Source organism: Mobula hypostoma, chromosome 19, assembly GCF_963921235.1.
Source record: "Mobula hypostoma chromosome 19, sMobHyp1.1, whole genome shotgun sequence".
Lineage (NCBI taxonomy): Eukaryota > Metazoa > Chordata > Chondrichthyes > Myliobatiformes > Myliobatidae > Mobula > Mobula hypostoma.
This window is the reverse complement of record NC_086115.1, coordinates 43,386,156-43,530,334: the sequence shown is the minus strand read 5'-3', so window position 1 is coordinate 43,530,334 and position 144,179 is coordinate 43,386,156. Positions and strand designations below refer to the sequence as shown.

Here is a 144,179-nt window from a genome sequence, read left to right as displayed (position 1 = left end):
TTTCCTACAAGACTCCTTACATTGAAATATACACAGCTCAGAACATTAGTTGCTCAGTGCTCAACCTTTTGCTTCCTGACTTTGTCTGAAGTCTTTAACAACGTGTGTTTACAAAACCTCTCCACTATCTGTTCTGACACTCTAGTTCCCAACCCCCTGCAACTCTAGTGGGTCAATGGCTATTTTTTAATGAACCTTAAACTGTATAATAATCTGTCATAGGTACTTAAACCTGAATTATTGATTCTATTTCTATCCCCATGGACGTGGCCTACTGCTGTTTCTCCAGAATTTTCTGTTTTTGTTATCATCAGGCCATTTATTTCATGGCTGTAAATGGAAGGTTCTAATATATAGATGAGAAGTGTATTTTCCTGCTTTCGTGACTATCCCTTTAAAAATAATTTATTGACTTTGAGACATCCTGGAGGTGCAGTGTAAAAAAGTATTTCAACCTCTTTATTGGGAATGTGAGAATAAAGGGAGCAGGTTTTATGTTTCCTGCTCTTTTTTGTATTCTCACGTGAAGATAATTCACCTCATTGTGCCTGTTCTGGCTTATTGTTAATGCAGATTTATCCTACTGACTTGCTTTCTACCCTTGCCCAAAATTATTATTCGCTAAGTAGTACTTAATTTCTTCCTAAAAAGGCATTCTAATGGACTGATCTGATGCAGAAGCAGACCATTGTTCTATAGTGCTGTTCCTGTTCTTTGAGAGGGCTAGCCATTAATCACACAACTCTAGCCTCCTTTCTTGTAAATGTTTTCAAGTTTCCAAACAGAGTACTTTGGAAAGTAACTCCTAAATCTACATCTACCTCGCTTTCTGCCAATGTTTCCAAATCTGAACTATCTACATTCTCTCAGCAATCATCTTAAGTTGTGGCCACTGACTTTTCTGTCACTGGAAGGTCTCTCCTTCACTTACTTTCAGAGAAAAGAGGAGCATAGTGACTGTGTATTTTATTTAGAGATACAACACACTAACAAGCCTTTTGACCCAATGAGCCCACCTGTCCAAGTACACACATGTGACCAATAACCTATTAACTCTTACACCTTTGGAAAATGGGAGGGAACTGGAATACCCGAAGGAAACCCACACAGTCACAGAGGGAACGTATAAACTTCTTGCAGAGAGTGCCAGAATTGAACTCGGATCGCTGGCAGTGTTATAGTGTTATGCTAACTGCCACGCTACCTTGACGTCCCTACCTTACTTCTGGGGGTCTGAATTCGAATCTGTCAAAACCCAAGCACAAGAGGAAGTCAGTGGGTCAGGCACTTTTTGTACTTTATTTGATTTATTTAAGGATACAGCACAGCAACAGGGCCTTATGGCCCACTGAGTCCGCACATCGCCCAGTTACTCCCTTGTGACTAATTAAAGCCATAAGATATAGGAGCAGAGTTAGGCCATTTGGCCCATCGAGTCTGCTCCACTAACTTATTAACCTGTATGTCTTTGGAATATGGGAGGAAACCCATACAGTCATGAGAAGAACTTATGAATTCTTTACAGACAGTGGCGGATCTGAAGTCAGGTCGCTGGTACTGTAATAGGAATTCACTAATTGTTAGGCTATTGTGCCGCCGAAGATTCATCTTGGCTGCTAATCAGTCCAGTTATACCACAATTATGTTATTGGATTATAAACTCAAGGGCCTTGAGAGAATCCAAAAACATGAATTGGAATTCCACGATAGCAGCTGGGGAAATTAAATATGGTTAATTAAGTAAACCTGAAATTAAAAAGCTGGTATCATTAATGGTGGCAGTGAAACTTCCAGATTGTCATAAAAATCCATCTGGTTCTGTAATATCCACAAGGGAAGAAGCATTGTCATGAATACCTGCTCTGACTCCAGGTGCACAGCAGGCTGGTTGACTCTTTACTCTTCCCTGACATCAAGTTCAAGCTCAAATTCAAGTTTATTGTCATTCTACCCAAAACATGTATACTGCCAAGCGAGACAATGTTCCTCTAGATCAAGATGCACAACACAGAACGTACAATTCACACACATAGCACATAAGGTAATATTACCACAAATAAATTAACAAGTAATAAGATGCACATACGATACAGGTTAAAAAGTAAACAGTATAATGCTACTGACACTTCATCCATAATGAGACCTGCACCGCAGCAGGGAGTTCAGCAATCTTATTCCCCGGAGGAAGAAGCTGTTTCCCATCCTAACGGTTCCTGTCCTAATGCTATGACACCTCCTGCCCCATGGTAGAGGGTCAAAGAGATTGTTAGATGGATGGGAGTGATTGATGACTATGCTAAGGCCCTTGCGTATGTATCGCTCCTGATAAATATCTCTAATGGATGGAGGAAAGCTGCCAGCGATCCTCTCAGATGTCCTCGCAATCCTTGCAGTTCCTCTCCAGACAGTGATGCAGCTGGTCAGAACACTCTTGATGGTGCTCCTGTAAAAGTTGTTTAAAATGGTGGGGGCTGGGGGGAGGAGGGGAGCCTCCCTCGCCCCAATCTCTTCAGGAACTGGAGACGCTGCTATGCTTTCTTGCCAAACGAGCTGGTGTTGAAAGTCCAGGTGAGATTGTCCATCGTGTACACTTCCAGAAACTTGGTGCTTCCAACACTCTCCATGGCGGAGCCATGTATGTGCAGTGAGGAGCGGTCAGCCTGCCCCTTCCTAAATGGTGCGGCAAGGCAGAGGTCACAAGTAATTATGGATGATCAGTAAGTGCTGGACTTGCTAGAAATGTCCATATCCTGTTGTCGTGATTGTGATCAAAGTCACCAGAGAGATACTGAAGCTTGTGATAGAGAAGTCTTTATTCATCACAACACCAGAAATCATTCTGGAGACACTTTCGCTAGAGGCTCACAAACCCAAAGGTACATCACATTTATATACCCGTAAGATCAAAGGTAACAGCAGGTGATTCAATACAATTTCAACAGATACATCAACATTGTTTATTTCAGTACTTGCAGTTCACTATGTTCCTTCAAGATACATAGTGGAAGCAGATTGTAATTCATAAACGTCCTCTGAAGATCCAAACGCCTTTGGGAAAAACTAATTATCACAAATATTCTGAAACTTTTAGATGACAGAAAGTCAGAAACCCAAAATTAATGTTGTCAAAGCTGTTTCTGAGTTCCCAAATATGGTAAGTACACAAAAACTATTGATAGCCTATACCTGTGACCATGTTTGATATGCTAAGACAATAAGACCAAAAAATCATAAGACATAGGAGCAGAATTAGGCCATTCAGCCTATCGAGTCTGCTCTGCCATTTCACCATGGCTAATCATGGATCCCATTCAATCCCATATACATGTCCTCTCACCATATCCCTCGATATCCTGACCAAACAGGAATCTATCAACTTCTGCTTTAAATATACCCACAGATTTGGCCTTCACTGCCATCTGTGACAGAGCATTCCACAGATTTACCACCCTTTGGGCAAAAAAATCCCTCCTTACTTCTGTTCCAAAAGGTCACCCTCAATTTGGAAGCTGTGCTCTCCAGTTCAGGATACTCCACCAGAGGAAACTTCCTCTCCACATCCACTTTATCTAATCCTTTCAACATTCCATAGGTTTCAATGAGTTCCCCATCCATTCTTCTAAATTCCAGTGAGTACAGGCACAAAGCTGCCAAACGCTCCTCATATGTTAAAACCTTCATTCCCAGAATTATCCTCACGAACCTTCTCTGGATTTTCTCCAATGACAATAAATCCTTTCTGAGATAAGGGGCCCAAGATGGTTGACAATACTCCAAGTGCGGCCTGAATAGTGTCTTTTAAAGCTTCAGCATTATCTCCTTGCTTTTATATTCTATTCCCCTTGAAATAAATGTCAACATTGTATTTGCCTTCTTTACCACAGACTCAACTTGTGACTTAACCTTCTGGGAGTCTTGCATGAGGACTCCTAAATACCTTTGCACGTCTGATGTTTGAATTTTCTCCCCATTTAGATAATAGTCTGTGCTATTGTTCCTTTCACCAAAATGCATTATCATGCATTTCCCAACACTATATTCCATCTGCCACCTTTTTGCTCATTCTTCCTATTTGTCTAAGTCCTGCTGCAATCGCATTGCTTCCTCAACACTACCTACCATCCACCTATCTTTGTATAATCGACAAACCTTGCCACAAAGCCATCAATTCCATTATCTAATTCACTGAAAAACAATGTGAAAAGTAGTGGTCCAATACTGTCCTCTGAGGAAAACCACTGACAGCCAAGCAGAAAAAGCCACCTTTATTTCCACACGCTGCCTCCTGCCATTCCTCTAATCATGCTAATATCTTTCCTGTATCACCATAGGATTTTATGTTGTCAAGCAATCTCACATGAGGCACTTTATTAAATGCCTTCCGAAAATCTAAGTAAATGACATCCACTACCTCTCATTTGTTCACCCTACTTGTTACTTCCTTGAAGAATTCTAAAAGATTTGTCAGGCAAAATTTCCCTTCACAGAATCCATGCTGACTTTGACTTCTTTTATCACTAGTCTCCAAGAACCCCGAAACCTCGTCCTTAATAAAGGACTTCAACAATTTCCCAACCACTGAAGTTAGGCTAACTGGCTAATAATTTGCTTTTATTTGCTTTTCTCCCTTCTAAAAGAGTAGAGTGACATTTGCAATTTTACAGCCCATTGGGACTATTCTAGAATAAAGTGATTCTTGAAAGATCATGACCAATGCGTTTGTTATCTCTTCAGCAACCTCCTTCAGGACTCTGGGATGTAGTCTATCTGGTCCAGGTGACTTATCCACCTTAAGACCTTTCAGTTTGCCTGGCACTTTTTCCTTTGTAATAGCAATGGCACTCACTCCTGCTCCCTGACACTCACAGACTTCTGACATACATCTAGTGTCTTCCACAGTAAAGACTGAAGCAAAGTATTTATTAAGTTTATCTGCCATTTCTTTGTCCCTATTACTATCTCACCAGCATAATTTTCCAGGATACAGTATCAATTCTCACCTTCCTTTTATTCTTCATATAACTGAAAAAAAAACTTCTAGTATCCTGCTTCATATTATTAGCTAGTTTGCCCTCATGTTTCCTCTTCTTACAGCTTTTTAGTTACCTTTTGCTGGATTTTAAAAGCTTCCCAATCATCTGACTTCCCACTCACTTATATGCCCTTTCCTTGGCTTTTATGCAGTCCTTAACTTCCCTTGTTAGCCACAGTTGCCTAGCCCTGTCATTTGAGAACTTCTGGGGGACATATCTATCCTGCACCTTGTGAGCAATGCCTAGAAACTTCAGCCACCTCTGTTCTGCCAGCCACCTCTGTTCTGCCATCATCCCCACCAGTATCGCTCTCCAATCCAGCTGGGCAAGCTCCTCTCTTATGCCTCTGTAATTCCGTTTATTCCATTGTGATACTGATACAAGTGACTTATGCTTCTCCCTCTCAAATTGTAGTATGAATTCAATCATATTATGATCATTGCCTCCTAAGGGTTCATTTATGTAAAGCTGACTAATAAAATCTGGGTTAGTGCACAACATCCAGTCGAAAATAGCCTTTCCCCTAGTAGACTTGAGCACAAGCTGCTCTAAAAAGCCATGTCATAGCATTCAACAAATTCCCTCTTGCGATCCACCATCAACTTGATTTCCCCAATTCCCTTGCATACTGAAGTCCCCCATTATAATTGGAGGCCTATATATGATACCCATAATGGTTTTTTCACCCTTGTAGTTTCTTAACTCCACTCACAAAGATTCAACATTCTCTGACCCTATGTCACCTGTTCATAAAGATGTAATTCCATCTCTCACCAGTAGAGCCAAGCAAACTGCCTATGCCTGTCCCTTCAATACAAAGTATAGTTTTGATGTTAAACTCCCAACTATGACCTTCTTTCAGCCACGATTCAGTGATGCCCACAATGTCATACTGACCGATCTCTAATTGTGCCAAAATTCATCCACCTTATTCCAAATGAAACACACGTTTAAATACATCTTTGGTCCTGCATTCTTTGCCCTAACTGTCTGTCTGCTTTGCCAGCTTGCACTTAAGTAACAATGGGGCAAATAACTTAGGCATGTTTGATGCAGTCCAATTAACACAACCCCATTGTCTTAACATTTGGTTATTGCATATGCAATCTCTTAGACTATGGAGCAGTCTGTTCTTCAATTTACACAAAAAAATTGAAGGCTAATTGCAAGCTTCCTGGATTTCTTTACGTTTACAATAAGAACTGCAGCCTGGTTCTTGTTGAAATAATATCTGCTATATACACATATTTGCAGAATACTCCCTAACACTATTAAGAAACAAAAAGCACCCTATAAACACTATGAACTCCTCAATAAAATTGCCCCTTGTTCTTCTGTTGTATATGGAAAACAAACATTTCCTTACATGGCTTGATTACTTCTTTAGAACACAGAATATTCTGAGGAAATTACAAGCAGGATAGACAAAGGAGAATGAGTGGATATTGTGTACTCAGATTTTCAGAAGGCCTTTGACAAGGTGCTGCACTTGAGCATCACACATCAAAGTTGCAGGTGAACACAGCAAGCCAGGCAGCATCTCTAGGAAGAGGTACAGTCGACGTTTCAGGCTGAGACCCTTCGTCAGGACTAACTGAAGGGCTCTTCCTTCAGTTAGTCCTGACGAAGGGTCTCGGCCTGAAACGTCAATTGTACCTCTTCCTAGAGATGCTACCTGGCCTGCTGCGTTCACCAGCAACTTTGATGTGTGTTGCTTGAACTTCCAGCATCTGCAGAATTCCTTGTGTTTGCTGCACATGAGGCTGCTTAGCAAGATAAAAGCCCATGCTATTACTGGAAAGTTGGTAACATGAATAGAACATGGGCTGATCGACAGGAAGCAATGAATGGGAATAAAGGGAGACTTTTCTGTTGGCTGCAAGTGACTAGTGGTGCTCCACAGGGGTCAGTGTTGGGGCCATTTCTTTTTATGTTGTACTGTATGTCAGTGATTTGGATGATGGAATTGACGGCTTTTTGGCCAGATTTATGGATAATATAAATATAGGTGGAGGGGTCGGTAGTACTGGGGAAACAGAGAGACTGTAGAATGCCTCAGATAGATTAAGAAAATGGGTAAAGAAGTGGCAGGTGGAATACAGTGTTCGGAAGTGCATCGTCATACATTTTGGTAGAAGGAATAAAAGTGTTGACATTTTTTAAACCGAGGAGAAAATTCAAAACTCCGAGGTGCAAGGCACTTGGGAATTTTTGCAGGGTTCCCTGAAGGTTAATCTGCAGGTTGAGATCGTAGTGAGGAAGGCAAATGCAATGTCCACATTCATTTTGAGAGAACTAGAATATAAAAGCAAGGATGTTATGCAGGGGCTTTATAAGGCACTGGTAAAGCCTCATGTAGAATACTACGAGCAGTATTGGGCCCCTTACCTAAATAAGGATGTATTGACATTGGAGAGGGTTCGACAGAGGTTCATGAGAGTGATTCCAGAAATGAAAGAATTATCATATGAGGAGTGTTTGATGGCTCTGGGCCTGTTCTTGCTGGCAATTATAAGAATGAGGGGGGATGTTTTCTATAGTGCGGATTGGCTAGGACCAGAAGGCACAGCCTCAGAATAGAGGGACGTCTATTTAGAACAGAGACAATGAGGAATTTCTTTAGCCAGAGGGTAGTAATTCTATAGAATTCATTGCCATATGCAGCTGTGAAGGCCAGTTTATTGAGGGTATTTAAGGGGGAGGTTGATAGGTTCTTAATTAGTCAGGGCATGAAAGGTTACAGGGAGAAAGCAGGAGAACAGGGTTGAGAAAGAAATGGATCAGCCATGATGAAATGGCAGAGCATACTTGATGGGTCAAGTGGTCTAATTCTGCTCCTATGTCTTATGGTCTGACAGTGGTATATAACAGTACGGCACAGGAACAGAACCTTTGTCCCACAAAGAGTTTTCCATCAATGATACCAAATTAAACTGCACTTGTATATATGGGCTATGTCCCATAATGCCTTGCCCATTGTGCCTGTCTAAATGCTTCTTTAATGTGTCTACAGCACAGAAACAGGCCATTCAGCCCATCTAGTCTGTGCTCACCTGTTTCTCAGCTTAGTCTTAACCACACAAAGCCCGCATGCCTCCAAAACCATCTCATTCATATACTTAACCAAACTTCTCGTAAATGCTGCAATTAAACCTATATCCATCATTTCCACCGGAAGCTTGTTGCACCTCGCACCGCACTCCAAGTGAAGAAGTTCCCCTCAGATTCCCTTTAATTATTTCACCTTACATCTTTAACCTATGACCTCTAGCTCTAGCCTCATTCAACCTCATGGGAAACATCCTAATTGCATTTACTCTATCTATGCCTCTCATAGTTTGTATACCTCCATCAAATCACATCTTGTTCTCCTATCCTCGAGGGAATAAAGTACTAACCTCTTCAACCATTCTCTATAACTCAGGTCCTCAAATTCCAGCAACATCTTTGAAAATTTATTGATATTTTTCCTGTAGGTAGGTGCCCAGAACTGCACACAATACTCCAAACTCAGCCTCAGAAATGAGTTATACAACTCCAACATAATATCTCAACTGCTATACTCAGAGCTCTGATTTATAAATATAGGCTAGCTGGATATGGACAGTGGCAGGGTCCTTGATATACCAAGTTATCTTGGAGTGTGAGTTCATAGCTTGCTGAAAGTGCAGCATAGCTGGTAAAAAGGGCACATGGCTTCATCTGTTGGCGTGCTGAGTATAAAAACTGGGAAGGCATATTGCAGCTGCATGAAACTTTGGTTAAACCATATTTGGAGTATTGTGTGCACTTCTGGCCTCTGCGTTACAGGATTTCGAGAGAGTGCCGTACAGGTTCAGCAGAATATTGCCTGGATTAGATAGCGTAAGCAAAAAGGAATGGTAGGCAGATATGTATTGCTTTATTTGGAGCATCAGAAACTGAGGGGAGATCTGATAGAAGAATGTATTGTATGTAAGTATAATGAGAAACACAGATAAGGTAGAATGTCAAAGTCAAGTACTAGGGGACATTACTGTAAGGTGAGGGAGGGAATTTTTAAAGGAGATTTACACAGAAAAAGGTAGTTGCCTGGAACATATGGAATTGGCATAGATTTGGTAAACTAAGTGGCCTCTTCCTGTGCCATCATAAGACAAGATACCACAGAACACAGAATAGTGCAGCACAGGGACTGACCTTTCAGCCCAGAATGTTGTGTCAAATAATTATATTAGTTATCAAATATCCATCTAAACTAATCCATTCTGCCCACACAATGTCCGTATCCTCCATTTCTGGACATTCATGTGACCACCTAAGATCTCTTTAATGCCTTTATGATATTTGCCTTCTCCACCACCCCAGGCGTCACTCTCCATACAAAAACTTGCCCCATACACCTCCATTGAACTTACCTCTCTCACCTTAAATGCATGCCCTCTGGTGTTAGACATTTCAATCCTTGAAAAAAGATACCAGTTGTCTTCAAATCACAAACCAGAGAAAATCTGCAGGTGCTGGAAATCCAAGCAACACACACAAAATGCTGGAGGAACCCAGCAGGCCCGGCAGCATCTGTGGAAAAAAGTGCAGTCAGCGTAGTACAGTCTGATCTCTCAGTGGCCACCCATTTTAATTCCACTTCCCATTCGCATTCCAATATGTCAATCCATGGCCTCCTCTACGGTCGTGATGAGGTCACACTCAGATTGGAAGAACACCACCTTATATTCCATCTGGGTAGCCTCCAACCTGATGGCATGAACATTGACTTCTCAAACTTCCAATAATGAGTCCACCCCCCTTCACCATTCCCCATCCCCTTTTCCCTCTCTCCTTGCCTGTCCATCTCCTCCCTCTGGTCCTCCTCTCCCCTTTTCTTTCTTCCATGGCCTTCTGTTCTGTCCTATCAGTCTCCCCCTTCGCCAGTCCTATATCTCTTTCGCCAATCAATTTCCCAGCTCTTTACTTCATCCCTCCTCCTCCCCCTTTCACCTATCACCTTGTGTTTCTCCTTCCCCTCCCCACCTTTTAAATCTACTCCTCATCTTTTTTTCTCCTGTCCTGCCGAAGGGTCTCGGCCCAAAACATTGACTGTACTTTTTTCCACAGATGCTACCTGGTCCGCTGAGTTCCTCCAGTATTTTGTGTGTGTTGACCAGTAGTCTTCACTGCCTATGTGCTTCATAATCTTATAAACCTCTATCAGATCTCCCCTCAGCCTCCACTGCTCCAGAGACAACAACCCAAGTATGTCCAACTTCTTGTTATAGCTCAAGCTATCTAGAAGTTTAGCATTCTGGTAAATTTCCTCTGCACCCTTCCCAAAGCCCTGATATCTTTCCTAGAAAGGAGCGACCAGGACTGATTGCAATACTATAGATGCAGCCTAAGCAGAGTTTTACAAAGCTGTAACATTACTTTCCAGTTGTTGAACTCAATACGTTATCTAATAAAGGCAAGCCTTTACACCCTATCAACCCGTTTAACCACTTTCAGGGAGTTATGGACTTAAACTACAAGGTCCTTCTGTACATCGACACTGTTAAGGAGTCTGCCGCTAACTTTGCACTGTTCCTCTACATTTGATCTCCCAAACTGCTATACTTCACTTTTGGTCAGGTTAAACTCCATCTGCCATTTCTACATCCATATATGAAATTGACGTGCATTCCATTGTATCCTTTGCCAGTCTCCTACACTGCCCACAATGCCAATTATCTTTGTATCATCTGCATACTTGCTGACCCATCCATTTACATTTTCATGCAGGTCATTTATATATATCACAAACAGCAGAGGTTCCAGTAAAGATCGCTGTAGAGCACCACTATTCACAAATCTCCATCCAGAGAAAGCACTATTGATCACTAGCAACATACATCAAAGTTGCTGGTGAACGCAGCAGGTCAAGCAGCATCTATAGGAAGAGGCGCAGTCGACGTTTCAGGCCGAGACCCTTCGTCAGGACTAACTGAAGGAAGAGTGAGTAAGGGATTTGAAAGCTGGAGGGGGAGGGGGAGATGCAAAATGATAGGAGAAGACAGGAGGGGGAGGGATAGAGCCGAGAGCTGGACAGGTGATAGGCAAAAGGGGATACGAGAGGATCATGGGACAGGAGGTCCGGGAAGAAAGACAAGGGGGGGGTGACCCAGAGGATGGGCAAGAGGTATATTCAGAGGGACAGAGGGAGAAAAAGGAGAGTGAGAGAAAGAACGTGTGCATAAAAATGAGTAACAGATGGGGTACAAGGGGGAGGTGGGGCCTAGCGGAAGTTAGAGAAGTCAATGTTCATGCCATCAGTTTGGAGGCTACCCAGACGGAATATAAGGTGTTGTTCCTCCAACCTGAGTGTGGCTTCATCTTTACAGTAGAGGAGGCCGTGGATAGACATGTCAGAATGGGAATGGGATGTGGAATTAAAATGTGTGGCCACTGGGAGATCCTGCTTTCTCTGGCGGACAGAGCGTAGGTGTTCAGCAAAGCGGTCTCCCAGTCTGCGTCGGGTCTCACCAATATATAAAAGGCCACATCGGGAGCACCGGACGCAGTATATCACCCCAGTCGACTCACAGGTGAAGTGATGCCTCACCTGGAAGGACTGTTTGGGGCCCTGAATGGTGGTAAGGGAGGAAGTGTAAGGGCATGTGTAGCACTTGTTCCGCTTACACGGATAAGTGCCAGGAGGGAGATCAGTGGGGAGGGATGGGGGGGACGAATGGACAAGGGAGTTGTGTAGGGAGCGATCCCTGCGGAATGCAGAGGGGGGGGGAGGGAAAGATGTGCTTAGTGGTGGGATCCCGTCGGAGGTGGCGGAAGTTACGGAGAATAATATGTTGGACCCGGAGGCTGGTGGGGTGGTAGGTGAGGACCAGGGGAACCCTATTCCTAGTGGGGTGGTGGGAGGATGGAGTGAGAGCAGATGTACGTGAAATGGGGGAGATGCGTTTAAGAGCAGAGTTGATAGTGGAGGAAGGGAAGCCCCTATCTTTAAAAAATGAAGACATCTCCCTCGTCCTAGAATGAAAAGCCTCATCCTGAGAGCAGATGCGGCGGAGACGGAGGAATTGCGAGAAGGGGATGGCGTTTTTGCAAGAGACAGGGTGAGAAGAGGAATAGTCCAGATAGCTGTGAGAGTCAGTAGGCTTATAGTAGACATCAGTGGATAAGCTGTCTCCAGAGACAGAGACAGAAAGATCTAGAAAGGGGAGGGAGGTGTCGGAAATGGACCAGGTAAACTTGAGGGCAGGGTGAAAGTTGGAGGCAAAGTTAATAAAGTCAACGAGTTCTGCATGCGTGCAGGAAGCAGCGCCAATGCAGTCGTCGATGTAGCGAAGGAAAAGTGGGGGACAGATACCAGAATGGGCACGGAACATAGACTGTTCCACAAACCCAACAAAAAGGCAGGCATAGCTCGGACCCATACGGGTGCCCATAGCTACACCTTCAGTTTGGAGGAAATGGGAGGAGCAAAAGGAGAAATTATTAAGAGTAAGGACTAATTCCGCTAGATGGAGCAGAGTGGTGGTAGAGGGGAACTGATTAGGTCTGGAATCCAAAAAGAAGCGTACAGCTTTGAGACCTTCCTGATGGGGGATGGAAGTATATAAGGACTGGACATCCATGGTGAAAATAAAGCGGTGGGGGCCAGGGAACTTAAAATCATCGAAAAGTTTAAGAGCGTGAGAAGTGTCACGAACATAGGTCGGAAGGGATTGAACAAGGGATGATAAAACAGTGTCGAGGTATGCAGAAACGAGTTCGGTGGGGCAGGAGCAAGCTGAGACAATAGGTCGGCCAGGACAGGCAGGTTTGTGGATCTTGGGTAGGAGGTAGAAACGGGAAGTGCGGGGTGTGGGAACTATAAGGTTGGTAGCAGTGGATGGGAGATCCCCTGAGCTGATAAAGTCGTTGATAGTGTGGGAGACAATGGCCTGGTGCTCCTTAGTGGGGTCACGATCGAGGGGTAAATAAGAGGAGGTATCCGCGAGTTGTCGCTGTGCCTCGGCAAGGTAGAGGTCAGTACGCCAGACTACAACAGCACCCCCCTTATCAGCGGGTTTAATAATAAGGTTAGGATTAGTGCGGAGGGAGTGGAGAGCAGAGCGTTCCGAAGGAGTGAGGTTGGAATGGGGACAAGGTGCGGTGAAGTCGAGACGGTTGATGTCCCGTCGGCAGTTGGCAATAAAGAGATCCAGAGCAGGCAGAAGACCAGAGCGGGGTGTCCATGAAGAAGAGGAGGATTGAAGACGGGAGAAGGGGTCATCGGTGGGGGTGGAAGAGTCCTTGCTGAAGAAGTAGGCTCGGAGACGGAGACGGCGGAAGAAAAGTTCCGCATCATGGCGAACACGGAACTCACTGAGGTGTGGGCGAAGGGGGACAAACGTGAGGCCCTTACTGAGAACAGAGCGTTCTGCCTCCGACAGTTGAAGGTCGGAGGGGATGGTAAAGACCCGGCACGGATGAGAGCTGGGATCAGAGGGGGGAGGGGGGAGGCTGGGTGTGTCAGTGGAGAGGGGATGGTTGGGGTGAGAGGAAGATGGAGCCTCTGAGGGCCCAGGAGCTGACGATAGGATCGGAGGGAGACAGGATTGCAGAGTATTGGTGGGGGAAGGGGAGACGGGAGTCACAATAGCAGCACATAAAGACCCGGCCTGGAGTTCAAGGCTGGGGTCGCAGTTGGTGGTTGCACAATCGCTCTGAAGGTGTCCATGGTCGTTGCTGGAGTCCGGGTTTTGAATATGTCCTGAGGTGTTGGAGCCGCCGAGATCAATGGCAGGAGCCGCAATTGAAAGTTCATGCCTGCTAGCGTCGGGGCCGGCAGGCTCTGGAGTCCGTAGATGTAAGATCTTGCGATCTTTGCCTAACATGACAAAGTCAAAAAAACGGCGATTGCAGGCGTGAATCCGACGGAGGATGAAATAACGGGTAGGACCATTACAGACGGCGAAGAAAGTGTCCCGAAGGTGTGGAAGGGTCTGGGATAGGGACACCAAGTACCTCCTCATGGCGGAGAGCGTCGCCTTCAGAGCTTGACGGGAGAAGCGGCGAGAGGCAGAGTCAATAAAATGTGAGTACCTGGGATCCTCAGAAGGTCCAAATTGAGAGGCTTGGAAACGAATCCTAAGGCCAACTGGAGTAAGTTGGCGACGGAGGCACGTTCCAAGAAAGGATATATGGCTGTGATAGCGAGTTTGAGTCAAAGTGTGGTCGAAAAGTTGAAGAGCCGAAGAAATTACAGATGGGGAGCAGTGAGAGATGGTTTCACTGAACTCCCGTCGAAGAGAGGATCTAAACTTCTTCGGAGTAGGCATCACCGGAAGAGGCTTCGCAGTGAACACCCCTTGTTCAATCCCTTCCGACCTATGTTCGTGACACTTCTCACGCTCTTAAACTTTTCGATAATTTTAAGTTCCCTGGCCCCCACCGCTTTATTTTCACCATGGATGTCCAGTCCTTATATACTTCCATCCCCCATCAGGAAGGTCTCAAAGCTCTACGCTTCTTTTTGGATTCCAGACCTAATCAGTTCCCCTCTACCACCACTCTGCTCCGTCTAGCGGAATTAGTCCTTACTCTTAATAATTTCTCCTTTTGCTCCTCCCATTTCCTCCAAACTAAAGGTGTAGCTATGGGCACCCGTATGGGTCCGAGCTATGCCTGCCTTTTTGTTGGGTTTGTGGAACAATCTATGTTCCGTGCCCATTCTGGTATCTGTCCCCCACTTTTCCTTCGCTACATCGACGACTGCATTGGCGCTGCTTCCTGCACACATGCAGAACTCGTTGACTTTATTAACTTTGCCTCCAACTTTCACCCTGCCCTCAAGTTTACCTGGTCCATTTCCGACACCTCCCTCCCCTTTCTAGATCTTTCTGTCTCTGTCTCTGGAGACAGCTTATCCACTGATGTCTACTATAAGCCTACTGACTCTCACAGCTATCTGGACTATTCCTCTTCTCACCCTGTCTCTTGCAAAAACGCCATCCCCTTCTCGCAATTCCTCCGTCTCCGCCGCATCTGCTCTCAGGATGAGGCTTTTCATTCTAGGACGAGGGAGATGTCTTCATTTTTTAAAGATAGAGGCTTCCCTTCCTCCACTATCAACTCTGCTCTTAAACGCATCTCCCCCATTTCACGTACATCTGCTCTCACTCCATCCTCCCACCACCCCACTAGGAATAGGGCTCCCCTGGTCCTCACCTACCACCCCCACCAGCCTCCGGGTCCAATATATTATTCTCCGTAACTTCCGCCACCTCCGACGGGATCCCACCACTAAGCACATCTTTCCCTACCCCCCTCTCTCTGCATTCCGCAGGGATCGCTCCCTACACAACTCCCTTGTCCATTCGTCCCCCCCATCCTTCCCCACTGATCTCCCTCCTGGCACTTATCCGTGTAAGCGGAACAAGTGCTACACATGCCCTTACACTTCCTCCCTTACCACCATTCAGGGCCCCAAACAGTCCTTCCAGGTGAGGCATCACTTCACCTGTGAGTCGACTGGGGTGATATACTGCGTCCGGTGCTCCCGATGTGGCCTTTTATATATTGGTGAGACCCGACGCAGACTGGGAGACCGCTTTGCTGAACACCTACACTCTGTCCGCCAGAGAAAACAGGATCTCCCAGTGGCCACACATTTTAATTCCACATCCCATTCCCATTCTGACATGTCTATCCACGGCCTCCTCTACTGTAAAGATGAAGCCACACTCAGGTTGGAGGAACAACACCTTATATTCCGTCTGGGTAGCCTCCAACCTGATGGCATGAACATTGACTTCTCTAACTTCCGCTAGGCCCCACCTCCCCCTCGTACCCCATCTGTTACTCATTTTTATGCACACGTTCTTTCTCTCACTCTCCTTTTTCTCCCTCTGTCCCTCTGAATATACCTCTTGCCCATCCTCTGGGTCACCCCCCCTCCGTCTTTCTTCCCGGACCTCCTGTCCCATGATCCTCTGGTATCCCCTTTTGCCTATCACCTGTCCAGCTCTCGGCTCTATCCCTCCCCCTCCTGTCTTCTCCTATCATTTTGCATCTCCCCCTCCCCCTCCAGCTTTCAAATCCCTTACTCACTCTTCCTTCAGTTAGTCCTGACGAAGGGTCTCGGCCTGAAACGTCGACTGCGCCTCTTCCTATAGATGCTGCTTGGCCTGCTGCGTTCACCAGCAACTTTGATGTATGTTGCTTGAATTTCCAGCATCTGCAGAATTCCTGTTGTTTGCGTTTTAATTGATCACTAGCATCTGCCGTCTATGGACAAGCAAATTATGAATCTAACTGGCCAATTCACCTTGGATCCCATGCATCTTAATCTTCTGGATGAACTTCCCATAAGGGACATTGCTAAAATCCATATTAAAATCCATGTAGACAACATCCAGAGCTCTACCTTCATCAATAGTCTTCCTCACCTCCTTGAAAACCTCAATCAAGTTAGTGGGACATGACTTGCCCCACACAAACCATGTCCCTAATTTAGACATGTCTTTCCAAATGATAACAAGTGTTTACTGTCCCTAAGAATTCTTTCCAGTAACTTTCCTATCACAGATGTGTCTCAAAAGTCTATGTTTTCCATATTTCCACTCTTGGGTAATGAAAGAAATTTAGCTACTTGCCAGTCTTCCAGGACTTTACCTGTGGCTAGAGAGGACAAGAAAGTATTGTTGAAGGCCCTAGCAGTCTCATGCCTCTCTCAATAGCGAGGCATATCCAATTAGACTCTGGCATCCTATCTACCTTAACATTCTTCAATAAACCCCACAGTCATTATCTGAAAATGCCCTAACAAATTAGTGCAATCAACACTGATCTCCACATCATTCTCTTTGGCAAATACACAGAACTCAATTAGGGCCTCCCCACCATCTTCCACCATCAAGCGCATGTTCATTCCTTTATCCTTGAGTGGTCTTACCTGCTCCCTTGTTATCCTCTTGCTCTAGATTTATGCATAAATGCCTTGGGATTCTCTTTATCAGGGACTTTTCATGGTCCCCTTTGGCTTTCCTTTTTTGAGTTCTTTTCTGCCTTCTTTACAATCCTCAAGGGCTCTGTTTGAATTTGGTTCCTAAACCTTACATACATCTCATTTTCCTTCTTGTCTACATTTTCTAAGTTTCCATTACTTCGCCATCCTTCCCCTTCCTTCTTACTGGAACATACTTGACCTGCAATCTTTGCAGTTGGTTTTAAACACCTGCCACATGGCAGATGCAAACTTGCCCAAAAGCAGCTGTTCCCAAATAACATGTGAAACTCTGTGGATGCTGGAAATCCAAAGCAACACACACAAAATGCTGGAGGAGCTCACCAGCTCTGGCAGCTTCTATGAAAATGAATACGTAGTCAATGTTTTGGGCTGACACCCTTCTTCAGGACCGGAAAAGAAGGGAGAAGATGCCAGAATAAAAAGGTGGAGGGAGGGGAAGGAGGCTAGTTAAAAGGCGGGAAAGGTAAAGAGCTGTAGAAGAAGGAATCTGATAGGAGAGGAAAGAAGACCATAGGAGAAAGGGAAGGAGGAGGGGCCCAGTGGGAAGTGGAAGAAGTGAAAGGCCAGAGTGGTGAATAAAAGAAGGGGGAGGGAAGAGAAAAAAATTGATGGAATATAAGGTGTTGCTCCTCCACCCTGACGGTGGCCTCATCTTGGCACAAGAGGAGGCCATGGACCGACATATCAAAATGGGAATGGAAATCAGAATTAAAATGTTTGGCCACCGGGAAGTTCGCTTTTTGGCAAATGGAGTGGAGGTGCTTGATGAAGCAGTGCCCCAATTTACGACAGGTCTCACCAGTGCAGAGGAGGCTGCATCGGGTGCTCCAGGCACAATAGACGACCTCAGGAGATTCGCAGGTGAAGTGTTGCCTCACCTGGAAGAGCTATTTCAAGCCCTGAATGGAGATGAGAGCGGAGGTAAATGAGCAGGTGTTGCACTTAGGCCACTAGCAGGTATAAGTGCCAGGAGGGAGGTTCGTGGGGAGAGACAAATGGACAAGAGAATTCCAGAGGAAGGGATCCCTGAGGGAAGCTGGGGGATGGGGAGATAACAATATGTTTGGTGGTAGGATCCCTTTGGAGACGGCAGAAGTTGTGGAGAATAATGTGTTGGATGCAGAGGAGTGGCAGGTAAGGACAAGTGGAACTCTATCACTGTTAAGGCAGAAGGAAGATGGGGTGAGCGTGGATGTTCGGGAAATGGAGGAGATGCGGGTGAGGACAGCATCAATAGTGTAGGAAGGGAAACCCCTTGAAGAAGAATCCTTGAAGAAGGAGGACATCTCTGATGTCCCGGAAAGGAAAGTAAAGCTACATCTTGGGAACAGCTGTGGTGGAGGTGAAGGAATTGAGAAAAGGGAGTAGCATTCTTACAGGAGACAGGATGGGAAGAGGTAGAGTCAGGATAACTATGAGAATCAGTAGGTTTATAGAAAACGTTGGTTGACAGTTTGTCTCCAGAGATGGAGCCGGAGAGATTGAGAAAGGGGAGGGAGGTGTCATAAACAGACCAAATGAATTTAAAGGCAGTGTGGAAGTTAACAGCAAAGTTAATGAATTTGACGAGTTCAACATGAGAGCATGAAGCAACACCAATGCAATCATCAATGCAGGAGGAGGAAGAGTTGGCGAGTATTACCAGGGAAGGCTTCAAACTTGGACTATTCCACGTAGCCATTGCAGAGTGTTACGTACCCCGTAACTGGGTTGCCAAACCAGCAGAAATGGATCACTCAGTTGGAGTCTGGAGTACTAGAACTAAGAAAGTTTTATTAAAGAAACAAGCAACACAGTAATCGAAAGGATAATAAATGCAACAATTCAACAATGATAACCACACATGTGCACAGAATTAAGATAACAGCATCAATCAAGCTCTATCGTTGTCTAGGGGTAAATGACCAATTTCAAAATGACTCAAAGTTCAGTCCAGTTAGTAGTTCAGTTCGCAGTAATCGTTGCCATGGCGATGGACAAGGTGGGGGAAGAGACAGAGAGAACAGGAACAACTGATCATTCAGAACGGCTTCACTCACAGACCAGAGAGATGGCTCACAAACAGCTTTTGGGCGGGTCCTTGGTGATGTCACCTGAGGTCACTGACTGTGACCCCTCCTCCAGATGCGGTCGATCCTCTGCAGTGAACCCGGCACCCAGGCAAGGGCGGACACACACCGGGTTCCCGCTGATCGTACCTTTCCACCCTTGTCGTTGTCTGGCACTTCTCACCCACTCGTGAGAGGCGCACCGCTTCCAGGGTCTCGTTACCTTGGGTGGCGTGTGTGCCTGTCTTAGCGAACCTGTCCCCTTTTTATCCCCCTGCTGGGGTATCGCCTGTCCATCACTTCAAACAGTTCAAGGTTCAAAGAGGGGAGCCGCTCCAGACAGCTCTCTCTCCCACATTCCTTCATTACACATCTCCAGACGCTGCTCCATTGTTCCTTATCTCTCCTTCCCCTGAGGGCAGGTGGCAGACCAACTGCTGATGCCACTGATGCTAGCCCAGGCCAGCAAACATCTTAATTTTATGTGTATTCTCGTAACAAGAGTCAGGCATAGCTGGGGCCTAGGTGGGTGCCCATGGCTACTCCTCAATTCTGGAGAAAGTGAGAGGCACTGAAGGAAAAATTATTGAAGGTGAGGACCAGTTCTGCCAGACAGAGGAGGGTAGTGAGGAGGGGAATTGGTTGGTTCCTTTGTTAGGAAAGAAGCAGAGAGCTTTGAGGCCTTCTTGATGAGGGATAGAAATATATAGGGACTGGACATTCATGGTGAAAATGAGGTGGTCAGGGCCAGGGAATTGAAAGCTACAGAGGGGATTGAGAGCATGAGAAGTGTTGCAAATGTAGGTAGGAAGGGATTGACCCAAGGGGGATACAATGAGGAGGAGGTATGAGGACAAGAGTCCAATGGGGCAGGAGCAGGCAGAAACAATAGGCCTACCCGGACAGTTGGGCTTGTGGATCTTGGGCAGGAGGTAGATGTGAGCAGTGTGGGTACTATGACTTTGGTGGCAGTGGATGGGAGTTCTCCAGAATTGATGAGGTAGCGGTCAGGGCCAGGGAACTGAAAGTTACTGATGCAGTCACAATTAAGTCCCCCTAGTTCCTGCTTAATACTCTCATAGTTTGCCCTATTTCAATTTAATATAGTCCCACAAGGTCCACTCTTATCCTTATCTACCTTAAAACTGTTATCCTTATCTACCTTAATCATGATTACTGTTCCTTATTCTCCCACTGAAAGGTCGGTCATATGGCCAGGCTTGTCACTTAACATCAGGTGCAGTATGGTCCTTTGATTTACCAAATCCTCCTAACATCTAAATCTCCATCTAAACCTCTTGCACTAAGTAGGTCCCAGTTCACATTAAGGAAGTTGAAGTCACCAACTTCAACAACCCTGTTGCTTTTATTTACACCTTTCCCTAATCAGCCTGCATATGTTTTCCTCAATGACCGGCTGGCTATTGAGTGGTCTGTAGAATAATCCCATTAGCATGATGGCACCTTTCTTATTTTGGAGTTCTACTCAGTGAATGGGTCCTCCACTATGCCTCTCTGGGTGCGTGTTTTATAGTCCCTGATTGACAATGCAACTCCCCTGAAAAACATGGACATTTAAACATCTAATCCTTTTCTTCTCTCAATCAAGTCTCTGTTCCAGCCACAACATCATAGTTCCACGTATTGATAATGCTTGAAATTCATCTTCATTAACCATAATACTCCTGGCATTAAAATACACACAGATCAACCCATCCATCCCATTGTGTTTAATGCCTTGTTCTTCCTGGTCATGATATTTCCCTTCCTCTCAATCCCTCCACTTTTTATCTGGTTCCTCATCCCTCTGTCAAAGTAATTTAAACCCAGCCGAGTAGCACTAGCTACTTGGGAGGGTTTATACCCACCGCTGTCTGTAAGAAGTGCGTACATTCTACCCATGACCACATTGGATTCCTCTGGGTGCTCTGGTTTCCTCCCACAGTCCAAAGATGTATCAGTTGGCAGATTAAATGGTCATTGTAAATTGTCCCGTGACTAGGCTAGGGTTAAATTGTGGCTTGCTGTGTGGCACAGCTCAAAGGGCCTATTTTGTGCTGTATGTCAATTAATCGATCAATCAATCGATAAAGTTAAGTATATTAAAAAAGGTAAGTATATTAATTATAAAGTTAAGAGGCCAGATGAAAGGTCTTGGCCCAAAACATTGACTGTTTAATCTTTTCCATAGGTGCTGCCTGGCCTGCAGAGTTCCTCCAGCATTTTGAGTGTGTTGCTTAGATTTCCAGTATCTGCAGATTTTCTTGCATTAAATATATTTTCTCCTTCTTTTCCAGTCAGTATTGGAAGGATTAAAGTTATTTTCATCTCTCTGCAGTTCTTGAAGCTTTTTACAATATATACCACTGGAGCCATGATCAGGTCCGAAGGCAGTGGCAGGAAGTGTCTACTGGGCAATTAACAACAGTAAGCACTTCCGCCAACCCAGAAAGCTGATAACCTTTGACAAAGCTGGAAACCAACCACAGCCTCAGCCCAGATCACCAGCGGGCTTGCTTGCCATGGTATCTGACTGGCGACTGAAAGTCAATCTTGGCAAGCAATTAAAGTTCCCTGGCATCAGCACATCATTATCACTGAGGCCTGACATGGTCATTCTGTCAGAAACCTCGAAGCAGGTGATCAAGAGGTGTAACCCGTAGAGCACTGCTGGTGGGACAAAAGCCAGGGACTGATCAACACTGACTGGGTCACTTGGGGGAAGGTGCCTGGTGTTGAAAGATCCAAAACACCATATGACCCAGGTTAAATCACTGACAATGTGTCTCAGATGTATCTTGGCATCACAAGTTTATATCTCTATTTCTTTCCCATTTCCTTCTACCAGAGTATACCTATCAAGATCCATTCCTCCTTTGTTGCACATTGATTCTTAAGAATAGTTTTCAGTTGGAATGCAGAGTACCTTAAGCCGTGGCGATTTCTCTGCATATTTATGGCTTATTGAAAGTAATTCTTGCAGTGCATGGAAGGGCCACAAGATTGTCCACTCAAATGAGTGCACATAACCTTCTTCACACTAATGTGTGTCTAGCCACCTCAATGAAAGGAAATCAGTTTGAAATTTAGGTGATCCAGTGTTTTCCCTGTGTGATTCTTCAGAAGGTACTACGATCCTCATTTATTTAACTGCAAGTCAATTTTAAGTTTTTCATGCCTTTTTCTTCATTTCTCAGATTCCATTTACTGTATATGCACAAGATTAGGTGCATTCCTTTTTATCTATGCATATTTTTATTAATAATGACATTTTTGCTCTTATCTAGGCTACCAGCTACATATGATTTGACATAACTATTTGCTGAGTCCTACAGATGTAAAATGAGCTGAGCTCAACTTCGTGAATCTGAGCTTTTGTATTATTGCCCCAACAGTGGGGAATTCTGAATTATCTTGACTGCAGGTTGCCTGAAAGTTTAATATCTATGTTTGTTGGGAAAATATTAACAAAGTCTTCTGTCCCAGTTGAAAGAGAAAAGGAAATGTTGATTGGACAGAGGACAGTTTCAAAGGAAAGAGCACCATCTTTTTCCACCTCTGTTCCTGTTTGATAAGTTTCCAATTACTTGCTATGTAGCCTGAGAATTTTGTCTTTGGGGAAAATGTATTGTTTACTTGCATGCACCCATGCTAGTTCAATGTTTTGTGTTTTGAAATGGCTAAATTACAGATGGATTTTTATATTGCATTTTGGTCCTATTTTCAATTCACATAGGGAACCTGCCATATATGACTAGGGAAACCTTCTAACATTTTTATATATATTTCTGATTGATGTTGATGAAGTATAATTTAATTTGATAAAGATCCAATTAAAACGTAGTACTAATGATTCTGAAAAATGATACCCATAGCTGCAAATATTAGAATTTCTTCAGAAATATAGTTTCTGTACTTAAACATAAGACTGACAAACCGGAATAACTCTTTCAGTGATTTACAGAGCAACACATTTGTGTAATTAGCCACTAATTGCACCTAAAATGATAATGTAGAAAGGGGCTATTAGTTTCTGTAGACTGCTGCATTGTGCCAAATTCATCAATGTACTTTCTTGCTAATGTATTGCCTTAATGAAAGCTGGAAATATAAACAGCTGTGCACTGTACTGATGATTTTCCTATTAGCATATTTACTTTGACAAAAAAAAGAGCTTTAACTTTGTTTGCCAAGAATCTGGAGGCAAAAATAACTTATTTTAAACTGCCATCCAGTTATGGGACATAACAGTAACATCTGATGCTGTTTTGCATATAAAATGTGAAAAACAAAATGGAGGCATTGTATGATCAATTATTCATTTAAAAATTGTGGATGCCTCTGACAAAGCATTTAATTTTCATCCCAAACTGAATTTATAGGCCTTCAATGCCATTTACAGGCCATTTTAGGGATTCAAAAAGGGTTGGAGCACAGTTTTATTTCCTGACAGACATTAAATATTAATCCAATAGATTCATTGACAGTATCACTGATACTATTTTTTTCATTCCAAATGTATTTAATGCTTTGAACTTAAATGCAATATCTTGAACTTTAAGGTAATGCTATCATATGTTTGAGCAAATGGATTGGAACCTCAAGGCTTGGTCCTTGGACCCAGACATGTGAGTTAAAATCCAGTTTTCCCTGCTGGAGATTTAAATTGTTTTACATCCTGCACAATAAAGGCAAAAGAAATAAAGCAAACAATTATAAGATACTCCACCTAGTGTCATCAATGGGAAGCTTTCAGATTAAAAGCATATTGCAGGTAGCTGCCTTGATAATGACTTCTGATGGCACAGCAGAATGGATTCGTTGGCAAATTAAAAGTCAAAACGGCGGCTCATAGAGGATTTGGAAATGCCTAAGCATACAGAAGTTAATGAAGTTTTTCAGTCTGGAGAGTAATATTTAGTGGAAGCCTCAATGTCTAGTGATAGAGCATTGCTTTTTTTTTGATACTTTCTTGGGCCACTGATTGAAGTCACTACTAAGAAACTTCACATAGCTATCATTTTCTTGTGCCTGTGAGAAAGGCCAAAACTTACCCTAGGCGTGCTTTGATCAAACATCAAAATCTCAGTGGCAATTAGGCCCTGACCAGCTTCAACAGAAGGCAAAACTGCAGGCTAAAATTGGCCTTTAAGTTGTCAAGTCTCACTGAGGCGGCAACATTACAAATGTGCTATATTGAAGTACATGATTAAAGTAAACACCAATTAAAAGTATTTGATAAAATAAAGTTAATTGAAGCATATAACATACATAGAAATAATTAGAAATATCAAACTAAAGTATTTTTAATTACTTTTAATAAATCCCGTTCCACATTATCACAATCTACATATGGAAATCCCACTGAGATCAATAGAGTCTCTGGCAGAAGTGATTCTCCAAGAAACAGAAACCGGAGATGTTTTCCTCACACTGAAAAAGATTAGGAGGAGATTTGAGAGAGTTATTCAAATCAATCTTGAATGTTTTGAATAAAATAAGCAGAACTTGTTCAAGGCGCCAGGGATGAGGGGGTGGGGGGAGGCATTTTTCCAAGGGCACAGATGTGAGGTGGTTTGGCAAAAGAACCAAAGGTGACAGGAGAAAAATAAATTACCCAACAAGTTGTGTTTGGAAATCACTGCTAAAAAAGTGTGATTGAAGTAGATTCAACAGTAACTTTCAAAAAGGAACGAATAAGCAACTGAAAAGGTGGGAAAAATACAGAACTCTGAGAAAAAAACCAGGGGAGTAAAATTAATTGGACATCACTTGTAAAGCATCGTTGAAGGCAAGATAAGCTTAATGGCCTCCTTCTGTGCAATAACATTACACAATTCCCTGAATCTGTCTATTTGCATATTTGCTCCCGTGTGTTTATCTAGCTTCTCGTAAATTTGACCATGCCTTTGTCTCATCTAATATTTTTCTTTGGCGGATAATATCATAGGTATTGTAGATAGAATGAATACTTGTTGTGTAATGTATCTGTGGATTAAAGAATGATGCTTTTTTGAAAATGACATAAAAACCTACTTTACAATTGTACATGCATCACATATTATTTGCTGAATACGGCAAACTATTGTTCCTATTCAAACTATCCCACGCATCTCGCCAAATGTAACTTCTTGCTCTTTGCAAATTATTTCTTCCTTTATCAATTATGATACACAATGACAAAAATATGACCCATTCCGTATGCTCATGGTTCTGGGAGATAGATACAAGCCATTCAACTTCACTGAAATCATTGCAATAGGCCCACGGTACACTTTAATCTCAGGCCACAGTGGGATTCTGCAATGATAAATTCTCTATTAGGTTTTCCATTTTTTTAATGAGCTTTAATACATTTCTAAATTAACTGAATGTAAAATGTGGGTGTTAACAAGATATGTGACTTGTTGGTTTCTGAAAAAGATTATGAGTCAGCCTCTTCCTGTGAACTCAGAATTAATGAGTCCAGTATTATTGTGTTCTATTATGGAGTTTTATCTTATTGTAGTTTTTTTTGGTGCTGCATCACATCCAGTGTAATAATTACTTTATTCTCCTTTACACTTGTGTACTTGATATGACATTAAACAATCTTGAATCTTGAATTTCATTCCCCTTTATCAGTTATTTCAATCATTTTGTTCTTTACACTCGCATACTGAAGAATGTCAATAAGCAATCTCGAATCCTGAACTTAGTGACTATTTTTAACTACTTTGCTTTCATCCTCATCTTCTTTATCTTCTGATCTTTTGAACTGAATGTTTTGAGCAATATCATTTTCATGTATTCTCAAATATGTAAAGGGTTTTATGACTTTCTACCACTGTTTTTAGATTTGATAACATGAAGACAAAAACACTTTTTTTGTCAATTCTTGTCATAGTTAGTTACTCTTCTTTCTCCTCTGTATCATACAATGTGAACAAAGAGATAGAACAAATCAATTTTACATTTAGTAAAAGATGAGATTTCTCTAATGTCTGTACACTGCCATCTATTGTCTATAACCTGCTGCTCTTTTTTTCCAGTGAATTTCCACTGTAAAACAAAACTTAGTTATGAAGTTCTTGATTATCAGCAAGAACAATTTATGGAAAAGAGCAATTGTCAGAGCAATTTGCATTCAAAGCCAGTAATAAAGAGAATTATACGTGAGTTGACGTGAAGAGTTAAAGCTGTGTGAAGTTGTTAGGAGTATAGAGGTCATGTTCGAGCATCGTATTTTATAGTGATCTACATCATACAATCTTTGATAGTATTTTTGTTATATTTAATGCTTATATTGCTTTTATTTACATTATTTTGGTTAAGTAGTTTGCTGAGTATTAAAAAATGTTTTAAAGGTTTCAATGTTGTGTGCTTTATGGGCCTTGGCTAGTTTAACCTACAGGATGGATTCAGGCAGAATTCAGAATATGTACATGTTAACTATCTGTCTAAAGAGATTGTGTGGGCTGTGAGCGAGATCATTATGTTCCACTGTTATGTTTTGTTGCTCCCAAAACTCATTGAAAGACAAAAAGTGAGCCAGGAGATGCAGGTTATGTTTCGCTTTTACTTTAGTGAGATGCACACTTATGACATGGTGGCGTAATGTCATATGCCATTCATGTACTTTTACATATAACCCGTAATGTATTATGTAAACGACAAAGAACTCAATGTACAATACATCTTAACTATATACCGTTATACTATTTAATACAACTACCATACAGACATTCAGAGCATAGTAAACTTTAAATTGTCCTTCCAGGCCTAAAGATTTCATTGCTGTGGAGGATTTCTTACTCTTGTGAGGTAACGTCTTTTCTCACCAGGGTGGTGGGGAGAGGTCACTCTGCTTGGCAGTTGAGGCTTGTGGCTGGGAAACAATCTCATGTTCTGGGGGCTCCTCTGTGTTGGTTGTAGGAGTTGACTTTGGAACTGCAGGAAGAGGTTCTGCCAGATCTGAATACCTTTCTTCTGGATGTGTTGGTGTCCCAAACAGTGCATGGCTAACCGGTCGATCTGCTGATCTATCCCAGGCCACCAGACAAAGTTTCAAGCCATTGCTTTGACCATGCCTAGATGGCAGCCATGTGGCTCCTCCAACACTTTAGTTCTCAGCTTGGATGAAGCAACAACAGCCAGTCCCCACACTAGACAATCTCTGTCAAGAGCAGGTTCATCCCAGTGCTGGTAAAAATGGGGGGAAGATGAAGTTTTTGCTGCACACTCTGGAAGTTTAGAAACAACGATTCTTCAAGCGGCATCTTCCGGCTAGGCAGTCATTTCAGTTGTTCTACATCTTCTACTCATTCTTTTTATCTTAATTTTGTTTTTGAAACAGTTGGAGCCTGTGACTTACACTCTGTAGTTCAATCGAGTGAGCTAGCACTCTGCTGTCCCTGAGAAATCTCCAGGGAAGAAATGCGAGCACAAGCTACCACAAGGAGAGGCTCAGAGGTGAGATGAGAGGCCATAATTGACTACATTTCTCACTGATTAAAGCATCGAAGGAGATTGAAACATCAATGCAAATATGGAGGAGAGTGAGCAGGTCTCGGAAAGGCCGTTGGTTCGTGTCTCTGCCCTCGGCAAAGCTGTTGGCTCAAATCTCTTCCCTCAGAGAAGCCACCGGTTCATGTCACTTTCCACAGAGAGGCTGGTTCATGTCGCTGCCCTCCGAGGGGCTGCGGGGTCCTGGTGCTCTTGGAGGTGTTTTCATAATTCTGAAATTTATGAATTGGTCTGTAGCTCCTATTGGCCTCTTTCAGTTTACAATTTTATGCTTTTTTCATGTTCTTGCCTATTTTTTCTTATAAGGTGATGGTTGGGTGATCTGTTAGGGTTTGTGTGAGTGAGTTTGGGGTTTGCAAGTTTTTCTTTTTATACAGGGGGAGGGTTGATGTCTTTATTTCAACTACTTCTATGGTCTTTTGTATTTTATGGCTAGCTGGAGAAGACAAATCTCACAGATGTATTCTGCATATGTGATAATAAAATGAACATTTGAACATTCCAACCACTTTGAGTGGCCATGTGGACGTGAGACAGTGTGGGTCATTTCTGCTTTCCCTTTGGATAATCTCTGCATTCAATTTACATTAAGGAAAATACATCGAAAGGTATGTCCTCTTTTGTATATTTTACAACTATTTCCTTTTCCAAGTGTAAGTGGGACAATCCATCAGGATTTCAATGATTAGTTGCCCTCTTAAATTTGATCTTGTAATTGTGTCCTCCAAGAAATAGATCCCACCTCTGCGTTCATATTGCTGCTGTTTGTGGAACAACTTCCTGTAGATTGAAAATGGACACTAATGGTTGATGACCAGTAATGGGGGTAAACTCTGTCCCGTACGAGCACTAGTTGAAATGTTTTACACACCAAACCAGACTCAAAGGCTCTCTGCCAATCTGTGCGAAACTTTTCTCTGCAGTGGTAAGGGAGCGTGATGCAAAGGCTATGATGTGTTCATTTCCATCACCCATAGCATGTGACATAAATGCACCTATGCCTTAAGGTGAGGCATTGCAGGCATGCTCCACTGGATGATATGGCTCATACTGTGTGAGCACAGTATCTGACGTCACCACTCCCTTTGACTTTTGGAAAGTCACCACATGCTGTTTTGTCCATTGCCATTTCTTCTTGATCTGTAGTAAAGAGTTCAAGGAGTGGAGCATTTTAGCCAGGTTTAGCAGGAACTTAAGACCATAAGACTATAAGATATAGGAGCAGAAGTAGGCCATTTGACCCACTGAGTCTGCTCTGCCATTCAATCATGAGCTGATTCAATCCTTCAAGTCATCCCCATTCCCCCGCCTTCACCCCATACCTTTTGATACCCTTGCTAATCAGGAACATATCTATCTCTGCCTTAAATACACCCAATGGTTTGGCCTCCATAGGTGTTCGTGGCAACAAATTCTTTGCCATACCTAATCTGTTCAGGCCTTTGTTACAGTAAATGATAAATCCCAAAAAGGACTGCAACTGTGAAATGCCCTTTGGCCTTGGGGCATCCACCAGTGGCTGAATATTCTCAGCACACTTGTGTAACCTCTGTACATCAATGGTGTGACCACAGTAAGTAATGCGTGGTTGAAAGAATTCACACATATTGCATTATGCTCTGAGCCTATAATCTTCTAAAATTTAACACTGTGTTAAGATTTTGGAGATGTTCCTTGTCATCAATACTTGCAACAATGATGCCTGGACAGCCTTACAGCACCTGGTCTGTCACTTCCTGCCTGAGTGCAGGTACAGACGTTACTCCAAAAAGAAACCTATTATAGCAAGAAAGCCTTTTGTGAGTGTTTAGGGTGAGAAACATTTTGAACTCTTCTTCCATCTCCACCTGTAGGTAGGCTTCAGCTAAGTCCAATTTGCAGAAGTGTTTTCCTCCAGAATTGTTTACCTGGACCTGGGCAAATGGCATTGATCTACTTTCAGTACTGGGTTGATGGTGACCTCAAGATCACCACAGCTCCTGACTGACCTATTCTTCTTGGCTACTGGGACTAATGGTGTTGCCCATGGACTTCACTCAACCTTAGAAAGAATTCCTCCAGCCTCCATGCAATATAGCTCACTGACTACTTTATGGGCTTTGGAAAACTTGAGTGTGGGATTTTGGTTTTACCCTTGATATGTTGAAGTTTTCCAATGCCATCCTTGAACATTGCTGTGGTATCATCCAGTACCTTTCTTAATTTGCTTTTGGCTCACTCTATTATAGGGGATGTGACATGCAAATTGTAGCTGGATCTCCAATTAAGTTATAGTTGTCTCAGCGAATCACAGCCCCACAATGCTGGCTCTCCTGTTTTTACCAAATACAAGCCCAATGTGGCTTGTTGGATGTTGTATTCCACTGTAACAAATGCCATTCCTACAGGAATTATCTTTTCTCTAGTATAAGTTCTTAGTTGGATATCTGCAGGCTTCAGTTCAGTATCATTAAAATGCCATTCAAACTCATTTTGTGAAATAACTGAAACAGCCAATTCAGTGTCCAATTCAATTTAAATTAATTTGCTGTTCACTTCTGGGGTAAGTCAAATTGTTTGTTTCTTGTCAGTTCTCACATTGTAAGTCTCAGGGCTACCCAGTGCTATGTTATTCTCATCATTATCAGATTTTTCATCAACAACATGCAGACTAGTGCTCTTTTAGAAACTGCTACTTCTTATCTTTTGCTCTTCCCTGTGCAGTCCATTTATTTTTGTCTGCCCAACATGGTCTTTGTATGTGTCCAACTTTGTTGCATTTTCTGCAAGCTTTGCCTTTAAATCTGCATTGTTATGGTGTCAGTGAGCTCCTGCCACAACGATAATACAAGTTTGTTCAGCCAGGCCTGTTTCTGTTTAAATGTTATGATTTTATTCACACTCACTTTCATTCCTGACTGCAACTCAGTTGCATCTCTGGCTGTAGTTTCCAACTGATACAGTGATTTCAACTGTTATTTTAAACATGAGTTGTGTTTCAGTTAGGAGCCATTTTTGAATACTTTCTTGTGAGATTCCACAAACTAAACCATCTCTCAGTGCATCATTAAGCCCATCACTGAACTTGCAACGCTCAGACAATCTCCTCAATTCAGCCACATTGTTCTGAAATAGACTCCTTTTCCTTTTGATTCCAGTTATGAAATCTAATGCATTCTGCAATCAACAATGTTTTTTAGTTCCAAATGTGGCTGCAATACTTTCATGATATCAATAAAGCTCATTTCAGCTGGTTTGGTTGGAGAAGTCAAGCTTCTAAGCAAACTGTAAGTCCTTCTACCTAATGTACTCAGCGAAACTGTCACTCACTTTTCCTTTTTGTTCGCTTTAAAATACTGCTCATTCCAATTATGTGTTGTGCGATTGAACATGTCTATCTTTCCAATGTAGCCAGCCACTTCAACTTTTTCTTTTTTAATTTATTATTATTATCACCTGGCAATCACTGTTTATGAATTCTGCCATTTTTTTGCCTTTTTTTCTCTCCCACTTTTGCAAAGAAAGTGTGTTATGCTATTTTTTAAAACTCAAACATCTCACAGTGCTTCAACAGGTAGGTAATCATCTCAGGTTCATTTTAAAACTTACTCGTTGCCACTGTTACCTTTGTAAATCCTGAAACTAATCGGACAAAAAACAAGGGAGCTGGGAGATGCGTCTCATTTTTACTTTAGTGAGGTACACACTTTTGACGTGGTGACGTAATAACATATGCCATTCACTTACTTTTACATATAACGCATAATATATTATGTAAACAACAAAGAATCTTAATTAAACAATACATTTACAATATTACTCAAATATTACTGAAATACTAAATACACAACATCTACAATACTCATAAATTAATGAATCAAAACTGATGGCAAAGCTAGTTTATTCCTTTCAGATTAACTCATTAACATTTGAAGAAAAACTTCTCATAATATGAAAATGAAAACAGAAATTTTCATGACCTCAATAGGTCAAGTAGCATCTACAGAAAGATAAATAGAGTTAATGTTTCACACTGGTCTTCATCACAAATCTCGATGGTCTTTGATCAGAAACATAAACTCTGTTTCTTTTTCACAGATGCTACCTGCTCTGTTGCACATTTACAGAATTTTCCGCGTTTAGTTCAAGTTTTCAGCATCTGCAGCTCTTGATTTTCATGTCAGTGTGAATTGTCTGGCAGCCTATTATTTTGACATGCTAAAACTGTTCACTAAACTTGGACAATATATTTTTCTAAAATCCAGGCACATATCTGGCATTGAATGGGATTCTTCATAAGGAGATTTACTTCCAATCTGTCTAAATGTTATTCTGTTGCCAGCAAGGAAATTTGCTGCTTGCTCTGCTAGCGTCTGGTGGAATGCATAATAAGCACATAAACTAAGGCAGAGGTAACAACAGTGTGACCTTTATTGAACCCAGCAATCCTCAGATAAACAGTAGTATCAGGAAAAACAATATATCTGGTAATAATGGTACACTCAGTTCTTCAAGATAAACTTAGACTCATTTACACCACAGACCCAGGGTTCTCACCTGTTTGAAGATGACATTTAAGCTGTTTCTCCACTCTTTGGGGAAGCCCTTCAGAAATAAACATTTGCTGTCCGCAAAGTAAATACTGAGCATTCAATTCAACCCAATATGTGCACTTCAGAGTATGCTTCAATAGTCTTCAACGGTTTCAGCTGAATTAGATTACAGGAATAAAAACACTCAGTGTGGTTTGTTGCTTCTCCCTTGAAGTTATATGTCACTTAAGAAATATATGAACACCTTTGATCACCAATAAATTCCAAAGCAACACTGACACATAACATATTCCCCCACCCCACCCCCGTGGAATATTGTTGCATATCCCCAAAACAAAGAGGATTTTATAGGAGAAATAATTAGTAAGGCAGTTTCAAATCAATTTTTTACCTTGAACTTGTATCACTTTATCACGCATTCTGATTTCTTCACTCATCAATTGGATTAATATGATGAATGGCTGGAAGGTCCCTATATTGACAGTCAATGTCAATGATACATTTTACTTGCATTAAAAAGAAAATGATTGTATTAATTGAAAGCAATACAGGTAAATACAAATCAAATGATCAGATCAAGTTCCTGGTAGTTCTGGACTTGGTTCCCTGAGCAGATTCAATGACAATCTCGTAAACTCCCAAGTAGCTGTTGGAATTGATTTTTTAAAATACTGAACATCATTCCTGGCAGCATCTATGAACATTTGTCTATGGAACCAATGGCTGAATTACACAGCAACGTTAAAGTTACAGTAGAGCACAAAACCTATATAATGCTCATTCGTACAATACTGTGCAAAGTAGCTAGGGTGCCTAAGTCATTGGAACAGTACCCTACATCCTTCTTAAAGGCAATTAAAGACAATAACTAAGAACAAACATTGAAATTGAATCTGTATTATTGACAATTTAAGCTTAGAGTATTTGAAAACAGTAATATTCTCACATCCAACAATATCAGGGGTATTTCCAGAAAACCCAATAAAAGGATAAATTTCCCATTGTTACTCATTTAGCAGCTCAACCTTTCAGAGAATCGGAAAGGAAATTGCATCATCTTAAACAGGTTTTTTTCCAAGTTCATTGAGCATCCTGGCAGCTAGAAGGGCAGGTTATTGGCATCTCAGAAGCTCTTGAAGAGATTCTGCAGATTGAAGAGCAGCAGATTTTTTTTTGTTCTCTTTGGAGACTTATTTTCTTAAGCTTAACTAATAATATATTTAGTTCTGTCTTTTCCAATGAAGAGAAGTCAGATTTTTTTCTCAATGGAGCTCTCTGAGGAAAGTACTAATTCTGTGAAAAAATTTCCTCCAGTTAGAGCTAACTTATGATTGGAGACATGAATTTTGAGTCTCTTTCCACTACAATTGGATCCTCGACTTCCTAACCGGAAGACAACAGTCTGTGCAGATTGGTGATAACATATCCTCCTTGCTGACGATCAACACTGGTGCACTCAGTGGTGTGTGCTTAGCCCACTGCTCTACTCTCTATATACATATGACTGTGTGGCTAGGCATAGCTCAAATACCATCTATAAATTTGCTGACGATACAACCATTGTTGGTAGGATCTCAGGTGGTGACGAGAGGGCATACAGGAGTGAGATATGCCAACTAGTGGAATAGTGCCACAGTAACAACCTGGTATTCAACATCAGTAAGATGAAAGAGCTGATTGTGGACTTCAGGAAGGATAAGATGAAGGAACACATACCAATCCTCATCAAGGGTCAGAAGTGGAGAGAGTGAGAAGCTTCAAGTTCCAGGGTGTCAAGACCTCTGAGGATCTAACCTGGTCCCAACATATTGATGTAGTCATAAAGAAGGCAAGACAGTGGCTATACTTTATTAGGAGTTCGAAGAGATTTGGCCTGTCAACAAATTCATTCAAGAACTTCCATAGTTGTACTGTGGAGAGCATTCTGACAGGCTGCATCACTGTCTGGTATGGAGGAGCTACTGCACAGGACTGAAAGAAGCTGCAGATGGTGGTAAATCTAGTCAGCTCCATCTTGGGTACTAGCCTACAAAGTTCCCAGGACAGCAGTGTCTCAGAAAAGCAGCGTCCATTATTAAGGACCTCCAGTACCCAGGACATGCCCTTTTCTCACTGTTACCATCAGGTAGAAGGTACAGAAGCCTGAAGGTACACACTCAGCGATTCAGGAACAGCTTCTTCCCCTCTGCCATCCGATTCCTAAATGGAAATTGAAGCTTTGGGTACTACCTCACTTTTTTTAATATACAGTATTTCTGTTTTTGCACATTTTTAAAAAATCTATTCAATATACATAATTGATTTACTTGTTTATTTATTATTATGTTTTTTTTCCTCTCTCTGCTAGATTGCATCGAACTGCTGCTGCTAAGTTGACAAATTTCACATCACATGCCAGTGATAATAAACCTGATTCTGATTCTCATTCTGTTGCTGCCTGACCTATATTTTGTTTCTATTGCCATAGGTAAATTCAGTGGACTGAATTACAAATTACAGCAGTAGAGAAAACTCTGCTGACAACAGGAAAACTGGTATGGGAAGTCTGCAACAAAAGCAGCATTGAATGGAACAAAAGTAATGACAAGTAAAAAAGTCAGAGCTATAGCATACTATTCATTAAATTAAAACTGCAGAACAAATGCATTCCTCAAATTATAAGTACCTGCTTTACAATGTTACATTTCTGAATAAATAGCTGACAGGCTTTTGGGACCCATTTCGTAAAGGCACCAGGAAATCTCCAAGATGTTTACTAAGTTAAGAGCTGTGCTGCAAAACATGGGATTTCAGGCATGAACTAAATTAAGAAAATACTTGAAATTTCTGTACAGCTGAAAAGGCATATGATCTAACACTGTTTTGTCAAAATGTTTGGATTAGGCCCAAGTACAGAGAGAGAGAGAGACACCTACTGAAGTGAGTCAACAGTGCACTAACTTTAATGAGAACTGTTGCAGAATTTAAAGGAATAGAAAAAAAGTACACGCTAGCCAACAGGGCTATTAACTAAAACTCTCAAATGGCAACACTGCAGCTGGAAGCAATAACTGAATACTAAATGAATACCGCTTTTTTAAAGCGTCAGTCAAAATGGTAGTCCTCTTTCCTGGACAAGTACGAGGGTAAGCAAGCAGCGTAAATGTTGCTGTGCTTTTGGTCAAGTCTTGGCGAGACTAGAATGAAAAGAAGGGAGTTAAATGCCACCATAATGAAACAGTAATTAGCTGGAACTCTGCATACCCATGAGCTGACTCTGTTCTGCAGCCCGCCTGCACAGGCGCGTAGACTCCGTAGAAAAGTCTTTGGTTGTGACATGTTTAGGGAACCAGCATTTGTTTCATGCATTTCCATTTATTGTGTACATCTCACACAGCACTATTCTTTCATACACAGTGGCCAACATATTGTGTGCAATATTTGGACTCTGCACTCACAGTTGTGTACAAAGGTTTTCCTCTGCTAGTTCTGTCTCTGATCTGCCATAATTCCAAGCATTTGACCATGGTGCCACCATCTAGAAAGTAGCAAACAAAAGGAATTGTACCTATGGAGAGAGAACAGGAAAACAAGGAACGACAAGCTAGTTAGCTGACAACCATTGTTGGGAAAATGTCGGAGTTCAAAGACATCAAGAGAGATCAAATTTGCAAATGTATTAGATCTTTTTTGGGGATCTCTCCATCAGAGGTATATGCAGCAAACATAAAATTTCAAAATAAATCTTGACAATGTGTGCAACAAAGTAATGCTGCAAAGGAGAGCAGTTATGAGGCTCGGAGTAATGTACTAGAATGGAGATGGGAATGCTTGCCTTGGCTGCAGTGCAACACTTACTGAACGTGAGTGCATACTTGGATGAAAAGCCTATCTTATGACGACAGGTTGTCAAATTTGAATGTGCCTGTTCTGGGGAGGAAGTCACAAGGAGGGTTTTGTGAATCTGTTTCCTTTAGCTGGAGAATCTAAAAGCAACAGGTATGATCTCTAAATTCAAGATTTAAGTTTATTTTACACATGTTCATTGAAACATACTGTGAAATGTGCCATTTACATTAACAACCAACGACCAATACACGCATGTGTGTGCTGGGGGCGGTCTGCAAGTTTCACCATACATTCTGGCACTGACATAGCATGTGCACATTGTCTGCTAAAGCAACCATGCTTTCTTTTAGTCCTCTGATTTCTTTCTTATATTTTCTCTTGCATTTCTTACACTCCATAACCACCTCATTTGTTCCTACCTGCCTATACCTGCAATACACTTCCTTTTCGTTTATTAACCAGGGCCTCAATATCTCTTGAAAACTAAGGTTCACTGCACCTGTTATCCTTACCTTTTATACTGACAGCCACGTACAAGTGTTGTACTGTCAAAATTTCACTTTTGAAGGCCTCCGTCATACCAAGTACACTTTTGCCAGAAAACAGAATGACCCAATTCACAATTGCCAGGTCATTTCTGATGCCATCAAAATTGGCCTTTCTCCAATTTAGAATCTCAACCTGTGAACCAGACCTATTTCTTTCCATATTTACATAGGCATCCATTAGTCTCGTGAGACCATGGATTTACGCCTTGGAAGGTTTCCAGGGCGCAAAGGTTGTATGGAAGACCGGCAGTTGCCCATGCTGCAAGTCTCCCCTCTCCACACCACCGATGTTGTCCAAGGGAAGGGCATTAGGACGCATACAGCTTGGCACCGGTGTCGTCGCAGAGCAATGTGTGGTTAAGTGCCTTGCTCAAGGACACAACACACTGCGTCAGCCAAGCTCGAACTAGCAACCTTCAGATCACTAGACGAACGCCTTAACCATTTGGCCACGTGCCAACACTTTCCATATTTACTTTGAAACTAATGGTAATGTGATCACTAGGTGCAAAGTGTTCCCTTACACAAACCTCTGTCACCTGCCATGTCTCATTCACTAATAACAGATTAAATCTCACACACTTTCTTGTTGGGACTTCAATGAAAACTTTCCTGAACACATTTGACAAACTCTATCCCAATTAGTCCTTTTGCAGTATGAAAGTCACAGTCAATATGTGGAAAGTTAAAATCACCTGCAATAACAACCTTATGTTTTTTGCAATAGTTATGTTCCTCGCAAGAGTCTGCAATCTCTCTACAAATTTGTTCCTCTAAATCCTTCAAACTGTTAGGTGATCTGTAATATAGCCCCATTAACGTGGTCATATCTTTCTTATTACTCATTTCTACCCATAACGCTTCACTTAGACGAGTTCTCCTGTCTGTCCTGACTGAGCACTGTCATGACATTTTCCTTAACTAGTAACGCCACCCCTCGTCCTTTAATACCTCCCACTCTCTCATGCCTGAAGCAACGGAAACCCAGAATATTGAGCTGCCAGTCCTGCCCCTCCTGCAACCAATTCTCACTAATAGCTACAACACCATGATTCCAGATGTTGATCCATAACCTAGGTTCATCTGCCTTTCCCACGATACTTCTTGCATTGAAATATACACAGTTTAGGACATGCTCAACCTTGTGATTCCTAACTGTGCCTGTGGTCTCTAGTTTAAACACCACCTCCCACCCAGCTGGGCAGCACTAGCAAATTTTTCCACTAGGATATTAGTCCCCTTCCAGTTCAGGTGCAAACCATCTCTTCTATACAGGTTCTACCTTTCCTGGAAGAGAACCCAATGATCCAAAAACCTTATGCCCTCCCTCCTACACCAACTCCTTAGCCATGTGTTAATCTGTAAAATCATTCTATTTCTGGCTGCACTAGCTCTCTTAAAGTTTGGAATTTATAGCTCAACTACCATTTCAGAGATTGGACCAAAGTCTCCAGATAATTTAAATTTCATGGCATTGTTTAGATCAGGCATTTTACATAAGCATTTGATGGATTTGACCCTTACAGTCTTCACATCATTGTTAATGCTTAACAATGTCTGTCACCTCAATCATGTAAAGTAACTTGAGGGTGCAATTCAGTGCTCTATTTCCACTTCTGGGGAAGGAATGTAGTGTTACTGTGAGATAATGTATCAAGCAGAGGGTGGAAAAATATCAACAGAGTCTCTTTAAATGTTTATAAAGCACTAGTGAGGCCTCACTAGGAGTATTGTGAGGAGTGTTGGGCCCCTTGTCTTAGAAAGGATGAGCTGACATTGGAGAGGGTTCAAAGGAAGTTCACAAAAATGATTCTGGAAAGGCTTGTCATATGAGGAGCGTTTGATGGCTCTGGGCCTCTACTCACTGGAATTCAGAAGAACGAGGGGTGACCTCATTGAAACATATCAAATGTTGAAATGCCTGAATAGATTGGATGAGGAGAGGGTGTTTTCTATGGTGGGAGAGTCTGAGTCCCGAGGACACAGTCTCAGAATAGAGGGGCATCCTTATAGAATGGAGATAGGGAGGAATTTCTTTAGCCAAAGGGTGGTGAATCTGTGGAATTTGTTGCCAATGGTGGCTGTGGAGACCAAGTCATTGGGTATATTTAAGGCAGAGGTTGATAGTTTCTTGATTAGTCAAGGTATGAATGGAAAAGGCAGGAGATTGGACTGAGAGGAAAACTGGATCGGCCCCCATGAAATGGTGGAGGAGACCTGACAGGACAACTGGTCTAATTCTGCCCCTATATATTATGGTCTTATGGTCTTAAATTATCATAGAATCAAGCTTCTCCTTTACAGTTTTGTATCCAGTTTTGTATTGCTCTTTTCCCCTAATTACCTTGCTTGTGTCCGTTGTTTTAAAGAAAACATTTCATTATTTCTGCTGCAAGATCTCAAAATGCAGGTGAAAGTTCAAGGCTGTACTACCCACATAACAGCCAATAATTTACAGATGTATCAAAGGTTAATGACTGAATGTTGTCAGTTAGGAATGGAAAGTGACATTATACATTGAAATAGATCTGTAGAAATAATGAGTTACAAAACCACTTGTGCATTTCAATGCCTGCCAGATTTTAGAAAGCACTTACATTGCATTTCCATTCATATATACATTTATCATTTAGTTATATCCTATAGTTCAACAATATATGAGCTACCATTGGTCAATAAATGATACACTTTGACGTGCAAAATTAAACATTCTGGAGATTATCATTTATATAATATGGCCTCAATAATTAAAACATTTTAACGTCCCTAAAATAAGACAGATTTAAAGCTGAAGCTTCTTTCATTTTAACCATTTTCTGGCAAAATAAAAAGGTTATATTATCTTGATGTTGCTTAGGACCTATGAATATTGTTCAGCATCAGAAACTGATGCTAAAGCTGAGAACAAAACTTGAATTCAAACTTTTGCCAATGATCATTGTTTAAGAAACCTCCTCTTCTGAGACATTTGTGGAAGAAAGGAAATACTAAAGGAAGAAAACCAAGTCACAATTGTTTACATCAGAGGTAGACTACTTGCCCTTGTGCATCTACACATGAAAGTGCAGTTTCCTAAGAAACCCACTTTCCTCCCTTTTGGTTATAATTCTGATGTTCCATGTCTAGGTGTTTGTATGAAGCACTCATCAGCAATTCTCTGGGTAAAAAGTACATGAAGGTTGATTTGGGTATGGCACCACATTAAATCAACACAACTGCATCTGATTTAGTAGGATACAGAAACAGGTGACAATCAACCATTCACTTCTACAACAAGGATAGCGAGGATTTGAAGAATAAATGGATAACTAACTTGAGTCATGCAATTATTACAGTGTCAGTCTCTTCCTGCATAATGAAATTTATCAAAATCAGCTACAATCTGCTGGAGGAATTTAGCAAGTCAAGCAGCATCCGGGGGGTGGGGGGAGGGAATATTGATGCTTCAGGTTGAAACCCTGACGCATACTAATGGGAAGGTAAATTTCTACTGTTAAATTTTCAGAGTGACACAAAAATCACCCAGAAATTATTGACAATGGGTTATATTCTGAATAATATTTTATTTTCCAGTGCAAAACTGAAAAATACATAAGCAATTGAATTTCCAGGCAACAGTAACATCAGTAAGAATTTTTTACTTGATTCAGTGTAGATTTGGTGCCGATTTATTTAGACCTGAACACACCATTATTGTATATTGCCTACACTGAGTTGAATATTCAAGAAAATGCTTTTTCTTGTTATTTGACCTTGTTACAGGCAGAACAATTGATGGACAAGGGCAGTTTCATTCCTCTTGGATTCCAGTAAGACAACTGATAATACATTGTAGATGTTATTGAATAAACACAAATAAAAATATTCCAACTGCAGGGCAAAAACAATTGACTAATTTCGTTAAAGCCAATTTACAACACAGTGGTCTTCCCACAAGATGACTAAAAGTGACTAATGGTGACAGATATCACCAGACAAAAATCAATGACATAGTCAACTGAACAAAGGAACACGACAATCACAATGAGCCACCATACTTATCACCATAAATAAATAACTTGAAGCTTTTTGCCTCAGCAGCTGTCAGTTCCATAAAAGAGCAAGCATTAGAACTTCTTCAGGAGAAATGCACAGCATATTCTTAATACAAATTTTTAGGCTGCCTAATTTTAAAAGTAAGCCAATAGCATACAACACAAAGATCATTATTGATAATGTGCATAATGCTAGAGACAATGATTTTTGCTTTGGTCCTGTCTTTATCACTTATAACTCTGAACTGTTCCTATGTTTACAGCGAGGTTCAGCAAAATATGGAAAATAGATACTATGATAATAAGGGAAAATTATACTAGTCATATTCTTAGAAAATAAACTTCTGCAGAGAAATGATGTGCAGCTTTTAAACTAATGAATAAAATGCCTTTATAAATTCCAATAATATACGGATAAGTTCCATTTTAAAAATTGTAGAGTTCCAATTTACCGAAGTAGTAATTCCTTATGATTAAAAAGCAGTTTTTCAATCTGTATTAAAACATATCAATTCTCCAAAATATTAGTGTTGGTTGTACTTAGAATCTTATATAAAGCTGCTGGTATAAAAAATACTAATCCTTTTTGCATAAATATTTTTTTTTGTAAAAGGCAATTTGTATTTATATAAGATCTTAAACTTGTAAATGCCCTTTGTCCTTATGATGCAAATTGGTTGATAATGGATGAACGTGATAAAGATGTAAATTCGTCGTATTTTCCACTTTTCTGTTGGAAATATTCCATGGATAATTATAATCCATGTGTAAAATTGTTTGGAAACATTATTTTTATGGCTTAAGTGGTAAATGTTCTGTTACGGAGAGCACCAGGCAGATTATACTTTTCTATTACAATTGAGATTTGACTTTTATCAAGCACTGACTACCTACTCTTGTGTGCTTTCAGCAGGCTGGTGAAGCTTGTAATTAAAAAGACAGCCGGTTATTACATATTTATTTTTCAAGTTGTTTTCCACACACGCACAGTTGATGAGATGAAAATGCAGTTAAAAGCCTTTGTAACATTTCACATAAAAAATACAAAGAGAAGAAGTGGAATATAATTTGAAGGCATATGTGGAAAAATAAGGGAGAGTTCTTTCTATGAATCATAGAGTCATAGAATAAAACAACAAAAACAGGCCTTTTGGCCCAACAAGAAAATGCTGACCAGGAAATACCCATTTTACACTAATCCTACACTAATCACATTTAATTCTCTGCATAGTCCCATCAATACCTTCAGACTCTACAGACCACCTACATTTTAGAGGCAAATTACAATAGCAACTAAGCACTGACATCTTTTAGGAATTGGGAGAAAGCAGGAGGACTTGGTGGGGCAGGGAGTCCTTGCAGACACATAACAGTGCTGGACGTCAGGATTAAAACCACGCTGGTGGATCTGTGAGAGCTTTGTGCCAGTGCTGTCCCACTGCATCAATGCCTGAAATAGCATGGCTTCTTTTTTATGTCATATCATTCTGTGATTCAGGTACAGGCAAGTAACATTAAAAATCCAACCATATCTATTTTGATTGCATGCACTATTAACTTTTTCCAGTTATGATTGCCAATATATTAACCCAAAACTAAAATAACAAACCTATTTTATTTGATTAATTTATATTCAAACAAAAAAAAATCACCGCCAATAAGGTAATCAAAACTGAACTCCATGTGTCTGCATCAGACTGTGCGTGTAACACAAATATATGTAACTCTATGATATAGCCCTTTGGCCTATCTTCTCTGTGCTGAATTATTAATCTGCCTAGTCCCATCAACCTGCACCTGAACCATAGCTCTCTATACTCCTTCTATCCATGTACTTAAAAATTTTCCCCTTAAATGTTGACATCAAATCTGCATCTACCACTTATGTTGGCAATTACACACTCTCGCCACACTCTGAGTGAAGAAGTTCTCCCTCATTTTCCCCTAAAACAGTTCACCTTTTACTCATAACCCATGACCTCTAGCTCTGGTCTCACCCAGCCTCATTGGGAAAAAGACTGCTTGCATTTACTCTATCTATAAATGTATAATTTTATATACATTTATCAAATCTCCCCTTATTCTTCGATGCTCTAGAGAATAAAGTCTGAATCTACTCAACCTTTCCCTATAACTCAGGTCCTCAAGACTTGGCAAAACACTTGAATTCTGCACTTCTTCAACCTTGTTTAAGTCTTTCCTGTAGGTAGGTGACCAAAACTGCACACAATAGTCCAAACTTGGCCTCACCAATGTCTTATACAACTTCAATATAACATCCTAATTCCTGTACTCAGTACTTTGATTTATGAAGGCCAATGTGCTGAAAGCTTTCTTTATGACCCTATCTGTTCTAACGCTCCCCAATTAGACCTACCCTAATTTGTTGTCCCAAAGTGCAACATCTCGTATTGGAATGCATTAAATTCCATCTGCCATTTTTCAGCCCATTTTTCCAGCAAGTCCAGATTCCACTGCAAGCTTTGCTAGTCTTCCTTGCTGTCCACTACACCCCAATCTTCATGTCAGCTATAAATTTGCTGATCCAGTTTACCACATTATCATCCAGGTCGTTGATATAGATGACAAACAACAATGAACCTAGTATGGATCCCTGCGGCACTCTACAAGTCACAGGTAAACATGAGGAAATCGGCAGATGCTGGAATTTCAAGCAACACACATAAAAGTTGCTGGTGAACGCAGCAGGCCAGGCAGCATCTCTAGGAAGAGGTACAGTCGACGTTTTGGGCCGAGACCCTTTGTCAGGACTAACTGAAAGAAGAACTAGTAAGAGATTTGAAAGTGGGAGGGGGAGGGGGAGATCCAAAATGATAGGAGAAGACAGGAGGGGGAGGGATAGAGCCAAGAGCTGGACAGGTGATTGGCAAAAGGGATATGAGAGGTTCATGGGACAGGAGGTCTAGGGAGAAAGAAAAGGGGGGGGGAAGCCCAGAGGATTGGCAAGGGGTATAGTGAGGGGGACAGAGGGAGAAAAAGGAGAGAGAGAAAGAATGTGTGTATATAAATAAATAACGGATGGGGTACGAGGGGGAGGTGGGGCATTAGCGGAAGTTAGAGAAGTCAATGTTCATGCCATCAGGCTGGAGGCTACCCAGATGGAATATAAGGTGTTGTTCCTCCAACTTGAGTGCGGCTTCATCTTTACAGTAGAGGAGGCCGTGGATAGACATATCAGAATGGGAATGGGACATGGAATTAAAATGTGTGGCCACTGGGAGATCCTGTTTTCTCTGGCAGACAGAGCGTCCATGGATTCAGTGGGGTGGTTCCTTGAGCATACCGTCCAAATCATCTGGCAGAATGCCTCATCATCAGACTTCACCAACAGGCACGAAGACCTCGCTTGGCTCGTTGTGAAAGGAGCCCTCACAGTCAGATCCTTCTTGCACAGTTAGCATATCACCCCCAAAGCACATTGTCCTTGTGACAATTATGTGGAGGATGAGACAGTCACCCACCTCTTTGCAGATTATGGATTTACCAAGAAGGTGTGTTGACTCACATCTCATCCTGAGCAGCTAGATGTAGTGCATGGATCTATTTCTTTTAGCACAATAACTCCCCATAGGACTAACGATTGACTAATAACTTGCCCATGCACATTGATCTGTTGCTCTACCTGCAAAGTGAATATACACATTAACTTCACTTCCGAGTGCATGCCTTTAGTTTTTGATAGGAAGTTGTACAGACACAACAAATTGGCAATGAGTACAAACTTGAACGTCAGCGTATATCACCACCTGCACTGACAGTTATGGTATGACAGAGTTCAGAGGAAGGGAGAAAGATGGCAAGGGAGAGAGTGAAACAGTACGGAGAAGGGGGTCACAGATTCTGGAAAAAGGATTGACAGTAACAGTGCAGAGTACCCAGTGAGAGACACACAACTAGCAAAGCTACAGTAAAAATAATGTGACAGTGGCCTTAGTCGGGAATGTTGACAAATTTGATAGTGCTAATGAGGACTGGGAATCATATATCGAGAGGGTTGAACTGTATTATAATGGTAACAGTGCGAATGAGGTAAAAAATGCTTCCACGCTTCTTAGCTTAATGGATGCTAGAACGTACAATCTCTTATGTTACTCAGTAACTCCTGAAAAGCCAGCAAGCAAGACGTTTGACAAAATTGTTGCAATTTTGCAAAATCTCTTGAGCACTGAACCACGAGTAATAGCTGAGAGATTTAGATTTCACAAAAGGAACCAGTCAAAGGATGAATGCATTTCTGAATACATTGCAGAACTGTGAAAATTTTCCCAATACTGTGACCTTAGAGATGGACTTTCTGTTAGAGACTGCAGCAAAAGATGTGGCAGAAATACAGAAAAGAGTTTAGAATGTGAAACACACAAAATGTCCCTGAACAGTGCAAAAAGCCAAAAATGCTATCAATATGGCAAATCCTCCCATGATGCAAATGACTGTTGGTTCAAAGAAAAAGTTTACAGAAAGCGTCACAGACAAGATCAAATAGAGAGAGTGTAAGTCAGATGAAAAGCACAAACAAAGAGAAAAAACACACAGAGAGACAAGTTCCAAACACAAAACTAAACAAATGCATAACGTGACAGAATGTGAAGCTAAATCAGACACCAGAGTCTGACAAAGGTGAGCTGTCATGTCTAGAATTTATAGCATTACCTGAAGCAGATCGCAAAACCATATAGATCACAATGGATGTGTCTGGCGTAAAACTGAGAAAACAGCTGGATACAGGGTCAGCTTTGCCTGTAATTTCAGAGGCTGATTCAACCAACTGTTTTTTAAGCTACCTTTAGAAAAGACTTTGGTGATGCTAAAGACCTACGCAGGCGAAAATGTGTCTCCCAAAGGCAAACTGAAAGTGAATGTGATGTACAGAGGCCAAACACAGCAGATAGAGCTTTGTGTTGAGAAGTAAAGGGCCAGCATTTTTCAGACGTGAATAGTTGAGAAGAATCCAACTGGACTGGCACACAATCAAAGCTCTCAATTTATCATCAACAAGCAACTGCAGCCTAAACAGTAGCACTAACCAGAGACCGTCAAATCTGCTTAATGCTAATGAGAAGGTGTTGATAAGGGTATTGGTAAATGCAAAGGCATGAAGGCAGGAATTGAACTGGATGAAGCAGCAATCCAAAACTCCATAAAGCGTGGCCAGTGCCTTAATGCACTCCATCCTAAAGTTGATCCTGAACCTCAGAGCTTGGTGGCATCTGGCATTCTCTCCAAGGTTAATTGGGCCATACCCATTGTCCCGGTGATCAAGAAAGAGAAGGCCAGGGCTGTTTGCATATGTGGGGACTTCAAAGTGAGGATCAGCCCTGTGCTGTGTACTGTGCAGTACCCCCACACGAATAGAAGACATCTCTGCATCTTAGGCAGGCAGGGGAGAGGTTTTCAAAGATTGATTTGTCACAAGTCTATCTGCAAAAGGAGATTGAGGTGCCATGCAAGAATTTCCTCATAATCAACACTCACAAGGGACTGTTCCAGTATAATCTCCTGGTCATTCGTATCGCATCAGTTCCAGCAATCTGGCAAAGAGCAACAGACCAAATGTTCCAAGATGTCCCAAGGACACAATGTTACCTTGATGACATCATTGTGACTGGCAAAAATGATGAAGAGCACCTCCAGAACTCTGGTAAACTGCTTACCAGGCTGAGTGGGTGTAGTCTGCATGTAAAGAGAGAGAACTTAGAGTTTTCCGAGAAGGAAATCTCATTATGGACATGTCATTGATGAGCATGATTTACATAAATCACAGGAAAAGACTGAAGCAGTGCTGCAGGCACACAAACCGGAAAATGTGTCACAACTCAGGTCATACTTGGGCCTTGTAAACTACTACTACAGGCTTCTCTCAAATCTTGCTACAGTACTACACCCATTGAATGCACTGTTGCAGACAGGAGCAAAGTGGGAGTGGTCAGAAAGACATAAAAGAGAATTCAAGAAAACAAAGAGACTAATAACATCAGATGAACTGCTCACCCATTGACCCATCTCTGTCCATCAAACTGGCATGCGATGCTCCCCTTATGGCTTTGGTGCTGTTTTGTCACACGCTATGAAAGACAGATCTGACTGTCCAATTGCATTTGCTTCAAGATCACTGACGAGCGCAGAATACAACTGTGCACAGATCGACCAAGAGGCCCTTAGCCTAGTATGGGGGAATAAAGAAGTTCCGCCAACACCTGTACAGAAAAATGTTTACTCTAGTGACAGACCACTAGCCCCTTGTGTCTATTTTCCATCCCAGGAAGGATACTCAGTGATGTCTGCTACCCCGATGCAATGTTGGGCATTTTTCCTAGGAGCCCACTTTTATGACATAGAGTTCAAGGGTACCAAATAACAGAGCAAACTTGATGGCTTGCAACATCTTCCACTGTTGACAACTGAAGAAGAAAAGTCCTCATTCCTTGACCCAGCAGAAATGTTCCACACAGCACTGGTGGACCAGCTGCTGATAACAAATTCTGAAATTGAAAGAGAAACAAGGAATGGCCCGACACCATTCCTTGCTCATGGTAATCCTATGTTTCCAGAATTCTCAGTGAGATGAGATCAACTGTCTGTATGTCAAAGGACCCTGATGTGTGGTTCCCTCTAAACTGCACACCAGAGTGCGTGAAGGACTCCTGAGCACAGACAGGATGAAGAGTCTCGCCCAGAGCTATATATGGTGGATGGGAATAGATAGACAGATTGAAGATGACCAAAAGTTGTTTGGGACGCCACAAAGTTCAAAATGCACCCCCACAGGCACTCTTACACCCATGGGAGTGGCCATCTTCACCATGGCAAAGAGTACATATTGACTTTGCTGGGCCATTCATGAGCACGATGTTTTTGATTGCCGTGGATGCTCATTCAAAGTGGCCTGAGGTCATACCATTGAAGTCAACCACCTCAGAAAAGACTGTTTCCACTCTGAGGACTATCATCTCCAGAGATGGTTTACTAGAACAAATTGTGAATACGATGGACCACAATACACGTTAGAAGAGCTTAAACTATTCATGAAGAAAAATAGCATTAAACATTTCAAGTCAGCTCCTCACCACCTAGTAACAAATGGGTTAGCTGAAGGGTTTATCTAAACCTTCAAGAAGTCCGTTAAAGCTATGGGCAAAGAGGACATTTCTTTACAGTAAGGGATGGACAACTTACTTTTGTGTATCGGAACTCGGTTCATGCGACAAGAAGCGGGCAGCTGCAATACTGTTCATGAACAGGAATCTGAGATCTCACATAGATCTCCTGAAACCCGATCTACTGAGGGGAGTGCAGAATAAGCAGTTCAGCCAGTTGCCAAGTGAATCAGCAAGGAGCCTCGAGGTTGGACAGGAAGTCCTAGTGCATCATTACCAAGAAGACAACTGGACACCCAGTAGGATAGCTACAAGAATTGGCCCACTAATGTTAGAGATCATACATGGAGATGTCAAGCAGATCGAATACTGGATGCTCAGCTGGAGAACACATCCAAGTTGACTGAATCCAACAAGACAGACACATTACAGCCACTGGATTTATTTCCTGCTGATGATTATGTCACTAACACCAACGTGACACCTGCAACAAAGAAAGTTTTCTTGGACAAGACACCTGCCAAACCTGATGCCACTCCACAGGTACAAAGGCAACATCCTGAAAGAAACCGAGCGCCACCTAAAAGATTGAATCTTTAGTATAGCGAAGTTAGTTATGGACTGTTATTGTGAAAGCATGTTTATTTGAATATGGTCTGTTGAAGGGAAAAGAATTTTTTTTTTGCATATACAGCTTATGTTACATTAATCTAAAGGGGAGGAAGTGTAGAGTATGGATCAATTTCTATCAGTAGAATGATCCCCCTTAGCATTAATTATTGGCTGATAACTTATGCATGCGCATTGATTTGTTGCTCTCTCTGCAAAATGAATATAGAAGTTAACCACCTCCGAATGCATGCCTTTATTTGATAGGTAGTTGTACAGACACAACACTGGCATTAGTAACTGCTGGTGGAATATAATCAATTAGGTGAAAGACACTCTTTAGTCTACCCGAAACTTGTTGGTCTTCCAACACATCAACATATCTGTAGGGGAATGCTGCCGACATATTCCAGGCTCCGGGAGTACATGTTGAGGGATGCACAGAAGCTTGTGCAGCCAGTGTACAAGTTCTGTGCAGGAAACACCGCAATTCAGGCTCCTTCTGCTACTGCACATGGAGCAGCAGAGTTGAGTGGAGAGGCTCCTCAAACATTGAAATCTCGCTGGGGGCCACATGAGTGGCAACAGTGCTATGGTTCTAAAAAATAAGTTCATACTACTGAATGTTTCAACCATGAATGTAAGATTGCACTTTGTATTCATCAGATAAGAAAACCAAAACTGCGAAGAATACTCGAGATATTGTCTCACCAAGGCATTGTATAATTGGAATAGGACATCTTTCCTCCTATACTTGAACTCTCTTGCAATGAAGAACAACATATCATTTGCCTTCTTAATCACCTACTACACTTGAATGTTTACTTTCTTCAAATAGAGGACAGGAGACCCTTTCCTCATAAATGGCTGCTCAGACAGTAACCTGCCCTTCTGCTTTGCCTCTAAGGTAAGTAATTTCACACTTATCGCATCATACTGCATCTACTATGCATTTGCCCACTCAGTCAACCAAATAACATTGGACCATCATGGTATCTTCCTCATAGATATCACTAATTTTGTGACAACTGTACACCTAGGGAAACTCCTTCTAACTCTGCCAACTGAAATATATGATTATGTATCATATTATAATTAGTATATATAAAAATTTGGCATGACATCTAAAACTTTGCAAAACTCTATAGATGTGTGGTGGAGAGTATATTGACTGGTTGCATCACAGCCTGGATGGAAACACCAATGCCCTTGAATAGAAAATCCTACAAAAGTAGCAGATAAAGCCCAGTCCATCATGGGTAAAGCCTTTGCCTCCATTGAGCATATCTACACAGAGCACTGTTGCAGGAAAACATCATCTATCATCAGGGACCCCCACTGCCCTGGTCATGCTCTCTTCTCACTGCTGCCATCGGGAAGAAGGTACAGGAGCCTCAGGACTCACACTACCAGGTTCAGTAACAGGTATTACCCCCCCACCCCCAACAATCATGGTCTTGAACTAGTAGGGATAATTTCATTCAACTTCACTCACCCTATCACTGAAATGTTCCCTCAACCTATGGACTCACTTTCAAGGATTCTTCATCTCTTGTTCTTGATATTGCTTGGGTTTATTTCTCTTTTCTCTTTGCACAGTTTGTTGTCTTTTGCTCATTGGTTGTTTATCCATCCTGTTGGGTGTGGTTTTTCATTGATTCTATTATGGTTCTTGGATTTACTGAACATGCACATAAGAAAACAAATCTTAGGGTTGTACATGGTGATATATGTGTACTTTGATAATAAATTTACTTTGAACTTTGAACTACAATGAATCACTAGGATCTAAGCACTGAACCTTGTGGTGTCCCACAAGTCACTTCTTGTTACTCAGAAAGGATTAATTTATTCCTACTCTTTGTTTCTTATCTGCCAACCAGTCCTCTGTCCATCTATTATCCCTAAACCCATGTGCTTTAACTTTGTACACTAATCTCTTTTGTTGGATTTGTTAAAAACCTTCAGGTAGTCCAAATACACAATATCCACTGGTTCTCTCCATCTATTCCATCACCTGTATTCTCAAAAAATTCTAGTAAAATTTTCAAGCATTGTTTTCCTTTGTAAATCCCTACCAACTTTGGCCAACCCTGTCATTGTTTTACATATGCTCTACTATAACATGTTTTATAATGGACTTTAGAATCTTGTCTGCTACAGATGTCAGGCTAACTGATCTACAGTTGAGACACAAGAGACTGTCAGTGCTGCATTCTAGAGCAAAACTACTAATCTATGAACTAGCTATCTTTGTTCTACACTCTCAGTCCTGATGCACAGTCTTTAGCTGAAATATGGCATCCTTTAGATGCTACAGATGCTGCCTAACCTGCTAAGTTCTTCCAGCAGTTTATTTATTTGTCTATAATTCCCTATTTTCCTCTATTCATGCAGGAGTATCCTTTCAGACCCATCTTTCAAAGCACCAGGTCCCCACTTAAGTTATTCATAATTATCAAGTGCCAGCTCACTCCCCAGCTCAGTAAAAAAAAACTAATTCTTAATCTGATTCCCCACCTAACTTTCTCTTTGAATATTTTGCACATTGCACATTTAGACAGAGACATAACATAAAAATTGTTACTCCTCATGTATGTGAAGGATGTAAGAACTAAAGTCAAATCAATTCAGTTCAATTATCTAATCAGCTTCAATTATTTAACCACAGCCCAATTTCAGGTGTACATCAGATGAGCACAGGTTAGGGTATTTTTAGCTTTCTTAAGGGGTACAGGGGTTTTTTTTTATATAGGATATGACACATAAACAGAATAGAGAACTAGGATGGCCAAAGATGGGAGGATAAAGTGTAGGTTAGGGTATGTGTGGGTGTGTGATTGGGTGTAGGGATTTAGAATGTAAGTCTGATGCACACTGCGGAGCAGAAGGTGGCAGTAATGCACTATTAAGCTGGGTGCCAACCACCGTAAAACAGGACGGAGAGAGACAGCGAGGTATGCATCAGATACCAATGTTAAGGTCAATGTACCTGAAAAAAGCATTACTTACAACTATCAGTGATGCACATAGTATGAAAAATTTGAAAAATTAGCTACATATTACTGTTATGAAGTGAAACAAGCATCTGCTAAGATATTACATTTCATGTTATTTAACGTGACCAAGTATTCTAAATGTTCATAACAATAATACCTCGTCGTGTACCTGGATCCTCGATTTCCTCACTTGCAGATCCCTGTCAGTCTGGATTGGCAACTCTGAATCTCCTGCACAATTACCATCAGCACAGTTGCACCACAAGGCTGTATGCTTAGCCCCCTGTTCTACTTGCTTTATATTTATGGCAATGAGGTTAAGTACAGCTCCAATGCCATACTTAAGTTTGCTGCCGACATATAGGAGGGAGCATTTAGGAGGGAGATAGAGAACCTAGCGAAATAATTCCACAACAACAACCTCTTACTCAGTGTCAGCAAAACCAAAGAGCTGATTATTGACTACAGGTTAAAGAAACTGGAGGGCCATGAGCCAGTCCTCATCAGGGGGTTAGAGGTAGAGAATTTCCTCAGCATTAGCATTTCAGAGGATCTGTCCTGGGTTCAGAATGTAACTACTGTTACAAAGAAGGCATGACAGCACCTCTCCTTTCTTAGAAGCTGGTGAAGATTCAGCATGTCATCTGCAGCTTTGACGAACTTCTATAGATGTGCAGTGTAGAGTATATTGACTGATTGCATCATGGCCTAGTATGGAAACACCAACGCCTTTGAACAGGAAAAGCCTACAAAATGTAGTGGATACAGCCCAGTCCATCTCAGCTAAAACCTTCCCCACCACTGAGTACATTTACAAGGAGTGCTGTCACAAGAAAGCAGCACCTATCATCAAAGACCCATACGGTCCAGGCCATGCTCTCTTCTCACTACTGCCATCAGAGAGGAGGTACAGGATCCTCAACTGTCACATCACTAAGTTCAGGAACAGTTATTACCCCTCAACCATCTGGCTTTTAAACCAGAGGGGATAACTTCAATTACCCCAACACTGAACTGATTCCACAACCTTTAGTCTCACTTTTAAGGACTCTACAACTCGTGTTCTCAATATTTATTGATTATTTACTATTATTATTTTTTCTTCTTGTATGGTTTGTTGTCTTTTGCACTTTGGTTGTTTGCCCATCTCTGTTGTGTGTGTTTTTTCATTGATTCTATTGTATTTCTTTCTTTATGGTGAATGCCCACAGTAAAATGAATCTTAAGGGGGTATATGGTGACAAATATGTATGTAGCCTGGGGAAAAGTACACACTCAGGACAACAAAGACTTTTTCAGGTTTTAATTCCTTTACCTGTATTAGATGTTTAAGTGCCAGAAGAGGGTCGCGAAATAAAACAAACAAATTTACAACCAGTTCTTGCCATTACAATCTCAGTTTAACTTCCGATTCACACCCTTGTGTATGAACAGAATTGCGTATGCAGTGTAAAAAATACCAGAACTAATATGGTACAGATACGGTCGTGGCAATCCTGAAGGAAAACAATACAAACAACATTAGAATCCCACCCACCCTGCATCTTGTACATAACAGCGGAAAATGTAAGCGAATACATCTCATGTAAGACATACACACGTGCTGAACTTCCGAACAGAGACTAAACATTCACGTTACGCGGTTACATGTACAATCAGCCCCGATACAAAAAAGTTAGACAAAAGGTACACTTTGGTACAACTTTTACAAGGTATTGCCTGGTAGTTAAATTACAGGAAGACTGACCTAATTGGATGGTAAGGAACTTGGTATAAGCCACGCTACCCAGCGTTGATTTCTTCACTCGTGGAAATCTAAAGCATCCACATGTAAAACATGTCAAATTACCAATATTCTCGATCCGCCAACAAGCATAAACGAATTCACATGGATATTGTCAATTAATGCTCACCTTTCCTCACCATGCCCAGCACAGTCTGGGAAGAACCCAATTCCAACGCCTTACCACATCTTCATCAGAAAGCAAAATGGTCTCCCCACTATCCAGCGTGTGCGTAATGACATCACCATCTCCCTTGAAGGCACAGACAACTATTCTAGCATTACCCGGATGGATGCCTAAGTACACTTTTAACAATACTGAATAAGATCCGACGGTCACCTGGTTACATGTACTTAGATAATAAAATTTACTTTCAACTAATAATCTCCAATTATATAACATTTTAAATATAGTGAAATGTCCTAAGATGAAAAAATTTTGTTCAAAGAAGTGGGCTTTGCTTTGAAGAAGAGGAAAAAGTCAGAGTCATAGTCATGGAGAAATAGAACAGAAAGGCCACTCAGCCCATCTAGTCTATGCTAAACTGTTGTCTGCCTAGTCCCATCGACCCATGCCTGAATCATAGCCCTCTATACCCTTCTCTTCCATGCACCTAACCAAACTTATGAAAAGAATTCTTATGCTTAGGTTCTAGGTAAATGAAGGCACAGTTGCCAATGAATAAGTGAATAAAACTAGTACATGACCTAGCAAAGTCAGTTAGATCCTGTATACAATACGCAATAAGTCATATTGGAGATTAGATATCTCAAAGGTTTAGATTTAGAAGTGGTTACAAGGAGAGGTAGGCTGATGTAGTTGATTGTGTTTCATTGATATCAATAAACAAATCTGCATTAATTTATTACCGTGACTAACTTAATTAATTTTGCTAGGTCATGTACTAGTTTGGTTGGTGTAACAGTTAGGTTGAGATACATAGGTCAGTTCAAGGGTAAATTAACTTGATCATAGAATTGAATAATAATTCTCCAAATAATTCTTACAATATGAAAGCTCACCAATAAGAAAACATATTCTCTGATTAATATTGGTTAGAGTAATTATAGATCTGAGCTTACTTTCAAGTTCAGCTGCAAAGCCTAATTATCTGTTTTATTAAAATTTCTTGTTCACTATGTTTTGGACTAAGCTCATAATCTATGCTATGTACTAGACTGAATTTTTAATATGTTTTATGCTTTTGGCACAATGATAAACTGTTCATTGGAGTAACTGATCATGTAATCAGTCCAGGACAACAAAGCCACTATCTGTTGGTCAGCCTGTATTGAATTAACATTTACATAGATTTGTTTTAAGTGCCGTGACTAATTGGCAGGACTAGTTCAACAGAGATATTGTTAAATGTTTTGTGGATTTTGGCAAAGGGCCCCATTTGTCACAATTTCCGTTTATACAATTCACAAAGCAAGCTAGCACTAATGCTACTGGTAATACTGCCCTGCAGATGGCGCAGTGGAGTTGCGCGAAGCACAGAAACATGCATGCAATATAATGTATAATGGTGCTAGAATGTTTGTGACCCCTGTAGAATTTTCTCAATTTCTGCATAAATATGACCTAAAATGTGATCAGATCTCACATAAATCCTAAAACTAGATAAAGAGAACCCAATTAAATAAATAACACAAAAAACATTACACTTGTTCATTTATTTATTGAGAAAAATGATCCAATGTTACATGTATTTGTTGGGAAAGGTATATGAACCTTTGTTCTCTGTAACTGGTGTGACCCCCTTCAACAGCAATAACTTCAACTAAACATTTCTGGTAATCGTTGATCAGTCCTGCACATCGGCTAGGAGAAATTTTAGGCCATTCCTCCTTACAAAACTGCTTCACTTCTGGGATGTTGGTGGGCTTCCTTGCATGAACTGGTTGCTTCAGGTCCTTCCACAACATTTCTATAGGTTTAAGGTCAGGACTTTGACTCAGCCATTCCAAAACATGTATTTTCTTCTTTTTAAACCATTCTGTTGTTGATTTACTCTTGTCTTTTGGATCATTGTCTTGTTGCATTTTCCAATTTCTATTAAGCTTCAGGTGACGTACTGCTACCCTGACATTCTCCCGTAAAATGTCCTAATACAATTTTGAAGTCATGATGCTTCTTCCACCGTGCTTCACAGTTGGGATGAGGTTTTGGTGTTGGTGTGCAGTGCCATTTTTCCTCCAAACATATCAATGTGCATTTCTGCCAAAAAGGTCAACTTTTGACTCATCTGTCCACAGAACATTGTCCCAGAAGCATTGTAGAATGTCCAGGTGATCTTTTGCAAAAATGAGATGTGCAGCAATGTTTTTGTTTTGGAGAGCAGTGGTTTCCTCCATGGTGTCATTCCATGAACACCATTATTGTTCGGTGTTTCTCTTATAGTGGACATGTGAACAGAGACTTGACCAAGTTCTAAAGATTACTGCAGGTCTTTGGCTGTTACCCTTGTGTTCTTTTTTACCTCCTTCAACATTGCACATTGTGCTCTTGGTGTGGTCTTTGCAGGATGCCCACTCCTACGGAGTAGCAACAGTAATGAATTTCCTCCATTTGTAGACAATTTCTCTTACTGTGGACTGATGAACACTTGGGTCTTTAGAAATGCTTTTGTAGGCTTTTCCGGCTTGATGCATCTCTACAATGCTTCTTCTAAGGTCATCTGAAAATTGTTTTGATCCAGGCATGATGCACACAAACAGATATTTCTTGAGAAGAGAAGGTTCTGATGGTAACCTGACTTTGAGAGTCTTTTTTATAGGGCAGGGCACCTCTACATCCCACACCTCCAATCTCAGCTCATTGATTGGAACACATAAATCCAAATAGCATTTGTAGAAGGTATTGACCAAGAGTTTTTCGTGCTTTTTCCAACAAATACATGTAATATTGGATCATTTTTCTTAGTAAATAAATTAACAAGTATAATGTTACTGTGTTATTTATTTAATTGTGTTCCCTTTATCTAGATTTAGGACTTAGGGGAAGATCTGATCACATTTTAGGTCATACTTATGCAGGAGTAGAGAAAATCCTACAGGGTTCACAAACTTTCTAGCACCACTGCATACTTCGGAACATAAACATCTTGTAAGTAATAGCATCTAATTTATTTACCTTAATTTCTATAAAATCTTATTTTTATATCATGAAAAAATCATGAAAATGTTTTCAATTTGAACCATTTGGAAACATGCAGCAATTCTCATCCTGGTGTAGAATAATTTAATGGTGAAATACTGAAGATGTCCATTATTAACCTAGTATAATGATGTTTGTCATTAAACTAATTTTAATAGAGTCCATTATTAAGGACTCCCATCACCCAAGGGCATGCCTTCTTCTCATTGTTACTGTCAGGAAAGAGGCACAGAATCCTGAAGGCATATTCTCAGCAATTCAGGAACAGCTTCTTTCCCTCTGCCATATGATTTCTAAATGAACATTGAACTCATGAATACTACCTCATGTTTTTATATACACACTAGACAATGGGGCGACCCATTGGGGCATCCTTTGAGAGAAGGATAGTGCAGTCTGATGTGACCAGAATGAACATTAAATTTTCCTGAATGCTATTGGTATTGTTTTGCTTTGGAAATTGAAGAAGAAAACCTCAGTTTATTAAAGAAGAACAATGCATAGCAAAGCAAATATAGCTGCTCCTCATTTAACGAAGGACACTTTTGAAGGCATCATTTCTGCTTTATCTGCCACACTTGTGCCTCTGGTTGTCATTCTGGAGACGTGCAGCCCTTTCATTCCCCATCTCTTCATCTCTTCTGCTGTTTGTTGTTTGTCTCTGATCCTGGAGACGTGCCTGCCTCTCCTCCTCTGTCTCTTCTTCTCTCATCTTTTTTTGTCCTGACTCTTTGATCCTGGAGTCGTGTGGCCCTGGCCTCATCTGATTCTTGTTCTCTCCCTCTCCTTGCTGCTTCCCGACAACGTTTGGCGTCATCTCTTGACCATAATTTCCCCCTTCCCTTTCCACATGGCATAATTAGGCTGACCATTTTTTTTACCCTAATGCTGGATAGAAGGTACGAAGCAGTAACACCAAAGGATGCTGATTATTCTTGATGATGTGGTTGGCGCTTTCCTAACTGGACATGATATAATCAACACTGTCTTTTGACTGCAGCAAAGGGTTTTATGGGGGTCTCGAAGTACGTCATTACAATAAGATTTAATTATCTTTTATTGCTGGATGACAGTTAGAGCTGTCCCAATCCTGCACATGCTGATGGTGATTAGTAGAAAGTGACCCCTCGAAATAGAGCTCCCCTGCCCCTTTGCTCCGGTAGGTGTCGCTGCTGAGGCTGGCCGTGCGCATGCGTCGGGCTGTCGCATCCCAACTTCTATGATGGCGGATCGGCTCTCAGGTTAAAAGGGAGCCTGTTGATTTTTGCGAATGAGCAATTTTATACGAATACATAACCCCGAACTTTGCCTGCATTCTGTAAGTGAGTGCATTTTAATTCGATTTAGGCAAAAATAGTGCCGCTCTAATGCACCGTTTGCGCTAATTGGAGGTCGCAAACAGACAGGCAGAGCATGAGAGTTTTGGTAGTATATAGACTCTTTGTGTTTTGCACTATTTTTAATTTAACTATTTAATATACATATACTTACTGTAATTGATTTTTTTTCTTTCTATATGATCACATATTGCATTGTACTGCTGCTGCTAAATTAACAAATTTTACAACACATGCTGATGATATTAAATCTCATTCTGTTAGGTAGATAAACACTTTATTGATCCCAATGGAAATTACAGTGTCACAGTAGCATTACAAGTGCACAAATATACAAAAATTAGAAGAGAAGTAAGTTTTTTTAAAAAAAGTTATATAAGAAGTGATGGTGGTATTGCTGTGATACTGCTGAATTGTGAAAAAATAACACAAAATAGTGGAAAGATACAGTGGGTCAATCAACATCAGTGGTGAGAGAGGGAGAGCTAATGGTTCAGGATGATAGTTTGACAAGAGTTCATTGATCCGAAATGTGGATAGCTTGCTTTATTCCACAACAGTTATTCTCAGACTGCTGCTTTTTAAAAGCATTTTTGTTTAAATTTTGGGATAATTTACATCAAACAGGGTATTCTCTGCCCTGAAAATGCTCTGATTGTCAAGTTTATTGTGCTATTGTGTTGCATTCTGAAACTAAAGTTCGTAAGTTATTAAATTACAAAGTTGAAGTTCATAAGACTCCCCCAAATGTCAATAGATGTATTGTGGAGAGCATTCTGACTGGGAAGTGGGTGACTCACCACCTGGTATCGAGGCACCGATATAGAAGATAGAGAAAGCTGCAGAGGGCTGGAGTCTCAGCCATCTCCATCATGGGCACTGGTCTCCCCGACGTCAAGGACACCTTCAAAAAGCAATGCCTCGAGAGGGGGGCATTCATCATTGAGGACCGTCACCGTCTTCTCATTACTACCATCAGAGACGAGGCTCAGGAACTGAAGATGCGCATTCAACCTTTTAGAAAGAGCTTTGAGGTTTCTGAATGGTCCAGGAATCCATGAACATTACCTCATAATTTTGCTCTTTATTTTCAATGTTTTTTTTTATATATTTCTCATTGTAGCTAATAGTAATATTTTATGTATTGCATACAAAAATACAAAACAACAAATTTCATGACATTATATATGTGAACTTGAAGGCATTTTGAAAAATATACTTTATATAATTTGGTAATTGAGCTCTGACCAATGAACAATCTGGATATCCAGTATGAGAGGAGGGGATTTCACTCAAGTCCACTGTCCAAGTAGAAAAAGACATCAGCGGACCACGACGGCATAATTGCGCTCTGATCAGCGACCAATTAGCATTTGGGATTGATTAGCAAAAGCAAATTTAAGGCAAGCAGGGGTAGGCACTGCAGCTATCATCTGAGTGGAAAGAACCTGAGTGGTGATCTTGAGGCTTTAGCCTTAAATAGGCTGAAAAATAGCAGATGGAATTTAATGCAGGCAAGTGTGAGGCTTTGCACTTCAATAGGACCGACTAAGGTAGGTCGTACACAGTGAACGGCAGGGCACTGAGGAGTCTGTAAGAACAAAGGGAGCTGGAAATACAGCTCCATTATTTATTGAAAGTGGTGTCACAGGTACATAGGGTTATAAAGAAAGCTTGTAGCATATTGACCTTCATAAATCAATGTTCTGAGTACAGGAGATGGTATGGGATGGGATGTTATGTTCAAGTTGTATAAGATAGCAGTGAGGACTAATTTAGAGTATTGTGTGCAGTTCTGGTCACTTAACTACAGGAAAGATGTAAACAAGGTTGAAAAAATACAGAGAAAATTTACACCGATGTTGCCAGGTCTGGAAGTCCTGAGTTATAAGGAAAGACTGAATAGGTTAGGACTGTATCCTTTAGAACATAGATGATTGAGAGAAGATTTGATAGAGGTATACAAAATTATGAGGGGGTAAATGCAAGCAGGCTTTTTCCAGAGATTGGGTGGGACTACAATCAGAGATCATGGGTTATGGGTGAAAGGTGAGAAGTTTAAGGGGAATATGAAGGGAATCTTCTTTACTCAGAGGGTTGTGAGAGTGTCAAATAAACTGCCAGCACAAGTGGTGCATGCGAGCTTGATATCAATGTTTAAGAGAAGTTTGGATAGGTACATGGATGGTAGGGATATGGAGGGTTATCGTCCCAGATCAAGTCGATGGGAGAAGGCAGTTTAAATGTTTCAGCGTGGACTAGATGGGCCAAAGGGCCCGTTCCTGTGATGTACTTTTCTATGGCTGAATTAAAGTGAAAAGGCAAATAGTCATTTTGATAAAAACCCCTAACTGTTATTCACACACCGATACTGTATCGCCTATTCCTGTGAGCTTAAATGGAAAATAAAACCAAGAAATGCTCGCTTATGCAGTTTTTACATACTCATTAATTTGGTATTAAAAAAAACTGTATATAAAGAAAGGGGGGAGGAGGAGGAGGTGGTGGGAGGAAGACAGGGCAAGGGGGAGAGGGGGAAGGGAAGGGGGAGGGAGAGGGAGGGAAAGAGAGAGAGAGAAAATTTACCCATATATTTTTCATTAGTGGCTTGTGCCTGCAAGATGTAACAGCATCAGTAATTCGTTTTATTGCCAGTAAAACCACAGATGGCAAATGCACCATTTGATTATTTGTAACTCATGATGTTCTGCAACTACCTTACAAGAATAAAAGAAAATTTCTATGTGTGGAACAACTGCAATTTATGATTACAACGGGAGCTTTATGACCGGTTTCTGTGCTGTAATACTCAATGATTATGTGGTTTTATATTACAGTGTTAATATGAAATGTTGACACAAAGGCAGTCTCTATTCTGTATTGTAAAGCTGGGTTCTGAAGTCACAATGATCCAATGTAATTGAATCCCTGGAGCATACTGTACCATCCAAACACAGATAAAAAAATATAAATCTTCTATGTTCACTGCAAGAAAAATAGTGACATTTAAGCGCAGTAAATAAGTTCCATTTGAAAAAGTCTAACCTGTATAAAGTCTGATCAGTACTTTCACCTGCATCACCAGTTACTTTGCAGGTCATTCTGTCATCAAGGCACCAAGCAAGCAAGTGGTGATTGAACTCAATGGCAAAAGTGTTAGACCATAAGACATAGGAGCAGAATTAGGCCTTTTGGCCCATCGAGTCTGCTCTGCCATTTCATCATGGCTGATTCATTTGTTCTCTCAACCCCATTCTGCAGCTTTCTCCCCGTAGCTTTTCACACCTTGAGTTATCAAGAATCTATCAGGCTCCACTTCAAATATACCCAATGACCTGACCTCCATAGCTACCTGTGGTAATGACTTCCACAGAGTCACCATTTTCTGGCTAAAGATATCCATTCTCATCTCTGCTCCAAATGGACGTCCCTCTATTCTGAGGTTGTACCCTTTGGTTCCAGAGTTCCCCACTATAGGAAGCATCCTCTGCACATGCATTATACCTAGGCCTTTCAACACTCAAGGTTTCAATGACATCCCCCTCACCATTCTTCTAAATTTCGGTGAGTACTGCCTACAACCATCCAATGCTCCTCGTATGATAACCCTTTCATTGTCGGAATCACTCTTGTGAACCTCCTCTAGAACCTCTCCTACGTCAGCACATCCTTTCTTAGATAAGGGGTCCAAAACAGCTCACAATACTCCAATTGAGCCTCGCCAGTGCCTTATAAAGCCTCAGCATTACATCCTTGTTCTTATATTCTTCTTGTTCCTCTCTGTGTTTTGTGCCAGTAACCTTGTTGTTTCTTTAGCATTTGTCTGTTTTTTTTTAATGAGGCCAAGTTGCTAGCTTGACACTCAACCCAGCACGAATGGAAAGTGAGCAAGGGGCTGGCCAGGTTCAAACCAGATTCGAACTCTGGTATTCTGCCATTACTTCACCGGCTGGCTTTTTTATATTCTCGTCCTCTCAAAAATGAATTCTAACATTGCATTCACATTCCTCGCCACAGACTCAGCCTGCAAGTTAACCCTTTAGGGGATCCTGCATAGGGCTCCCAAGACCCTTTGCACCTTGGATTTTTGAATTTCTGCTCGTTTATAAAATAGTCTAAAATTTTATTCCTTTTACCAAAGTGTATGACCATATTCTTCCCAACACTGTATTCCATCTGCCTCTTCTTTGCCCATTCTCCTAGTCACCAGCAGCTAACCAGAAAAGGCTCCCTTTATTCCCACTCTTTGCCTCCTGCCAGTTAGCCAATGCTCGACCCATGCTAGTATCTTTCCTATAATAGCAAGGGCTCTTACCTTGCTAAGCAACCTCATGTGCAGCACCTTGACAAAGGCTTTCTGAAAATCCAACTACACAACATCACCAATTCTTCTTTGTATATCTTGCTTATTATTTCCTCAATGAACTCCAACAGACTTGTCAGGCAAGATTTTCCCTATTATATGCCTCCAATTACCCCAAAAACTCATCCTTAACGATCAACTCCAACATCTTCCCAATCACTGAGGTCAGGCTAACTGGCCTATAATTTCCTCTCTTCTGCCTCCCTGCTTTCTTGAAGAGGGGAGTGACATTTGCAATTTTCCAGTCCTCCAGAACCATGCAAGAATATAGTGATTCTTGAAAGATCTTTACTCAATCTCTTCAGCTACCGCTTTCAGAACCCCGGAGTTCAGACCATCTGGTCCAGGTGGCTCATCTATCTTCAGACCTTTCAGTTTCCCAAGCACCCTCTTCCTAGTCATAGCAATTGCACTCGTTTCTGCCCTCTGACACTCTCAAATTTCCAACAAATTGTTGGCGTCTTGCACAGTGAAAACTAATGCAAAATACGTATTCAGTTCATCCTCCATTTTCTTTTCCCCCATTACTACCTCTCCAGCATCATTTCCCAGTGGTCTGATCTTTATTCTTGCTACTCTTTTACTCTTTATATATCTTTAAAAAACTTTTGTTGTCCTCTTTGATACTATTGGCTAGCTTTCCTTCATATTTAATTTTTTCCCTCCTTATGGCATTTTTATTTGCCTTTAATTGGTTTTTATAAGCTTCACAATCCTCTAACTTCCCACTATTTTTCCTCTATTATATGCCCACTCTTTTGTTTTATTTTGTTGGATTTAACCTTCCTTGTCATCCATGGTTGTGTCATCCTGCTCTGAGAATACCTCTTGTTTGGGATGTATCTATCCTGCACCTTCCAAACTGCTCTCAGAAAGTCCAGCTATTACTGCTGTGCTGTCATCGCTGTTAATGTCCCCTTCCAATCAACTTTGGCCTGTTCCTCTCTCATGTCTCTATAATTCCCTTTACTCCACTGTAATACTGAAACATCTAACTTTAGCTTCTCCCTCTCATATTGCAGGGTGACGTCGATCAGATTATGATTTCTGCCTCCTATTGATTCCTTTACCTTAAGCTCCTAACTAACCCTGGTTCATAATAACACACCAAATTCAGAATTTCCTTTCCCTTAGTGGATTCAACCACAAGCTGCTATAAAAATCCATGTTGTAGACATTCTACAAATTTTCTCTCTTGAGATCCAACACCAACCTATTTTTTCCAATCTACTTGCATATTGAAATCCCCCATGAGTTTCATAACATTGTCCTTTTGACGTACCTTTTCTATCTCCCATTGTAATTTTTCACCCACATCCTGGCTACTGTTCAGAGGCCTTTATACAACTCCCATATGGTGTCTTTCACCCTTGCAGTTTCTTAACTCTCCCCACAAGGATTTTACAACTTCGGATCCTATGTCACCTCTTTCTAAGGGCTTGACAGAGCCACCCCACTCCATTTGTCTGTCCTTGCAATACAATAAGTATCCTTGGATGTTAAGCTCCCTACACAGTCATACTTACCAATCTCTTACTGCGTTATAAGATTATCTACCTTATTTTGTATCCTATGGGCATTCAAATGTAACGCGTTCAGTCCTATATTTGTCATCATTTTTGATTTTGATTTTGATGTTACACTGCAACTCATCCCACTGACTGAAATTTTGCCTGTCCTTCCTGACAGTCTCACCGCATACAGCATCTGGTTGCATACTAACTGCTCCATCCTCAACCCAATCACTGGTTCCCATCCCACTGCCAATTTAGTTTAAATCCTCCCCAGGATCCCCTGGTGACAGAAGATGACTAGCATTGAAGTTTGGCAGCAGAATCTCCTGATTTACTGCATAATGATGATGGTGGTGGTGGTGGAAGGGAGATGGAGAGGGAAACAGAGGAAGGGAGAGAGAGAGGGAAGGGGAGAGGTAGCGATTGAGCATAAAGAAAAGGAGCAAGGGAGGGGCCAAGAGAATTGATGGAGATAAGAGCAGCATGAGAGAGGAAAGGCAGTGAAGAAAGAACTACGGAAAGAGTGTAGACATGGTGAAAGTCTGTTCTGTCCAAGGTACAGCACCCAGACTTGACTTCTTTAAACATCACATTGAATATCACCTACTCTTAAGCTACCTGACTTGCACTGCTCTGAAAATGAATTCAGTTTATCTCAGAACTTTAGTCAGTGGCATCGGCAACAGATGGGGAGTAATGGAGTTTTGATTTATGCTTGTCTATTCAAGCTCTTTGCTCTTCTCCATAGAATCCTCAGTCCTCTCATATTGCAGTACTGTATTTTGCCCGTCAAGTACTCACTTCATCTGTAAGCTTATGAGTGAATATAACCAAGCATTTTCAATTGAATCATTCAAGAATACTGCTCTTTTATTATCAATTAACAACATGATTAAATTGTGATTAATTTTAGTTGTTCTTTTTTAATTATGTGATTGCCCTGCTTTAAATCTACTCCTGTATCCAAATTTGTGATGCACTGTGCAAATTTGTGTGCTACAGTGTCAAACAATATTTGATAATGCTTCTTGAAACCTTACCACAATGCAATAAAGCTTGGTGCACTGAGATTATGTAAGGATGGTTAAAAATAGCCAGCATTCCTTTTTACATGTAGGAAATTGCGTCTGACAAATTTGATTTATTTTTTTTGAAAAGATGACCGAAAGAATTGATGAGGGCAAGGCGGTAGATGTTGCCTATCTAGATTTTATCAAGGACTTGACAAGCTCCCACATAGTAGGCTGTCCTGAAAGGTTAGGCCACGTGGCATCTATGGTGAGCTAGCCAACTGGCTTGGTTGGGATAGACAGAAGGTAGAGGAATACAGAAGGTAGTAGTAGACAGAAGGGGTTGTTTTTCAGATGGAAAAGGCAGATGGAATTTAAATCGGGCATGCAAAATGTTGTACTTTTGGAACTGAAACCAGGCCAGGCCATACAGAGTGAATAACAGAGCAGAGAGATGTAGGGACACAAGTACATGGTTCCCTGGATGTGGCATGAGAGCAGATTAGGTGGTGAAGGCATATTGTCACTATTGCCTTCATCAGCTGGGCATTGAGTGCAATGCCTTGGTGTGACTGCACTTAAGTATTCAGAATCAGAATCTGGTTCTATATTGTATTGATTGCTGTTCAGGATAACATACTTTAGGAAGATTGTGATTCAACTAGAAAGGATGCATAAGAGATTCACAAGGATGTTGCTGGGAGTGGAGTGCTTGAGTTATAAGGAGAGACTGAATGGAACTGTTTTCCTGGAGAGCAGGCTTGAGGGATGACCTCATCAAGATTTATAAAATCATACGGGACATAGATAAGGGGGATGACCACTATCTTTTTCCCAGAGTAGGGAAGCATTAAACTAGAGGCCATCAGTTTAAGGTGAGAGGGGAAAGATTTAATAGGAACCTGAGAGGGAAAAGCTGCCCAAGAAAGTAGCTGAGCAGGTACAATTATAACATTAAAGATATTTGTTCAAGTGCATGCACAGGAAAGGTCTAGAAGGCTATGGGTCAAATAGGACTCTGACACATTGATTGGCATGGATGAATTGGGCTAAAGGGCTTGATTTTGTGCCATACAGCTCTATGACTATACAAATGTGATTTTGAGTGCACCTGTTGAGACTATGACTAAACTACAAGGAGATTGAAGCTGGTAGCTGCAATTATTCACCATGATAAGCAATCATTCTCTTGGAGGCACTCTCAGTTGAATCTCTCCAAACTGAAAGCATGTACAGTTTTTATACTCTTAAGAACAAAAATAACAGGTGATTCAATGGAATTTCAATAGCTCCAATAACATTGTTTACTTCAATATTTTGATGAATGGTATGCCAAATATGCCTATGTGGCAAGTGATAAGTCAGGTCTGGAACTTCCCTTGATTTCTATCACAATGAGGTGAAATAACTTAACTGAAAGTGTCCAGTGCCTGGATTGATGTCGGCCAATTAATGTAGTCACATTGCCGTACATTGTCTGATGTATTCAAGAATATCTTGTCAGATTGAAAACAAAATCTATTGGGTGTCCTCCAGCTGTGAGCCAGCTCCATTTGTTTTCAAAGCTGTTCTTTCAATTTCAAAACTGATCACTGCTTGTAGTTTAATCAGTTTTTTTAAGAACTGGTACTTGTCTCTGTTAATGCCCCAGTCTTCCAAGTAATCCCTGAAGCTTTCCTTTTGTCTAACAATCCCTAAAAGCACTCAGTAAACTGTGCAGTGACAAAGCAATCATTAACAATGTACAGTACACGAAAGCTCAAGCAGGAAAAACAGAGGCAATATCAAGGTAGCTAAAAGCCAGGGAAACAGCCATGTAGCCTAAATAAAGTGACCTTGAAATTAACTTTTGCAGTGTTGGTATCAAGGAAAGTTTACATCTTTAATAAATTCAGCAGAGACAGGTATACTGTGGAAAATCTCACAGATCCTTTGCTGCACATATGTGTGGATATGAGGAACTAACAGTTTGTTAGTCAATGTTGTTCAAAAGGCATTTACTTGCACAGGTTATCATAGTTTTTACAGGAAAAAAAGCCAAAAAATATGTAAGATACACCATGTTCTTTGCCTGTACACTTTGGCATTTAGACGAGGCCTTATTTTAAATCAGCTTTTTCTCAAGTCCTAAGTATTTCTGCTGATCTAACTAAGCCAGGCTTACAGTTACATACTCATACAATACATTTCCTCTGAAGTCCAATTAAATAAATTGAATATCTGGCCCGTAACATAGAGAAGTCTGATATTCACTTATTACAATTATTTTTAAATTTTCAACGATTTATACCCAACATTATTAAAAAAAACACCTTTATAAAATCATCCCACATCCAGCATATTCCAAAAATTATACTGAATCAAATAGTCTATGCAAAAGCCATTCTCAATTTCTATGGAATTATGTATTAATGAAAGACAGAAGTAACAGAACATTCTGGAACCACAGTTGCCACATTAACATTTATTTCTCTCACTTCAGAGAAATGGCAGTTGCTATTCTTTCCTTAAAGCACCGAACATTTCATACAATAATGATCAGCTGAATCAAATGCAAATATACTTACTACACATACAGTGCTTTGAAAAAGTATTCAGCCCCCACAACTTTTATCACATTTTACTGTCTCATTTTCTAAATTTAAAATATATTGAAGTAGGAATTTTGGTGCTAATCTAAAAAATGGTGCATTGTGTCAAATCAAAACCTGTCAGCCATTTACTAAAAATTAAAAAGCAAAATTGTGAGGCTGAAGAAGTATTCATCCCCTATGTAATTACTACACTGACTTTCCTCAGGAGCAATACTGTATAGTAACAATACTGTACAGTATATTACCTTACCAACTCACCCAAGTTTATTGCTGTGACACCACTTAACCAGCTCCTCTACACCCTCTCATCTTCATCTGAGATTCTGCCAACAATGGTTGTATCATCAGCAAATTTATAGATGGCATTTGAGCTATGACTGGCCACACAGTCATGGGTGTAGAGAGAGTAGAGCAAAGAGCTAAACACATATCCCTGAGGTGCACCAGTGTTGATTGTCGGCGAGGATTAGATTAGATTGAGGACACTCAGTCCTCGTTTATTGTCATTTAGAAATGCATGCATTAAGAAATGATACAGTGTTCCTCCAGTATGATACCACAGAAACACAGGACAGACCAAGACTAAACTGACAAAACCACATAATTATAACATATAGTGCAAAGTTATACCGTAATTTGATAAAGAGCAGACGATGCGCACCGTAAAAAAAAGTCTCAAGTCCCGATAACCCCATCATCTCACGCAGACGGTAGAAGGGAGAAACTCTCCCTGCCATGAACCTCCAGTGCCGCAAACTTGTCGATGCAGCATCCTGGAAGCACCCGACCACAGCAGACTCTGAGTCCGTCCGAAAACTTCTAGCCTCCGACCAGCCCTCCGACACCGAGCACCGAGCACCATCTCTGCCGAGCGCTTTGACCCCGCCCCAGCCGCCAAGCAATAAGCAAAGCCGAGGACTCGGGGGTTTTCCCTCCAGAGATTCTGCATCACACAGTAGCAGCGATAGCAAAACAGACATTTCAGAAATTTCACCAGATGTTCCTCCGTGCTCTCACGTCTGCCTCCATCAAATCAGGATTGTGCACGGCACCCTACTTGACAGATAACAGATATTCATCACGGGAGTGGCCACTGCGCACTGCGTCGAGCTGCCATCTTCTCCTCTCCTTCTCCTCACTAATCCACACAGATTGTGGTCTTCTAGTTAGGAAGTTGAGGATCTAATTGCAGAGAGAGGTACAGAGGCCCAGGTTCTGTAACTCATCAAATAGGATTGTGGGAATGATGTCTGATGTTGTGAAATGCTAAGCTATAGTCAACGAACAGTATCCTGACTAGATGTTTGTATTGTCCAGGTGATCTAAAGCCTTGTGAAGAGCCAATGAGATTGCATCTGCCGTAGATCTATTGTGGCAATAAGTAAATTGCCATGGGTCCAGGTCTTTGCTGAGGCAAGAGTTCGTTCTAGCCATGACCAACTGAAGCATTTCATCACTGTAGATGTGATTGCTACTGGGCAGATAGTCATTAAAGCAGCTCACAATACTCTTCTTAGACAGTAGTATCATTGTTCCTTTTCGAGGCAGGTGGGTACTTCCAGATGTAACAGTGAGAGGTTGAAAATGTCCTTGAATACTCCTGCCAGTTGGTTGGCACAAGTTTTCAGAGTCTTACTATGTATTCCATCATGGCCTGCTGCCTTGCGAGGGTACACCCATTCACCCTCCTTAAAGACAGCCTAACATTTGCCTCTGACACAGAGATCACAGGGTCATCAGGTGCAGCAGGGAGCTTCACAACTGTAGTTATATTCTCCCTTTCAAAGTGGGCATAGAAGGCATTGAGCTCATCTGGTAGTGAAGCATCACTGCCGTTCATGCTATTGGGTTTCTTGCTCCATCATATTGTGCAAAGCTACAAGAGACTTATCCAAAAAGACTACTGGCTGTAATTACTGTGAGAGGTGGTTCAACTAATTACTGAGCAAAAAAGGTAAATACTATTGGACTGCTGACATTTCAGGTTTTGGAATTTTTAGTTTTTCATGCTTACAATTTTCTGTTTATTGGGCTCTACTGTGGGGGGAAAAGGAGCATGTGATTCACAAATAAAAATTCTCTGTTAAATTGATCAAAATCCAATACTCATTTATGTGAACAAAGGGTTGAGGGCTGAATACCTTCTCAAGACACTGATGTACGATTGTGTTCCTGATATTGGCAGCAATTTGAATTGGGGAGACCAGCAAATTAAATACAATGAAATTAATTTGTCCCTGCAGAAGAATCTGTTTAGGATTAGTATTGAATTGAATTGACGTTATTTTTTACATCCTTCATATACATGAGGAGTAAAAATCTTTATGTCTCATCTCTGTCGAAATGTGCAATGTGCAATCATAGTGATTTATAATAATTTACAATAAATAGAACAGTCAATGTAACATAGAAATATGCTCAAATCAGCGTGAGTTAATCAGTCTGATGGCCTGGTGGAAGAAGCTGTCCCAGAGCCTGTAGGTCATAGCTTTTATGCTGTGGTACCATTTCCCGGATGGTAGCAGCTGGAATAGATTGTGGTTGGGGTGACTCAGGTCGCAATGATCCATCAGGCCCTTTTTTCACACCTGCCTTTGCAAATATCGTGAATCATGGGAAGTTCACAACTACGGATGCGCTGGGTTGTCCGCACCACTCTCTGCAGAGTCCTGCGATTAAGGGAGGTTCAGTTCCCTTACCAGGCAGTAATGCAGCCAGTCAGGATGCACTCAGTTGTACCCCTGTAGAAAGTTCTTTGTATGCAGTGGCCCCTACTGATAATTGAATTGACTTTATTACTTATATCCCTCACATACATGAGTAGAAATCTTTATGTTATGTCTCCGATAAATGTGCAATGTGTAATTTATAGAAATTTATAATAAGTAGTATGTGCAACAGGATGGTCAAGATAACATAGAAATATAGTTGTGTCAACATGAGTTAAGCAGTCTGACAGCCTGGTGGAAGAAGCTGTCCCAGAGCCTGTTAGTCCTGGCTTTTATGCTGTGGTACCATTTCCGGGATGGTAGCAGCTGGAACAGTTTGTGGTTGGGGTGACTCAGCTCCCCAATGATCCTTTGGCCCTTTTTACACAGCTGTCTTTGAAAATGTCCTGAATAGTGGGAAATTCACATCTACAGATGCGCTGGGCTGTCCTGCACCACTCTCTGCAGAGTCCTGCGATTGAGGGAGGTACAGTTCCCATACCAGGCAGTGATGCAGCCAGTCAGGATGTTCTCAATTGTGCCCCTGTAGGATTTAGGGGCCCATACCAAACTTCCTCAACCGTCTGAGGTGAAAGAAGCGCTGTTGTGCATTTTTCACCACGCAGCTGGTATGTACAGATCACGTGAGGTCCTTGGTGATGTGAATGCTGGGGAACTTATGGCTGTTTATCCTCTCAACCTCAGATCCATTGATGTTAATAGGCAGTAGCCTGTCTCCATTCCTCCCGTAATCCACAACCAGCTCCTTTGTTTTTGCGGCATTAAGGGAGAGGTTGTTTTCTTGACACCACTGTGTCAGACAGGTGACTTCTTCCCTGTAGGCCACCTCGTTATTGTTTGGGATAAGGCCAATCAATGTAGTGTCGTCGGCAAGTTTAATTAGCAGATTAGACCTGTGGGTGGCAACACAGTCATGGGTATACAGGGAGTAAAGGAGGGGACTTAGTCCTGAGGGGCTCCTGTGTTGACAGTCAGAGAGTTGGAGGTGAGGGAGCCCACTTTTACCACCTGCCAGCGATCTGACAGGAAGTCCAGGATCCAGCTGCACAAAGCAGGGTCAAGGCCGGGGTCTTTGAGCTTCCCCTCGAGCATAATGGTGTTTAATGCTGAACTATAGTCCAAGAAGAGCCTTCTCACATGTGACGCACTGTTTCATGCTAATGTAATGGTTTCTCTGTAGCACAGTGTTTGGGTTATGACTAGAGATAGTGGGGACTTCGGAATGTGCGCTGGCCAATGAGGGGAGATGTTTTTCTTTCTTGTGTGCCCAAGCGAAGGTTTTGTGACCTTTTGTTTGGCGGAAGATGGAGAGAGAAGATGTCAGAATGGAGTGGACTTAAATGGGGTCAGGAGTTGACACCTGTGAGGAAAATCGATGGAGAACGAACAGGTGGGAAAATCGTGAGCTCCAACTGTTATTAGACTGTTTCATAAGAATGGGCCCTTTCTCTTTTTTTGTTTCTTTACTAGCCCTATAGTCAAATTAAGAATTATAAAGCTCAATCGTTTAATTGCATATTGTGTACTGTTTGTTATTTTGTGGTACTGATTTGTAATGGGAACATATCACACAGCATCCACCCAAACAAGATTTTTCATCTGGCCAGGCTGGAGGCTGTCTTCCCCTGGGTTAAATCACTGACTGAACCTGAGGGTTGCACACATAAGCATCTTTCTTCTCCAGATACGTAAGGACAGTATGTAGACCAGCGGCTATTGTGTCAGTAGGCAAACTGTAGGGGGTCTAGTTTGGGTGGTAGCATGCTACAGATGTCGTCCTTGACCAGCCTCTCAAAGCATTTGCTTATTATTGAGGTGAATACAACAGGACACCAGTCATTCAGGCATGTTACCTTGGTCTTTTGGTACAGGGACAATAGTGGATCATTTAAAGCAGGAGGGCACTCTACACTGGGAGAAGGAGAGATTGAAAATGTCTGTAAACACACCTGCCAGTTGTGCTGTGCACATCCTGAGTACCCGCCCTGGGATGCCGCCCGGTCCCGCAGCCTTGCGACTGTCCACTCGTTGGAAACACCTGCGTAACTCATTCTCAGAGATGACCAGGTTGCAGGTTATAGCGGTGACTTTCCTCGGAGGCTCAGATGTCGAACCAAGTGTAATAGCGATTGAGTTCACCTGGGAGAGAGGCCACAATGTTGGCAGCACCACTACGTTTGGCTTTTAAGTCTGTAATGGTATGCAACCTTCACCACAAGTCACGTATGCTGTTTGTAGTGCATCAGTGGTTAGCTCTACCTGGAATCAGGAGCTGAAAGAATTAAACCTGGATATAGCTTTTATTCAATTTTATATGATATTATTTTATTTTAGAGATACAGTGCGGAACAGGACCCTCTGGCCCTATAAGCCACACCACCCAACAACCTACGTATGTAACCCGAGACTAATCGCAGGACCATTTACAATAACCAGTTAACCTACTAACCGGTATGTCTTTGGAATGTGGGAGGAAACCACAGCACCCAGAGGAAACCCACACATCCACAGGGAGGACGTACGTAAAACCCTTTACAGATGATGCCGGATTTGAACACCAAACTGCGACACTCCAATCTGTAGTAACGTCATGCTAACTTCTATGCGACCGTGGTGCCCTTTTGAAAGGGGCTCAGCAATCCTTCATTCATTTATTCATGCATTCAATTGGAAATGATCACCCCAGTACTATCTGTCACAAACGGGACTCCCTGCAGGGCCAAACATCTCAATTCTGATTCCCATTCCCGTTCTGACGTGCTGATCCGTGGCCTCCTCTTAAGCCAAGGCGAGGCCACCCTCAGAGTGGAGAAACAACACCTTATACTCCATCTGGATACCTTCCAAGGAGGGAAACGGAGATTCTTCGCTGGAGAAGCAAATTAAAGGCCCTCAACAAGAGGTTTAAAACCAGCTCACCAGCCGAAAAAAAAATATCAAGGACTTAACCAGTATGCTGCGGAAAAAGCTGTGCAAACTCCGGTGGGCGGAACATCTGCGACAGCAAAGAAGGAAGAAAGAGAAAAGGCGAGTGCAGTTTGTGAGAGATCCATTCAGCTTCACCAGGACTCTTTTTGGCCAACAAAAATCTGGTATACTATCCAGCTTGAAGCCAGACGTAAAGGAATTCCGGCGGGAGGCACACAGCGACCCACGGAGGGGTCGGACTAGGAACCAATCGGGCTGTGCGTAGACCGGAAAATCCATCAATTGAGCTGAATGTGAAGGAGCCTACATGGCAAGAAATCCAGGACATCATCCAGAAAGCTAAAGCATCAGCTGCCCCAGGCCCAAGCAGCATACCTTATAAGGTGTGTAAGAAATGCCCAAAACTTCTTCAGAGGCTGTGGAAAGTCATGAGAAAGATCTGGGCCAAAGGTACTATTCCATCAAGTTGGAAATCGGCAGAGCGATGCTTTATTCCAAAGGAAGAGGTTGCTTCCACAATTGCTCAGTTTAGGACAATTTCTCTCCTGGATGTGGAATGTAAGATTTTCTTTTCTGTGCTCGCAAGAAGGCTGACTTCTTACATGACGCAGAACCGCTATATCAACACATCCATCCAGAAAGGCGGTATTCCAGACTTTTTGGGGTGTCTGGAACACACCTCAATGATTAGCCATTTGATCCATGAGACCAAGCAGAAAAAAGGCGACCTAACAGTTGTCTGGTTAGACCTCGCGAACGCCTACGGGTCTATTCCACATGACCTCATCCTAGAAGGACTTGACCACTACTACATCCCAGTGGCTATTGGAGACATGATCACCAGCTACCTAGGAGGATTCAAAAGATTTACATCAGCCCATTTCACAACTAGTTGGCAGGACCTCCAGAAGGGGATTCCAACAGGGTGCACCATCTCCTCCATCCTATTTATTATTGGAATGAACCTCCTATTATCAGCAGCAGAAGATGTAACCCGTGGCCCAATGCTGGAGTCAGGCATTGTTCAGCCGGCTCTACGAGGGTTCATGGACGACATCACTATAACAACTGTGTCACGTGTCCAAGCAAGATGGGCATTGGAAACCCTGGGTAATGTAGCCACTTGGGCAAGGATGTCCTTCAAGGCCAAGAAGTCCAGGTGCATGGTGATCAGAAAGGGCAAAGTTACTAGCAAGTTTAGCCTCCAAGTTCAGGGTGAGGTCATCCCTTCCATCGAAGATAACCCGATGAAATGCTTGGGGAAGTGGTTTAATGTGTCACTGACAGATATGGCCAATGTCACCAGAGCTGTGAAGCAGACAGACGAATGGCTGAAGAAGATCGACAAATCCGGACTTACGGGTAAATTCAAGACCTGGCTCTACCAATACGGCATTCTGCCCAGGCTTCGCTGGCTCTTCACACTTTATGAGTTCCCCATGACTGCCATAGAGGGCATTGTGAGGAAAACCAACAAGCACCTGCGGAGATGGTTGGGAGTTCCCCCAAGCTTCTCTTCAGTGGGCCTCTACATTTGTTCTGGGCAACTGCAGCTTCCCTTGTCATCTGTTGTGGAGGAATTCAAGGTGGCAAAATGCAGAGCCTTATTAAGCTTGAGAGATTCCAATGATGTCTTAGTAAAGCAAGCAGGTGGTACAACCAGATCTGGGCACAAGTGGGCAGCCAGCGCAGCTGTGGAGCAGGCAGTGTGTTCTGTGAAGCTGCGAGATATCATCGGCAACCCCTGCATCAGGCAGCAAGGCCTCGGCTCAGTTCACTTCCAGAAGTGGGGAAATGCAAGCATAAGGAACAGGTGAGACATGATACAGGCAGAAGTACAGATCCGTGAGGAAGAGAAGCAGATGTCAAAGGCAGTGGAACAAGGGTCCCAGGGTGCCTGGACAAAATGGGATCTGCCTAAGCGCAAGATCTCATGGGGAGAGTTATGGAGACTGGAGCCCTTCCGTATTTCCTTCCTCTTGCGATTCGTGTATGACACCTTTCCTCCACCATTACATCTGTACACATGGGGGATGAGAGAGGACCCGAACTGTAAGCTCTGTGGTCAAAAGGGGACACTGGCTCATATACTGTCGGGGTGTAAAACAGCTCTAACTCAAGGACGGTATAGGTGGCGCCATGATAAGGTGCTTCTGGCTCTTGCTGACGCACTAGAGCGAGAGAGATGCAAGAAGAGGACGGCTGGCACAGATTTGAGAAAGACCATCACCTTCATCAAAGAGGGAGCTAGGCCTTTCGTAACCAAACAACCAAAGCCCCATCTGCTGCTAACGGCCAGGTCCTGGGAGATGAGGGTCGATGTGGGAAGGAGGTTGCAGTTCCCGGATGTGGTGCACACAACCCTACGCCTGGACATTGTACTGTGGTCAGCCGAAGACAAGGAAATAATTCTGGTTGCAAACAACAGGAATTCTGCAGATGCTGGAAATTCAAGCAACACACATCAAAGTTGCTGGTGAATGCAGCAGGCCAGGTGGCATCTCTAGGAAGAGGTGCAGTCGACGTTTCAGGCCGAGACCCTTCGTCAGGACTAACTGAAGGAAGAGTGAGTAAGGGATTTGAAAGTTGGAGGGGGAGGGGGAGATCCAAAATGATAGGAGAAGACAGGAGGGGGAGGGATGGAGCCAAGAGCTGGACAGGTGATAGGCAAAAGGAATACGAGAGGATCATGGGACAAGAGGTCCGGGAAGAAAGACAAGGCGGGGGGGACCCAGAGGATGGGCAAGGGGTATATTCAGAGGGACAGAGGGAGAAAAAGGAGAGTGAGAGAAAGAATGTGTGTATAAAAATAAGTAACAGATGGGGTACGAGGGGGAGATGGGGCATTAGCGGAAGTTAGAGAAGTCGATGTTCATGCCATCAGGTTGGAGGCTACCCAGACGGAATATAAGGTGTTGTTCCTCCAACCTGAGTGTGGCTTCATCTTTACAGTAGAGGAGGCCGTGGATAGACATGTCAGAATGGGAATGGGATGTGGAATTAAAATGTGTGGCCACTGGGAGATCCTCCTTTCTCTGGCAGACAGAGCGTAGGTGTTCAGCAAAGCTAAAATAATTCTGGTTGAGCTGACTGTGCCATGGGAGGAGGGATGGGAAGAGGCCCACGAGAGAAAGGCCTTGAAGTACCAGCCCTTAGTGCAGGAGGGTAAAGACAAGGGATGGCAGGCATGGTTGTTCCCTGTGGAGATCGGCTGCAGAGGTTTCCCAGCCAAATCAGCATGGCGGTTATTGTCAGATCTGGGCCTGGATGAAAGGAGCAAAAAACAAGCAGCTCATAGGACTGGGGAAGATGCAGAACGAACCTCTTGTTGGATTTGGAGTAGGTGAGAGGAGGGAAGCTGGAAGCCAGGAGCAGATGGACAGTGATTTGGCCACCACTGCCAGCCCACCAACTGGAGAGTATCGTGGTTAAGGGTCAAAACACTCGGTGAAGGTTGGGAACCACCTGATGACATCTGCTCCTGGCTGAAGGCTACGGTTACCTTATAAGGTAACTGGAGAATGCACCCTAACAGGTGTTTGTAACAAGCAGTACAAAGGAGGGGTAGGATTGAGGCTGACAGGTGATAGGTGGAATAAGATGGGGAGAGGGTGATGGGGAAGAGGATGGGAGGGATGAGTGAAGGAAGAAACTAGGTGAAAAGGTGATAGATGTGTGGGAGGGAAACACTGGGAGTTTGGACAATCTGCAATTGCAAATTCAACATTCATGCCACTGGGTTGTAAACTACCCAAATGATATATGAGATGCTATTCTTCCAATTTGCTTTGACCTGCACAGTTCTTCCAGCTTTGTTCTTTTTTTCCTTGCTTCCAGCATCTGCCATCTCTTTTGTATTCATTTGAAATTACATTTGAATTACAGCGACAAGATATACATGTAATGTCATATAAAATGGAAAGAACAAATGTAGAGGGTTTATCACAAAATGTCAGGACTACTTCTCAGACAAGAAAACATTAATAGATAAGGGTATCCTTGGAAACAAAATGATTCAAAATCACACGGTGACTAACGGTGAGCAGAGCATTAAGCACAATGAAAGCCTCTGGCAAAATTCTACAAAAGAATGAGATCAGCATATGGCCAACTGCCACATCTGTATTTTAAGTACACTTAATAAGTAATGAATACAAAAACAAACAGGGTCAAGTATGTCTCTGAGCGGCTACAAAAAAATTTTGATGTGGAGGGCAAAACATGCAGAGGTTGTTGTACATGTTGATACAAAAAACAAGGGATGATGTCCTGTAGAATGAATGGAGGAAATTAGGTAAAACAGTGAAATGCAAAACTGTGAGGGCAGTGACCTCCAGATTACCCTTGGGGCCACATGCTAGTGAGCCGAGGAATAAGAAGATCGGCCAGATGAATGCATGGCTGAATAGCTGGTGCAGGGGACAGAGATTAGGGTTCTTGGATCATTGGGATCTCCTTTGAGATACAAGCAAACTGTTTAAGAGGAAGAAGTTGCACTTGAACCAGAAGAGGACCAATATCCTAGTTGTACAATTTTCCTTTGCCACCAGCGAGGATTTAAACAAGATTGGTGGGGTATGGTTCTCAGAGTGAAGTCAGTTAGAAGACAGAGGTACGTGCAGCAACTAATGTTCGTAGGCCTAACGATTAGGATAGATATGTTTACAGTTAAAGACCAAATGGGACCACTGCTTTAAAACGCATTCACTTCAATGCATGTAGCCTTAACAGGTAAAGCAGATGAAGTCGGGGTGTAGGTTGGGACTGGGATAATAGAAACATGATTGAACAGGACTGGCAGCTCAATGTTCCAAATTCCATTGCTGCCATTTTAATAAGAGATGGCATAGCAGCAATGCATAGAGAGGATATTCTTCAGGGATCATCTAACAGGGCTCTTTGGGTAGAACTTAAAAATAGGAAAGCGATTGATACCTTGGTAAGACTATATTACAGACTTCCCCAAGAGTCAGTGAGATATTGAGGAAAAGCTGTGTCCAGAAATTGCACATAGTTGTAAGAATAGTAGGGTAGTGCTGGGGGTGGGGGTGATTTCAATTTTCCTGGTATTCACTGGGCCACCCAGAGTGCAAACTGCCTGGATGGGGTAGAATTTGTGCAGTACATTTAAGATGCTTCCTCACGCAATGTATAGAGGAATCTACTCAGGAAGGAGCAATACTGGACCTCATCTTAGGGAGTGAGGTGGGCCCAGTAACTGGGGTGTAGGTAGAGAACACTTTGGATCCAGTGACCATAATCCTATTGGCTTTAAAATAATTATGGAAAACAATAGAACAGGTCCACAGGTTAAATTCCTGAACTGCAGCAGAGCCAACTGTAAGGGTGTTAGCTGGAGCTGGCTGGGGAACTCGATACAAAAGCAAAGGAACAGTTGGCGAGTGGAAGAGTCCAGTGGTAGCATGTTCCTGTTAGGGTGAATATAGAAATAACAAGTTCAGTGATCCCTGGCTAACAAGAGATATCAAAGCTCTGGTCAGGAAAAAGAATGAAGTATGGGTACAAATTAATCTCTTGACAAATGTTAAAAATATTTAAAAGCTGGCTTAAGATGAAAATCAGGAGCATATAAGGAGGGTATAAAGTGGATTGGGCAGGGAGGATTAAAGATAATCCCAAGAGGTTCTTAAGTTATAAAAGTAAAAAGGTGAATAGGGAGAGACTTAAAGACCATCAGGGCCACCTATGTGTGGAGCTACAGGAGATGTCTGAGATTTTTAACGTTTATTTCTCCTTGGGGTTTGCTAAGGAGAGTATCATTGATGCCAAACAAATGGGGTAAAAGACAATAAGGGTTTGGAACATATGCACATCACAAGAAAGGGCGTATTTAAGGTGGGCAAATCCCCAAGCGTGACTAAATGCACTACAGGACCTTATTGCAGACCTGGGAAGAAATCTTGGAGGCCCTTGTAGAGATAATTGCTTCATTATGAGCCTCTGATGAAGTCCCAAAAGACTGAAGGGTAGCTAATGTTGTTCCATTATTCAAGAAGGGTAGCAAGGACAGGCCAAGGAATACTGGCTTGTGAGCTTGATGTCAGTTGTAGGGAAGTTGCTGAAGGGAATTCTGAGGGACAAGATCTATCATCACTTGGATAGTTAAAGCCTAATCAAGAATAGTCAGCCTGGTTTTATGCCATGTCTGACAAATTTTTGGGAGTTTTTCAAAGAGGTTACTAACACAATAGATGAAGGTAGGATCGGGGATGTCTACATGGACTTTAATAAGGCTTTTGATAAGTGTCCCATATGGCAGGCTGATCTGGAAGATTAGGTTGCGTAAGATTCAGGAGCTAGCACAGTGGACTCAGAATCATCACTACATGCTTATTTGAGAGATCGTAACCAGTTAGAGAGAAGGGCTAAGGAACAGCAAATGGATTAAAGCTTAGATAAGCATGAGGTGATGTAATTTGCGCATTCATGCCAGGTCAGACAATATGCAATGAATGGTATTGACAAATGTGGAACAGAAGAACTTTGGAGGACAAGTGCACAGTGTGTTGAAAGTTCCATAAGTAGACTGGCTGGTGAAGAAGACATTTAATTATCCGCATTCATCAGTCAGGGCAACTAGTTCAGGAGTAGGGACATTATGCTGCAATTATACGGTGAGACCGCACTTTAAGTGTCATGTACAGTTTTTGTCACCTGTTATAGGAAAGAAATTGTCAAGCTGGAGTGGATGCAGCCTGGACTTCAGTGCCTGAGGTTGGCCATGTTGGATCTTTTTTCCTTGGAGTAGGACTATGAGAGGTGACCTTAAAAAAGTTTATAAAATTATGGATAGGGTGGATGGTCAGTCTTTTCCCCAGGGTTGGGGAGTCCCAAAATAGAGGGCACACATGCAAGAGGGGAGAGATTTACGGGTGATTTGAGAGGTAACTTCTTCACACGGAGTACCTGGAATGAGCTGCCAGAGAAGTGGTTGAGGTGGTACATGGATAATAACGTGTTTGGAGGATTTTTACGGGCTGAATGCAGGCAACTGGGATTATCAGGGAAGATGCTGTAGTCAGCATGAATCAGTTGGGTCAAATTGCCTGTTCTCATGCTGCATTACTCTATAATTCCATGAACAAAACCAAAGTGAACCTCTAACAAATATGGGCCTGAAATGTTAACAGGAACAGCAGACTGGGAGACTGCTTTGCTGAACACCTGCGCTCTGTCCGCCAGAGAAAGCAGGATCTCCCAGTGGCCACACATTTTAATTCCACATCCCATTCCCATTCTGACATGTCTATCCACGGCCTCCTCTACTGTAAAGATGAAGCCACACTCAGGTTGGAAGAACAACACCTTATATTCCGTCTGGGTAGCCTCCAACCTGATGGCATGAACATCGACTTCTCTAACTTCCGCTAATGCCCCACCTCCCCCTCGTACCCCATCTGTTACTTATTTTTATACACACATTCTTTCTCTCACTCTCCTTTTTCTCCCTCTAAGTATACCCCTTGCCCATCCTCTGGGTTCCCCCCCGCCCTTGTCTTTCTTCCCGGACCTCCTGTCCCATGATCCTCTCGTATCCCTTTTGCCAATCACCTGTCCCCTCCCCCTCCAGTCTTCTCCTATCATTTTGGATCTCCCCCTCCCCCTCCAACTTTCAAATCCCTTACTCACTCTTCCTTCAGTTAGTCCTGACGAAGGGTCTCGGCCCAAAATGTCGACTGTACCTCTTCCTAGAGATGCTGCCTGGCCTGCTGCGTTCACCAGCAACTTTGATGTGTGTTGCCTAAAATGTTAACTGTTTCTCTTTCACAGACCTGTTGGGTATAGCTGGCATTTTCTGTTATTATTTCAGATTCCCACATCTGTAGGTTTGTTTATTTTCTGTTTTACTAGTTTGTCCACATCTGGGGTACTATGTACAATAGTGGGTGCTACACTTTAAGAAAGGTGTGAAGGCTTTAAAATAGGTTCTGATGGGCTTTGATTGAAATGATTCTAGGAATGAGATAGAGTAGGTTTGGAGAGGATGTTTCATACGGGGGGCGGGGGCAGTCCAAGACCAGAGCACACAGCCTGAGAAATGAAGGACATCCATTCAGAATGGAGATGAGGAGGAATTTCTTTAGCTGGAAAGTGGTGAATCTGTGGAATCTATTTCCACAGGCAATGGGCCATTGGGCATACGGTATTTAAGGCAGAAGATTGGGGCTGAGGGGGAAATGGATAGGCTATGATGAAATGTCAGAGCATACTCAATAGGCCATATGGCCTAATTCTGCTCCTATATCTTTCGGTCTTATGGTGGACTTGAGAAACTAGTTATTCTCCTTGGAGCAGAGGAGGTAGCAATGGGATCTGATAGAAGCATTAGAAAACATGAAGGGTATAAATTGGTTTTAAAAGAACTGTTCTCATTAACATCAAAAGTCAAGAGGTACAGGATGAAGGTGATTGGCCAAAGAACCAAAGTGACATTAGGATCAATTAAAAAAGAAAACTTAAGAAATATTGAATAAGCTAGGCAACATTTATGGAAAGAGAAAGAGGGTAAGTAGTTTTCAAAGCAGAGCTGGGAGGGGGGTAGATTCCAGAGTGAAATAGGCTTCTATTTGGAGAATTTGGCTGTTCTGTTTCCTTTTACAGAAGCCAGTGGCTACCCTTTTTAGTTTGGGGAGGCTGTACACTGACTGAAATTACATGACCTTGAAAAGCTGACCTTGAAAAGCTGAAAGTCCATGGCATGGAGTTTGGAAATAGGAAAATTAGAATGCAGTAGAAGGGCAATCAACTTCTCGAACCTACCCCATCATTCAACAAAATTATGACTCATCCAATCTTGGCCTCATCATACACAAAATATTGGACGAACTCAACAAGTCCAGCAGCATCTATAGAGGGGAATAAGCAATGGACATCTGGAGCCAAGACCCTTCATCAGAACTTGAAACAAAGGGGGCAGAAATCAGAATAAGAAGGTGAGGGGGGGTGATAGGTAAGGAGGAAGTTGGGTTGGGTGGGTGAGTGGGGGAGGTGGATGATTTAAGAAGCTGGGAGGTGATCAGTAAAAGAGGTAAAGGGCTGAAGGAATTTAATACAAGAGGACAATGGACCATGGAAGAGAAGGAAGCAGGAGGAACACCAGAATGGGAAATGGAAAAAGAGAGAAGGGGGAAAGGGAAATAGTTACCAGAGGTTAAGAGAAATTGATGTTCAATGACTGTCAATGCCCCTTCCGGTCCCTTTCCCTTGCTCACTGACAACACTGCTCTGCTGTATCCACCTTGAATATATTTAATAACTCTACCCCAGAGTTCTCTAGGGTAGAGAATTCCAAAGTTATGCAGTTCTTTGAAAGGAAACTTCCTCATCTTGATCTCAAATAAATTACCTTACCAATGCCCCTCTAGGGGAAATATCCTGAGTATCCACTCTGTCAATTCCTCACAGAATCCTATGTTTCAATAATATATGAGAGGGTAGAACGTGGAGAGAATGCAAGAAAGGGAAAGTGGCAAATTCTTGCCCATCATTTTTGCCCCTTCCCCTCAGTTTTACTCCCTTTGAGCCTTCATCCCTATTCCCTTTCACCCCGACGCATTCCCTTCTCTCTTCTTCATGACCTCCCATCCTTAAACTTTTCCCTAATGTTTCACAGAATTATTGAATGCCTTCTGGAAATCTAGAGAGTAGGCATAGGTAGAGTAAGGAGAGGTAGGTAAGGGATGGGATATAAGCTTTACATTGATTAAGAAGAGGTATGGAAGTGAAATGATGGAGAGACAGAAGGAAAGCAATAGAGAGAGGTAGTAGAAGTATTTTGCCCCTTTGAGGGCTTGTTTGTTGTATTCTCTCTGGTCATTTGTATGGGGCAACATCTTCACATTGTTCTCTCTTTCATCATGCCATTACCTTCTTCTCTAAATCCCATTTCCTACCTTTCTCTTAAAGTATTTCTCAAAAGCAAAGCAATTTTACCTTTGCAGTATTCTAAAATATAGTTATCCTGCAATTGTTTCCCAACGTATCAAATTAAATTTATATTTAGTTTTGTTTTGGAAAATAGTACAATTACTCAATCACTTTATTATCTAAAGTTATAAGTTGGAAGTGTAATGTTAGGTTATGTTGTAATGTTACAATGTGATCGGTAACCAACTATCAACATCGTGTTATTGCTCTCAGCATCAGGCATTGTACTGCTGAGGGAGTACATGTCTTTCTTTCTCTCCAACAACCCCGCCCCCCCCCCCCAAAAATTCAGGTTAAAATATGCTTTTCTTTTACTTTCTAGGATGAAGACCAACATTGATTACACATACTCGTAGATAATCACATTCCTGACCTGTTGTAGCCCTTCACATGAAAGTACTGCCACAATGTTCCAGAATTTACACCCAGCAATGATGAAGGAAATGATCAGATCAAATTGTTATTACTTCTGTTACCAGGTAGCTGGTACAATGTTTTCAATATCAGGGCTGTTCTGGAACTGTGAGCATTTGAAGAGGCCTGTTGGCTATTTTTCAAAACTGATGATAATGGTCAATATATTGTTGGTAAAAGAATTAGCTTTCATCCTTGTAGAGATATTTTGTACCTCTCAGTACAAGTCTTGATCAAGGGAGGTCACGGGGTTTTAAAGTTCTAATTCATGTTTTCAAACTTAGCTTCAAACTCAAAGTTAATTTATTATCAAAGTACATATATGTTACCATATACAAACCTGAGATTCATTTTCTTGTGGATATACCCAGTAAATCTACAAAATAATAACCATAACAGAATCACTGAAAGATTGCCCAAGTAGTCGTTCAACCAGAATGCATAAGACAACAAACTGTATAAATACAAAGGAAATAATAATACATAAGTAAATAAATAAAGCAAGCAATAAATTTGAGAACATGAGATGAAGAGCGCTTGAAAGTCAGTGCTTTGGCTGTGGGAACATTTCAATGATGGGATAGTGAAGTTGAGTGAAGTTATCCCCTTTGGTTCAAGAGCCTGATGGTGAGAGGTATTAACTGTTCATAAATCTGATGGTGTGAGTCTTGAGGCTCCTGTACCTTCTTCCTAATGGCAGCAGTGAAAAGAGAGCATGTCCTGGCTGGTGGAGGTCCCCAATGATGGATGCTGCTTTCCTGCGATAGCATTTCATGTATATGTGCTCAATGGTTGGGAGGGCTTTGCCCATGATGTACTATGCCAAATCCACTGCTTTTTGTAGGATTTTCCATTGAGCTTTTCAGAGCAGACAGTGATATAGTCAGAAATATACTCTCCACTATAGATCTATAGAAGTTTGTCAAAGTTTTAGATGTCATGCCAAATCTCCACAAACCCCTAAGGAATTAAAGGCGTTGTTGTGCTTTCTTCATAATTACACTTACTTGCTGGGCTCAGGACAGGTCCCTCAAAATAATAACTCCTAGGATTTTAAAGTTGCTAACCCTCTCCACCTCTGATCATCCTATGAGGACGGACGCATGGACTGCTGGTTTTCCTCTCCTGAATTCTTATAATCAGCAAGATTTTCAGTCTCCCTCCAATATGCTGACTCATCACCTCCTTTGATTCAGCCTACAACAGTGGTGTTTTCAGCAAACCTGAATATGGCATTGGAGCTACGTATGCTTAGCCACAGAATCATAAGTGTAAAGCGAGTAGAGCAGAGAACTAAGCTCACAGCTTTGCAGTATACCTGTGCTGATGGAGAATGTGGAGGAGATATTGTTACCAATCCAAACTACTGAGATCTCAAAGTGAGGAAATCCAGGACCTATAAGAAGATATTGAGGCCAAGGTCTTGGAACTTATGACTAATTTTGAGGGGATGATAGTACTGAATGCTGAGCTGTAGTTGATAAAGAGCATCCTGATGTATGCATTTATTGATCAAATGTTTACAAAAAGATTACAAATTGTAAATGATCTAAGTGACAAACTACTAGTTATGTTCTGCATCACAGCATCACTCCAACTTTGTACCCAAATACATCAGTTCATAGTAGCCAACAGGTGGAGGAGCATGTTGTCTGCTGCTCCAGATTCCAGCATCTGTATTCTCTTGAAACCAGTCATCCAAACGTTCCACAACCCTTCTCAAAGTCAAAGCTGAGTTTGTTGCCATTTGCCCAAGTTCAAGTAAACAGGGAAGCAATGAAAAACTTACTACAGCAACATCATATCAGGTAACGAGTATTCACAAGAAAAATATTAATTATACTCAATTTCTACAAGAAAAACACAATCATTTTTTAAGAACTGGTCCTTCGTCCTGTGACCTTGTGACCTGTTAACCTACTCTTAAGACCAATCTAACCCTTCCTTCCAAAATAGCTCTTTCATTCATGTACCTATCTTAAGACTCTCTTAAGATAGGTACATGATGTATCTGCCCAAACCACCACCTCATGAGAATATTCCATGCAACAGATGGGTCTCAGCCCAAAACGTCCACCGTTCTCTTTTCTATAGATGTTGCCTGATGTGCTGAATTCCTCCAGCAACTTGTGTGTTGCTTGGATTTCCAGCATCTACAGATTATCTCTTATGAGAACATTCCATACACTTATCACTCTCTGTGTAAAACCTGCCCCTCACATCCACCGTATACATTGCTCCAATCACTTTAAACATCCCCTCTCGCATTAGCCATTGGCACCCTGACAAAAGTATGCTGATTCTTCGCTCTATCATCACCTTATACAAATAAAGTCCACTGCAGTGCAACGCGGTCACAGTGTTGCTATACTGAGACAGAGATTAGTGTCTTGCTGAGTTTCTCCAGCATTTTGCGTGTGTGTTGCTCAAGATTTCCGCTATCTGCAGAATCTCTTGTGTTAGTGATTTGGGCTCGGCAAGTTGATGTATGAACCCAATGGTTAATGGGGAGTAGCTGTTCTTGAACATGAGAATAGGACCCAATGGCAGCTAAAAGAAAATGACATGGGGAGGATGGTGGGGATATTTGATGACAGATGTTGCCTTCTCTAAGTATTGCCGATGGTGGGTAGGGATGTGCCCGTGATGTACTGAGCTGTCCTCTTCATTCTGCAGCCTCGTACGTTACTGCGCTTTCGGATTCCTGTCTCCTGCCTGTGCGCGCTCCCACACACACACACACACACACACACACCGTGACGCGGCCCCTTTAAGGCGCTCGGCAGCGCGCACAGAGCGACGTCACCGAATCATGTCGTCGGGCGGTGTCCGCCATCTTGCCAGGTTGCTGACAGTCCGCCGGCGCTGATCGATGTTTTCCTCCTCGCCATCGTCTTCCAAGCCAAATCGCCGGGGAGCACCCGCCCACCCAGCCAGCGGGAGCAGCTGAAGGCCATGGCGGGTAAGAACGGGTGCATGTCGAAGTCTCCGGATTCCCCACTCCCTCCCCCTCGCCAGGCCTGCCGTCACTGACAGCGTGTGTTTTGCCTTTGCCAGGGATCGGAGTCGGCGGTAACAACGACCTGCAGTGGTGCTTCTCCCAGGTGAAAGGCGCTGTCGACGAGGACGTGGCGGAAGGTGAGTCTGATTATTAGAGGTCAGGCCTTACCTCCACTGCCGCTGTGGGGCGGGGTTGTCGCGCCGGGTGCCAGGCCTGACATACCCACCGGGTTCCGCGGAACCCATTCCCGGAGGTGGCATACACTTGCCCGCCCGCATCCACCCCGCCTTCCCCTTTCGCCAGTTGGTTAATTTTGAGCGGCAGACGGAGTAAAAAGTTCCCGTTGGTGGGAGTGACGTAAATGGTGTGCGCCTGCTGCCGCCGCTGGCGAGGGGACTGGGTGAAGGCATGTGACGTGCTCCAGACAATGTGCGATCGCACCTTTACTGGTTAAAGGGATAAAGGCCCTGGAGAAGAACATTAAAAATCCTTTTTTTTGGGGGGGAGCTGAATGAGTGTGTATTAAAAGGTTTAATGCATTGTTGGAGTTGATCCTAGTCGTGTATGGTATTTCTGCCTCCTTTCATCAAATCACTGTATATAGCACAGAAGGATGCAATTTGACCCATCTGTTCCGGAATTCTGATGCAGGGTTTCCTTAGTTCCTTTTCTCTTAACACATGCCGCTCAGCCCTCTGAATTCATCCAGCTGACAGGGTTTCCCAATCTTCTGTTATGCCATGGAGCCTTGCTATTGACCGAGGGGTCAGTGGATTGCAGGTTAGGTACTCCTAGATTGTTTGTTGCTCCAGATTCTAGCATCTGCACACTCTTGTGTCTCCATTCAACCCATCAGGTCCATATTGGCTCTCTACTGGAGCAGCACTCATTGGTCCTTTCTCTTCAGGCTTCCAGCTTTTACCAACTATTTATTTATATAGTTTCTTCATGAATGCCACAAATGGAATCTGCCTCCTTCATCTCTGCAGACAGTGCATTCCAGTATCCAAAGAGCATTGGAAGATCTGATTGACTGAACACAGTTCTCATTTGAGTTTGTTGAACAATTAACTCTGTTGCTGGTGTTCAAGGAACCATAGTGGAAGTATTTAAAAAGAAATATGTTACTATATCTTATTGAATTGTGGGTTTAAAATACCACAATACCAAAGCTTCAATTTATGTATCAATAGCAATAATCTCATGTTTCCTTTTTATGCTAAATAGCTTAACATTAAAATTGTAATGTCTGCTTTACCTGTTGGATAAGAAAGCTCTAAAGTATACAAATTTAAGATTTTAGAAAAAAGTTAAGGTTTTACTTCAGTGTAAATGTTGATAACTGATTATCTTGCATGGAGTATGAACCATTTAAGGATAATATTATGCATTGTCATCCAAAATAGTGAACCAGTTTAATTTTTTTTATTAAAATCACCCATTTTACTTCATCTGAATGGAGCTCATTATTCCCTGTGTATTTCAATCCATATAATGTGAATTAAACATTGGAGTGTAGCATCAATAAAATATTAGTGAGATGAAATAATTATTCTAGTTCACTAATACTTTTGTGAGATGGTGGAATAATTTGTATTCATGAAATAGAGCTGTGATACAAAATTAATTATTGTAGTTGAAGAGCTTGAGTTCTTAATATAATCTAGAAGAAATAAACACAAACTATTTTTTTTATCCTGAAACCTTGATTATGAAAGATGGAACATTGAGGATGATGTTTGGAAATTGCTGAACACAATTATGTTGTAAAATAATTCTTTATAAGAATTAGCAAACTTAGATGAATGTTAGAAAATAGTAGTTGTATTCAGATCATGGTTAGCCGTGGAATTAATTTCAATTATTTGTATCTGTGTCCTTACATGTTGTCCTCATTAACTTAATATCTAATATTTAACATTATTTATAATGTACTTGTCTGGCTCAGTGATTGCACTTCTATTGCACGTTTTAATATCCATTGTATTGTGGGAAACCTGTTGATCATATTGATAAAACAAAAACAATTTGAGTATTTTGGAACATGATTGGCTCTTTTGCATTTTGTCAGATAATAAAATCATCCAACTTTTAAGAATCATAATGGTCTCCCTTTAATATGGCACTGGATGAGAAATGTGAAGAAAAGTGATTCTGGAATTGAATATAAATTGAGGAAGATAAACTGGGTTGTGCATTAACTTATGGAAATTCAATTCCATTCAAATAAAGTTGACTTGATTTGCACTGTTAGATGGATATTTTAAGTGAATAATAATTTACAGTTTTATATCACGCTTTGTGTATTCATTCTTGTATTCTGGAGCATACTTCCAGCAATTGTCTGTTATTTGCCCACCTTAATTAATTCACTATCTTCAACAATGACTCAGCAATTATTGTCATTTCAGTGAGTTTTCCAATTCTACTTCATTTTGTGGCAAATATAAAATCTTTTGGTAAATATGATTGTGATACTATTGAGATAGAAAGTATTACATTAAAGTTAATCTGTTATACGAGATTCTGCAGATGCTGGAAATCGAGCAACATCCACAAAATGCTGGAGGATTTCAGCAGGTCGGGCAGCATCTGTGGAGGGAATAGTCAGTCGATGTTTCAGACTGAGACCCTTTATCAGAACTGGAAAGGAAAGAGGCAGAAACCAGAATTTTGGGTGGCACAGTGGTTAGCTCAGCCCCTTACTGTATCAGTGACCTGGGTTCAATTCCTGCCGCCGCATGTAAAAGGAGTTTATGTGTCCTGTCTGTGATCGCATGGGTTTCCTCCCACAGTCCAAGGAAATACCAGTTGGTAGGATAATTGGTCATTGTAAATTGTCCCGTGACTAGGCTAGGATTAAATAAGGGGATTGCTAGGCAGCATGGTTCAAAGGGCTGGAAAGGCCTATTCCATGTTGTATCTCAATTGGGAGGGAGGGGAAGGAGAAGAAGCTTGTAGGTGATAAATTAATCTGTTTAGTTTAAAATGGCAAAATAACAGATCAATCCCAGTCAGCTTTGATTAAGTGGCATTGCTGCATCCTTGTTGATAGTTATTTTTTCGAATTGAAATTAATGAATTTTACCAGAGTGATAAAGGTTAAATGGTTAATTGGTATTTATCTTTTTGCTGTTTTGTTTTGCCTGGTGAAAATTACTAGTATTGTAATATAAAAGCAAAATGCTGAGACTTTTAGAAATGCTCAGAAGGTTGCACTGCAAATTTGGGAAGAGAAACAGTTGGTGTTTCAGTTCTGTGGTCTTTTGCTAAAGTTAAAGATCATGTTTGGAAAAAGCATGGGGAGAGAAAAATGGAATAGAGGGAAATGACAAAAGCAACAGAATAAAATGAAGTGAAGAACGAATGAGGGACTTGAGGGGATGGATGTAAATGGAAGTAGCTGACTCATTATCTGAAACTTGAATCTGGTATTGTGTTTGAGTATATGCACTGTGCATTCAAAAGATGAGATGCTATGTTTGAATCTGATAATTATGTTGATAGCTGGAATGTTATGTAGCAATTTAGTAATATATAATGGTTTATCACTGTAAAATGAAATAACAGTTTCAATTTTCACTTTGGAAATTCAGTTTTATACCTTTGACATGCTTTCTGTGCCAGAATTTCATCTTTTCTCCATGAACTGCAGTTTTTTGGGCATTGCAGGGATCTTGGAATCCATTGCTCAGTGAATAACCATTTTTGAACACCTTGGGGATAATTAAGTCTTTCCACTACAGTTCTAGATTGGGACCTCATGGATGTGAGTCCCCTATTCATTTCCATCATTATCCCTAGACTTCATTCTCTCCCATAATCTCTGTGACCTCTGTAATCCTTTTGACCATCTGACACCAAGATTTTACTCAATCCCTGATATTCACTTTTCCCGCTACTTACTTGATTTATTTCATGCATGAAATATTTCTTTTGCCGTAATTTCTACAGCACCACTACCACTGACCTCAACATAGGTGCCAAATGGGTCTATTACCACCATTCAATCCAGCTCCCCAAACCTGATTTTACTGTCAAGTCTTGAAAGTGAAACGTCTCATTTGGTATTTGTGGTGTGTGAGTTGAGACAAAGAGGCCAGTGATGGCCTGCCGCAGTACAAGTCTAGCAAACCCAGTTGTGCGCACTAGAATTAGTAGGTCTGATTCATAGCCACAGGTCTATCTTGCCTCTCTGGCCCTGAAATTCCCTTCATCATGACATGGTCAATGATGCTTATTCCACTTTTTATTCTTTATGAGCTCCAGTTCCTCCTCCTGTGATGTGTACAAATTCACTGGACCTTTCTAGCGACCCAGTTTACATCTATAAATCCTATCACAGCTTAGTTTGTTGCATTTTTGATCTCCTGTCGTCTATACCAATGGGGTATTTTATTTTATTTAGAGATACAGCATGCTAACAGGCCCTTTAGGCCTAATGAGCACGTGTTGCCCACTTACACCCATATGAGCAATTGACCTACTATCCTGTATATCTTTTGGAATGTGGGAAGAAACAAGAGCAACTAGGGAAACCCACATGGTCACAGGGACAATGTGGATTGCTGCACTGTAATCACGTTATGTTCACCACTGCGCTACCATGCCACCACCCCCCCACCTTGCTTTTGCAGATCTGATTTTTGCAATCTATCACTGAATTGCTCCCCTTTTTTTTAATGCACTTTGACCACGCTTTTGATTTTTCTTCAAATCTTCATTGACTGTGTTGTTTTTGTTTGCAGCATCTTAAAAGTTTGTTAATTGAATTATTAAACTGGAAAAATGATAGTACATTTTAAATAGGAAGTAACTGAATTTGTGCCTCAGGCTGAATAGCATGGACTCCCAGAGGTCTCGCACTGCAGTATCATGTTTGAAAGCTGTCGGTCCATCCCTTTCTTTGTAACAACAAACTTTGTGATTGAAGTTCATAAATTAGCATATTTCAAATTTGTTAGATATAGTTTGCTGCTGAAATGCCCGAGTTAACTTGTTTATCTAACATGGAGTTGTTACGACCTCTGTGTGTATTTCACTAAAATGTGAAAGCCTACGTTTTCCATTCAGGATTATTTGGCAATAACTAGATACTAATTAGGAGTACAGACTCTCTGTACTCCATAAGTAACATGGCAGTTTTCATCATATCTTGTTGCATTCAGATTTATAATGCCACTGTATGGAGGTAGACAAAGAATGACTGCCTGTCTGTTACCTGAGAAATCATTGATGCAGGTAAATGTAGTCCAGAGGGTCCACAGAAGGTTCACGAGGATTGTACTGGGAAGGAAAGGGTAAACTGATAAGGAGCATTTGATAGCTCAAGGATTCAGTGGAGTTTTGAATAAATAGAGGAGGTGTGTCTCGTTGAGACCTAGCGAATATTGAAAGTCCTAGATAGAATGGCTATTGAGAGGATGTTTCCAATAGTGAGGAAGTGTAGGACCAGAGGGGAGAGCCTCAGAATAGAAGGACATCCCTTTAGAATAGAAATGAGGAATTTCTTTAGCCAGAAGCTGGTGAATCTATGGAGTTCATTGCTCCAGACAGCTGTAGAGGCTGAATCATTGGCTATACTTAACGTGGAGGTTGACACATTTTTGATAAGTAAGGGTGTCAAAAGTTACAGGCAGAAGTCAGGAGAATGGTGTTGAGGAGGATAATAAATCAGCCATGCTAGAATGGCGAATCATACTCAATGCGTCAAATGGCCTAATTCTGCTCCGAAGTATTATTGGTTAGTATTGGTTCTTTGTGGTGGGCCTAAGAGAGAGGTCCTGTGCTCCACAACTCTGACTCCATACCCCCAGCAGCATTGGCAATGCTGGAAAATATCTTGTGGCAAGTGGCTTGTCTTCTATCGCCACATAGACTTTCCACAATCTGTGTTGCCCAAGTGGAGAATGTGATAAAATGCTTTCCTCCTGCCTGGATAAATGCACATTCAAAAACATACTTAAAAATTTGGCATCATCCAAGTAAAAGCATTATGCTTAATTGGCATCTTAAACATTCACTCCTTATACTACATTTGCAATATGGTTTAATATGCATCATTTGCAGACTGGATTGCAGCTACTTACTGAGGCTATTTTGATACACTTCCCAAGCGTGAGACCTTCACAATTGAGAAGGACAAAGACATACGATACATAGAATAATACCTCCTGGTAGTACTCATCTAGATTACACTGTATATTGATGAAAAATACAATTTTTTTTGTATATTTGTACACAAACTATTCATATTTTGTATATATGAATAAATACTCATTCCTCCCCCTTGGAAGTTTTGAATCACAGTGGATTTAATTTGTTTTTTGACACTGATCAACAGAAAAAGACCCTTTTGTGTCAAAGTGAAAACAGCTAACTACAAAGTGACCTAAATTAATAACAAGTTTAAAACAAAATAATTGATTGCATAGGTATTCACCCTGACACACCAAATCAACACTGGTGCAGCCAGTTGGTTGCAGAAGTCACATCATTAGTTAAATGGAGAGCTGTTTTTGAAGACCTCTGTGCAGTCAAGTGTTTCAAGTGATTGTAGTAAAAATACATCTGTATCTGGAAGGTTCAGTTGCTAGTGAGCCAGTATCCTGGCAAAAAAACTACACCATGAAGACAAAAACGTACTGGCCATGAAAGAACAAATAAAGGGAAAAGGGAAATAGAAAATAAGAGTAATTCTGGGGTACCCCGCCTTTATCCAGACATACCGACCAATTTCCGCAAACGATACTAATGATGATTGGGAATGGGGAGGGTGACATAATAATCCTGTTGTACTATCCACAGCTGTACAGTGCCTGTTTTACCATGGTCAGGTTCCTCACCCCATATGGTTCTTGCCCTGGTGCCTCAATCACCAACTGGACAGTCATTGCATCGCCATTCCTCCAGAATGGTTAGGAAGCCCAATCCCCACGCGCAGTCAGACCGGACCCCTGAACAAGTGCCATTGGTTTTACCTACAGACTCAGTATCAATTGCCCATGAGGACATATCCTAACTCACAAGCTGGAGTGGCGGGACGAGCACCTATGCAAATCCATAAACCCTGGACCCCTTCCGAACTCTGTGGTATACTGAATGCCGCCCCTGACAAAAAGGTCGACCCCCAAGGGTTCTGTAATTATTTAAGAACTGTCCTGACTATTTATTCTGCTAACTCCCGAGATTTGTTCCCTCTGACTATGGCCACCCTTACTCCTACTGATCAGACACGATTCACCACTCGGCTCGGACATGGCAGCTACGACCAACAAGAGAGCAGAAATTGGATGGGATGCTGCTTCCTGGCTTACCTTGTACCCCACATGTGAATGCACCCTTCCCTCCTACGGCACAAGTGAGCAATCTCACAACTGCTGCGCTTCTGGATGATAGCTTTCCCCTTCTACGGGGCAGCCCGCAGTTCAGACGGGCGGTTCGAGTCCCCCGGAATAGTAAATCAAGATGGGTAGTTCGAGTCCCCCAGAATAGTAAGCCAAGACAGGCGGTTCGAGTCCCCCGGAATAGTAAGTCAAGACGAGCTTGCTAATAAACAGTATGTACTTTTAAGTAAATGTTGTTTGACAGTTATTCCCTGGGTCTGAACCTAAAGGCCTCCGATAGAGTGGCAGATCAACACTCCATGAAAAGGTATTGAAAAGCACAATTCAGGAGATGTATACAAGAAAATTTCCAAGTCACTGAATATCCCTTGGAGTACAGTTAAGTTGTTCATCAAGAAATGGAAAGAATATGGCACAGCTGTAAATCTGCCTAAAGCAGGCCGTCCTCAAAAACTGAGTGACTGTGCAAGGAGGGGACTAGTGAAGGAGGCCACTAGGAGACCTATGACAACTCAGATGTGCAAAGCTGTTAGAGACCTATCCACACAGATTGAAGGCTGTAATTGCTGCCAAAGGTGCATCTACTAAATACTGACTTGAAGGGGTGAATACTTATATAATCAATTATTTTGTACTTTATATTTGTAATTAATTTACATCACTTTGTAGTAAGTTGTTTTCACTTTGACACGAAAGAGTCTTTTTCTGTTCATCAGTGTCAAAAAAGCCAAGTTAAATGCACTGTGATTCAATGTTGTAAAACAATGAAACATGAAAACTTCCGGGGGGGGGTGAATACTTTTGTAGGCACTGTAATTTTATATACCCTAATCAGGTTAACTCTCAGCCTCTTTTGTTCCAGGGAATACAAAACCCAGACTGTTCAATCACTTCTTATCATTAGAGTACTTCAATCCAGGTCACATCCAGATGAATCTCTTCTGCACTCCTCCAGCACAATCATATCCTTCCTGTAGCATAGCAGTCACAATTTTCCAAGTGCATATTAACCAGCACTTTGTAAGGTTGCAATATGATGTCCCAGATTTTTTTGTTCTGTAGCTGAACTTTGTTGAGCCCAGAATAAAGCTGTATACAAAGAAAGTTAAAATGCTGTTTGATAATTTTTATATGTATTCATTGAAACTTTTACTTGAAGAGATGGCCTTTCCCAAAAGCCTGGATTTGGTTTTGCAAGGGACTGGCAGCTGTTGGTGGACCTCGAAGGGCAGCTGAAGTTCCCCAACCATATCACAGCCACCACCCTGAGACCAGACATTGTCCTAGTGTCTGAGTCTACTAAGCAAGTGGTGCTGCTGGAACTGACAGTCCCATGGGAAGATAGCTTGGAAGAGGCCTTTGAAAGGAAGCTCTCCAAGTACGCAGGACTGGTCAGCAACTGTCAGCAGGCTGGATGGAGAGCGAGGTGTTTCCCAGTGGAGGTTGGTTGTAGGGGATTCATAGCCCATTCTTTAGTTAGAGCCTTCAGCATTTTGGGCATCGAGGGACAGAGGAAGAGGAGAGCCATCCGCAGTACCACCGATGCGGCAGAGAGGGCCTCAAGATGGCTGTGGCTCAAAAGAGGGGAGCCATGGAGTCATAAGTAACTAGCCATCTGGACACAAGCTGGGGTCTGATCAGCCCCAGCTGGGTCACCTGGAGGAGGTTGTATGATGTTGAAAGACCCGAAACACCCGATGATTCCAGGAACATCACTGAAAATGTGTCCAGAAGCATCAGTAGATGTATGTACACAGCTGATATTTTTGCCTAAGACCATTGGTTTTGATAATTTTAGGCTAATTTTACAATCAAAACATATACAATGCAACTCTTTCAAGATGTATCAGTCAAATTAAACCTGATCAAATACATTTCTTCTCAGGATAACATTTACTTAGTGGTTTTGCAAATTTATTTGAAGGTAGTTTGCACATTTAATAATATTTACATATGAGGTCAAATTGGCATCTTGGTTATAGCTTCTTTTTGTCTTTGTATTTATCAGGCCTGGTTATGATTAATTGAAATATTCATGTCTACGAAAATGCCTCACTTTCACAGAAAATATGAAAAAAAGCATTGCGGTTGATTTGTGAAAAGCAATGCACTCTTAATAAAAAGTGAGTTGCATTCAGACAAAAACTTTTTTAAGAGAAAAAATAGACAAGGAGATTGAGGAAGTAGAAATGATGGAAGAGTAATGGGGGAAAAATATGAAATTTTCTTCATATTTTGGCCCTGCAAAGTTTAAACCACGCATTGTCAGTCTGCACTTGCTACTTACTTTATCCTCAATATCTTGACTTTAGTGTTGCCCTTTCCACACCAGTGACAACTGTATGTCAACATTTCATAATAAGAAAAGTTTTGTCAGTTTGCTAATTGATAAATCTAGCTATTATTGCTTTTTTTCCTATCAACATTAGCTGTATTGTGGTCTGACTTATTCAGATTTGCGAGCTTTGTTTTTTATCACCCATCTTGTTTTTCTTGCATAGGTAACTTAAAACTGTTTATTTTCTTAAACAGATTTTCTTTAGTAGAGTAGTGGTTAGCATAATGCTTTTACAGTGCTAGCGACCCAGGTTCAATTCAGCCACTGTCTGTAAGGAGTTTGTACGTTCTCCTCTTGACCGTGTGGGTTTCCTCCAGGTGCTCCGGTTTCCTCCTACATTTCAAAGATGCATGATTTGATTAATTGGTCACATTGATGTAGTCAGGCATACACGGTCTCATTGGGCCTGAAGGGCCTGTAACTGCGATTTATCTTTAAATAAAATAGATATTTTAGTTAAAATGCAGCTTCAGCCACTCAAACTTATCTCAGACTCTAACCTATTCATCAAGCTCTTTTCTGATCTTTCCTGGCTTTTCATTGGGGAAATGTGCATTGCATTACACTCTACTTTTCCAGAAGGATTATAAATGATAAATGTTGCATAATGTGCTGATTCTTTGGACAAAATGCATTTATAATTCTGTTTGGATTCTTTATTAGTTCTGTTTTGGGACAACCATAACTAACCAGTTAAGCTGTCCATGGAGTATGAAAAGTTAATGGCTTCAGGAGAGAAACAGCCAGTTGCTTGAAATTCAAGAGCTGAGGGAATTCTTTAAATAATAAAGAACCTCTGAGAATTAGATCAAAAGTTGGAATTCTGCTATTACATTTACAAGTGCTAGTAAATGTAATACAGAGACAAGTATATGATTTTGCTTTAGTAGTTTTCAGAGATTCTCTAATGCAAAGCATGCATGCAGTGTAAACAACATGAATTCTGCAGATGCTGGAAATTCAAGCAACACACATCAAAGTTGCTGGTGAACGCAGCAGGCCAGGCAGCATCTCTAGGAAGAGGTACAGTCGACGTTTCAGGCCGAGACCCTTCGTCAGGACTAACTGCAGGAAGAGTTAGTAAGAGATTTCTTACTAACTCTTCCTTCAGTTAGTCCTGACGAAGGGTCTCGGCCTGAAACGTCGACTGTACCTCTTCCTAGAGATGCTGCCTGGCCTGCTGCGTTCACCAGCAACTTTGATGTGTGATGCATACAGTGTGGTGTTTCTGTTTAGTATAATTATTTGCTTATTGTGTCAAAGATATTAATCAAAGAATTATGACTTTGACCTTGGCTGTTATCTCATGTAATTGGATACAGCCTTTTTTAAAGTAAAAATGGACATTCTTCTAAGCACTTTTACTCACCGATTATGCAGCACTGTTGAACTCTGCACCTTCATACAGGGGCCAAGATGAGTCTTTGGCAGCATGGTATCATTGCACTTAGTGTAACAATATTACAGCATCAGCAATCCAGGTTCTATTCTTCCGCTGTCCATAAGGAGGTTATATTGTACGTTCTGCCCATGACAATGTGGGTTTCTTCCGGGTGCTCTAGTTTTCTCCCACATTCCAAATTCACGTGAAATAGTAGGTGAATTGGTCATATGGGTGTAATTGATCAGCACAGGCTTGTTCTATTGGTAGGGCCTGTGCCGTGCTATATCTCTAAATAAGAGAAATAAAATAAATAAACTCTACTCTCCTTGATCTGGGATCTCTAATGTTAATTGCAGCTAATTTATATCAGCCTTGGTAATTCCTGTAAGATCAGTACAACCTTTGAACTAAACCTAGTAAAGCTCCACGTCTGTATGGCTTGGCTAAAATTTTGATAAACTTCTACAAGTGTGTAGTGGAGAGTATATTGACTGGCTACCTCATGGCCTACTGAGGAAACACCAATGCTGAACAGAAGTCCTACAAAAGGTAGTGGATTCAGCCTAGTACATCACGGATAAAGCCCTCCCAACCATTGAGCACATATACATAAAACACTGTTACAGGAAAGCAGCATCCATCATCAGGGATACCCACCATCCACATCATGCTCTCTTCTCGCTGCTGCCATCAGGTAGAATGTACAAGAGATTCAGGATTCACACCAGCAAGTTCAGGAACATATACTATTGCTCAACCATCGGGCTCTTGAATAAAAAGAATAACTACTCTCACTTGCCCTTCATTGAAATGTTCTATAACCAGTGATCTCACTTTAAGGACTCTTTATCTCATTATCTCAAGTTCTCACAATTGTTATTTATTTATGTTTGCATTTGCATAGTTTGTTTTCTTTTGCACTCTAGGTAATCGTTCATTGATCTTGTTACTATCCTATAGATTTGCTGAGTATGCCCACAAGAAAATGAATTTCAGGGTTGTATATGGTGACATATATGTGCTTTTTATTCAGCAAACAAAATGTTTAGGCATTGGGAGAGTCGACAACATTTGCTTTTATTTATTTAGCCAGAATCAGGAGATACAAGTTCCTGAAGGTTCTGTGAATACAGGTGGAAGAGGCTTTGTGCCATTACAATTGGTGTCACTTAATTCTTGCTAACGTGACATTGTGGTGACAACTGTGTAAATTTATGAGAAGAATTTTTCAAGAGGAAGAAAACCAAACTTGTGAAAGAATCAAAAGCAACTTTTTACAATCTAAGCTGACTACTTTTAACAGGAAAATGAAGACCAGAGGAAATTTACATACAATTCAATAATTCCATACAAATTATGTGCTTCTTACTCATTTCTTGTTACTTGCAGCATTGCAGTACATGTTTGGTTGTGGCTTGTTGCTGTAAGCAACCAGATTTAAATTCATCTAAGTACTCTTGTAGTGCATTTGAATCAGTTCTGAAGTGTGAAACAAGATTATGGAGGAAATGATAGGGAGTTTTCTTTCCCTTCTTTACATGATATATGCATTGAGCTAAATTGAAAACCATCTAATCGTTATTAAATAATTAAAGCTAGTTCAATCATGATTTGAGTATAGGTATTTCATGATGCTGAAGTATAATATGAAATATTGTAGCTTATGTACAAAATAAAAATATTGTATTTGTTGAGAATCTGAAGTATGTATATGTCTTTTTAGCCCATGTTCTCTGTTTTGTCATTGTTAGATGATTGTTACCTCTGAATATCAGATTCAGTAATCACCCATAAAATATTTTAACAAGTACTTATTCTGTACATGGTTTTTCTTACTACTTGAAGGATTTAACTTTAAAACTTGTCATACAGTAAAATGCTGATAAAGCACTAGCTGGCCATTCAGAACTCTTGATGTTTGGCATCTGGTTTGCCCTTCTGACTTTCTAGGACCCTAGTTTGCAAACTCCCTTCTGAGTTGCTGGCTCCCATGTTCTCTTTTAAATGAACAGTGTCTCTTTTCTCATGCACCTTTAAAATGATCAGAAACAAGAGAAAATTTGCAGATGCTAGAAATCCAAGCCACACACACAAAATGCTGGAGGAACTCGGCAGTCCAGACAGCATCTATGGAAAAGAGTACAGTCAGCATTTTGGGCCGAGACACCTCAGAGTTCCTCCAGCATTTTGAGTATGTTGTTTAAAATTACCAGGTTCTCTGGAAACTTATTATAATAATGTAAAATATCATGAAAGCAAGTGCACCAAAAACGTATTGGAATATGAACATGAGGGTGTCTGCAGATCTTGGAAATCCAAAGCAATACACACAATATGCTGGAGGAACTCAGCAGGCCCTCTAGAATTTTGTGTGTGTTGTGGATCTCAGCAGGTTAGGCAGCATCTATGGAAAAGAGTAAACAGTTAATGTTTCAGGCTGAGACCCTTCATCAGGACTTAAGGAGGAAGAGGGAAAATGCCTGAATAAAAACAGTGGAGGAAGGGGAAAGAGGCTAGTTGGAAGGTGATAGGTGTAGGCAGGTGGGTGGGAAAGGTCAGGGCTAGAGAAGAAAGAATCTGATAGGAGAAGAGAGTGGGCCAGAGGAGAAAGGGAAGGAGAAGGGGACACAGGAGAAGTGATAGGCAAGTGAGAAAAAGTGAATGGTCAGAGTAGGGAATAGAGAAAGGAGGGAATAACATCCAATAGTCCAAAAAATCCTGTAACAAGGTCCCAAGCATGCCAGATTACCTGTACTGCATATATAAATTCAGTGCTGTTTATTAGAGTTTCCTTACTTGAGTTCTTTGGGTGCAAATAGAGTACTCCTGTTTCTATAGAGAGTTCTTTCATGTGAAATTCTAATCTTGATGAATAATAAGATTTGGATTTGGAGGGGGTTATAAAACTGGCAGCACATGAGCATGAGTTAGAAGAGAAGTAGATTTTTGCATCTTCTTGATCGTGTTCTACCATTTAACAACCTTAATTCTGCATTCCTGCTACTCAGATAATCTTTCAACCCCTTGCTTGCCAAGAATCCAAATATCCTTTTAGCAGAAGCAGGGTCTTTACCATGAAGTACCCATCTGTACTAATCCCTTTTACCAGGACCTTGTCTGTAGCCTTCTATACTTCAGTGATTTAAATATTCACCAATGTACTTATTAAATGTTGTGAAAATACTTAGCTCCTTCATCCCTTCATGCAGTGTATTCCAGATTCCAACTTCTCTCTGGATAGGAAATGTTCAATTGTTCTTAAACATCAAGGCCCTTATTCTAAATCTCTACCATCAAATTTTGGATACCTCTGCTGCAGGAAAATATTTCAACAATCGATGTTTTCTCTACTTTTATAATTTTGTCTCTATCTAGTCCTCACTCCTGCTTACCCCTTCAGCTTTCTCTAGTTCAAGAAAAATAAACCCAGTCAATCTAGTCTCTTCATAACTGAACTGCTCCATCCCAAAAAAAAATTCTGGTTAATTCCTCTGCACACTTCTCAGTGTACTCAAATCCTTCCTACTGTATCTTATTCCCTACTCATATTTTTTTCAAGATGTTTTAGATTATAGTAAATTTCCAGCTGTGGCACAAATAATGTTTTATAAAGTTGCACTATAATCTCCCTACTCTCATATTCTTTGCTGTATCTAATAAAGTAGGTATTCCATATGCTGCTTTCAGGGCTGATAACTGTCCTTCTTTATACATTGAAGTCTTTCTGTTCGTCAATACCTCTCAGGACACCACATCCACTGTATGTCTAACCCTTATTAGTGATGCCATAGTGCATATTTCAAAGAATTTTATGACTATAAATTCTTTAATGCATTCGCAAGTTATGGTTTGAATTATCAAATTGCAGCATGATAAACACTCTTCACTTGCCCTGGGTGAGGACAGCTTCCGGAAGCTCGACGCCATACAGGACATGCAGTCTGCTTGGTAGGCACAATCATTTATTTACACCACTCCCAACCAATAGTAGCAGCAGTTTGTACCATCTACTGCACGGCAGCAGTTCATCAGGACTCCTTATAGGGTACCAGACTCATGACCTCTACCAGCTAAATGGAAAAGGGAGAAAATGCAGAGGCACACCACCATCCAGAGGTTGCCCTCCCAGTCACATACCATTCTGACTAGAAAATATATTGTGGTAACTTTGCTGTCACTTGGTAAAAAACCTGTAACTCGGTGAGAGCATTGTTGACATACACACACCTTAAGAACTTCAGTGGTTCAGGAAGACAGCTCTCCACCATCTTCTCAAGGGCAAAGAGGATGGGAAATCAAGTGCTTGCTCAGCCTGTGAAGCCCACATTGCTGCAACTAATCTTTCTGGTAAATAAACCTATTTGATAGTTTAACCTTTTGCAGAAGTGTCTGTTTGATTTGTTGTCTCTGGAGGCAACGTGTCCTTTGTATTGTTCTTATTAACTCTCAATTCTTGATGATATCTGTGCTCCTTCAACTGTGACATATTGCACACTTCTAATTGGCTGGTGAGATACTAAGTTCTCTATTCTTTTGCTGAATCTTTAGCACCACTCTTTCCAAGCTTGAAAGCATCTTTATTTTCCACAGTTTCATAACGAACTTGCTTAGTAATGCTTCTGTCAAGTGCCTCCACTTATACTACAGTAAAATCTCATATAAATATATGTCGTAAGGATTCACTCTGTAGTCATGGAAGCATCATTTTAAATCTAGAAATATTAAACCTATTGCTCATTCACAGCAAGGTCCTCCAGTTTATACAAGAACCTTTAATAACCTTGCTTAATATGGAAAAGTAAGGAAAATGTTGAATGAAACATGAACTGTAACACTTTACATAATTGATTATTTATACAATATCATGGAAAGCACATTCATCTTAAACTTCCTTTCAGAAGCCAATATATTTGCATGAACTTTGTATTGTACTGCTTGTGCTTCCTTGGTCAATGTGTTCCACTTCTAACATAAACAAACAGCAAGCAAATAAGTAATTTTTCTTAAATGGTCTAAGCTGCTGTCTCTGTGACAGTAATGGCTTGCTGGAAGTACTCGGCAAGTCAGGTAGCATCTGTAGAGAGAGGAAAACTGAAATAACTGACTTTATTAGAACAGGCCAGTTATACAGACAAGGCTGGTTTTCTGAAATTGTTGAATTCAGTGTTGAATCCTGATGGATGAAGTGTGCCTTGGCAGAACATAAGGAGCTTACATTGGAACAGTGTGGGAAGCCATCTGTGAGAGGTTGTAGTTGGGATGGAGAATTAAAATGATAATGTGACTGGAAGCCCAGGGACTGAATGGACTAATCTTGCAAAGTGGTCACTCAATCTGTATTTGGTTTGACCCCTGTATAGGAGATCACATCATCAGCACCAATTATTTTACACAGGTTGAAAAAAATACAAGTAATTTGCTGTTGCAGCTAGTGTTTGGGTACCAGCAAGGTGGGAATGAACAAAGCAAAAAGTCTGATGTTACATCTGATGTGGTTGCATGGGGAAATACCTTGAGAAAGGGAGTAGTTGGTGAAGATGGGAGAGCCAAACAGTGAATTGCATAAGTGGTATAAGGAGATAGCTGTGAAAGGGGGTGGATTGGATGTTAAGTTACTTGTGTATTCTCTGAAATGGAAAAGGAAGAGTCAAATGCAGGTTAGTGGAAAGTAAGATGGAAATTGGCAACAAAATTAATGACATTTCATCTGATTATAAAGATTCCCATCATACTCCCCTCTAGCCAATGATACTGGAGAAAAGTAATGGCTAACACTATGGTAAATTAGTGCATTCGCAATGCAGATGCCAGTGCATCTGACCTTCAGCTCTACCAGAGAACATTAGCATCAACTTCAGGAAAAAGCTCAGTCATGCTGAGCTGAAGTGTTAGATTTTAGCATGATGCCGCCAAATCTTATGAAAAAGTTAAAGGACTTTAAAATGTACTTTCAGTAAAATATAAAAATGTTTGTTGTTTTTAATTGTCAAATCTGTAGTTTTTAAAATTTGGTTTCAGCTGTTTTTTAAATGTCTCTTGTTAGGCATTTACGAACAACTTAAAAGGTCATGCTAGCAAAAGTTACTGAATGACCAACAGTGCAGTCCTGGGCAGGTTCCCAGTAACTGCTTATGTGTACAAGATAATGAGAGGCATTGATCGTGTGGGATAGTCAGAGGCTTTTTTCCCAGGCCTGAAATGGCTAGCACGAGAGGGCATAGTTTTAAGTTGCTTGAAAGTAGGTACAGAGGAGATATCAGGGGTAAGTTTTTTTACGCAGAGTGATGAGTGCATGGAATGGGCTGCCGGCGACTGTGGTGGAGGCGGAAACGATAGGGTCTTCTAAGAGACTCCTGGATCGGTACATGGAGCTTAGAAAAATAGAGGGCTATGGGTAAGCCTAGGTAGTTCTAAGGTAAGAATATGTTCGGCACAGCTTTGTGGGCCGAATGGCCTGTATTATGCTGTAGGTTTTCTATGTTTCTAGGTCTTGCTCGCTGGCAGAGGGGTATTCAACTTTATTGCACCCACAGAGTCACCAAGCAGTTAGAGCAGCAAGGTAAACCTAATGTACCCATTATAAATAAGGAAATGACAGATGTAATGGTTTGTATTTGTATTTAAATATGAGAAGGAGAACAGCATCCTGAATATTGTGAGGAAATTTACATTGAATCAGAGTCGAGGGCTTACTGAAATAAACAGAAGATAAATGACTTATTAAATGTAGACAATAATGAGTGACAGATACATCAAATGGTTTGCATCTCAGTTTCAAAGGATATAGGGAAACCAATTGCAGAGTTCTACTTTAATTCCTTTCAATATTCAGATTGCAGGTGTCACTGACGTTTTTGGGGAATGGAACAGAGAAACTGTAGAGGGATCAGCTGAACATAAAGATAGGCAAAGTTGTAATCAATGTAAATAAAACATTAAATTATTAAAGATGATGTGAAGGATCAAAAATACCTAAAATATATTTTTATTTTGTTAATTCTGAAATTATTCATTTCTGATATAAAAAGGTTAGAACTGAGTACTTGCTAAATGGCAATAAAGTTAGAAGATTTGGATGTTCAGAGATACTAGGATAGATTTGATTTTGGTATTCGGTCTAACTACATCAATGAAGTGGCTGATATACATTGTAGAGATGATTATTTACTGTATATCTATAGGACAGTGGTTCAAGTAGCTGGAATTTATGCTAAAGCTGTAGAAAGTCCTTGTTTGACCACATCTAGAGTACACTGTTCTGGAGACATACATTAGGAAGGATAAATTAAGGAATACATCAGATCATACCTGGACTCCTCGGAATCAAAGAAAAGGAAAAGTTACACTAGGTATAAATATAATCCCATTTGATTAAAGTTTTCAAGATGTTAAATATAAGAATAAAATCACAATAAGGAGAAATTACTTCTGATGATTGAAAGGTTTTTAGTACTAAAACTAAGAGGGGCTTTTCAGGAGTGAATTTGAGTGCTTCTGCTTGCTGATGGCAGAGATTGAAATGGGGATTGTTATTAAGCCAATAATTAATTTTAAATCATAGAATTTTTCTCAACCAGAATTATTTTGAGAAATGAGGCAAAGGGCCAAGAGAACTAGACCACTGATCAACCACAATCTCACTGAAAGGCAGAGCAGACTTCAGCTAAAAAGCAATTCCTGTGCCTGCCTTACTATGATCTTTCTGTTTGAGTTAGATAATAAAGTATGCAAGTTACAAACATATTTCAAAAAATGACTAAAGTTAGATCTGAGTGTAATATATTAGAATCTACATGTTAACTTAAAGTTAATTCTGTTTACCTTTTTATGCTTTTATAAAGATTTGCTTTCTAATGATCATAGAAACCATTACACATTTTTCAATTTTTTTGTTTCTCCAATAATAGTTCATTTCCATTCCAGCCGGTTACCCTTTTGTGCAGAATTTAATTGTGTTAATGTTAGTTGCTCCAACAATGTTTCACGTACATGCATTTTAATTTAATATATGTTGTAATAATTCTCTCCTGTGACAGTGCTCACAGGTTGTCTTGGGCCTTGACCGCAGTTTTTGATTTTTACTGCAGCCCCGCTGAAGTCTCAGATCTTCCCTTCCTCGAAGAGTATCCCTGCTCAGATGCCCTCAGTACTCCCCGAGTGGTTGCTGAAGTCTTAACCATTTTGGAAGAAGAAAAACAGAAATTCAGAGAATAAAAATGACAGATTTTCATGATCTTAAGCAAGTTTTGTAAATGGTAGGTAATTAGTATTGCAAATACTTGTGAGGCTTATACATTTCAGTATAAATAAGAAGTCTAATATTGTTAGTCCCATAATTGTTTTGCTTCAATAAATTTTAAATATCAGAGTAGTTGGTGAACTTTATTCAGAATAACTTGATATCAGAAGTCACATTCAAGAACCACCTAAAACTGGTGCCATAGACCTGTATCTTTAGAATATCACGCATACTTGTCAGAAACATAACATTTTCTAAACACAAAATGCTCTGCAGATGCTGGGGTCAAAGCAAGACTTACAACACGCTGGAGGATCTCAGCAGGTCGGACAGCATCCGTGGAAACGATGAGTCGACATTTCAGGCCGGAACCCTTCGTCAGGACTGTAGAAGGAAGGGGCAGAGGCCCTATAAAGAAGGTGGGGGGAGGGTGGGAAGGAGAAGGCTGGTAGGTTCCAGGTGAAAAACCAGTAAGGGAAAAGATAAAGGGGTGGGGGAGGGGAAGCAAGGAGGTGATAGGCAGGAAAGGTGAAGGAGGAGTAGGGGAAAGCACAATGGGTAGTAGAAGGAGGCGGAACCAAGAGGGAGGTGATAGGCAGCTGGGGGAGGGGGCAGTGTGACATAGGGATAGAGGAAGGGAGGGGGAGGGAATTACCGGAAGTTGGAGAGTTCTATGTTCATACCAAGGGGCTGAATGGGACAGATATGTCCATACATGGCCTCCTCTACTGCCATGATGAGGCTAAACTCAGGTTGGAGGAGCAACACCTCGTATACCATCTAGGCAGTCTGCAGCCCCTTGGTATGAACAAAGAATTCTCCAACTTCCGGTAATTCCCTCCCCCTCCCGTCCTCTATCCCTATGTCACACTGCCCCCTCCACCAGCTGCCTATCACCTCCCTCCTGGTTCCGCCTCCTTCTACTACCCATTGTGTTTTCCCCTATTCCTTCTTCACCTTTCCTGCCTATCACCTCCCTGCTTCCCCTCCCCCACCCCTTTATCTTTCCCCTTACTGGTTTTTCACCTGGAACCTACCAGCCTTCTCCTTCCCATCCTCCCCCCACCTTCTTTATAGGGCCTGTGCCCCTTCTCTCTTCAGTCCTGACGAAGGGTTCCAGCCCGAAACGTCGACTCATCGTTTCCACGGATGCTGCCCGACCTGCTGAGTTCCTCCAGCGTGTTGTAAGTATAACTTTTTCTAATGCCTTTTATGCCAGAAGTTACAGTGGCGCCAATATATATATTTATAATAAAACCTATGTAAAAGTTGTGCTTTTACACTCGAGGTACCTGAATCACTAAAGATTTAGTGTAAGAAAGTTCTATTCCCTACTCTTTTTAAAATTCCCAATACTGAAAACAAAGCTTTTAGGCATAGTTTTGTAGATTGTATGTGCCATATCTGCTTAGAAATTAGATTTCATCTATTTTTGGTGTGCCAAGGAGCCTTTAACTCCAACACCAAGTTCATCACACAAGCAATTGGAACGTTTTCATCTGGAACGATTAAAAGTGATTTCTTTGGTTTATTCCTTTTCAAGAAGCATTAAGACTTAACTTAGATATTTACATTAGAGCAGTACAGTAGCATAGTAGTTAGCATAGCGCTTTACAATACCAGCAACCTAGGTTCAATTCCCATCTCTGCCTGTAAGGAGTTAGTACGTTCTCCCCGTGACAACTTGTGTTTCCTCCCACAGTCCAAAGACCTACTGGTTGATAGGTTAATTGGTCATTGTAAATTGTCCCGTGATTAGGCTAGAATTAAATTGGGAGACTGCTGGGCGACACAGCTGAAAGGGCCAGAAAGGCCTATTCTGCACTATATCTGACTATAAATACATAAATACATTTAGCAGTAGCAGCTTGAGCATACACCTACTGTCTAATTCAGTTTACACCATAGATCTCTGCAGCAACCACAAAGACAACATGTAAGTGGAATACTAGGTGCAGTAGGATTTGGTGGATAAACATTCTTTTTCTCCTAAAGCCATTAAAACAAGCTAATGATTGACCTAATTAAGCTTCATTTCATTGAAGTTTGTTAGCAAACATTTTTTGCTATAAGTAATTTATTGGTGGACAACATATTATTAAAACTATTGTAGATTATAGTTAGTTTTTTTTGTTTGTAGTGAAAATATATTTTTACTCAGTCCCATTTTCATCTGTATCAATTTTAAGACTGTTCTTTCTATTCAATCTTCAGAAATTGAAGATGTATTTTGAAGTAGTTAAAGAAAAATGTATGAATAGAGATTAATTCAGCAAACTTGCTAATAAATTAAAATATTTTCATTTCCTAAGTGGCATATTCTTGGTATGAGGGAAGTGTCACTTTTCACTTTCTAAAACAAAATATTGAATAGAATGCAAAGTGCATCTTATTGAGTCCAGCATTACCTAAAAGATAACTCTAGGAACAAAAACTGATTGGATCTGAAAATGCTCTTGTATTGTGTGTGATTTTTTTTTTGTTTTTGTTTTTGCATTGGTTTAGATATCCAGCATTTGCACCATTTGCTTTTTTATATTTTATATTTTTATCTTCATAATTCATATCTCTTCATGACAGAGCAGGCCATTTAGTCCATGAAGTCCTTGTGGTTTTCGGAGCACTCCTATCAACTATTGAGAACTCCTTATTCTCTCTCATATGTCCATTAACTTCTCTCTTCCCCCTTGATTCTCCCACTGGCCACTGATACTCGAGGTAATTTACAGTGGCCATTTAACCTAATAATCAGCACATCTTTGGGACATGGAAAGAAACCAGAGCACCAGAGGAAATCTGAGATCACAAGTACTGTACAATGTGCTGATAAAGCTAAACAATAGTGACAGTGGCAGAATTGAACCTGGGTCATTGTGATGTATCTTCTGTTTGCTTTCCCTGCCAAAAATTGCTCAAAGGATCTTAGAAATCATCCCATGTAGCAGTATTTCACACCATGGTGTCTAACGGCTTAAGAATTAAGTCTGCACCATAGATAGTGAATAAGCAAATTCCTGGTCCAGAATTCCATGCCAGAGTGAAAGTGGAAACATCAGTCTTTGTCTTTGCTTTCATTTTACCTTCGTTATTCCCATACCGGCCTCTCTGTTGGAGTGTATTTCCTACCTTTTTCTAATTCCCTGCTGATGTCTTACTAAGTTTTGTTCTCAATGTTTTTATTTCTTTAAGGCACCTCCTAACAATTTTACTTCATATACATTATTCTGAAGTCATCGGTATTATAATCCTTTTAAACTCATGCAACCCAGTTACTTCATCCTTTAACAACTCATTGCATTCCTAATCACTCACAAAAATCTTTACCAATTATAACTGGCTCATTCATGTTACTGGGATCTACCTAGTATGTGGGATAGGCAATATAACAGCAGCAGCATTTTACTTATGCTGTTTGTTCAAAAAAGGTTTCTTTTAACTCGTGTAAGATGTATGGAAAAATATGTCAATTTCAAGATTTCTGTCAATACTAAGATAACGTGAATCATTAGTGTTGGTGAAATAGTAGCGGCAGAGATTCAAAATCAATTTCTCAAAACAGATATGTTGCTGGTTAGTTGGGAACAAGTTAGCTTCAGTAACCTAATCGACTGCTGCAGGTGCAGATGTTCCAGCATCACAGTGCAGGTTGCCCGCATTTATTGAGGTTACTTCCTCGTGATTAACATGACTATCAAACAAATTAAATCTGTATTTTTATTTTTGAAAAAAATAGAAGCCTGAGGGAAGTGACGCGAGTAAACACAGCTGCTTCTGCCCAAAATAAATGATCCTAATGGCAGAGTTACAATTCAAAGCTGGTCCCTTAAAGAAGGGTTGAAAAAGAGGTTTAGGAAAAGTATTCCAGACTTTGGAACTTTGGTAATCATTAGGAGAGTAACTAAAATGCTCAAAAGAACAGGACTGAAGATGTCTAGATGTAGAACTTAGAACATAAATTGGGGTGATAACTTTCTGGTTAGCCAAGATCGTGAGTAATCTTTCTACACTGTTCCAATATCCCTTGATTCCTGTTTGAGAGCTGATGGAGATTAGGTTTGGGAAGGATGAGAGTATGGCAGCATTGAAGACAAAGCTCAGAAAATATAAATCAATGATATAACTAAAATAAATCAAAATATAACTCAGCCAGAAACCACTGGAAGTCAACAAGCCGTTGTTAAGCCAGAGTGACTTCTACTCATTGAACCATAAAAAATTGATCAATGGCGGGGAAGAAAGGTGATGATGATGGACTAGGTCCTGCATTGTTTAGTATAACCTTATGTATGATATAACATGGAAGACCAATCAAGGGTTCTTTAGGTTAGTGAAGTCTAGAACAAACATATGTGAATAAGTGTGTCAGCAGATTAATTGAGGTATTTAAAATCTCAGAGATGAAAGGAAGTGCTCTTGATGACAACATAGATATACAGATATGGTCACAGTTAATGTGGGGTCAAAAGTAATGCCAATTGTTTATTGTTTGGTACAGGTAATGCAGATATCAATAGCAGGGTGGCATCAGGAACAGGAGGGAGGCGGGTAGCAGTGAGGGTTAACATTAGCTTTGGTCTTACGAAAATTTAGATGGATGGTTCCTAAGTACTTAGTGTTGGGCTGAGTTTAAATACCTTGAATTGGGTCAATAGAGGTGATAGTAAGGTAGATTTTCACGTGGAAACTAATGTGATGATCTCAGATGATGAAATTGAAGGTGATCATTAACATGAGAGATAGAAGAGTTCCAGGATAGATCCTGGGCAGGCATGAAACTATGGCAGCCTTTTTAGTCTTTCTGTCCTTGCTTAATTTTACATATTCACTGCAGAGCACCATATGATGCATTTTCTTTTTTTTTACATACCTGCAGTATTATATGCTACATACATGCTTAGATCAATTCATCCTCTTAAAGAGAAAATACAAGGTGTTCCTAAAAAGGCACCAGAAATACTTATGTAGGAACATGAGAGTAATCATTACTGGTGATGTGCTATTAATAGCTAAAAATTAGAATTAAAATGTTGTTTTATATGTGGATGTAAATTTTGCAGATTTAAATCATAAAAACATTGTATGGAATAACTTACAAACAGTAAGATTCAGATAATTTAACATTTGTTCACTTGTAAAATGAACTTGTCAAGTCATTGTAGTTGGCTGTGGGATAATTTAATGAGCATGTGACTTAGCTGTTTGAGATTTCCTCAACGAACATGCTGCAGTATCTAAGAAAGATGAAATGGATAATGCTTAGTTTCACTGGATTGGCTGCTTTATTGATTGTAACAGTAGAGTCCACACTGTCATGCTGCTGAGTTGAACTGTAAAAGCAATGTTTCATTATAAATCGTTAGCTTACCAGAAGCAAAGATTTTTTATGTATTTCAGATTATTAACAAATTGCTATGAGCTGCTAGTAATTTACTCAATACAGAATTTTGTTTTGCTTCAAAGGAGAATCAAAAGCAGTATGTTATGGTGACAGTTGCATTGATTTTTGGATTTTAAATTGTTGGCAATGAACTGGACAGCTCTGTTCAGTGCAATGGCCCCTGTCTTAGCAGCATCTTGGGAATAGCGTATGGGGCCTGCACTGTAATGCTGTAAATGCCGAGTCCACCCTTTTCATGCCTGTTCTTTCTGATCTAAAACATTTACCTGTTCTATGCAATGCAGGCATCTAGAAAATCTATAACAAAAGAAAATCTTATTAGAGACGAGGGTATTCACCCATTTGGACTGTGGAGGTGTCAAATGAGGAAGTTAAAGCTGCATTTGCATACTGCAGAAGATGAAATGCTTTCCTTGCAATTTCTCTCAAGTGTTTAAGACTTCTGCCTCTGGTACTAATTCACTGATGTCAACATCATCCTTTGATCAAGGTACGGAATATAACCAAAGGATTCCAAACTGTGCTCTAGGATTTTAAATATTCAGAATTTACTGTTAAGATTTTTTGTTGCTAACCTTCATTCCCATGGGTTCTACAGTAAACTGTTTTTCTGAATTCATGTTTTAAAGTAGTTGCACCTTAAAGGGAAATTTTGCAGAAAATCTCATTCATATGAATTTTTAAAACCAACCTTCTAATAGATTCTGCTTTCTGTGTTCAAAATCTTTAAGGATTTCAGTTGCATGGTTGCTTCTTTTATGCATAAAATAGTAGAATGCCAAAAAGGTGCTATCATTTGTAAATCTTTTTTTAATCTTACACCAATTTCTTTACTAATGCATGAAATTTTTTTTGTAATACTGGTATATATTATACACAAATTAACTGGTTTTTTTAGCATGACAAAATATTTATACTTATTCTTCTATGTGCAGTAACTCAATTAATTGTCTTGCAAGTTTGGTGGTTTATTCCACTTGCTGAAAGCTACAGTTTTTCACCTTGTTTCCATCAATTGTCACTATAATGCCCTTTCCAGGAATGCATATTATGAGCAGGTAACAATATCAGTTGGAGATTAGAAACATAGCAGCAATATATCTGTGAAGAAAATAGTGTAGTCACGCATTTGCAATGCCAGTTATACTGTTTAGCGTTTGAAATGTATTATTGCCATATTGAAAATGTGTGCAAGTGACTTCCATTTATTGGGTTTGTTGAAAGTTTGTTAAAGATGTCCAAAGGAGTTGAAAAGACATCTAGAAAAATATTTTAAAAAAGCGAATCACTGCACAGAGTTTCTTAATGCTCCTTAATATGTTTCTTAAAATTACGTCAAAGTCACGCGTTGAAGTACACAGATTCTACTTAAGCTGCAAAGTTCTGAACAAGTTTATTAAACATTTTTAACTTTCACATTTATAGGGATGCTTGGTGCTGAAGAACACTGAATATTTTGGCAAAAGCGGCAATTGTAAAATGCAGCCGAGCAAGTCATTGAATGCATTGAGTATAGGACATGGATTGTTCACAGAATTCTGCCACACTTAAGCTGGTGTTGTTCCTTGGGAAAGTTGAAGGCTGCACATGGATGTTTCAAGCCAATGGGTTAATGTATCTGGGATTTATCAGTTGTTATTGAATGTCATCTTGAATTGCACTTTTATTAAAAATTCATCTGTCTGAAACACTATCCATTGATGCTGCCTGAACAGCTGATCATTTCCAGCAATGTCCATTATCCAGCATTCGCCAGGATTTAACATTTGTGTCAACATGCATAAGATTTGCTTTTAGCTGTCGGTTACTCACTAATGTTATTAAAACTTACCTAACTTCCAGTTAAGTACCTATGTTACACTTTAAAACAACCAGGAGTAGTTTAAAAAAAACAGGAAACAATATGGTGGTGGTAGCACCATTGAATGTCAGACTATGTGGTTAGAGCCTCACTTATCTGAGATGGCTATTTGGGATTTCTGTGGTGAGACTGTTATTTGCCACTTAACACCTAATAGTTCAGCACTGTCTGTATCTTGTATCTTACATGGCTGCTTTGTTTGCTAAAACTTGTGAATAAAATTAGCAAAATCTCCACTTCTGACCTTGTAAGAGAGAAGTTTATTAATGTAGGGCAACACGCAAAATGCTGGAGGAACTCAGTAGGTCAAGCTCTAGGTATGGAGAGAAGTGAATGGTTGCCAATTTGGGAGGAGACCCTTCATCAAGACTCGTGCCTTATTGATGAGGTTTGGACGGAGGCCATTGCCTAGCACATTGCACTGAGGAGCTTATGCAGTGATATTTTGGAGCTGGAATAATTTATAGAAACATAGAAAACCTACAGCACAATACAGGCCCTTCGACCCACAAAGTTGTGCCAAATATGTCCCTACCTTAGAAATTACTAGGCTTACCCATAGCCCTCTATTTTTCTAAGCTCCATGTACCATCTCCAGTAGCCACAAATGTGATATTTTTATGCAAAGTGTTACTTCAGAATATTGGAGTATTTTCTCTTTGTTGCCCATTTATTTCAGTTTTACCTAGACAATTTGATGCCACACTTGTTCAAATGCTATCTTGCTGTCATGGGCAGCCTTTCTCACCTCACCTTGTCCAAGATTGATATCATTTGGAGCAAAGCTGCCCTAATCTTGGTAACATTGTGTAGGTTACTGCTGAATAAGTATTCCTCTATAGCACTCTCATCAAGGTCAATTTCATCACTTTTATTGTTGAGTGTGGATTGATGAGTAACAATTAACCAGATTGAATTTGTCCTGTTTCTTTTTTATGAATGGGACTTACCTAGGCAATTTTCAGTGTTGGATAGATTTCATTATTGTAATTATTAGAACACCTGACTTGAGATGCAGCTAGTTCTAAACCAGGTTTTTAATATTACAGCCAGGGTGTTGCCTGATCTCAGCTTTAGCTGTATCCAGTACTTTCAGTTGTTTCTTGATATCACATGCAGTGAATAAAGCTGGCTGTATGATGGTGGAGATCTTCGGAGGAAGCAGAAATAGAGAAAGGATTTAAGCAGAGTTGGTCCACCTATTTGACATTTCTGGCTGAAATGGAAGCTTCAGCTTTTTCTCTGCACTCACACATTGGGACCTTCCATTGTGGACAATAAGTCTCCTTCTCTCTGGGGCTGCAGAGCTTCAGTCTGATCTGTTAGATGTGCGTTTGCTCAGATCCCTCTGTCACATGCTGTGTTTGCTGTTTGGCACATATGTAGCCTGTACTACATCTTCAGTAGGGTGACAGCCCATCAGTTTTAGGTTTGTTTGATGTAGCTCCTGATATGCCCTTCCACACTCGTTAGGTTTAACGTTAGAGAGGAGAGGTTTAATAAAAATATGAAGGACAACTTTTTCATCCAGAGGGTGAACTGTATATGGTCTGAGCCTCCAGAGGAAATGGTTGGGGTGGGTCTGTTAATAACAATCAAGAGACACTTGAACAGGTACGTAACTAGGAAAGATATGGAAGGATATGGGCCAAATGTAGGCATATAGGACTAGTTTAGATGAGCATCTTGATTAGCATGGACCAAAGGGCTGAAGGGTCTTTTTCCATGCGGTATGACTGATCAAATCATCCCTGTTGTTTCCTGATGGAGAAATCCAGAGTCTCTTCACAATTGCTAATTATGCTAGGCTTCAGGGCAGTCCAGATGCTACCGTTTCTACTGGTTTGGAGTCAGCAAATTACATGTGAGGTGACAGCTAAGGAAAGATTTCTTAAGAGTCATAGAAAAATACAGCCCAGAAACAGGCCGTTCAGCCCATCTAGTCCATACCGAAACCATTTAAACTGCCTACTGCCATCAACCTGCACCGGGACCATAGCCCTCCATACCCCTACCATCCATGTACCTATCAAACCTGCTCTTAAACATTGAAATTGAGCTCACGTGCACCACTTGCACTAGTAGCTGGTTTCACACTCTCACTTCTCTCAGACTGAAGAAGTTTCCCTTCATGTTCCCCTAAACTTGGCACCTTTCATCCTTAACCAATGACCTCTAGTAATAATTTTAAATTCAAAGTATAGTCATTGCAGCCTAGGGTGCAGTGCAATTATTTCAGCATTTAATTCAACCCCTAAACAAATTTAATCATGTTCAGAATTGAAAAAAATTGTCACTTTTAGAGTGTGTAGTTAAGTTTACTGTGGATCGAGAGATGGGGTAACACTGCTGATGATGTTAGTGGGGTGTTGTGATTCAAAAAAATCAAGATTTTATTACTTTACTCTAAACTCCAAGAATGTCGTACCAACTGCAATTTATTATAAGATGACTATTTGACTTTTTTCAAAATATTTTCAATATTTTAAAATCATTAATGGTTAAAATTGCTAGAAATAAAATACATTTTTGTCTGAGCCTAGAGAATTATGTTAGTATTGTTTTACATTATTTGAATTCCCTTTGGGAGGCTTCACATATTGATAAATGAATAGCCAGTAGTTCATCTGAGTCCAGAAATAATTCAACACATAAAGCTGATTTCAAGATTTTCCACAAAGCTATTTTTTTCTCTCTCTGTTTTGTTTTAACTGGATAAATAGGAATTTATTTGGAACTGTGTTTCCAGGACTGTATTAGAAAATTTACAGTAGAGAGGCAAACTGTTTGTGCTGAATACTGCTGGCAGCTGGTCACTTGTAAATTCTAACAGGTGGGAACTAAGAAGAATTGTTCATTTGGGATGCACCTATATTATTTTGCATAAGACGGAAGGACCATTTTTCTTGTGCATCCTTTTATATTGGTATATACGAGGGGTGATTGATAAGTTTGTGGCCTAAGGTAGAAGGAGTCAATTTTAGAAAACCTAGCACATTTATTTTTCAACATAGTCCCCTCCTACATTTACACACTTAGTCCAGCGGTCATGGAGCACACGGATCCCTTCTTTGTAGAAGTCAGCGTCTTGGACCTCCAGAAAGTGGTCCACAGTAGGGGTGATGAATAAGTTCATGGCCTAAGGCAGAAGGAGGTGAGATATACAGCTCTTGTTACACGCATGTGCAGTTCAACTCTTTGAGTGATTATGCAGAAAGTTTGAATTTAATAACTCATCTTCTACCTTAGGCCACGAACTTATCAATCACTCCTGGTGTGGACCTCTTCTACAAAGAAGGGATCCGTATGCTCCTCGACCGCTGGACTAAGTGTGTACATGTAGGAGGGATCTATGTTGAGAAATAAATGTGCTAGGTTTTCTAAAATTGACTCCTTCTACCTTATCAATCACCCCCTTGTATTTTTATTTATTGAGTGTTCATTTTTAACTAACTCTGATTCTTTGGTCCAGAAGCAAAGCCAACTCATTAGATTTTATAGTAAAGGTGGATATAGTAGTCAATCTGAACAAAATAAGATCTTAAAGCAGCAATGAGATCAATATCAGTTACCTTGATATTTCAGATCAGTTTGATGGATAAATATGTTTTTCAAAGCTGAAATGTCCCTGCTGGAGCATCATTATTTTTATTGGAATCTATTAATTTGATATGTTAGTGATCAAAATCAAAAGAATAAACTTCCAGACTGAAGAAGGTATTTTCAGTGCTAATTATTTTTTTATTTTCTGCCTTTACAGCGGATATAATTTCAACTGTTGAATTTAACTACTCTGGAGACCTACTAGCAACTGGAGATAAAGGTGGCAGAGTTGTTATATTTCAACGGGAGCAAGAGGTAGGTAATGAATTTGAATACAGCGGCATACAAAATTTAATCTTCCTCCACTATTGCTAAGTATTTATCTCAATAATTCCACGCATACAAGAACAAGACATGGCAGAAAAAAAATGGTTCACTAGACATTTCTATTGTGCAGTAGAAATGCTCTTGCTAGACTAGTTTAATGTTTTTCTTAACAAAGTTAGTGTAGCATCCACCGAATATCTGTTCATTCACCTTTGTGGTTACTTTGAGTAATACATTTGACTGTTCCTGCGCCGGTTTTGATTACCTCTCATAAATTTGCATGTTTAACCCTTTTCTGTTAATTTTCTTAACGGTAACCCTTTTCGTGTAGGTTGCTATATTTCTCATTGACCTGCATTTTGTTGATCCTGACTTTAAATAAATCTTCCTGGAAAGATCTCGCAATTTGAGTGACAATCCCTTGCATTCAGCAAAAATGTTATCAGCAAGCTGGCTAAAAGGGCAGTCGTGTGGAAGAATTCTCAGTCCCAGAAAAGCAGAGAGTGAAAGTTAGAATTTATAACAAATATCATTTTACTGAATGCAAAATAAAGGTTTGAACAATTATCTGAGATAAAGTTAGATGCTGAAATGTAAAACTGAAAAACAGCTAATACCACTGCAGTATAATTCTTAAAATATTCATAATGTTTTATCGTAAGTATTTCATAACTTCGAGATTTTGTCTGTTTACTAATTTCTGTCAATTAAATTCATTAAGTTTGCAAAACAACGCACTAGGTAGAAGGAAAATTCTGCATTTCTTATTTAATTCCATATGTGAGCTTTCAGGAGCTGTTTCAGTTTTATCATAACAAAAGTGAATGTTGATAGTTTTGCCACCATTAAAGCACAGATCCAAGCCATTGTTTGTTCTGCCCTTCCTTCTTACAACTTCTAGTCAGGTACAAACCCCATTTCCAGAAAAGTTGGGATATTTTCCAAAATGCAATAAAAGCAAAAATCTGTGATATGTCAATTCACGTGAACCTTTATTTAACTGGCAAAAGTACAAAGAAAAGATTTTCTATAGTTTTACTGACCAACTTAATTGTATTTTGTAAATATACACAAATTTACAATTTGATGGCTGCAACACACTCAGCAAAAGTTGGGACAGAGTCATGTTTACCATTGCGTTACATCACCTTTCCTTTTAATAACACTTTTTAATCGTTTTGGAACTGAGGATACTAATTGTAGTAGATTTGCAATTGGAAATTTTGTCCATTCTTGCTTGATATAAGACTTCAGCTGCTCAACAGTCCGTGGTCTCTGTTGTCTGATTCTCCTCTTCATGATGCGCCATGCATTTTCAATAGGAGATAGATCTGGACTGGCAGCAGGCCAGTCAAGCACATGCACTCTGTGTCTACAAAGCCACGCTGTTGTAGCCCGTGCAGAATGTGGTCTGGCATTGTCCTGCTGAGATAAGCATGGACGTCCCGGGAAGAGACGTCGCCTTGATGGCAACATATGTCTCTCTAAAATCCTAATATATGCCTCAGAGTCAATGGTATCTTCACATACATGCAACTCACCCATGCCGTGGGCACTGATGCACCCCCATACCATCACAGATGCTGGCTTTTGCACCTTTCACTGATAACAATCTGGATGGTCGTTTTCATCTTTGGCACGGAGAACTCAATGCCCGTTTTTTCCGAAAACTAGCTGAAATGTGGACTCATCTGACCACAGCACACGGTTCCACAGTCTTTTGGTCCATCTGAGATGAGCTCGGGCCCAGAGAACTCGCCGGCGTTTCTGCATAGAGTTGATGTATGGCTTCCTCCTTGCGTAATACGGTTTCAAGTTGCATTTCTGGATGCAGCGACGGACTGTGTTGAGTGACAATGGTTTTCCGAAGTACTCCCGAACCCAGGTGGCTATAATTGTCACAGTAGCATGACGGTTTCTTAGGCAGTGCCGCCTGAGGGCTCAAAGATCACGCGCATTCAACGGCGGTTTCCGACCTTGCCCTTTACGCACTGAGATGTCTCTGAATTCTCTGAATCTTTTCACAATATTATGTACTGTAGATGTTGAAAGACCTAAATTCTCTGCAATCTTGCATTGAGAAATGTTCCTTTTGAACTGACTAACAATTCTCTCACAAATTTTGGCACAGAGGGGTGAGCCGCGACCCATTCTTGCTTGCAAAGACTGAGCCTTTGATGGACGCTACTTTTATACCCAGTCATGATACCTCACCTACTACCAATTAGCCTGTTTAATGTGGAGTCTTCCAAACCTGTGTTACTTGAATATTCTGTGCAGTTTTCAGTCTTATTTTAACTCTGTCCCAACTTTTGTTGAGTGTGTTGCAGCCATCAAATTCTAAATTTGTGTATATTTACAAAATACAATTAAGTTGGTCAGTAAAACTATTAAAAATCTTTTCTTTGTACTTTTGTCAGTTAAACAAAGGTTCATGTGAATTAACATATCACAGATTTTTGTTTTTATTGCATTTTGGAAAATATCCCAACATTTCTGGAAATGGGGTTTGTAGTTTTGCTGGTGTAACTTCTATTTAAAATTGCATTAAAGGATCTTGAGGCTGGTAAGACATTTCTGTGATTAAAGCCTGAATGGGAATTGGGAATACAGTGGATTTCAGTTAACTGGGACACATCAGGACCAGTACATTTTGGCCCAATTAAGTGGCTGCCCAATTAGCCAAAATGTCATGGAAATCATTAAAAAGGTATAAAAAAGACGAACATCCATTTAACTGAGTTGCAATTTATGTATTTAGATGAAATACCAGGGCACATTAGACACTGCCAATATTACTGGTGGTTGTCTGTCATATCTGACGATGGCAGGAGACCTGTGCAGGAGAATTTTTGAAGTGGAAAAGCTGTTGCACCGGGGCAGTTCCACTCTCCCGACCTCGGGTCCAGGTCCATTGGGGTGAGTAGATGTCACAACTGGGGTCTTCCCTGTTTCCACTGGATGACCATGACTACTTCTGTGCCTCATCATGCCCTTCGCTCTCCACTTAGTGCTGCAGAACTGCCATCCTGGCCGTTGGATCTCACTGTAGATGTCATTGGCCCAGTCCACCAGAGGTGACTTTGCATGCTAGGACAGGCGTGTCCCTAACTCACCAGGATATGAGACCTGCTGGCTACCCTCACCTGGTTTAGCCAGCCTGTCAAAGCAGTGTATTGGGGTGTGGCCGCTGTCACATGCAAACAGCTACTTGGAGTCACAGGTGAGAGCTAAGTATCAAATGGGGAACAAAAGTAACATTCAAGGTGATTGTTGACACCTTCACTTTCGAAGTTCCTAACTTGTTGCAGTAGTAAAGTCCTTTAATTATCACGGTTGTTTTTCCTGGCTGATTCTAACATTTCCAAGTCTGAATGCTTGAAACTGCGATGAACAGAACAGTACTGAGTTGTCTTGCTGCTAATTTCTCGCCAATTATCAGTGACAAAAATCACCTTTTTTTTTAACACAAACACACACAACTGACACTATTTAAAAACGGTCGCTCTAAACATAGCAGAGCCACAGTAGCATAGTGGCACCAGGGCTGTTCTGTGAGGAGTCTATACGTCCTTCCTGTGGAATGTGGGTTTTCCCTGGGAGCTCCAGTTTTCTTCCTCAGTCCAAAGACGTACAGGGTGGGTTAATCGGTCATTGTAAATTGTCCCTTGATTAGGCCAGGATTAATCAGGATTGTGGGGTTGCTGGGGTGGTGTGGTTTGAAGGGCCAGAAGGATCTGCTGTGCAGGGCAGGGTTTCTCAACCGGGGTTCCTTGGGACCCTAGGATTTCATGAAAGGTCATAAGGGGTTCAGCGAGAGATTGTGATTTTAAAAAACATTGTTTTTTGAACTTTGTGTGCTGCTAGCACTCGCAGTGATGGGCATTGACTAAGCAGTCCCGTTAGCAATCTCGTTAGAGGTCTCTCAGACCAGTATGGCAGTGCGCAGTAGGGCCGTGTTCATTTGCTTGAGTCCATTCACAGTTTTTGCCGTGAGATGGGGAGGCCGTTGATGATTGGTGAGCGCTGTATTACACAGAGGGAAGGACGGTAGGCTGATAGCACTGTATTGCACGGAGTAGAAGGTGGTAGGCTGATGAGGAGCATGAAGTGCGTTTTCCAAGCATTGAATGAACTCTTCCAACTTGAGTTGTGACGTCAGCCTTTTCCTCCCAAATTACCTCCCCCAACTTCCCTTTGCGTCGCCAACTGAATTATGGGAGCGAACAAATTCTTCTGGTGGAGTAGAAAACTGGAGGGAAATTTTTGATTCTAAAGACGGTCCAGTGTGGCGATTTTTGAAGAGGAAGTGTAAGATGGAAGAAAGGGATTCAAGACCTGGACCTACAGACAACTCTAATAAGGTTAATGATGAAAAGTTACAATCTTCTAAGTCATTTCACAGAGCTAGTGCAACAATGGACACAAAAAAGTCCATTTTGTTTTCCAGAACTATAAAAGTTTATTTACACAGCGAATGCACAAAGTATAAACATTATTTACAAGACATTGAATAAATTCAAATTAAAATATGATTACTACTGTCTATAAAACAGCCAAAACCCTGGGAGGCCCATCCCTCTCAGAAAACCCACTGTACCCATTGGGACCGCATGCTCCCTCTCCTCGGGCACGAACGTATCCTCGGAGAGGAGCAGGCAGTCAGCCCTGGCAGAATCCTCGACTTTCTGCCGCCTAAATCTGTGAATGCCATCTTGGCCAGGCCCAGGAGCAAGCCCACCAGTAGATCCTCCTCGAAGCTGTCGCAACCGGCCCCCATATGGCTTGCCCATATATGAAGAGCACAGGACTGAAGTGCAACCAGAACCTGAGCAGCAGCCCCTTCAGAAACTCAAGCAGGTACTGCAACCTCTCACACTCCATTTGAGCATGGTACACTGACTCTTCCTGGCCACCAATTAGACAGATGGACGGGGTGTTAGTGAACCTGCTTAAAAACCTGTGGCACAGTACTGCCCGCTGCAACACCTTCCACCTCAGGTCCCCAATATACAGAGGACAGACCCCTACATAAAGAGATTTCCTCTGGGGACCTCTGCTGCCAGATGGAAAAACAGACTGGCAAGGTCAGGTCAGCGGACGAAGGCAAGGAAATGAAAGGTGTGCAAGAGCAGGCCGTACAAGAACCACTTTGAAGCGTCATGGAAGGGTACAGTCAGCATCCCAGCAAGATGGCTCACGTTGTGTGGGACCCTCTCCCACGTGGTATCCTGAGGCCTGGGTCCAATGAACGCTTCCACTTCCTGCAGCTGGAACCTTTCCACTTCCCTGAGCCTGTTCAACACCCACCATGATAGGATGGGGACCAATCCCCCTTGCAGCTAGAGCACCATCCCCCACTGGCGCAGGAGCACCCTGTCTGGATGAGACTAGACCCCATGCCCTCAACAGCTCTTGGTAAAAGCGAGGCAGGTCCCTCAAAGTGGTGCAGCTGATGCTGTCAGCTAGAAGCTGCGTGCCCTCATGCAAGCAGTGTCCCCGGCAGAGAACGTGCATTGCCAGCACATGCCATTTTGGGGGGTTGGTCATTATACAGGTATCTCCGTAGGATCCTGAGGAGGAGAGGACCGCCAGCTAGGTATGCACGTACACCAATGATGGAGCACCCTCCACGATCGGAAGACTCAGGACTGCAGCAGAGGCCCAATGCCTCCTGATGCCCCAGAAGAAGTCCACCAGCCTCTTTTGGGTCCTGGAGACAAAAGCAGTGGGTGGGACTAAAGTAATCAGTCGGTACCATATCTTTACAATAAAAGCTACTTATCACTGGATTTTATATGGACCGGTGATCCAAGTTGTGCCTAGTCTGTGGCAAACAACTTACAAATGTAGCAGTGCCTCCAGCAAAATTGAAAAGACACAACCACAAATCACAGCCATATGACATGTAAAAGTGCTGATTATTTTAAATAACTATTGGAATCTCAAAACAAACAGATTAAAGCTTTTGAAAATAAAGTCACGGTCAGTAAAAAGTTTCAGGAACCACATTATTTAGTAGCTTTAAGATCAGTTCATTCGAGAATGTTTTTTAAAAAAAACTGAAAACCTGGACAAAGAGCACACCAATCTCCTGCTAAATACAGAATTCCGGTGGCTTAGCAGAGGAAGAGTTCTCAACAGGGTGTTTGAGCTGAAAGGTGAATTGCAGGAGTACTTTCAAGAAAATATTAGGCCAGATTTTGCTAAGTGTTTTGAAGATGAAGATTGGTCGCAGAAACTAGCCTGAACAGGCATTTTTCATCATATGAACCAGTTGAACAAGTCTCTACAAGACCTTGGAGAAAATGTTTTGACTTCAAGTGACGAAATTCTTAGATTTAAAAGAAAACTGTATCTTTGGAAAAATCATGCTGCAAAAGGAAATCTTGAAATGTTTTCACTGCTGCTTGGGCCTGAGAGGAAGGATATCAGAAAGCCACAAATCTTATTGAAAGCTACCTGGAAGGAACTGCAGAACAAAATTGAACAGTATTTTTTCCATCCTTTTAACACAAGCATATGACTGGGTGAGGGGCGCTTTCTCTGAATTTTCTGCTCAGCTTGAGAACTTAACTTTGAGAGAAGAGGAAGAACTTTGTGAGCTGCACGCTGATCATGCAGTGAAGATGAGACTTACCTGCCCCTGGACAAGTTCTGGATTTCTGTGAAAAAAGGATATCCTGCCATTCATAGGAAAGCAATGAACATTTTCCTACAGTTTTCAACTTCTTACATGTATGGACAAGGTTTTTCTTGTTTCACAAGCTTCAAAAGCAAGGATAGAAATTTGTCTCATTTCAGTTGAAGGTGAAATACTTGTGTTTTTTTCTCAAGTTCGACCCAGAATCGAGAACTTTATTATGTTTGCCTTATGAGTTCTTAAAATTTATGAAGAAGAAAGAAAGTGTAATTTCAAGAAAAGTAGGTTAAGTTTAACTATCTATTTTGTTTCAAGAAAGGTTTGGCTAAAAATTCATTCTGTACTCAAAATAGCAATTATTTTTGGATTATTATATCTACATCTTACTAATCATGCTAACGTACCGTGAGCTCTAGATATAATTTTTATGCAGGGGTTCCCTGAGACCTGAAAATTATTTCAAGGGTTCCTCCAGGGCAAAAAGGTTGAGAAAGGCTGTTGTAGGGTATCGCTAAATAAATAAAATTAATGGTATTGTGTCTAAATGCCACATGATGTGCACACGACTAACGCTAATAAGAGAATGTTCAATAAGTCTCTTGTCCCAATTATGTGGCATATTGCCCCAAATAAATTTCATTAAGAGTTGTCCCAAATAAATGGCTGCCCCGTTAACCAATGACCCAATTAACTGGAATCCACTGTATTGTAATATCAAGGGTGGCGTGAGGCCAATGATGTTAGGTAATGAATCCTTAAAAAAGAAAGGTAACAACCTTGAAACAGAGGTGAAGGAGTGAAAGGCAAGAGGTTTAGATTTGTTGATGGCTTAATGCCAATGAAATGCAACTTTCTTGCAATTTTCAGTTTATTGAAATAGAATTTCTAAATTGCAAAACTAATGTTGGACTGCATGGTTGTGTCTTGCGTGAGTGTCTTTGAACATTATTTGTCTTTGTTTTAGCTTAAAGTTTAAAATACAGTACAATGCAAAAGTCTTAGGCACCCTAGATTTTTTTTATATGGTTTCAAGTGGTATTTCCTCCACACAGCTCTGCTCTCAACGTCATCAAAGCTATGTAGAAGCAACCAAGACAGCCAAAGTTTGCAAAAGAACTGTGACAAGTTCTCCAAGATGCTTGGAACAACCAACCAACAGTTTTAAAGGCAAAGGGTGCCACACCAAATATTGATTTGATTTATTTTTTTTTACTGTTTGCTACTCTAACTTTTGATATTTAGAAACTCTTCATTACATTATTTTGAAAGCATCTTTGCTTTACAAATTTTTTTACATGTGCCTAAGACTTTTACATTATTTTATTGGGTGGAAATTGTGTACGACAAACTGAAGATGTATTAAACCCAAAACACGGTATGATCCTGCTGTGCAGTTTAAATTTCAAATTAGATCTAAAAAGTTGCGAATGAAGCACAAAAGGAGGGAAGAGTGTATGGGAGGAGATCAAAGGATAATGGAGAGATTTCTGCCATTACTATGTTGCTTATCAAGATGTATTAAGGATGTCAATACAAGTTAATATATTAATATTCAATATAACCTGTTTGTTTTGCAGAGTAAAAGCAGACCTCACCATAGAGGCGAATACAATGTTTACAGTACATTTCAGAGTCATGAACCAGAGTTTGATTATCTGAAAAGTCTAGAAATTGAGGAAAAAATTAATAAAATCAGGTGGTTACCCCAACAGAATGCTGCTCATTTCTTGCTATCTACAAATGGTGAGATTTAGATTCTCATTATCTATTTGTAACTATCTTTCTATTGAAGTAAATAAATTCGAAAGACTTGATTATTGGTTTTGATATTCTAGATGTTCTAAATGGTATCCTTGATAGTTACTTGCTGAATTAGTTCAGTCAAACTTAGAGTGACACCGGTAGCAGTATATTTAAAATTCCTATTTGGTATTGAACAAAACCCAGAACCTGCTGTGTGTATGAAACTTCAGCTGTTATACCAAGTATTATAGAGAAGTTATTATTGAATCTTAGGGACCCATGGATTGAAGTAGATGAAGCTGGGAAGAATATTTTGCTGTTCATTATAATCCAGTGATCTTGCCAAGAAAAAATGTGTTTGAAAGGCAGGTGACAATGTGAGCAGGACTAGCTAGTAAGCTGGTAACTCGCCACCAGTCACTGCCTGTGCCCATTTGAAGAGGTTATTTGGACAGTGCTGCTGGCTTGTTAACATCTCTGGATTCTATGTTCTAAAATTTCAGTTGCATATATCTTATGCTATTGAAGACCACTTTTTTCCCCTCCTTGGAGTGAACCATGTTAATCCTTTCTAGGTCACTTTGCACTGCTCCATAAATTCATCTGGGCACTTAAGTGTTTGAATCCTAACACAACTCTCAATCAGGTACACAAGTGATGTTACTCTCCCACTGAAACATTAAGAGCTGTGCAGAGAACTGGGAATTCATTACCCCAAGAACACCTTGACTTCCTAGTGATTTAAGGATGCCAGGTTAGCCTTTAAATCCTCAAGTTTTCTTTCCATTACTGCAGTAATATATTTATATCAACACACATCAAAGTTGCTGGTGAACGCAGCAGGCCAGGCAGCATCTCTAGGAAGAGGTACAGTCGACGTTTCAGGCCGAGACCCTTCGTCAGGACTAACTGAAGGAAGAGTTAGTAAGAGATTTGAAAGTGGGAGGGGGAGATCCAAAATGATAGGAGAAGACAGGAGGGGGAGGGATGGAGCCAAGAGCTGGACAGGTGATTGGCAAAGGGGATACGAGAGGATCATGGGACAGGAGGTCCGGGAAGAAAGACAAGGGGGGGCGGGATCCCAGAGGATGGGCAAGGGGTATAGTCAGAGGGACAGAGGGAGAAAAAGGAGAGTGAGAGAAAGAATGTGTGTATAAAAATAAATAACAGATGGGGTACGAGGGGGAGGATGCCTTTCACTCTTCGAAGGGTTTCAATTAGGTCACCCCCCCATTCTTCTGAAATCTAATGAAGACAGGCCCAGAGCCATCAAATGCTTGTTTATATGACAAGGGATTCAATCCTGGAATCATTTTTATGAATCTGCTTTGAACCTCTCCAGTTTCAGCACATCCTTTCTAAGATAAGGGGCCCAAAACTGCTCACAGTACCTCAAGTAAGGCCTCACCGGTGCTTTATCAAGTCTCAACATTACATCCTTGTGTTTATATTCTCGTCCTCTTGAAATGAATGCTAACATTGCATTTGTCTTCCTCACCACAGACTCAATCTTCAAATTAACCTTTAGGGAATCCAGCACAAGGACTCCCAAATCCCTTTGCGCCTCAGATTTTTGTATTTTCTCTCCATTTAGAGAATAGTCAACCCTTTCTTCTTTTGAGGCATAACCTCAAAATTGAGGGGCGTCCTTTTAGAACAGAGGTAAGGAGAAATTTTTTGAGCCAGAAAGAAATCAATCTGTGGAATACCCTGCTACAGGCAGTTGTGGAGGCCAAGTGCATGGGTGTATTTAAAGCAAAAATGGAAGTATCCTGATTGGTCAGGGCATCAAAGATTATGGCAAGAAGGCAAGTGTATGGGGTTGAGTGGTTCTGGGATTAGCCATGATGGAATGGCAGAGCAGACTCAGTGGACTGAATGGCCTAGTTCTGTTCCTATGTCTTATGGTCTTAAGGTCTTCTACCAAAATAGTGCATGACCGTACACTTCCTGACAGTGCATTCCATCTGCCTCTTCTTTGCCCATTCTCTTAATCTATTTAAGTCTTTCTGTGGCCTCTCTATTTTCACAAAACTACCTGCCCCTCCACCTTTCTTCATATTCTCTGCAAACTTTGCAACAAAGCCATCAATTCCATCATCCAAATCATTGATGTATAACGTAAAAAGAATCGGTCCCACACCGACCCTGTGGAACACCACAAGTCACTGGCAGCCAACCAGAAAAAGCTCCCTTCATTCCCACTCCTTCCTTCCTGCCAATCAGCCAATGCTTTATCCATGTTAGAAGCTTTCATGTAGTACCTTGTTAAGCAACCTCGTGTGTGGCACCTTGTCAAAGGCCTTCTGAAAATCCAAATACACAACATCAACCAATTCTCCTTTGTCTATCCCGCTTGTTATTTCTTCAAAGAATTCCAACAGATTTGTCAGGCAAGATTTTCCTTCGAGGAAACCATGCTGACTATGGCCTATTTTATCATGTGCCTCCCAGTACCGTGAGACCTCATCGTTAATAATCGACTCAACATCTTTCAAACCTCTGACGTCAGACAAACTGGCTTATAACTTCCTTTCTTCTGCCTCTCTCCCTTCTTGAAGAGTAGTTTTGATTCCATGGATTGGCTAGCCATCTTCCTAAAGTGACATCGGTTTCTTTTAAGGTCCCAAACATTTTTTTTCTACTTTCACTGGATGTACAAAACATTGCTTCATTCCATATAAGCTTGAAACTTATAAGATGAAATAGATCACTGTATTGTTTGTACATTCAGTTCAACTTCCAACAGTCTGGCCACTACAGTTGAATGTCTGCCTGTCATTGTGGCTTCTCTGTCAGTACAAATTCCATTGTAGCAGCCATATAAGAGTTTATGCTTGAGCATCTATTCTTGTAGAATTTGGCATTCTACATTCTAGCATCAAATGTAAGTTATGACTATTCTTCATTGCAAAGTAAATCTCCAGCAAAGGTTCCTTTCTACCACAGTCCACAAATCATATGAACCACAGCATTATGAATACCAAATCAGTCACCGAGCTGTGTTGCTAACTGGTCTGAATGTTTTCACTTCCTGAATGAATTGTGTTTTAGTATTTTCTTCAATATGGTAATTCAGTTTGAGACAGTAGTGTTTGTCAAAGGGCTGCTGCAAGTTTTCTCAGCACTAAAGATAGACCAACAGGCTTAATAACTGAATTATAATTTTATAATTATAATAGTTGAATTACCTATTATAAATTATGATTTCCATTTGCAATGTGTTGGGTCAGAAGATGTGATATATTTAGCATACAGGCTGTTCCCACGTAACGAACAAGTTCCTTTTTTTACAGACATCTATAAATCGATTTTATACATGTTGGAAAATACATAGAAATAACTCAATTGTATTGTAATGAAGGGCATCAAAAGTGCACGACATTGATAAGACAGAACAGAACAAAAAGACATGAGAGGGAACTAGTCCTACCATCTGTAAGAATATATGTCTGTTTGACTTTTGAACTTAGTATTATGGAGCTCATTTATATGTAGGGATGTCCATAATTTGGCCATTTGTAACCCAAAGTCAGTCTGCAACTTCATTTATCAGCATTCATCAACATGAATCGTTTAGTAGTTCTTCTGTAGTTACCACTTTATCTGACTTACATGGAAGAATTCTGCTGACTTTTAGATTTAGGTGTTTGGTTTCAAGGCAACAAATCAGTTTGGAAGCTTTTATAGCATTGTTGCTCACAATCACACCTAATACAGCGTACTGAGGTTAAGGGCATTCCACTTCCCTGTTTTTTTCTTTGATTAGTCCATCACATGTCTCATCTCTGTTAAGTTTTCTCACAATTTTACTTATTCCAAACAAATGATCCAACAATAACTTCTTTGACAAAATTCTTTCATGGCACATTAAAATCTTTGTTTAACTTGGTAGTTTATGCTGCTGTAATTTCAGTTGAAAACCACATGCAAACATAGCTTTAAATAAAAGACTGAAAATAAATAAAAGGAGTTGAAGTGGGTCAGAACATAAACTTCGTGAAATTCTGCTCCATTCTGGAATCTTAAGTCTGTACTATTTTTCCCTAAATTTACATGTGTATATGTGTGTTTTTATTTCTCGTCATGTGAACTGGCATGGATCTGTGGATCAGTTATTGAGAAACACTGGTCTTGTGCGCCCTTTTGGGTATTCTATAATTTTTAGGGTAGTGCTTTGGGGGAATATTTGCATGGACACGGGCAAAAAAAAATAGTATAATATGCATGTACACAGATAAATATAAGAACATGTTATTCTATTGTCAAATGGAATCCATTATGCTTTATTTTTGTTTTCATGTTAATTTTGACTAAATTTATTACTTTAGTTAGATATTCAGGCGATTAAAAAAGCTAAGTTGAAATGTCAAAAATACTGAATAAATAAAAATTGGATCCTTTGAAATGTGAAATTTGTGTATTGAAAAGAAAGAAATTGTCCCGTATGTTTCTAATCCTCCGGAATATCCCAAAGTGAAATATTTTTAAAGTTTAGTCACTATTAAAATATAGGGAATATGGACAGCAAATTTCACAGAAGGGTACAATCTAATAATTATGATTTCTGAGTGGGTGTGTTGTTTCAGTCTCACTTGGGTGTAGTTTTGTGCTGTTACCCATGCCCACCAATAACCTTACAGCTAGCAAACAAGAATTTTCAGAGTCTATTCACATTCCAAAGGAAAAAAAATCATACAATGGCATATTATTTCTGCAGATTTTACTGTCATGATTGAGGTTCTTTTTGATCCAGAGAATCTCGCATTGAACAACAAAGATGAAACTCTTAATTTAATTGATTCAAATCTAGATGTACTTGAAGTAAGTCATTCAAAAGAATATAAACTTTGAGGTTTAACTTGTAACTTACAGATAAAACTATAAAATTGTGGAAGATAAGTGAAAGGGACAAACGAGCAGAAGGCTATAATTTGAAGGAAGAAGATGGAAGATTTAGGGATCCTATCAGAATAACCACTTTACGGGTATGCGATGCTGATATGATTGGTTTGAGATATAATCATCAATTTATTTGGGTTGTGTCATTTGTGATGATGTTGCTGTGCTCACACAAAGATTGTGCAGATCCAGGTTTGACTCCACTCAGTATGAAAAACCTGCAGGTACTTCTGTCACATATATACATTAGATAACATTTGTGTTTACCACAGCTGATTTGATAAGTTAAATTATTAAAGTTGTTTCTTTCTAGAACCTGGCCTAAATGATAAATAATCAGAAGATTGTTTAAATATGTCATTCCTATATGCCAAAAGTTTGATTAGACCAATTATCGAAATCAATCAGCAGAATTACTGCTGGTTGTAAACTACATTCAAGTTGTGTTTTCTAAAGAAGAATGCTTTATGCACTCGTACTGTTAAGATGAAACTTAGTATAAAGCTGAGTTTAATTTAAATGAGAATTCTCATTATTGTTGCACAGCAGACATAATCAGGAAAACCAAATTAACTAAGTTCTCAAATAGAAATATAATCAGGGTATATTTGGGTTATTATTGAGGCTGGCAGTTGTGAAACTAATGAGGGTATTATACAGTTATATCAATCCTCCCTCGCCCTCACAGACTGAATTAAATTTTAATAGCAGGTTAAGCATGTTTCATTTGAAAATAAATGTAGGTAGCTAATGTGAGTCGTATGACTGCTTTTAGGAATATGCAGCCCACTTGGGATTGCTCAGCAAGTCTTCATGCCCAGTACATTTGGCTATTGTCTGGGATGCTATATAATGGATCACCATCTAAGGCATGCACTGTGAATTTTATCTAAATATTTCATTGTTTCAGATCTTGTTTTATACTTTGCCAATCCTAAATTCAAGTCCTGTAACTCAAAACAATATTTATTAACTATAACAATAAAATCTAATATAGTTACTCATCGCAATTTTTTGTTATGAATTGCATATAGTATTTTCTTATGGCATTCTAGAAAATTAATCTGGATTATAATAGTTCAATAGAAAACTCAACTCAAGGACAGCATAGACTTTATACATAATTTTTGGGTGTATAGCAGATTCCAACTTAAGGGAGAAAGTGAGTAAATGTTTTAATTTTCTGTTTGAAAATGATTTTGTTTTTAACTTGACAGGTGCCAGTACTAAAACCTATGGACTTGATGGTAGAAGCAAGTCCCCGAAGAATATTTGCAAATGCACATACTTATCACATTAACTCAATTTCAGTAAATAGTGACTATGAAACCTACCTTTCATCAGATGATCTTAGAATTAACCTATGGCATTTAGAAATTACAGATAGAAGTTTTAGTATCCTTTCTCAATGTTCCTATTTTAGTATATTGTGATATCTGATTTAGTAATATCTGTTTCTATCAAATATTCTTTCATCCAAACCAGCATTTAAAATATTTTCTGTGATTGAATATAACTAGCATTGTTGTTGTCACAATCTGTGACATTTTGCAATTTCTTATTTGTATACTTTCCATTACTCGTTAGATGCAAGGCTTTAGCTGTTGAGGATTAGTAAACAATTATGTAACTGTGGCTTCAACAACAGCTTCAGTTTGAGTGTCATCTCCTTTAATAAACTGTTTTGCGTGCAAATGAGGTTTGTAAAAAATTGCTTGAAAGTTTCACTGCAAATAAAATATGCATACTGTTGATCTCATTTGAGAAAGTTTTACACTGGAGAAAATTTACTAAGGTGGAAAACCATATCAAAATATCAGATGAATTTCTTGAGGAACGCCAAGGCTTTTCAACAGGTTAGTTTCAACTGCACATCACTTTTTTGGATATGGTTAAATAGATTTCTGGCCAATCATGTTCATATTGCCATAAATATTCAGAAAAGTCATAGTCCAAAAAATTATTTGTATTTATATGAGTTTCCCCCAATAGGATTAGATCCCCTTAAATGAAATAGTGAATGAAAGTGTAATAAGTATAATTCCTTTCAAATATATCTGACCATTATGCAGTTTTTTAAAAACTTATTTTATTCCCTTCCCGTCTCCCTTGTCTTTTCATAGAAATTTGTATTTTATACTTATCATAAACTGTATAGATTTTCATGTGAAATATGTTCATGTAATTGTTTCCTTGTTTAGTTATAAAGTTTTTCTTAACAACTTGCTAAAGATATTGTAGATATTAAACCTGCCAACATGGAAGAGCTGACAGAAGTTATTACAGCAGCAGAATGCCATCCTCATCAGTGCAATGTGTTTGCCTATAGTAGTAGTAAAGGTACTATAAGACTTTGTGATATGCGTGCTGGTGCCCTATGTGACAAGCATTCAAAATGTAAGTATGCATACTAACTTACAAGTTGCATGAATTATGTTACCCTACTGTGATATCTAAATTTGTTTTAAGTTGTAAAATCAGATTAGCTTTTTTATTTACAAATAATTAAGATTTAAGGTTCTTTAATGATTACAAAATATAATGATTTTGCAGATATTAAATATGTTTTTTAAAAATTCTAGTCAGATTCCAATTTTATGCCCATAGGGAGAGGGGTAAGGAGAAGGAAATGTGCACTGCCAAAGTCCCATCTACCCAAATGTGGCCTACCACTAAATGCTGACTCTGTTCCTGATATCTCGCTCTTTCTTTTGTTTTTTGAATGTAACTGGTATTCTTATTTGGAAATCTACATTTATTTTGTAGGATATAAGAATGACAGTTTAAAGAAGCTATTGATGGCAGGTTATGATATCTACAAGCTATCTATCAAGATGTTCTAAGTATCTATGGGTATTTAGCCGTGACTATCAGATGTCCCATATCTGGTTTGTAAAACACAACGTGCTTAATTCTGACTTGCAGTATGACAGTCTTGTGCATATGTTGCACATGTGGAGACTTTATTGTTTTGGAGATGGCTACACACCCTCATGGGAAGATGTCAACTTGATCATACTTTATAAGTTATACAACTCACAGAGGTAGTTTATGTGTGAGAATTAATACAGAATTGTGAATATTAATTCTGCTCACCTGACTTTTTTGATTAAGAAAAAAGATAGCAAAATGAGCTGCTACCAGATTAACTGTTAACAAATCTGATTTGCAGATTTGTAGCAAAGGCTACTGGTTTCTGCCAGATGCTAGCAAATTATTGTTACAGCCAAGTATATTCAGTTATCTAGATCATAATTTAATATGTCATGGAAATCTTTAATCAACCATTCAGATATTACTCACAGAAACCTATTCTGCAGTTGATTGCCATGCATATATCTCTATTTCATTGCATATGACAGATATTTGCAAGGCAGGTAGGGAAACTAAGTTGTTGGAGACAGATGGAAGTCAGGGAAACCAGAAGACTTCCATTCATAGGCAAAATCGTCAAAGAAATAATTAAGTATTTACTTAATTCTTAGGTCTCATAAGCAGGCTTTCACTGATGAAGCTTTCAATTATACAGTACATCCTTGATATTCAGTGGTCTTCTGCCTTAAATATTAATCTATATGACCTAAACAGCATTTGCCAAAACAGCATCGTAAGTCCATTATTTATCTTTCTCCCTTTGGATTAAAGCTGAATATCAATATGGGCACAACTGCTTATATACTGGCTAATATTTTGGTTGTATCTGACACCGTGCCTGCTTTTCCTGATCTTTGTACTCTTGAATCTAATCTTTTAACATACTCCTGTGGTTTCCATCTGTTGTTGATTGCATCGTTAGTTGGAAGTGTTATTTTTGTTCTTTTGAGCTGTTATAATCACATCTGTTAGGAACCTACTTAGTCATGGACTCTTTCTAATGCATGCCCAGTTGATGAAATGGGATTGTAGATAAGCTAATGAGGGTAATTAGCCAAAGAAATTATTTGCTCATTGGTACCAGTTGCATTTGTACATCTGTGGAATTGGCATTGAACAAACTTCAGGAAACCTCTGTGAGATCTATATGAATGACAATGATCTATGTGTTTTAAAATCTGAGAAATTGGGTGTTTTATGAGAACTAAGGTTGCTGCAGTTATCACTCTTTTGGAATATAACTTCAGTTGAAAAAGATGTGCAAAGTAGCTGAGGTCTATGTCAGAGCAGATACTTGAAACTGTTATCCCCTTGCTAAAAGATCTGGGAGTTAAGTTTATGGTCTCAGCACAAAGAGTCACCAGTTTATTCCTGAGAATTGGAGATTTATGAACCTTTGAAATTTTCAGAGAACTGTGAACCATTGAGAATATTCCCAGTGACATTCAACAACACTAAAGGGATATGGGATATTGTGGGAAAATGGCAATGAAGTTGAAAATCACAATGATCTTATCAAATAAACTGGTTGAGGAAGCTTGCTCTCCAATCCCAATTTATTTTGAAATGCAAGTTTGTTCAGCAATGAGGATCTTCATTGCTTACCTTTAAATCATGATACCGTGCTGTACCATATTTCATGTTGTTTCTCTTCTCATTTGTTTATTCATGGGATGTGGATGTTGCTGATAAGGCCAGAATTTATGGTCTATTCATAATTATTCTTAAGTTGATGGCAAACCATATTCTTGAATGCTGCATTGCCTGATGCTGCTGTTGAAGGAGTTACATAATAAGAAAGGCAAGGATTGTGTGTACCTGGAGGAAAACTGTAGGTGCTGGTGTTAGTATACAACTGCTGCCTTCACCTTCATGGCTGTAGAGGTCCCAAAGTTTTGGAGGTGATGCACAGTTGTGTGCTGGAGGTAGAGGGAATAAATGTTTAGGGTTCTGAGTGGAGGGCCACTCAAGCAGAATACTTTTCCTTGGATGATGTAGAGCTGCTTGAACTTTGTAGCTGCAGTCATCCAAGTAAATGGAGAGTGTTCCCCCATGAGGTAGGGGAGTTTGGAGGTGAATCACTTGCTGCGGAATATTCAAACTCTGACTTGCTCTTGTAGCAATAATATTTATTCTTTTTTTTTCATTTATTGGGATACAGTGCGGAATAGGCCCTTTCAGCACTTCGAGCTGTGCCATCCAGGAACCCACGTTTTAAACTTAGCCTAATCATGGGATAGTTTACATTGACCAACTAACCTACTACCCAGTTGGACTGTGGGAGGAAACCAGAGCACCCAGAGGAAACTCTTGTGGTCACAGGGAGAATGTACAACCTCCTTACAGATAGCAGCAGGAAATGAGCCTGGGTCGCTGCACTGTTAACCACTATGCTACTGTGCTACATTTTTATGATACAAGTGATTTATTAAGTAATCAGATAGAGATGTCTAACCTTTATTAATATTCTACTTCTAGTCTTTGAAGAACCAGAAGATCCAAGTAGTAGATCATTTTTCTCTGAAATCATTTCCTCAATTTCTGATGTAAAGTTCAGCCATAATGGTCGGTACATGATGACAAGAGACTATTTATCTGTTAAGGTTTGGGATGTTAATATGGAAACTAGACCAGTAGAGACATACCAGGTGAGTACTTTAGACCGTTGGTAATGCTTTTACTTTAATTCTTTTGCTCTGTAACAACAATTCTGATCATTGATTTGTGCTTTGTTTTAATGCTCTTTGTTCCAGGTGCATGAATACCTGCGGAGCAAATTATGTTCTTTGTATGAAAATGACTGTATCTTTGACAAGTTTGAGTGTTGCTGGAATGGTTCAGACAGGTAATATAGTGTTTATTGACATGTTTCTGTTTATTCCCAATTCAGTTGTAATCTTGTATCTGAGTAGTATTGCATATTCCATTTCCTAGATTTTTATTGCAAAAACTGTACTGACACTTTATTAGAGAGTTGAAGTGCTTTGTTATCCAAACATCCTTATCTCTGAACTATTAAATTCAGACACCGTTATGGTTCCAACTTGTATTGTGTATATTCAATAAAAAAATAGAGTTTTCTGGGTGACCTTTGTCCTTTATCGCAAGTAACTAATCAATGCTACTTACTCACTTGCTGCTTGCCCATGCAGAAAATAGATCTGCATGTGTCAAAGGTTAAATCAGCAGTTCTTTCACTGAACTGTAACATAGTCTGAACTTTTTCATAATTTTTGTATCAGTGTGTTGTGTATTACAGAAATCGACTTTGTGACACGGTGCAAGATTTCAGTGTATTGTTGTGGTTCTTGATCCTCTCACCTGTGTTGCGGCTTGTAACTTATATCCTAAATTTTCATAATCTCCAACAAGTACTTTTTTTCGTTCATTCTATCTTAGTACATTAATACAGACACATTTGGGGACATGATTCTGTAAATCTATATCCAATCTATAAACTGTAATTTTCATTAGATGTTCCATTCTAGTGTACAAAAACCTCTTTTAAACTGTGTCCTTAACATTTTTTCCTATCTGTTTTATCTCTGCAAGAAAACTGTCACTTTCACCGTCTTATCATGCATTTCTGAAATTTAAATAAAGCTCCTTTTCACGCTCTGTATTGACAAAAATGTATTTAGAAACTATTCTTCCTTCTGTTGCTAAGCATTGCTATTTTCATTACTTTGGCGCTGTCTTTGAAGCTGAGATTAGATTATAGTTACCTTTTCCATTGATTGTATGCCAGGATAGAATTCATTTATACTTGAGGGATTGGAATACCTTATTTTCATGTCCTTCTGTATTGTGTAAATGTTCCTGATTAGCTTTGGGTTTACTAATCGAATGAAAGCAGCAAAAACAAGTATCATACAAGTGCTTCTAGTTTTGAAATTATACCTTTAGGTGGGAGTGCATTTGATGTTAGTGAAAGTAGAGCCTAGACATATTGTGAAATTCAAGTTCCACCCGATTTAAATTATAAAGGTCGTATTTTCACTAAGCAAATAAAACAGCACTCATCTGAATTAGCACTGAAGTGATTTCCAACGTACGGTTAGGAGAAGAAAACAAACAAGTGAAGAATTACATACTTCATATGTCAAGTGATGGTATTTGTAATTGGGGCTTATTGAATTGCTAATTATGTTCCGGGCTGTGTTTCATTCATCAGGTGCTGTTTGATTTTATAATTTGCTGAGGGAAATTTGGTAGTGCCATATCTTTTATAGTGCCATCAGTAATTATTATAACACCCAACATCAGGTGTTGATTAAGATATGCAGTCACTTTTTCTAAATGTCATGTACTTATAACAATATCTTTGTTGTGACATTAGTTTACTTTTTTTTTTATAAACAGTGCAATCATGACCGGCTCATACAACAACTTCTTCCGAATGTTTGATAGAAATACCAAACGTGACATCACACTTGAAGCATCTCGAGAAAGCAGTAAACCACGTGCCATCTTGAAACCGCGTAAAGTTTGCACTGGTGGAAAAAGGAAGAAAGATGAAATTAGTGTTGATAGTTTGGACTTCAACAAGAAGATTCTGCATACAGCTTGGCATCCTAAAGAGAACATCATAGCTGTAGCTGCAACTAATAATTTGTATATATTCCAGGACAAAGTAAATTAAAATTGACTTGTTTTAGGACAAGACATTCTCACATGGTTCAGTCTCGCCATTCTCTTTAAGGAAAAAGATCTGGTTTTCCAAAATTAATCTATTTGATGCATTAATCTTCTGGTATAGCTACAGAAGTAACATTTACCTAATTGTTCATTCATTCTTGTGATGTATTTCCACCATCAGTTAGGACATTACTTGATTCTAGGTGTGAGAAGCCGACCAGTAGCAAACTGGAAAGACAATGTGGACGCAAGGACATCTCCAATTATGATTTAATCAAGTCTGAGCTTTCCTGATAGAAGACCAACAAGGCACAGTCTAATGTCTGTGTAATCTATTCTTCCTGTATATTTTAAGCCTTTTGAACAAGACTTGTGGTCGATTATGCCTGTAAAACATTCCTCCTCTGGCCTCGCTGTTTTTGGCTTAAGTGTCCTGCGTATGAATGTTTTAATGGGTTTTGAGCAGGTTCAGTAGATGTCCTATCCCTCGTAACATTTGCTCACCAACTACCTATCACCACACCAATTAGTGTAAAAAGCTCTTAATAAATTAACAAAAACCAGAAAGAGTGTCTTTTTAAATCTGAAATTATGGATGTAGATTTGTGATTTTTCTTTTGCAATGTGTTCTGGAAAAGATTGTTTGGAGTAACTAATATTGGTTACATTACACTTTCGGAGCAGAGCAGAATAAATGGCGTTATAGTATGACACTAGAAATTTCATTTGTATCAAGTTTCACAGATCCAATAGCTGAAAAATCTAACTAAATATTGTGATGAAAAAGTATATATTTTTATAGTCTTCAGGAAATCATTCAAATGCTTTTTGTTTCTTTTATCTAGATAACCAACTCAATCAGAACTGGAAAAGTTAAGCAATTTCTCTTACATTTCCTACAAAGGAAATTATATAAAAGTGCTTCCCTGAGTTTTGATATTGCTGGAAATTGGTAGTTAACCTATACCTCATCCTGCATCTAAATTACAGATTCATTGCATTGTGCTAATAACAACATGTATGTTTATCTCTTTCAGTAAAAGAATACTGGCTGATTCTATATTTATTCTGTATCCCATGCTTGCTTCTACTTTCTGTTTATCTCTTTGTTTCATCTCCCCTTGTTGTGTGCACACAAATACACACTGACATGAACTTTAAAGCACATTTCAGTAAGGGAAACCGTTAAATGTTTATTGCCTTCAATTCTCCCTCTACAGTAAACCATATCTGTAAATAAAGTTTGCATAGCTTGCGTTGGTGCAAAGTTGTAAATCTCCTGTATATAAGGTTATGTTTATACAGTGCAGTCACTTTCTATCCCATAAATACTAGCTGTGACTTAGTGGATTCCACTCTGGGCACTGAATTGTGGGTGGTTGGTTTAAGTTTCACTCAAGAAACTCATGCCTAAATATTTAGTTAAGCATTCCATTGTAGTACTTGCTGAGTTGCAGAAAAGCCCATGACATAATTTCAAAGATCTGAGGAGTTTCCTTTGATGTTCTGGATTTTAATATAAATAAAATAATATTTGGTCATGTCACTGTGCAAATTGGTTACCACATTTCGTATAAAAGCGGTTATACTTCAAAATGAAGGTGTAGGTTACTGTAAAGTGCTTTGGGTTATCCCAAAAGGTACCATATAAATGTGAGCCTTTGTCACTTGATTTTTCTTCTCCTTACTCCTAAACCCCAGGTCTACCCCAGAGGTTGCTTGTGCAGGGATAGCTTTACTAATGACTACTTGGGTATATGATTAATTTCAACTATGATCAAACATTTTAAAGCTTCTTTTGAAATATTTTTCAATGTGTGGAACACTTCAGTGTCCAAAATAATTAGCTTGCAGAGCCTTTTGGTATAAGTAATAATGCATGAAGCTGGAAGGGTGGTTATGATAAATTACAATGTTATTGAAAGCAATAATAATTTCAAAGGTTCCTGCTGTATTTTGTATGAAGTGCACAAAAAAAACTATATAAATCAATGTTGTAATGATCTTACTGTCTATAGATTGAAATTTATAATATGTCCTTGCAGCTTCCAATGTGTTCTAACAATGTGAAAATGCTTTGAAAATACAAGTAAGAACATTGTATTGCAGATGTAAATGAGGTGTAATGCTATATTCATTTTAAATTGTGCTTTGTTTTAGCACATTTAAGCATTAGGGTTGACCTGGTGCCAAATCATTTTCAAGTGTGCTTTTCTAAAACAGAAAGTATATTGCATGTGCCTTTTTATTTCTCTTTTTTAATATATGCACATAATTATTTAATACACTTTATGTAAAACCTGTTTTAGATTTTAAGTTGTACATGGTAAATGATGAAGTTCTAAGTAAATGGATCCTTTATAAAGCTGTACACCGCAAGAATTGTGGGACTAATTAGTTTGTGGAATCAAGTGGAATTAAAAAAAATAGCAAACTTATGATGTAAAATCACTTTTGTTCCTGAATATTGTCTGGACTTCAGCTTTCTTTTCAGTGTATACGACCAAATTTCTCACGCTGATACCACCAATTCATTTTTAACTTTATTACTTGCTAAGTAAATCCATTTATTTTCATCTATTTCTTTTATCAATTTCAAGATGTGGAGGCCAGGCAAATTTTATGTAGAGCTGTGGTTAGTTCATGCACCTGATGTTTCATAGTTTATTAGGAAAAATTGAAATATCTAAAAGTGTTCAGCTTTTTAAGTGCATTTTCTCTATTCTAGTTCATTTATGATTCTATTTAAGGATCTTTTAAAACTACTTTCTAGTTGGTATGTTAGCATATTAAATGACAGCCACATTATTTTGATCATACTTTGGAATTTTTAAATTTAAAAAAAAACTATTGCTGTTTCAGGCACTAAAACTCCTTCAGTCATTATACTATTGTCTCAAAAAACATCCTGTCAGGACAATCCATGAATTGCAATATTACCCTTAGTTTCAATTTTTAAAAGTTCTTTTTTAAAAAGGCAAGTTATTTAGGGACTGTAACATAACTTTTAGGAGCATTTGTTCTTGTATTTCCTACTGTTAAAGCTGCTCTAATTACATGACAATCTTTTGCAAAATTCTGATTTTTGAGAAGCAATTTGCACAAAATTCCTTGCTGCCATGAAATTAATTGTACTCTTGCTGTGGACTTGCATGAAAAGTACTAGCTTACCTTTTGTGGATCTCGCATTGTCAACTTGCATTATCAAGCCTGCACAGCTATTAACAGAGTTATCCTGTTTAGTGATGGTGGTTATACACATTTCAAAAACAATGGGGGAAAAATTAAGCCTTAAAAGGGCAACATTTTAATGCTAATTTTAACTGAGTTTGATTAATGCAAGATAATGTAAATTGGTTAATACTACTTGCCTGTGTAATCTTTTCTCTGTATTCAGGTGATTAGGGAACCCATTTGTAGAACAAGGCTCTCACATCAATGTAGGGGAAATTGGTGCAACTTCTCATTCTGCTGGCAGACCAACAGCAGAGCATGGTGCGGAAAAAGCTGGTGTTCACCTGGGAATCCCAAACTTGCCTACTGCTTTACGTGGGGAGTTTCTGCTTTATTGTTTAAAACTAATGTTAATACAGGGGAACTCTAAATAATAGAACATAGATAATGGCTTTTTGGTCATTAAAACAGCACTGGTTACTTCAATTTAATCTCTCCATGTTTTCTCTTTACCTGTGCAATTCTTCTTAAAGTGTTAAATGACTGTTAAAAGTTAAAATTGAATTTATAGTCACAGCTTGGTCAGGAAATAGGCTGGTCCTGGACTTATTTCATAATTTACTGGCATAATTTACATATTACTATTTATTATCTATGGTGCAAATGTAACGAAAACCAATATTCCCCGGGATCAATAAAGTATGACTATGACTAAATACCCAGTCAGATTACTGTCATTGTATCAGTTAAATGGGTAGATGCTGACACAATGTAAAAGTTAATAACCAGCAGATACTGTTATCTGAAATAGAAATAGCACAGGTTAGAAACATTCTGCAGGTCAAGTAGCATCAATTATCCAACTTGAAACATGGATTCTGTTTTTCTTTGCACAGATGTTGGCCGACTGCTATGTATTTCTTCCATTTTCTGTTTCTATTTTAGTGGAATATGTTTTTACAAAAATGTTGCCAATGCGTTAAACTTTTTCTATCATTTGCGTAGTGAAACTGTTGTCTTTATTATGATGCACTCCATAGTTATAATGATACTATATTTGTATGATTGCTTGGCAATAGCAGTAAATTCATGAATATCATAGAATTCCTCTTTTATTGCTAAATATCAGTAATATTTCTACTTGAGTGATGTAAATGCTGCTAATGAGTGATTTAATTCAGTCAGTAGTTCAATGCTAAATACAAATGTTCTCTTGTAAAGTGATTGATTGAAAGTAAGTTAAAGCAGTAATGCTTGGCACTTGAGATGAAAACACATAACCAAATTTTGCCTTTGTTGTTCATTTCTCATGTATTTAAATGCCATTCTTACATGTATGACAAATTACTTGGAAAAAAAAAAATTCTTTATTGATATATTACAGGCTCCCAAATCATTCATTTACCTTTCTACTCTTTAGATAAAATTAAAAGATTTTAAATTGATTCCAGCCCTACTAATTTGTACATAAATTGTTGAATGATGATCAACTTTTGTTACATGACTTGGCCAAAAAAAAAGGAAGGAGAATACTATCGTTACAGTGGTAGATTGTGTAATATATTCTCGTGCTTTTTCTGAGTCTATTAAGCTTTTGAGACCTATTTGTCCATCCATCACCCACTTCGTACAAGCCAATTATAACATTATGTTGCCACATTGTAGACACTGGTTGCATCATTTCTCAAAGGTGAGTCACCTAATTCACTGAGATGATTAGACCATAAGATTTAGCAGAATTAGGCCATTCAGCCCATCGAGTTCCCTGCCTTTCGATCATGGCCTGCTTCTCTCCCCCCCCACCCCACAAACACCATTCTACTGTCTACTACTCATTGTAACTTTAAATGCCCTTACTAATCAAGAGCCTATCTACCTCTGATTTAAATATACCTGGTGACTTGGCCTCTAGCACCATCTGTGGCAATGAATTCCACAGATTTCACAACCCTCTTGCTGAAGTAATTCCTCCTCATCTCATTTCTTAAGGAAGAATGCCCTGTTCTGAGGCTGTGCTCTTCAGTCCTAGACTTTATCACCATTGGAAAAGTTCTCTCCATGTCATACAAAATAGTTCACACAAAATTAGCGTGGGCTAGTAAGATTAAGGAAACCCCCCAAGGTACTGAGGAAGAGAAGGTGATGAGAGCGAGGGTAGGACTGTTCAGGGATAGAAGAAGAAACATGCCTGGAGGTCCATAATGAATACTTCAGTATACAGAGAAGACTCTAATTCTTCATTTATGGTTTTATTCACCAGTGAGAGGGACCTTGACAATTGTGAGGACAACATAAAACAAGCTGATATGCTAAGGCGTGTCCATGTTAAGAAAAAGGATATGTTTGAACTTTTGAAAAAGTATTTAACATAGATAAGTTCCTAGGCCTGGACCAGATATACCCCAGGTTGCTATGGGAAGTGAGGGAAGAGATTGCAGCACCTTTAGCAATGATCTTTGCACCCTTTGCACCTCTCAATAAATAATACCAGATGATTAGAGGGTAGCAAATGTTATTCACCTGTTCAAGAAAGGGAGAAGGGATAACCCTGGGTGTTAGGGCATAATCTGGATTTAGGATATATGGCAAAGTGTTAACAACCAATCTAGAAGTAAATATGGATTCTAGATTAAATTTAAAATGCACCCTGTGACAATACGTTCCTAGAACTGTGGACAGCAAGCAATTGAAAAGCCAGACAATGCTGATTAACATTTATTTTGGGTGTCTGGAGTGTGGGTGGGAAGGAGGCGTGAAAGCTATATGTAATTCAAAGGAAGCGTTGTTGATACATTGTAAATATGGAATTGTCCTTTGATGTTTAGCCTATAAAATTCCATATAATATTAGGTCAAACAGGCCTCTTTTTCCAGAAGGTGTCTCATTTTGTTGAATAAAAGACTGCTATTATATCTACCAGCTGCGCCTCTCCAGTTCACATTCCAACATACAGGAATTATAGACCAGTGAGTCTTACTCAGTGTGGGCAAATCATTGGGGAAGATTCTTAGAGACAGGACTTAGAAGCATTTGGAGAAGCATAGTCTGATAGGGAATAATTGAGCATTACTTTGTAAAGGGTAGCTCATGCCCTTGAATTGTTTGAAGATGTGACAAAGCATGTTGATAAAGGTTGAACAGTGGATATGGTGTGTATGGATTTTAGTAAGATGTTTGATAAGGTTTCTATGGTAGGCTCATTCAGAAAGCATGGAATCCAGGGTCACTTGGCTGTATTGATTCAGAATTGGCCTGCCATAGAAGGCAGAGTGTGGTTGTGCATGGAATATATTCTGCCTGGCAGTGGATGACAAGTGGCATTCCACTGGGATCTGTTCTGGGACTGCTGCTCTTAGTGATTTTTATAAATGACTTGAATGAGGAAGTAGAAGGGTGGATTAATAAGTGTTCAGATGACATGAAGGTTGTTATAGTTGTAGACAGTGTAGAAGGTTGTCGTAGATTATAACAGGGCATTAACAGGATGGAGAGCTGGGCTGAGATGTAGCAAGTGGAGCTCACCACAGCAAAGTGAAGTGATACTCTTCGCAAGATTGAATTTCTAGGCAAAATACAGGGTTAATGGCAGGATTATTAACAGCGTGGATTACATCCCTCAAAGTTGCTGCACAAATTGATAGGGTTGTTAAGAAGGAACATGGTCTGGTCGCCTCATTATAGGAAGATTTAGAGAGGTTGTGGAGGAGATTTACCAGGATGCTGCCTGGATTAAAGAACATGTCAAGTTTTC

At 40.3% G+C, this 144,179-nt stretch overlaps 1 protein-coding gene across 3 annotated transcripts; it reads left to right on the top strand.

The window, feature by feature from the left end:
• Positions 1-85,818: 85,818 nt before the first annotated feature.
• ppp2r2d (protein phosphatase 2, regulatory subunit B, delta) lies at positions 85,819-141,806 on the top strand. 3 transcript variants are annotated; one of them, XM_063071794.1, is made up of 12 exons: positions 85,819-85,979; positions 86,075-86,155; positions 105,174-105,341; positions 111,008-111,213; positions 116,345-116,442; positions 124,675-124,840; positions 129,716-129,828; positions 130,960-131,137; positions 131,975-132,139; positions 135,095-135,264; positions 135,370-135,461; positions 136,979-141,806. In XM_063071794.1, the coding sequence occupies exons 4-12, from the start codon at positions 111,123-111,125 to the stop codon at positions 137,256-137,258; spliced, it is 1,353 nt and encodes a 450-aa protein (XP_062927864.1). In that variant the 5' UTR covers positions 85,819-85,979; positions 86,075-86,155; positions 105,174-105,341; positions 111,008-111,122; the 3' UTR covers positions 137,259-141,806. The 3 variants fall into 3 exon arrangements, with proteins under 3 accessions (XP_062927864.1, XP_062927866.1, XP_062927865.1); XM_063071796.1 differs by lacking the exons at positions 105,174-105,341; positions 111,008-111,213; XM_063071795.1 differs by lacking the exons at positions 85,819-85,979; positions 105,174-105,341 and having other exon boundaries at positions 86,087-86,155.
• Positions 141,807-144,179: the final 2,373 nt, after the last annotated feature.

Excerpts from the sequence above, each read along its gene's own strand:
- ppp2r2d (XM_063071794.1), top strand. The coding sequence starts at position 111,123 with ATGAAATGCTTTCCTTGCAATTTCTCTCAAGTGTTTAAGACTTCTGCC. Across the intron at positions 116,443-124,674 it reads TATTTCAACGGGAGCAAGAG|AGTAAAAGCAGACCTCACCA; the intron begins GTAGGTAATGAA and ends TTTGTTTTGCAG. Across the intron at positions 132,140-135,094 it reads ATGTGACAAGCATTCAAAAT|TCTTTGAAGAACCAGAAGAT; the intron begins GTAAGTATGCAT and ends TTCTACTTCTAG.